Here is a 144179-nt window from a genome sequence, read left to right as displayed (position 1 = left end):
GGTTTGGGAGGGAGATGGGAGAGAAGCCGGTAAATTAGTAGTTTTTTTACGTTTTTCGTCAATATTTCTAAAACTATGCTTTAGCGTAAACAATGTTATATACAAAAATGTTCTACATGAAATTTAAAACAAAAAATGTTCTACACATAATTGTTACAAAATCAACGGTTCCAGAGTTACGGAGGGTGAAAATTCGAGGTTTTCGATACTTTATATATTTTTTGGGCAATATTTATGATATAACTATACCAAAAACCCAGACATCCAAAGTGAAAGTTATCCTCCAACACCAAATTGGTCTATATGGTCCACATAATGTTCAGAAAAAAGTCACACCATTTTGAGCGTCGGGTTTGGGGGGGGGGGAGAGGGGGGAGAAATCGGTAAATATAAAAAGTATCGAAAACCTCCACATTTCACCCTCCGTAACTCTGGAACCGTTGATTCTATAACAATTATGTATACAACCTTTTTTGTTTTAAATTTATGTAGAACATTTTTTCATAGAACATTCCTTACGCTAAAGCATAGTTTTAGAAATATTGACCAAAAACGTAAAAAAACTACTAATTTACCGACTTCTCCCACATCTCCCCCCCCCCCCCAAACCGGACGCTCAAAATGGTGTAACTTTTTACTGAACAATACGTGGTCCATATAGAACAATTTGGTGTTGAAGGAAAACTTTTACTTTGGATGTCTGCGTTAGGCCTTTTTTTGGACCAATTATACTATACTACCTCCGTAACTTTGGAACCGTTCATTTTAGAAGGGTAATGCATAGGGCCTTTTTTATTTCAAATTTAATGTAGAACAATTTTGTGTAGAGGGTTGTTCATGCTAAACCGCTTAGTTTTAAAAATATTGACGAAAAACCTAAAAAACTACGAATTTGAAGATTTCTCCCCCCTCTCCCCCCAGAAACCCGACGCTCAAAATGGTGTGACTTTTTTCTGAACATTATGTGAACCATATAGAACAATTTGGTGTTGGAGGATAACTTTCACTTTGGATGTGTGGGTTTGGGTCTAACTATACCATACTAGTACAAATCTTGTAGGACCGTGCGTGTATCTGGCGAGAAGTCTATAATGATATTGTATATTTGTTATGAGCCTGTAGCCAGCAGAGACTGGATATTGAATGGTGCATGCATATCAAATTTAATTAAATTTTTATAGAGAGAGTTATAATACAAGTTATAAATCAAGTTATGATATAATACACTAATCACAAAAAGTATCGCATAATGCTTGATACAGAAAAAAAAAGTTTAAAAATAGTTTTTAATTTTTAGCAAAATGTTATAATACTCGTCTATCTTCTTCTTTAGGTGTCAAACAACCCATAACATTTCAGTTAAACATTAAACAAAATGTTGTTAAAACAGAATATTTATTTTGGACATTTGTGTTCGAGAATTGGATATGTGATCTGTGCACTATGTCTGCTTTCTGCTTGAGTCTTCAATGAGGAGGTGCGTTCTTACAAAACATAAGTAACATAACGTCAGAACAAGCAGCCCAAATTGTGGTCTTAATTGGAGATTGACGATCGCAGCAATATCTTGCTGATGTTATGTGAATCCACCAATCCAGCGTTTAAGTGCTTTAAGAAGGTATATAGAGAAAGTGGAGGATACCCAAGAAGACCAGTTCCAGGACTTTACAGGTGCACAGAATCCCGCAGATGAACGTTATTTACATCTACAGACTTTGCCTCTACACATCATGTTATTACAGCTAGACAACTGCGAAATGATCTTTCCACAGCCCGTGGCCCCTAATATTCGGTTCGTAAAGTGCCAATTCGGTTAGAAACATATTAAGGGAACTTGAAATCAGAGTCAGAATGACTACTACTGTTCTACTGTTAACGAGTGCACACCGTATGTCACGTTTAAGTTTTGCAAATTGTTCTTCTTATATGATCCTTCTTCTATTTGCATGTTTGAAGCCGTGTGAAGTTGGCACCTCTAAATACGGTTTTTTCAAAAAAATTTTTATTTTTTAATTGTCCATCAAATGTCCACTCTTGTCCAGCAAAAATTTTTGTTTGTCCACCTTTTGTTTAAGAGATACTAAAAAAACGTGACATAAGGCCCAACACCCCGAAGTCAAAAAAACGTCGTAAAAACTTATACGTTTGATTGTCCAACTGTTGTCCACACTTGTCCAGGCATTTTTTTAATTGTCCACTTTTTATTTATTTAAATTAGCAATAATTATCGTTTATTAGTAAAAATGCCAAAAAATGAGAATTTTTGAAAATTTTTTCACGTTTGATTGTCCGTCGAATGTCCACCATTGTCAAGCAAAAATTTTTTTGTCCACCTTTTGTTTACGAGATATGTACTAAAAAAACGTGAAATAAGGCCCAACACCCCGAAGTCAAAAAAACGTCGTAAAAACTGATACGTTTGATTGTCCAACTGTTGTCCACACTTGTCCAGGCATTTTTTTTAATTGTCCACCTTTTATTTATTTAAATTAGCAATAATTATCGTTTGTTAGTAAAAATGACAAAAATGAGAATTTTTGGAAATTTTTTTTTCACGTTTGATTGTCCATCGAATGTCCACCCTTGTCCAGCAATAATTTTTTTTTGTCCACCTTTTGTTTACGAGATACTAAAAAAACGTGAAATAAGGCCCAACACCCCGAAGTAAAAAAAACGTCGTAAAAACTGATACGTTTGATTGTCCAACTGTTGTCCACACTTGTCCAGGCATTTTTTTTAATTGTCCACCTTTTGTTTATTTAAATTAGCAATAATTATTGTTTGTTAGTAAAATGCCAAAAATGAGAAATTTTGGAAATTTTTTTTCACGTTTGATTGTCCGTCGAATGTCCACCCTTGTCCAACAAAAAGTTTTTTTTGTCCACCTTTTTTGAAAAAAATAGTTGAAAAAAACTTTTTGGACAGGGAAGAAGTACAAGTTTCCGAATTCGAGAAAAAGTTATCAGGACTAACAGGTTTAGATTGTCCAATAGTTGTCCATTCGTGTTCAGACATTTTCATTACTTGTGAAACATTGGTTTTTCCTCAGCAATATTTTTTAGTTTGGTAGATCCAACAATGGATCATGAATGCGAATTCCAAAAAATGATATTTTTATTCAACGCCGTGTAGGAAAGGTTACTTTTCCACACGCTCGAGCGATGCAATATTCGCATTTTCACACATTGTTGAATAAAGTATCGTTCTTAAAACAGTTTTTTAAACTCATCTGATTACAATGCTCGCCTTCGGCTCGAATGGCAACCCTCAGTCAGATTCGTTTAAAAAAACTTTTCCACACTAGTGAAGAAATATATTATTGTTTGTATGATGTTTTTAACTTTTACTATTGCTTAGCAAGACAATTTTCGTTGTCCATTTTTAGCCTAAGAGATAATTAGAAAATGATACATATATTTGACCCATAATAAGGCCAAGCACCTGGACTTTGAAAAAAGGTCGTAAAAACTAATAGATTTGACTGTCCAACTGATGTCTAGACATATTTTGGCATTTTTTTTATTTGTACACTTTCTATTTTTCTTTTTTTTTTTTGTTGATCGCAGTTGCGATCATAGCGTAAAAGCTATGAACAGGCAACTTGCTCATCAGTTATAATTATTTGAAAAAGTGTTCAATTCATTTTCTAAAATATACAGGGTGAGTCATGAGAAACTGTACATACTCCTACCTCGTATAGAGGCCCCTATAGGTAATAACAAATGACCATTAAAAATGTCTGCTCCCATTGTTTAATAATATACAGGGCGAGTTTCGCATTTTGACAGAAATTTGTATTCGTCATAATTTTTGAACGGTCAGATCGATGTGTCTCTTATTTTGGTCAATCGTTACACTATTACCAGCTAATCAACTGATTTATTCAAACTAGAAAAAAATCAGGTCCGGCTTTAAAAAATTAGTTCGTTTGGGTCTTAGAAAAAATTTCACCCTGTATACACTTTTTGAAAACACTAATAATATGAATTTTACAAATTAGACAAATAGGCAATTAAAATGGCATATTAATTTTTTCCCCACACGATTACTTAATTAAAAAAAAAATAAAATTTGACTATGAATTAAGAGTTTGGTAAAGTGAACCATAGATTTAAAAAAATTAACTTTTATTACAAAAATTATTTTTTTTTAAACAAATATTTAATCTATGTTACCACTCAATCAACTGATTTATTCAAACTAGAAAAAAATCAGGAAATCTAGAAAAAAAAAATTGCTGTACAAGGGTGGACATTCGACGGACAATCAAACGTGAAAAAAAATTTCCAAAAATTCTCATTTTTTTGGCATTTTTACTAACAAACAATAATTATTGCTAATTTAAATAAACAAAAGGTGGACAATTAAGAAAATGCCTGGACAAGTGTGGACAACAGTTGGACAATCAAACGTATCAGTTTTTACGACGTTTTTTTGACTTCGGCGTGTTGGGCCTTATTTCACGTTTTTTTAGTATCTCGTAAACAAAAGGTGGACAAAAAAAAATTTTTGCTGGACAAGGGTGGACATTCGATGGACAATCAAACGTGAAAAAAAAATTCCAAAAATTCTCATTTTTTGGCATTTTTACTAACAAACGATAATTATTGCTAATTTAAATAAATTTAAGGTGGACAATTAAAAAAAATGCCTGGACAAGTGTGGACAACAGTTGCACAATCAAGCGTATCAGTTTTTACGACGTTTTTTTGACTTCGGGGTGTTGGGCCTTATTTCACGTTTTTTTAGTATCTCATAAACAAAAGGTGGACAAAAAAAATTTTTGCTGGACAAGAGTGGACATTTTTGATGGACAATTAAAAAATAAAATTTTTTTTGAAAAAATCGTATTTAGAGGTGCCAACTTCACATGGCTCATGTTTGATCAACCTTTTGCAGATGATTTTTTCCAATATTTTTCCTAGTGATTCCAGTAGAGATAATGGCCTATCCTATAGCTTTCTGATCTTTTTACATCTTACATCCTTGCTTGGTTTTAGCAGAGGGACAATTTTTGCTTTTTACTTGCAGAGATGATGTATCTACTAAACTAAAAAGAGAAAAAAATATTTATATATACAGGTTACTAAAACTTAAAATATGGGCAAGTTCTACATATCTGTATACGGTTTATTACTTTATATTTACAGTAATATTTAAATTTTATCAGATGTCAAGCCGATGTTAATCCTCGTTGAGACCGACAAGCCTTCTCTATAGCGTCGCGTCGGTTCATAGAATTTGCGGCAAAAGTCCATCTGAACGTCTACATAATGTTCAATGTTTACAAATTCCGAAAAAGTTAATCCTTTGTAATGCTATTAATATTCAAGAAACCACCTTGTAAAACCGACATTACAAGTTTAATCCTTTAGATGTTTAGCGACACCCCAGAGAGCTGTAAATGCCAGTTAATTTAAAACCAGAAAGCTAAATTGACTATGAGCAGGTAATAATGGTTTTATTGATGCCGCAAATATATCTATTGAAAGGGTTAAAACGGTATGCTGCGGCAAAATAAACAGTACTGAAATTCGTTTGCTTCAAATTTGTATGCGCCTGGAGCCAAAACGTACTGAGTGAACGTCGTTTCCGAACGTCTTTATAACGTATGTGAACGTCGGTATAACGTATGATAATGTTAGGTGCTTCAGAATGGTTCTCAGTTTTGCAGAAAATTTTTTTATGGTGGAGTACTAGTTTTGTTCTTACATACCTAAAAGGTCATGAAAATGGTTCAAGCTTAAAATCAACAATGGTTTCAGCAGGACGGGACAACCTGTCACACTGCCAGGGAGTCTATTCAAGATCCGCCAGATCCGCCACTGGCCAGAGGGCATCTCTAACATCTCTTTTATCTGGAACGTGCGTTGTCTTGAATAATGTTTGCAAGGCTATATCATGTATACTATGTAGATATACAGTGTATTCGTAAAGTGTGGAAACGGTCTATTATCTCATGACTTAATATTATTCAGAGTTAACCCTTTCAGCACCAGTGGACGTACGACGTACGTCCACTTACTATACTTCAGGACGTACGACGTACGTCAAATTTATTTTATTACGTTTGAACTGTTTTTATTTGGATTTTTTGCTTACACTGAAAAAAACGTTTCAAAATAAATAAATAAATACTGTGGAACCTCGATAAGTCGGATTAATCGGGACCGCGGCCGATCCGGGTTATTGAAAATCCGGGTTAGCCGGAGAATATGGTAAAAATTAATAAAATACGGTACTCTTACAGATAAACTTAATTATAATTGCCAAAAAAATGAAATACTTATGTCCAGTACATCTAAATTACGTACAGTTGTATACATTATTGTTTATTTCTTGGTAAAAAAACTCAGTCAAAGAGAAAACATTTTTATTTTATCTGATGAAAATCGATCCAGGTTAGCCGGACTTCCGGGTTATCGGAGGCCGACTTATCGGGGTTCCACTGTAAATAAATATTGAAAATTAGTATCTGTCTTCAATTATTTAGTTCAGTCACAGTTTAGTATATCGTGGGTCGACCCCTTTTCAAACAAACAATTTTGTCCAAAGATTAGACAGGTAGAAAAGACCGTTATATTTAGTAATAGTTAACCAGAATTAGTAATACATATAAGTACATTTTGGGAAAACCTATTTTATGATTGATAAATACTGTGTCATTAGATTTCAGGTATATTTACCCAAAATTTGAATAAAAGTAAATAAACTTTCCAACAGGTAAACACTGAATTAGTTCCAGATAAGAATGTATATTTGCAGGTACACAGTTTCTTGATTAATAATCCGGAGGAAAGTTTATGTGTCTCTGCTGATAGGCTACTTATGGTTAAAATAAATAAATGAAATCGCAAAGATATTAGTTTTCGATTTGGTTTCAAACGGTAGTTCGAAGTGCAGTCTTCTTTGAAATTATTTTATATTTTCTCGAAATCTATTTCTCATCGTGAGTGACAGTGATTCAGACCCCGATTTTTTGTTCGACAATATTACGTCCGGCACTGAAAGTGAATATTTTGATAGTAGTGATGATGAGTTTTTATCAGACAATAGTGATGCTTCATCTGTTGGTAACAATCCACCTGCGTGGAATATGATAGGTGATCCATTTGGAGATATTCGACCTGATAATGTGCCAGAATTCCTTGGGATTCCAGGTCCAAATCCAGATGTGTTTCCTGACGAAGATGTATCTTTTACAAGGTGTGTAGATGCCTTTTTACCAGTTGACTTGTTTCATTTTATTGTGCAATGCACAAATTCTAAAGCACAATTATATTTTGCAAATCATCCGGAAGTCAATTTTAAAATTCATGGACTACAATGGCGCGATGTAACAGTAGAAGAAATGAATTTTTTTTTGGATATATCCTAAATATGGGTTTGAATAAAAAAGCGCAGATATCAATGTATTGGAGTACGCGCGCTAATCTAAATACTCCGTGGTTTCGAGAGAAAGGTCTCAGTCGAAACCGATTTTTATCAATTTAAAAATTTTTACGATTTGCTGATCCAAATAACCTACAAGCAAATGATAGATTATGCCGTATTAGACCATTTCTAGAACGTTTAGAAAGACTATTTCAACATAACTACCAACCAAAGAAGAATGTTGTAGTCGACGAATCATTGATGTTGTACAAAGGCCGTTTACATTTTCGGCAATATATTAAATCAAAGCGGTCCAGATTCGGAGTAAAAGTTTTTAGCCTTTGTTCCTCAGATTTATACATGTACAGCTTTGAAATTTATACTGGTCAAGGTCAGCAGCAGTTTGCTCTTCCTGCCGATATTGCTAATGCTAGATTATCCCTTTCAGAAAGAATTGTAGTTCATCTTGGTAGAAATTTGCTGAACTTGGGTTATTCTTTCTATACAGATAATTGGTACAGTAGCACTCGACTTGCTGAATATTTATTAGAAAGAGAAACTCTACTTACTGGTACAATACGTTCAGATAGAGGGGTTCCACATATTCTAAAAAATTCTCTACTCAATAGACACCAATCAGCATTTTCAAGAAAAAATAATATACTTATTTTAAAATATTTTGACACAAGGGATGTTTATGTTTTATCGACAGAGTTCACTGCAGAACTTACGGAAAGAGAGAGATATGTTGCAGGTGGGCAACGAGAATTTTTCATGAAACCCGCAGCAATTCAACAATACACTCACTGCATGTGAGGCGTCGATAAAATAGATCAATTACTTCATTCTTATAATTGCTGCCGAAAATCTTACACCTGGCTTAAGAAATTAGGATTACATTTCCTTCAACGTGCAGTATTAAATTCACATTATGTTTACAAAGACTTAAGCGGCAGACATATGTCATTATTGACCTATTTAAATTTTGTGATCGTGTATTTCGTGGAAGGGCGTTCAGAAGAGATTGAAAGATTGGACGCAAATGAGCCACTCTGTAGACGACGTCGAAGACAACATATTGTAGTTCCAGACGGACCTGTCGTTCATACTCCTTCGACATTTCTACCTACTGCTCGTCGTCAGCGTCCACAACGAAGATGCGTTATGTGTTTTTCAAATAGAATACGACGCGATACTAGATACTTTTGCAATTTGTGCCCTACTAAACCTGCCTTGTGCATGCCAAACTGTTTTAATATAAATTATGTATCACAAAAGTATAAATTATGTATCATATCAATAAAAAAAACTGTATTTCCCTTTCTGTGTTATTTTTACACCCCTGATATTGTTCAGTAAAAAGTTACATCATTTTGAGCGACCGGTTTGGGGTGAGATGGGGAGAAGTCGGTAAATTAGTAGTTTTTTACGTTTTTCGTCAATATTTCTAAAATTATGCCCTAGCGTATACAATGTTCTATATAAAAATGTTCTACATAAAATATAAAACAAAAAAGGTCCTATTCATAATTTTTATAAAATCAGGGTTTCCAGAGTTACGGAGGGTGAAAAGTGAAGGTTTTCGATACTTTTTATATTTTTTGGGCAATTTATAATATTATTACTGATGAAAGGAATTTTCTTTAACACGATTTTGTTTTGTAAATAAAATTTGCTATTTCAGTGGCCGATGTTGATAAGCCCTTGAAGAAACGTCAACCTCACCACCTAAAATCATCATCAATTGCCAAAAACATATAAAAAGTATCGAAAACCTCCACTTTTCACCCTCCGTAACTCTGGAACCGTTGATTTTATAACAATTATGCATAGGATCTTTTTTGTTTTAAAATTTATGTAGAACATTTTTGTATAGAACATTGTTTACGCTAAAGCGTAGTTTTAGAAATATGACGAAAACGTAAAAAAACTACTAATTTACCGACTTCTCCCCCATCTTCCCCCCCTAAACCGGACGCTCAAAATGGTGTAACTTTTTACTGAACAATATGTGGACCATATAGAACAATTTGGAGTTGGAGGAAACATTTTACTTTGGATGTCTGGGTTTGGCCTCTTTTTGGACCAATAATTATACCATACCATACTACCTCCGTAACTTTGGAACTGTTCATTTTAGAAGGATTATGCATAGAGCCTTTTTTATTTCAAATTTAATGTGGAACATTTTTGTATAGAAGGTTGTCCATGCTAAACCGCATAGTTATAGAAATATTGACGAAAAACGTAAAAAACTACGAATTTACCGATTTCTCCCTCCTCTCTCCCCCCCCCCCCCCAAACCCGACGCTCAAAATGGTGTGACTTTTGCCTGAAAATTATATGGACCATATAGAACAATTTGGTGTTGGAGGATAACTTTCACTTTGGATGTCTGGGTTATGCCATCTTTTGTATCAATTGTATCATACTATTATAAAACAATACGCCGCTGAATCTCTAATCCAAATAAGTAAAAAGTGTGGGAAATCCTGGAGAATCCTGTACAGGTGCCCTCTATCCGTGAGAAAAATTTGGCACAAATTAGTACATTTGGTTGCGTCTCTTTATACTTTTCACTCAACGGTATCATGCATTTTAATAGAAAATATCTTTTTTTGTACAAGTTAATACATTTTTCAGTGTAGGTTCGTTCCTATGACGTACAACGTACGGCCGTTGGTATATAAGAATGGAAACTTATGCCGTTTGTCCAAACTTAAAATCGCTGGGATTATTGACCTCAAAAAAATTAGTAGCTGGGGGTGAAAGGGTTTTAAAGCTCTGACAGGTCGATTTTTATTTTTAAATTATTATTTTTTGACGTAAATCCCATAATAGTGACGTCATCGATTTGGGCGTGATGACGTCATCGATGATTTTTTTAAATGGGAATAGAGGTCATGTGGTAGCTCATTGGAACGGCATTAACATCATTATTTAAACAGGGTGGCCAAAAAAATAATTTTTGAATTAAAATAATTGACACAAAAAGAAGAATTTATGTAGTTTATTTAACTCAAAATACATTTTACTGATGCCACATAATGTAAGAAAAAATGTTTTTCTATGGATGCTAAACAATGTGCAACTTCTCTCACTACTTACATACTTTCAGAACGAACAATTTCTCATGCAGTGAGAAATATTTTTTCTCACGGGTTCTACATACATATGATATCCGTTTCCATGGTAACATGCACAATACAAACACAATTAATGTTGTCAAACCAAATGTGTTGATAGAAGCAAAACTTACCAATAATTACCCTACAAAACTATTCAAAAATAACTGTTAAATATTAGAATTTTAAATAAACACCGTATTTTAATTTTAAGAATATTAATACCTACATCTAAGTATTTTATTTCAATTTAGGCATATAATATACCTAAAAGCACCTATATATTATTTAATTTTGAAGTTTGAACTCTTTACAAAACCACGTCCATAGAAAAAGTACAATGTACAACAAATGAGAAAATGACATATTTCTCCCTCGCTTGATTTGCCGCACTCGCCTCGTGCCTCGGCTCGTGCCAACAAACTTCTGCGCTCGTGAGAAATATGTCTTTTTTCTCACTTGTTGTACAACATACTATTATTTCATAAATAAACATTGCCTTTCGCTTAAATTAAATGTCAAACAGCCACACACCTGCCACTTGGCAGTTTGAACATTTAATTTAAGCGAAAAGCAATATTTATTTGTCAAATAAATATTTTTTTTCTCTTTTCTGACAGCAGTAAAATGTATTTTGAGTTAAATAAATTACATATTTTATATTCTTCTTTTTGCGGCAATTAATTTAATTAAAAAATTATTTTGTTGGCCACCCGGTATAAATAATAACGTTAATGTTTATCTTACTGCATAGAGAATTGAATTACCTTTAAAATGAGCTACCACACGACCTCTATTCCCATTTAAAAAAATTATCGATGACGTCATCACGCCCAAATCGATGACGCCACTATTATTGGATATACGTCAAAAACTCATAATTTAAAAATAAAAATCGACCTGTCAAAACTTTAACTCTGAAAATAATTAAGTCATGAGATAATAGACCGTTTCCACACTTTATGAATGCACTGTATAAATAATCTTAAACATTTCAATATTCATTTCAGTACTGTTTATTTTGCCGCATACTGTATTTACTTGGATAAAAGAAATAACAAATTCTATATAATATTTTGTATTATTCGTAAACTAATCATGAAGGAGATTATATTCAACGAATAAAAATCTAATTAAAAAAATAAGTTTTCAATCTAATAGCACATAAAACAACATCCAAAAATGTTACTCTACATCCCACCAGATTGAAAACAATGGGAACCTTCTCTGGTAACACCTCCGAGGCTTCTACAATTTTCAAGCCATAACGGATGCTGAGACTAAGGAAGATGAGGGAATTTTACAATTTATAATTCACGTCCCATCTGCTCAGCGCGGTAAAGTTCCAACGAGAATGGTTCCCTTCGTACTACAATGGGAGTAAACATGTAATAAACTGGTTGGATATACAAGGGATGCATGGAAGTATAGATACAATCTAGTGTTGGAATATAACTATTAGACTCATGACATTCTATTCTCCTTCTTTATGTATTGTGCCTCTTCACCAGTTCTTAACCGATTTTGAGCTTGTATTCACGACATTCTAATTAATAGGTAAAATTTATTATATACTTCTCAATTAATGAGTGACCTTTTATGCTTTATTAAATCTTAATTAATATTTAATTTGTGTTTATATGTTTATTTTAGTACATAATACTTTTAGTCCATTCTTTCACGGTTTTTGCTCTAAATTTTAAAGAACCGCTTGGATTGACATGAAATTTTGCATACATATAGCTTACATGTCAAAGAAAAAAAGTGATATTGTGCCGATGTGTGCTTTTGCCCTGGGGGTGACTTTCACCCCCTCTTGGGGGTGAAAAAATATATGTCCAAAATAAGTCCGGAAATGGGTAAACTGACTAATTTTAAGTAACTTTTGTTCTATAGAGCTTTTTCGCCAAGTCAACACTTTTCGAGTTATTTGCGAGTGAATATGTTCATTTTTCAACAAAATAACAACATTTTTAGACGGTTTTTCGCAAATAACTCAAAAAGTAAGTATTTTGTCGAAAAAAAGTTCTTAGCAAAAATATAGCCTATAAAAAAGTTAAAAAAATGGTGTACACGTTAGGTCTCTGGATCTCGTAGAACCAGAGTTATAGCCAATGAAAAATAGATTTATATTCACCAAATTTCAAATAGAATATTTCGACGTGAAATATCCAAAAAATTAAGCACTTTTTGGAAAAAGCCCATTATAACTTTTTTAAAAGTGTTTAAAAAAAGCTTTATTTCTGTTTTTACAAAAAGTTTCTAGCATTAAATTTAAGCAAGTTACGCTCAAAATAAAATTGATCCCTTTTGTTTTTGCAAAAAAAAAAAAATCGGGAAGACCACCCCCTAATTAGCAACTTAAATGAAATTATTCGTTACTGCTCCACAAATTATTTTACTTATGTTATGTTTATATGATCTTATAAGTTTCATCGGTTTAAAGTGCTTATTTTTGAAAAAATTTGGTTTCAAAGTAAAATTTTTAAAAATTTAAATTTTGAAAAATATGTTTTTTTTTTAAATAACTTAAAAATTGTTAGAGATACCAAAAATCACGAAAAACAAAAAAAAAATCAGATTTGCTTTTCTGAATATCATGTATTTTTTTGTTTTTCTCTTAGACAAAAATTGATTAAGATTTGGTGTTTCTAAATTTGCATACATTCGTGATCAGTGACTCGTTCAACCCCTTTTAACTACAGCCCTTTCAATGATAAGGACTTTGAACCGATAAAACTTACAGATCATATAAACAATATATACACGAGGCAAGAAACTTGTGAAGTCGTAACGATTAAGTTCATTTAAGATACTAATTAGGGGGTGATTTTCTCGATTTTTTACCAAAACCAAAAGGGGCTAACTTTATTTTGAGCGTAACTTGTTTAATTTTGATGCTAGAATTTTTTTATAAAACAAAAATAAAGCTTTTTTTAAACACTTTAAACAAGTTGTAATAAGTTTTCCCCGAAATGTGCTTCATTTTTAGTTATTTCACGTTAAAGTATTCCATTTGGAATTTGACGAATATGAACCTATTTTTCATTAGCTATAACTCTGCTTCTACTAGGTGTAGAGACGTGATATATACACCATTTTTTTGAATTTTTTACAGGCTATATTTTTGCTAACAATATTTGTTCGACAAAATACTTACTATTTGAGTTAATTGCGAAAAACCGTTTAAAAGAGTGGTTATTTTGTTGAATAAATGAACATATTCACTGCCAAATAACTCGAAAAGTATTTACTTAGTGAAAAAACTCGATAAAACAAAAGTTACTTAAAATTAGCCAGTTTATCCATTTCCTGACTTTCTTTGGACGAATATTTTTTCACCCCCAACAGGGGGTGAAAACCACCCCCAGGGCAAAAGCACATATCGGCACAATATCACTTTTTTCTTTGACTTGTTTTCTATGTGTATGCCAAATTTAATGTCAGTCCAAGCGGTTCTTTAAAATTTAGAGGTTTTGCAATATTTTACCGTTAAAGAAGGACTATTTATAAAATTGCATTATGTATTCTGGTGCCTGGTATAAGCTTATCCCAGCAAGGGAATTTCACTGGAAACTATATCATTTATTTTCATATTCATTAGTTACATTTTTTTTAATAATTGTTAATTTTATTGTTAGTTACAGATAAAAAAATGTTGATTTATATTTTGGCCAACCCCCCAGACGACTAATGGTCATGGGAGAAAATGTTTTATTAGGTGAGCTATTATGTTACTTTAAGCATTACTGTAGTTAAAAGCAATAAACATTTCTGAATCTGAATCTGAATCTGAGTAAACATGTAAATAAAAAATGAATAACTATTTTCAATTTCGTTGCAACACGAAACTACAGCCGCGTCATTATTCCAGTTCAATCAGAGAGTGCAGCAAGCACCTCTACCGGTTTCGAAACTTATTAGTCTCTCATCAGGAGGCACATATGCTGCTTTCTCTGACCCAACTAGGACAAACCCCGGCGTGCAGTCACGGATTGCAACGAACGAAATGGCAGGGATGCCCTAGCGGCAACTGCTATCAAAGAACTAAGTTTTCAATCTAATAGCCCATAAAACAACATCCAAGTTTTTGAAAAATCTAATTCTGTGTTAGGATTCCAAAATTAAAAATTTTACTACATTTGATTGTTTAACATCTTATCCGCTGGCGTGTTCATATCATGCTCTACTTCTGGGCTTGCTTAACAACTTAGGGTGAGTATTCATCGCATTCACTATAGCCCTCCATTTTCTACGATCTTGTGCTTCCATTTCCTATTGTTATACCCCAATTCTAGATAAACCGGTTTCAACATATCCTTCCATTTATTTCTGGGATGGTTAGAAAAAGATGGAATCTTCTATCGTCTGGTCTTTAACAAACACTTTATTTAACACTATGTCTTCATCTGATCTTACCAAATGACCTGCTCATCTTGTCTTGCGTTAGCTTTTATGTCTGACGATGATTTCAGAACCATACAGAATCACTAATTCAGCATTGCGGGGCCTTCTTCACTCTCCTGTCAATTCATCGCTTTAACCTTCCTTTCAAATAGCAGCAGATTATTTATTTCCCGCTGATGTAGAGTCCATATTTCACTTCCATATGCAACAACTGGGCTAATAATTTACATGTACAGTATTAATTATTATTGTTGTAGGTCTTCCTATTTTTCTATGACCAGAGAATCATTGGCAGAGAATATTAGTAGTTTTACATTTGATTATTAGTGAGGCACGCAGACACGTATTATTGATTAGATATTAAGCTTAGAGATTTTATTTGTATTTTTTTTAGGTATGCTGATTTTATACAAATAATTTAATATCCTATCATTTTGTAACGCTCCCACTGCTTCAAGTCCAATACACAATTTAGTAAACCAGTAAATGTTTATGGTTGTATTACGGCTGATTGAGGGCCATATATATTCTTTTTCAGTCAGTTGTCAAAAGGTTGTCAACGATACTTCCTACTGTGTGCGAGGTACCTACCTTTTCTCGAAAATTTCTCTGAAAAGGGAATTAGTTTATGATCTGGTTTATTATTTCATTTATTGCTCAATAAACGACCGTTTATGTACCTACTAGAAGAAGTCAATCTTCAACTAGGTGCGTTTAACGCAAATTAATAAGAATTTGCGAAGAAAAGATTAGATGATTATGTTAGAAATAAATTTTTCAGTTTAAGTGATTTATAACGTACGAAAAACTAACTGGGAAAGGGTAGGATTAGCGAAACATTCGTCTGTACCTTGAAAAATCTAAAGAAATCGACAATAGGGAACTTGCATAAAATTTTAAATTCGAAAAAAATGTTATAAGTCACAACAGAACATAATTTAAAACATGTATCAAAGATAAAAATGCTGTCGTTGTGTTCCGTTTGGCCCCTTAGAGCCGTTTTACATGACCGAGATTTACTTCGAAAATTATTTCAAGAATAATAACGAAAATTTATGTAGTAAAATTATACAATTTTTCCATCGTTCCTTGTTTTACACCTACAGTTAAATCTTAACATAATTGTTGTGAAACGCATGCGTAGTGTGTAATGCGACTGACATTAATAAATATAATTTTTTTATATACAGGGTGTCCAGAAACTCTACCGACAAACGAAGACAGGAGATTCCTGAGATAATTTTAAGACAGTTTAACCCAATTCACCTAATCCGAAAATGCTTCTTAATGGAGCTAGAGCTCTTAGATGGCGTCATGATATTAGTTTTTCTTAAATACCTCCAGAACGCTTCTATTTAGAAAAACGAAAATTGGTATGCATATTTACTTTTCAGAGATGAATCGATTGCATCTATTACAAATTCTAGTACCGGTCATAGGCGTCCGTTTTGGGTAGAGCAACGGGTATTTTATCGCATAACTTTTTTGTCCTTAACTTTTATGCATTTTTGACAACGGATTATTAAATTGTGAGGTATTCTAGTACTAAAAGGTACTCTTGCTTTAAGTCGGTAGGGCACACCATTTTCTAGAAAAATCGATTTGAAAGTTTTTCGTTTTTGGAATTTGAAAAAAAAATTGAAAGAACTTTTCAACAAAAAACGAAGTATTTTACCAACATAAAGTAAGAGTAACTTTTAGTACTCGAATACCTCATAATTTAATAATCTAGTGTCAAAAATGCTCAAAAATTCAAGACAAAAAAGTTATGCTATAAAATAACTGTTAACTTACCCAAAACGGACGCCTATGACCAGTACTAGAAATTCGCAATTAATGAAATCGATTTATCTCTGGAATATAAATAAATGTACCAGTTTTCGTCTTTCTAAACAGTTTTTTTTTAAATTTTTTTTTTTATTAAAAAAGCGAAAAATTTTCAAATTGATTTTTCTAGAAAACGGTGTGTCCTACCGATTTAAAACAAGAGTACCGTTTAGTACTATAATACTTCACAATTTAATAATCCAGTGTCAGAAATGCATAAAAGTTAAAGATAAAAAAGTTATGCGATAAAATAACCGTTGCCCTACCCAAAACGGACGCCTATGATCGGTACTAGAAATTTGCAATAGATGGATTAGATGTATATCTTGAAGATAAATACGCGTACCAATTTTTGTTTTTCTAAATAGAAGCGTTCTGGCGGTATTTAAGAAAAACTAATTACAATACGCCATCTTCAAAGAGCTCTAGCTCCCTTAAAAAGCATTTTCGGACTGGGTCCGAACAAGTGAATTGGGTTAAATTATCTTAAAATTATCTGAAGAATCTCCTGTCTTCGTTTGTCGGTAGAGTTTCTGGACACCCTGTAAAAGGCCAATGATGAAAGAAAACGAAGTTAGAGGTAACATAAAAAAAAGAAATGTGAAATGACATTTTAAGGTTATAAGTTACAACTTTCATTTATTTATTTTTTAGTAATATATTTGAAGAAAGAAGTAAATTTTTGTGCAAAAATAATAAATTTGAACAAAAATACTTCACTGAATAAACAAATAAGCACGTATTGTAATTATAAAGGTGTTATCGTAAACACCACCACGTTATTTAACGTTCTGCGCAGAAACTCGCGCAGTTTACTCTGAAAACTTTCTAGAATATAGAACAGGTTCTAAATTTTTATATTGAAAATTATCATGAGAAATTTCAGAGTAAATCTTGTGTTTTACATCTAATATTTTTATTACATAATTTTTCATGGTAGTTATCAGCGTCAGTTTCGAAGTAAATCTCGGTCATGTAAAACGGCTCTAAGACGATTCTAAATTCATATTAAAGTATCTAGCTGTTTTGGTGGATTCTAAACTATGCGTTTGCATCTTTGCTCTTTTTATTTGTAGGTTTATCGTTACTCTGGCTCTTACTGATCTGTGATTGCTTACTAATATTAGTTGTTATAAATAACTATAGTTGCAGTATTTTATTACCTACATGTAATTGATACTGTTAAAATCCATTGAGTAAGTCCTGTCTGACTGATCGTGAGAGTAGAAAAACTTAAATAAAATAATTTAATAGAAAACATTCACCCATTCACCGTTGCCTTATTACAGATCTTATTTTCTATCGCAAAAAGATAGAAATATCGTGATTTAATATAAATTTTAAAATCATTCTCAGACAGACTGTCTCTTATGCAACTGTTAGCACTTCTATGAATGAATTTGAAACGAAAAAACATTTTCTAACGATGAGAGGCGTGAATTTCATGACAAATCGAACAATAGATTTTTCTTGGTGGGTGAAAGTAGGTAACAAGTAAAAACTAATTTAAATATTCACGCTTCAGGAACTGCTACCGAATTGTGAAATTCTCCAACGATATTTCTGTAATATCCGTAATGTTATATAGCTATAACGAGCTGCTAACTGTCTGGGGTTATCGGTCAATAATTTACCGATCCTGCTTAACTGACTGCTTGTTTTAAAATTGATAGGTTCAAGTCACGATAAAGTTAACTTAGAAGATGAAACAGTAATTTCATCGTTTTACGAATATATCTATTTGGGGACAAATATGGAAAGAAATGGACGCATTGAAACAGAAATCAAAGAAATAAATTATCTTGTTCTTCTCAAGTTTTATCACTTCATCTGCAGTACTAGGGCAGTCCAATACGTACTTAGCCTTCAAAAAAATTTTTGGAAAAGTGGTGATTTATTTCTGAACGTAGTCTCCGTTTAGCTCGATACAGTACCCAACGATGCTCCACCTTCTTTAACCCGTCTGAAGCAGTGGCGGCTCGTGACCTCAGTATGCGGGTAGGCTACACATATACTTCGGGTAGGCGACAAAAAATATCCTACAGTTTGTAATACATTTTGAGCCGTCTTGCAATACTAAATGTAATCTATGAGCGCAACAATGTGTAAAAATTGCTTTTGGAGCATCTACTTTAATTTTTGATTATAATCCGTTTAAAGAGCCAGCCATTACACTTGCACCATCGTAAAATTGAGCAATTAATTTATTTTTGTAATCATATGGCTCAAGCACGTTTGAAATTAAACTATATAGAGCGTCTGCAGATCTATTATCGCTAACATCAAAAAACCATAAAAATCTTTCTGTTACCTGACCAACTTTGTTAACAAAACGGATTGTTAAAGTACACTGTGATTTTTCGGTTATATCAGTAGTATCGTCAGCTAGTATAGAAAAAAATTGACTTTCATTAATTTCTGTTGAAATTTCATTTTTTACGTAATCGGCAAGACAATCTATTAAATCATTTTGTATTGTTTTTGACAAACCCGTGAACACCCCTTCTATTTTTTAACATGATCCTGGATTTCCTGATCGCGTTTAACTACTAAATTAAAAATTTCTTTAAAATTACCCATGTTTGAAGAATTATGGCTCTCATCACGACCGCGAAATGTAAGTTCTTGTTTTGCTAAAAGAATTGTAACATCAATTTCTTCAACTTCTTCAATCTTTTTCAACTTCTTCATTATATATCTTATTAGATAGAGAAATATGTCCAGCGAAAGCACTGTCAGTAGTTTGTTTATTTTTTTCTAACCGTTTTAAATCTAAGCAATTGTTTAAATGTTCTTTCGAAGATTCATGTTTTTTTACACTAGCTGATAAATTTTTCAAATCTGAATATCCTTGACTCACCCAAACATTTTGCTTCAAATTTGAGAGCAACAGACAAGGTCAACAGAAAAGTGAATTTTTAAAATAACTTCCGCTTAGCCATTTATGATTTTCATACCATATTGTTTTAAACGATCTCGAAAATGGTTGATTGTCTTCTGTCTTATCTGTGGATAAAATTGTTAAATTTTGTAAAGGCCGGCCCATTGAAATAATTACTAATCTTTCTTGATTTTGGCGCCTTGAAAAAGGCGTCTCGATCAAACTGCATATTACATCGTTTAAAATATTCATATTCGATGACTAAAGTTTTTCCACCAATAAAACTAATACACCTACGTTTCAACAACGTCAAATATTACTTATTTTATTTATGCATCAAATAATAATTTACTATTATACACATACATTATAAAGTATTATAAAGTATTATAAAGTATTATACATTACTTTATATAGAATAAATTGATAAGTTAACAATTAACCTCGCTTTAAATTTTTAATTATCTATATAATCTAATAACACATTATTCAGTTTTCATAAACAAATTTAAATTGTCCTACCTAGTTTTATTCAATACTTAACCTACTAATAACAGCCAAAATCAAAAAACAATTATTTTAAAACAGTTTCACAAGACACAAGAGAAGCAACTGATAAAATTTTGTAGGTCCGGCTATAAGACTCTGTGCCTATTGGCCCGTTCAAAATCGTAGAATACGGTCGCTACGAGCAAACCTGCAGCAGGCCTGCTCGCGTAAACAGAGAGAAATCGCACGTCAATTCGGTGTTGGCGTCGTTCTATTTCAGGCTACGTTCCCGAGTGCCTGACCAAGGAGAATATAGAATCTATACAGTACTACTGATACTACAAGGACCGTACAATTATTATAACTACGGAGAAAATTTTTTGGATATTTTTAAAAATAATTTGGATAATTTTTGCTATTTTATTGTAGATATTGTGTCAAAATTTATAAATTACAATTTTGAAATAAGTAATTTATATTAATAATTTATATTATTGTACTACATTTGAAGAGGGTAGGCGGCGCCTAGCTTGCCTACCCCGACGGGCCGTCCCTGGTCTGAAGAATACTTTTTCTCGAGGTCTGCAAAGTAGGGTTTCGTGGTGGTGATGAACTCCTCATTTTCTGCTCGGCGAGTGACTTTTCCAAGTTTGGAAACAAAAAGAAGTCGTAGCGTAGAGGGACAAATCTGGAGAATATGGTGGATGGGACAGCAGTTGGATGGAAGTTCATTTTATCTAATAATAAAACACTGAAAAACTTCTGTTTTTACTACTTCTACAAAATTTATTACAAATTTTGAAGATCAAACAATAAGCAAAGTTTTAAACCAAACACTGCACAAGAAATTAATCTTCCGAAATTAATCTGCCCACCACCAGAGAAAAAACTCGGCACCTTCTGCTTGATTACATATACAGGCAAGATATCAACGAAAATAGCCAAACACATAAAAAGAAAGGAATAACATTTCAAAACAAACAACAACTTAAGCAAATACATAAACCTAAGCATTAGGAACAATAAGAGCTAAAAGAATAAGCAATTACAGCATGGTGTGACATCGGTAAAACTGACAGAACCTTTAACAAATGTATAGTAGAACAAGAAAGGTCTTTCCATAATAGAAAAGCAGATTCTACTTACGCACTTCCCCTTCTAGATTATAATTTTCTTTTTAATGAACAAGTTTTTCAGTATTTTATTGTTAGATAATACTCAAAACAGTAAAAAACTTCTACTCCACGTTCTATTCTCTTTAAAATATAGTTATCGTTGTTGTAAACTTCTTCTACCACTTGTTCTAAACTTCTTGAATATCAAAACACTCACCATTCCTTAAATGTTACCAACAATACACTTGAGATAAAAATTGAAAATGTATCGGAATTCCAATCAAGCACTGACTCATTCAGAATCCAATTCCGATGGTTTCGTTTTTTATTTTTTGTTTCATTTACTCTCGTAGATAAACTTGTTGGAAACACAATGGCCTGCTTCGATCGGCTCATTACCGACACTATCGCCTATCTCAAAATTGTTTTTGCTCAAGTTGATGTTTCCTAACCGACGTGACTTGCAAAAGCTGCTTTTTTAAATGAGGTTTCAAACAATAGAAACACCCCATGGTGTAAGGGCTTCTGGGTTAATACGTTTTTTCTAATTTCAACGGACAAAAGTTTTTTAGCTGGGAAGACAAAATAAGAATTTTGGTAAATTTAATTAAAAAGAAGTTTGTGTAAAACTGAGATACACAAATCGATGAGTTGTTATGACCTGTATTTATATTACATATCGGTATTCATACTAGATTTTTACCTAATGCGTCTGTAAAAAAAATGTACTAATTGCAATCTACTTTACCAAAAAATAGTTAATTTTAAACGAGACTGTGTACCCCTATATGGGTAGATAGTAAAAACCTTTATTTTATTGTAGCACGTGTTTGACTATTAGTCCGTTTAGTTAAATATTAGTGGTTAATTTAGATATTTATCCTTAATTAAAATACAATGAAGATAGAAAAATAGGGGTAAGTAGCGAAGAAGAGCCATTTCAAGAATCAGTTAATGAATTTGCAGCCAGTGATGCTGACCAATATTATATATCAGAAAGTGACAAAAGTTTGAAGAGATAAATGACAATAACCGAAGTGATCATGATTTATTTTAAAGTGAGGATGTTGTTGTTATTGGTAATGGCAGCACTGAATAGTGGAAAACTTGCATATTAGAATCAACAGAAATTTTCTTTTAATAATCGAGGAAAAAATTATTTTTTTGCTTGAGGGAACTACTGCAAAACACATTTTTATTATTTTCAGATGTTTATATCTGAGAATGTTATTAAACTGAACAGTTGTTGTTGAGGCCATGCAGTGGTCTTTTAGTGATCTATTATAGGACCGTTACAGGTTACAGGGACCATTCAAGTATTACGTAACGCAGGTTGGGGGGGGGGGATCAAAAATTTTCAAAAATTACCTTACGTAATAGTTAAACGCCCATTACAGTGCGTTACGTAGGGGGGGAGGGGAGTCAAAAATCTTAAAAAATCGCGTTACGTAATACTTGAACGCTCCATTCGTTAGGACTGCGCCCCTCACAGTAGTCCAGGGTAATAAGGTTTTTTTCATGACACTCGAGCAGCCAGGGTACTGAAGCGTTTTTTCGACAGGTAATATCTATAAGAGCAAATTGTAACTATTTCCTGCGTAGGATTCGGCGGCCATTTTGATTTATAAACAATTAAGTGTCAAAAAATGGCATTTTTCCCTTTTTTTTTCAAATCAATGGAAAACAGTGAAACTTATGGTTTTTTTAGTACACATATCTTTGAGATTATGGAAAAAGCTTTAAAATAACGTATTACAAAGTTTGATATGCTCATTTATTGTTAATATAATTGCGAAAAAAGGTCGGAATTGCAAAAAAAATTAATTCCACAATATCTATTGTAAAAATTAGTATACAGCTTTGAAATTTTTGTCATATAAGGGTTCTTTATTGCTTAATATGTGAAAAAAATTTCAAAGCGATTTATTCAATTGTTTAAATTTTATTCAAATTGTTTATCCCAGAGAGCATTTTTTTTGCAATAACATAAGTCAGAAAAAAATGACGTTAGAACAATTCCACAGATGTCAAATGAAAGAGCATGAGCTATATTTTCAACTTGGTTTAAAAAAAGCGAATAAAAAATGCATTTATTAGTAATAAATAATTATGCAAAAGTATCGTAAATCTTTCCTTATAAACTTTTTATTTTGTTATATAAGAAATTATATATATTTATTACAATTTTTTATCAATTATGATATAAATAACATTACTTGGTAGTTGTGCACTTAAAACAGGGTAAAAAAGTTAATTTTTTTGGAAAAAGTTATTCAAAAAGTTTATAAGGAAAGATTTACGATACTTTTGCATAATTATTTATTACTAATAAAAGCATTTTTTATTCACTTTCTTTAAACCAAGTTGAAAATATAGTTCATGCTCTTCCATTTGACACCTGTGGAATGGTTCTAACGTCATTTTTTTCTGACTTATGTTATTGCAAAAAAAATGCTCTCTGGGATAAACAATTTGAATAAAATTTAAACAATTAAATGAATCGCTTTGAAATTTTTATCACATATTAAGCACCAAAGACCCCTCATTTGACAAAAATTTCAAACCTGTACACTAATTTTTACAGCAGTTATTGCGAAAATAATTTTTTTTCAATTCCGACCTTTTTTCGCAATTATATTAACAATAAATGATTATATCAATCTTTGTAATATGTCATTTTAAAGCTTTTTCCATAATCTCAAAGATATTTGTACTAAAAAAGTCATAAGTTTCACTGTTTTCTATTGATTTGAAAAAAAAAAGGGAAAAATGCCATTTTTGACAGTTAATTGTTTATAAATAAAAATGGCCGCCAGATCCTACGCAAGAAATAGCTACAATTTGCTCTTGTAGGTATTACCTGTCGAAAAAACGCTTCAGTACCCTGGCTGCTCGAGAGTCACGAACAGGGTATATTTTTGTCTTATTACACTGGCCTACAGGGCTGTAGCTCCGTTAGAATGAATGAATAAGAATTGAATAAGATTCTCATAATATTGTTAATTTAGTAAATTAGCAAATTAGTAGGTAAGCTAATCTTCACAAACGAGACAAACATTTCCATTTCTTCGAGCACCTCCGCCAAATTTTCAAAAAAAATATCGAACCTAGCGAGAAATACTAAATTAATGAAAGTACTATATCATTCATTCAGATACAATTTCCGATATAAAATCTTGCAAATATAATCTAGCAGTTATTTATTAGCTCTTGAGCATAGTGTTAGCATTTTTAATAAAATTAAATATGTAGTTACTTATATTTTTAAAAGGAGCTCCAAAAGAAAATTTATTTACAATATTCCATTATACAGTGAGCACGTAAAGGTTAGAATAAATTCATTTTCTCGAGAATGGACGATTTTGGAAAAAATCCTGAAACAGTTCAATTTTTATTTTTTAAATTACAACTTTTTGACGTATATATTATACTAGTGACGTCATCCATCTGGGCGTGATGACGTCATCGATGATTTTTTAAATGAAAATAGGGATCGTGTGATAGCTCATTTGAAAGGTAATTCAATTCTCTATTCAGTAATATAAACATTAACAAAATTATTTATACAGGGTGTCCAAAAAAATTTTTTTTAATAAAATTTATTGACAAAGAGAAGAATCTGTATAATTTATTTAATTCAAAATTCATTTTACTGCTATCAGAAAACAGGAAAGAATGTTTATTTGGCAGATTATTATTGTTTTTTGCTTAAATTCAGTATTAAAGCAGCCACCCAGCAGCCTCGTGACAGTTTAAACATTTAATTTAGCCGAAAAGCCATGATTATTTTTCAAATCAACATTTTTTTCTGTTTTTTTGAGAGCAGTAAAATGTATTTTGAATTAAATAAATTACATACATTCTTATTTTTATGTCAATAAATTTAATCAAAAAAAATTTTTTTGGACACCCTGTATAAATAAATATGTTAATGTTTATATTAATGAATAGAGAATTAAATTACCTTTCAAATGAGCTATCACACGACCCCTATTCCTATTTAAAAAAATCATTGATGACGTCATCACGCCCAGATGGGTGACGTCACTAGTATGATATATATGTCAAAAAGTCGTAATTTAAAAATAAAAATTGACCTGTTTTGGCATTTTTTTCCAAAATCGTCCATTCTCGAGAAAATGAATTTATTCCAACCTTTACGTGCTCACTGTGTATTTCCATTATTGTTTAATGGTAGTCATAATTGTCACGACATCTGAGAAAATAATTGTTTATTTAAATTTAAACAAATACCTCTATTGTTACCGATTCGCGGTACCGTAATAACAGAAAAATTGTAATAATAAAATTCCCACAACCAATCTTCTCACAACTTTCTTTTAATTCTTCCAATCATTATAGATGCTAATATCCGTTACTCTTATTGTAATTTCTTTTTCTTAAATTATATTAAATTTTTATATAATATTATTTAAATCTACATTAACAACGCTATTATTAAAACAAAAATTCAAAGGTTAAAGAGTTTTCAGTTCATCGAACTATATTGTCTAATGATTTAAAGCGTTTCCCAAACTTATTTTTCCGTGGCCCGGTTATTTTTGTGCTTATCCTTCGTGACCCACTATTTTTTTTGCATACCTCTTTTACTTTTGAGAAGTATGCAGTTATTTCTGGTTAACTAAAAATTTTACGTTTGGAGGAAAAGATGTTAATTTTATCCTCAGGTCCGGTTCCACTTCCAAACGGTTCCTATATTTATTTTTGAAGAAAACTAGTGTTGAAAACCCTGCCTCACCCTTATAGGTCGTAACAAAAGGAATTAGAAACTTTATCGCTTTTAAATATATATATTTTATAAAGACATCCAAAAACCTATCAGTGGTATTTTGACAAATATGTCTTTGAGTGCCCTAATCACATGATAGTTCAGTTACTGACTCAATAGCTAGGAAGTCCCGTCTCGGATTCTACGTCCATTATAAATGTATTTCTTATCCATGCTTTGTTGCTGTGGATGGGGGGAAAATAGTGTTCCTTGAAAGCCGCTGGAATATCACTCGAAAATGAATTCACGTTATACTCTTTTTGTAGCTTTGTAATTTTCTGCTACCGCGCGGCGTGTCCACAAATTAAGTTTTTTTGTAACAGCGTCCTCCTTTTTTTGTACTTTAAATACTGTTACATTGCTACCTAGTAAGGTCATATTTAAATTGTTCAAGAGGTCAAAAATATCACAAAGATAGGCTGCCTTGATTAACTAATTGACATCATGAAAACTGTTTTTAAATTGAAATATTGCATCCCTAGCCGTTGGTGGATGTTGTTCTAAGAACATTGAAATTTCTTCATTCAATTCAATAAGTCTTTTAAAAACATATCCTTTTTATGGTCAACGCACTTCGCAGTGTAAAAGAAGATGTTCATGTTCACTTCCCATTTCTTTGCGCAAAGCAGAGAATACTCAGTCAGTGGGCAAGGTTTTATGTAGATAAGTTTTACACACTCTTGCATAGGTTTGGTTAAAAACAGTGGCATTTTTATTGACAGCTAATGCCTCTGTGGGTGCTACAATGCACCCAAACACATTCTGGTGCTACAGCTTTGATCCTCGGAAAAGCTTGCGTCAGTCAGAGCGCGGTATTAAAAAGCAAGATGTGAAACGGCGAGGCGACCCGGCATTTTGCGTCCGTGGCCCGGTACCGGGTTGCGACCCACCATTTGGGAAACGCTGAGTTAAACTAAATGTTTAAGTAAATTACATGAAGAGAAGTATCCAGTAAATTACATGAAGAGAAGTATCCATTCTCAAATGTGGTCTCGAGGTAAGAAAGTAGAAAACTCAAAGAGGTACCACAAAAATGTATATTATAAAAATGTCATACAAGGACGCGTTTCGGCTCTTACCGAGCCATCATCAGCTTGAAATACAGGAGCAAAGTCTAAAACTGTCCTACAATATAAAAAGGAAATTTTTAAGCATGTGGTGATCACGCCCACCTCGGCAAAGGAACTTACCAGACCAGGAAGGAGGAAGAATCTAATGGCTTACATTGTATTGGGTTCTTTAGGTTTCATTCTAAGTTATAAGTAGTGTATTAGACATTAAGGGTATAAATTCATTTTAAGATTTAAATGACTTCCTCTTTGAGAGAAACCATCTTGCGAACAGATCAGGTGCAAGGAACTTTTCGGTGAACTGTCAAATTGCTGTCAGTGATGACAGATGACATGTAGTACTCAAGAATGAATTTGTCGTTAGGTGGTAAATGTTGTAACTAGAAGACCCCACAGACTAGGGAAAGAAAAAAGAAGAAGATTAAACGTCAAATTCAAAATTCGTAAGGTGAAAGAATCATAGAGGTATATATTAACATAGAGGGAACCTACCTTCCGCGCTTCCTGACGACAAGATCTCATGGACTGGTTTGCTGCATCTCTTTCTAACACATTGTATCGAAAATCTATGATGACATTCAGTGTGAATATAGGCACGGAAGAGGAGGACAACTGTAGCAGCTTTACTATGCGTAAGAGTGAAACAGCACTAATCCAAATAAAAAAGATGGTGTCGTCACTTCGCTCTGAATGACACTCTCTCTATGCTAATATATAACTCTATGGAAAGAATAGAGGAAAATAAATAGGACAATATTGAATGTATACGGTATTAAAACGAAGAGGAAAGCTGAAAAACAATGAAGAATAGCAATAACCAATAAAATTTGATAAGTAATTACCGAGGTGGACAAGACCACCCCAAGTTCAAAAAGAAGTAGGACAGTTTAAGAAAAAAGGACAAAGATTCAATCAGGACAAAACATATTAAGATAGCTCCATATAAAATACATTAAAAAGTCAAGTATCACAGTACAGTTGTGTCAATACAACTTATTAATTAGATATCACAGTTTTTTCCCGTGTCACTGAAAGATTAAACCCAACCATACCAACACCTAGTTCACTCATAAGTATTTGAAATAGAAGAGTCTGTAGACTCGGTGTATAAAGTTATTAGGTGATATTATAGGTGTTGTCACGGTTCTGCTGCAAGATGTTACAATCGTAATGAAGCCCTACAATGATAACAGTGACAAAATTATTATTGAAAATTAAAGGTGTATTTGAATGTGTTACCTGGCAGTGGTATCATTAGTAGTATTTGAAATAATAAAGAATGAATGTTGAAATGTTGTTGTTTGATTGAAAAGTATAAAGTAATTTATAACTATATTATGACAAAATATTATATTTATTGTAATATGGGAAATGAAGACAAGTAGAAAAGGTGGCTATGTTATTGAAAAAATTAATTAAAAAATTATTATTATTATTTGTCAAAGAGAACGTTAAAAACAGGTCATAACGACAACAGCAGCTCAACCCCAAGTAGACACCACCAATCACTTCATTGTTCAAAAGAGCCAAGAAAAAACTAAATAACTCCACCCGAGTTATCAATAGTATACTTATATTTATAGAAGGAAAATGGAAGAGGAAAATTAGGAAAACCAAAAAAGTGTTATCTAGTAGAAAGGAAGAGGTAACGATTAGGTTCAATATGAGTAAAAGTTAACCAAGAACTTAAGGAAGATCAAAAATTATTGGTTGACTGAAAACTATTGTTTGTTTTTATTTTAAAACATTAAATTAAGACAAATATAAGGTTCAGTTGGTAGGAGTTGTTCATTAAGGACATTTACAGATGTGTTGTTAGTAGCTTCATGTATTTCGAAAGCTTCAAGTATGTTTAATCTATTTCCTTTATTACAAGCATGAACTATTTGAAAATCAGAGGTAGAAAAATTGTTTTTCTAGAAAGTAAATTTTTGATAGAAAAAAAGTAAATTGTTTTTTTGTTTTTTTTTACAAATAAAAAGGCACATATCGAGCACAGTTCTTTATTAAATCTGGCGCAAGTATACTTTCGTTCTCAGAGCATCATCAGGGGCATTTCGTCAATAAAATAGCACATCTAGGAATGCCGTAAACATTCACATGCAAACAAATAACAGATAGTAAACATTTGTCATGAAACAAGTGACAAAGAGGTCGATAGAATATAACAAACCTGCATATATTTGCTTTGCAGACCTAACGAAAGCATTTGACAGAGTCAGACTTAGTGATATAATAAAGAAAATTAAGCAAACATGGATACCGGTAAACATTGTTATAAAACAAATGAACAATAAGAACACGACAAAAATTAAAACAAACGACACCACTACGGCCAACATACCAACACCAGGAGGAATCAGGCAGGGAGGCAGCCTCAGTCCATTTCTATTCAATATGCTAATGGATGAAATAATAGAAGATGTGGAATCGTTACAACTAGGATACAGACTTGGCCACAGTAGAATCAGTATAGTGTGCTATGCGGATGATACAGCCCTGATTGCAGTGGACGAGGATGACCTACAAAGACAACTTTATCGATTCTATCAAGCATGTCGACGACTCAACATGAAAATATCCACGCAGAAAACAAAATGCATTACCATTGCGAAAGACCCAATTAGATGCAAGCTCGTGGTAGAGGGGAAACCCATAGAACAGCTAAACCAGTTCAAATATCTAGGTGTAGAGTTATTAAGTTATCATGATCCAGCCAGAGACCTAAGAGGACAAATTAACAAGGCTGCTGTCTTGTCTGGATGTTTTAGAGATGTGGTCTGGAATAACCCATATATGAGAATGGACAGCAAAGTTAGAATTTATAAAACTTGCATCAGACTTGTTATGACTTATGGCATTGAATCAAGAGAAGGCACCAATAAAACCAAAAGCATGCTACGAACCACTGGCGAAGCGTCCATGTAACCACTGTTACCATTGGTAACAGTTAAAAATCTTGCAAATAAATATGTATTTTATGACGATGAATAATTCCATTTATTATTTTATTTTATATTTACCAATAGAAAATATATTATTATATTATGTGTTAATAGTACCTAATTCAGTAAATAGCCAGACACACGAAAATATTGGCGAGTTTATGTGACTCAGTTGCACTTTATTATATTCTGTTACCAGTCTCATTTGTGGTGACAATGAATGGTTATCTCGCTGTCGCTCGGGCGGCTCAGGACCGGCTAGTGAAAATTTTGAAGGAGCGATGGGCGTAAGCGCGCTTTGTATATCAGTAGGGCTGTTACCAGATTTAAATTTGCTAACAGTACCTATAATAAAAAGTGTGCGTGCAGTTCACCATGGATGAGTGTCGCTGCGTAATCGATCAACTACTTGAAAAGTAATTCTGATTGAAAAATAAAATGAGATTATTGAAAATGAAAGACCTATTTTAAACAATTTAAAAAAGGAATCAAAAAAAGTTGTTCGATATTTTAAATTTAATTGGTACAGTGAAAATCCTTGGTTATGTGGTTGCAAGAAAAATAGACTGTATTGTTGGCCATGTCTTCTGGTTTTTACAGAAAAATGGGTGGACCAGGTTCACGATTTAAATAGTTTTAGAGTATTAAAAAAGAGATATGAAATTTCTCCGTTACCTACATGTAAGATGTATACCATGTTAACCAAGCTTTTAAAGCAAATATTGCTAAACATAATGAGTTTGTTAAAAAAATAGATAGGTACTCGTATATCCTTAGCTCACTTATAATAGATATGTACCGTATGTTTTTTGGCCGAACAAGAATTAGCGTTTCGTGGTCATTTTGAGGGCGACGGCTCTGATATTCGAGGCAATTACAGGGAATTGTTAACATTAATTGCCAAAAAAGATCAAAAATTTTGCTAACATCTAGAAACATCAACTGTTTTTTCGAGAGTTTCAACTGATATACAAAATAATATTATTGAAGCTATATGTATATACATTTAGCCATATCTTCATTTTTTTAAATAAGATTTTTTGCATCTGGTTTTGGTAACACTTTAGAAAAAGTCACGCGTCGCCACTGCTACGAACAGCCGAAATGAAGACACTAAGAGCAATAGAATACGAAACAACATCATCAGGGAACAATGTGGCGTGCAAGATGTAGTCAGATGGGGCAGTAAAAGACGAAGAGAATGGTTCAGTCATGTAAAAAGAATGGAGGAGCACAGACTACCAAGAATTGCGCTAGAAGGAAAACCAGCTGGTAAGCGTCCACCGGGGAGACCACCAAAAGATGGAGAGATAGTTGGCGGTCGTAACATCTCAAGAAATACTTCAACGTCGGAATTAACAGATCGACAGATCTACAACAAGTATAAGAAGAAGAAGAAGATAGTAAACAAATAGATAAACAGTTTACAATAATTATTCTTGAGTGTAGAGCTACATTATGGACAATGACAAGATACAGAATGACTTCAATCTTTCTCCTGCCATTGTTAATAATGTAGCCTCCAAAATAATTATACAGTTAAAGAATGCCCTGAAATCAAAGAAGGCAGACTACAAGTGAATTTATGTCATAATCGGCGAGAAAAGTGCGTCTTGACGAACGTCTGTCAGAGGAAATTAAAATCAGACGTGGGGTGAGACAGGGATGCGTAATGCGTATTGTTGCCAATTCTTTTTAATCCCTACTCGGAATAGATCCTAAAAATCACCTTCTTGAGGGTGAAATAGCTGGAATAAAGGTAAACGGAGTTAAATGGAGTTATTAATAACATCAGACATGCAGATGACACTGTCATCTTAGCCGAAAATATTGAGGATATTCAGATACTGATGCCAGAATAACGGAGTATGGACAAGAATACAGACTAACAATGAACGTCAAGAAAACAAAATTTATGAAAAATATCCGCAAACTCAAAAAAATAACGAGAACCTTCACATAAACGAAACCAATATCGAACGAGTAGACCAATATGCATATCTTGGAACAATGATCAACTCCACAAATGATTACTTACAGAAAATCAAAATCAGAATAGAAAAGGCTAGAGGAAATTTTAACAAAACGAGAAGAGTGTTCTGCGCAAGAGATTTAAAGTTGGATTTAAGAGTTAGGTTGATTAGGTGCTGCGTTTTCTCAATTTTGTTTTATGGAATTGAAGCTTGAACCTTGAATACAACATCAATGAAAAAACTAAAATTATTGTTGTGTATGTATAGAAGAATTCTGAAAATATCGTGGACAGAACACGCCACAAGCAAAGAGGTTCTAAGAAAGATGAAGAAAGAAATGGAATTCTTAAATACAATCAAAACAAGAAAATTGGTATATATCGGACATATTACACTTGGAGAGAGATACAACTTGCTCCAACTGCCTCCAACTGATTATGCAGGAAGAAATCCAAGGAAAAAGAAGCGTAAGGAGACGTAGAATATCATGTCCGCGCAACCTGAGAGAATGGTACGGATGTATGTAAAAACTAACATAGTTTTGTTTGTTAATTTTAAAAACCATTGAACTTTTTATATTAACAATTCCATGGTTCCAAGTTCAGATTTTTATGGTACTGTCATCAATTCTCAGTTACATATCGTTGTAAATGTGTTCTCTATGTTTTTAAACTTATTGTTGTATTTTTATATTGGACTGATAATGTGTATGGATTGATACACGAAACGTTTTCATTTAAGGATGAAGTAGCAAGGTCTTCTCAGCTTTTGTGGCCGATAACCCTTACACAAGTATCCTTGTGAACCAAAAATATTTTATATAGTTCAATATTTCAAAAATATTTTATATATGAGCAATATTTTTATTTCTCGACAACTTTTGTGGTGGGGGGAGGTCCGCGGATTTTTACCAAACTTTAGTATATTTTTGTACCTAAAAAAAGTAGCCTATAGCTCTTTTTTAGCCCTCTAGGTTACTCTGCGTCTGAGATAAAGCCCTTTATCTGAGATAAAGAATCAAAAATTGATCTCTTAAACTTAAAATAGATTTCAAAACCTAAATTTTAAGTGTTTAATCAAGGCTTTAGGTGTACGAGAATCAAAGTTATGTCAGTTTAAATTTTAACTTTCTTTTCTTTAATCTGATGTATCAAATACTTCTTTTTGTTCTTCTTACCTATAAAATAAAACCTATCTTTTACGGATTTGTAAATTATTTCATCAAAAAGTTGACATTATAACAGGAAAAATTAGATCTTGTGCTCTAAAATCGGTCCACTGGGCTCAGAGATGTAGTACATATAAATAGGGTAAAAAGGGCTATTTACCCTTTCGAAGAGCATATCTCAGGCCCAGGATCACCTAGAGGGCTGAAACATAGCTATAGGCTACTCTTTTAAGGTACAATAATGTACTAACTTTGTCAAAAATCAGCGGCCCCCACTCCCAGGCGCGGATACAGAGGGGGGTCAACGGGTCCATGGACCCCCCTATTGTATTTAGTCTATAAGCATTTTTTATTATTTATTATTTTTTTCTGTCAAATCTTATTTTCAAACGATCAGTAAGTAAGTCTGGACCCCCCTATTATGAATTTCTAGATCCGTGCCTGCCCACTCCCTACAAAAGTTGTCGAAAAGTAAGAATATTTTTCATATACAAATACACAAATTCAAACTATTTTTTTAAAGTAGATACTGTTCAACAGTTCTCCCTGTTACACATTGTAAAATACAGCAAAGGAATCTAATAATAATAAATGATGTAGAGTGTAGAGTAGAGAATGCCGGTCTTCTTCAGATCGACCTGTTTGTTGTTTTTTCATCTCCGGCTCTTGCTGTTGCATTGACTCAATGAAAAATGAGGTAGCACTCAATTTTGTTCGATAATCGCCTTTATTAGAAGATAATCTAACACACGAAATGGTCTACACTGCGACGGGTCGTCCATAAAAAATCCAATTTATTTTTTTAATGAAGTAGTGTCGATATTTTTATGGAGCGGCATCGTGTTGCTGGTAATATTATATTGTTTCTTCTTCTTCTTACAATGGTTAGTGTTGGTGTGGGATAAATATAGGCTTGGATTCGGTTTTGTAAATAATATGATACAGGTAATTACTTTATTGAAGAAGCCGAGTATTTTATGCTATTATTAGATGATCAAATGAAAGATCAAATTAATAATGTCTTGTTTTAGCCCAGGGCAGATCTGTTTTGAAGTGAATGTGAGATTTGTCATTCGGATTTTTGCAGATAAAGTTAGGTGACAACTTCAATAATTATAATTAACTTATGATCCTTCTCAACTATGCCCGGAACATTATTAAAAAATGTAAATATTTAAAAATTTCGAAAAATATCGATTTTTTTCTACTTTCATTGCTTATAATTTTAAAACGATTCATTTTGGAACAAAGTCGTAGGAAAATAAAATAAAGATAATTGACTTTTGTAAGTAGGTATAATATACGACTGGTATAAAATATCTTAAATTATTACCCTTTCTGCAAAATTGCAATAAATAGAAAATAAGATGGCAAAAAGACTGTTTTATTCAATGTTTTTCAACCACTTTGGTTGCACTCAGAATTGCATGAAAATTTGGATTTAGGTTCTACTTACCCTCCACTTCAAAGTTGAAATTGTGCCGTTGGTTGCTTTTACTTGGGGGGTGACAGTCACCCCTTCTCGGGGGTGAAAAAACATACTTTCAAGATAAGACCGGAAATGGATAAATTTACTTATTTTAAGCAACTTTTGTTCTATAGAGTTACTTACGTAAGTCAATACTTTTCGAGTTATTTGCCATTGAAAATATTGATTTTTCGACAAAAAAACTACGTTTTCAGACGGTTTTTCGCAAATAATTCAAAAAGTAAATATTTTATCGAAAAAAATATCCTTAGCAAAAGTGTAGCTTATAAAAAACTGAAAAAAAAGGTGTATCAGTAAAGTCTATCAATTAAATAAAAACAAAGTTGTAGCTCATGAAAAATACGTTCTTATTCGTCTAATTCCAAATCGAATATTTCAAGGTGAAATCACCGAAAAATTAAGCACTTTTCGGGAAAAACCCATTTAAACTTTTTCAAAGTGTTTATAAAAAGCTTTGTTTTAATTGTTAACAAAAGTTTTAACATTAAAAATAAGCGAGTTACGCTCAAAATAAAGTTGGCCCTCTTTTTTTTGTAAAAAATCATGAATATCTCGCCGTGTTTAGCTCCCCAAATGAAATTAATCGCTACCGCTTTACAAACAATTTACTTACCTATCTATTTTTTATATGATCTGTTAGTCTCACCGGTTTAAAGTGTTTATTTTTGAAAGGGTTATAATTGAGAAAGCTTGAATGGGTCACTAATCACGAGTGTATGCAAATTTTGAACAGCCATATCTAAACCAATTTTTGTCTTACGGAGAAACAAAATGAAACTAGAATATTTATAATTGCAAAACCTACTTTTTTTTAGTCTTTAAAATTTTTCTTATCACTAATACTTTTTAAGTTATTTAAAAAAAATGAAATTTTTCAAAAATTTTTAGAAATTTTTTTTTTTACTATAAAACCAAATGTTTTCAAAAATAAGCACTTCAAACCAATAAAACTTACAGATCATATAAACAATACACATACAGTTAAAAAAGATGGTAAAGCCAAACGATTAATTTCATTTAGGGCGCTAAATAGAGGGAGGTTTTCACGATTTTTTTTACCAAAAATGGGGCCAACTTTTTTTTCAGTGTAACTCGTTTATTTTTGATGCTGTAAACTTTTGTAAAAAACAAATAATAAGCTTTTTTTCGATACTTTAATGGTTCGATGTTAATAAGGTTTTCCCGAAAAACTCTTCTTTCTTCGGTGATTTCGCGTTGAATTATTCGATTTGGAATTAGACGAATAAGAACGTATTTTTCATGAGCTACAAATTTGCTTCTACTCAATTTGTAGACTTTACTGGTACACCATTTTTTTCGTTTTTTTTTTATAGGCTACACTTTTGCTAAAAATATTTTTTTCGATAAAATATTTACTTTTTGAATTTTTTGGGAAAAACTGTGTGAAAACGTAGTTTTTTTTGTCGAAAAATCAACATTTTAAATCGCGAATAACTCGAAAAGTATTGACTTACGTAAAAAACTTTATAGAACAAAAGATGCTTAAAATAAGTCGATTTATCCATTTCCGGCCTTATTTTAAACACGCGTTTTTCACACCCCGAGAAGGGGTAAATGACACCCCCAAGTAAAAGCAACCAACGGCACAAATTCAACTTTGAAGTGGAGGGTAAGTAGAACTTAAATCCAAATTTTCATGCAATTCGGAGTTGCCCCTGGAAATTACACTCCAAAACGGTCATTTATTGGGCTATTAATAAAATTCTTACAACATATGTACTTAAACCGTCCACGTTTCATTAAAACCGACCCAACAGATTTAGCATAATAATTTCGTAATCTAATTTTTTTTTAAAGTTCAAATTTTTTAAAAACTTTCTGAACAAAAAATAGACCATTTAGAAGTTTGCTAATCTTTTCACATATAAAGAGGTTCTCTACCTATTTAATACACTTAACAGAATTAAAATTGAATTATTTAAGGGGCCTCAGCAATGTTTTAAAGTTATAAACAATGTTTTGGTTTATTAACAAATACAGTGAGGACGTTTGAGTTGGAATAAATTCATTTTCTTGAGAATGGGCGACTCTGGAGATAAATCCCAAAACAGATCGATTTTTATTTTTAAGTTATCATACTAGTAGCGTCATCCATCTGGGTGTGATGACGTAATCTAAATATTGGAATTAATTTAATTCAAAATTTTTTTTAATTCAAACAATGTATAAAAAAAGTATGTTAATGTTTATATTATTGAATACAAAATTGAATAACCTTTCGATTGAGCTATCACATGGCACCTATTCTCATTTAAAAAAATCATCGATTACGTCATCACACCCAGATGGATGACGTCACTAGTATGATATATATATACCAAAAAATTATTATTTAAAAATAAAAATCGACCTGTTTCGGGATTTATCTCCGGAGACGCCTATTCTCGAGAAAATGAGACGCCAACAACGTTTTCACTGTATTTGTTTATAGGCCAAAAAATTGTTTATAACTGTAAAACAGTGCTGAGGCCGCTTAAATAATTCGATTTTAATTCTGTAAAGTGTATTAGATAGGTAGAGAACTTCTTTATATGTAAAAAAATTAACAAACTTCTAAATGGTCTACTTTTTCTTCAGAAAGTTTTTAAAAAATTTGAATCTTTAAAAAAATTTAAATTGCAAAATTATTCTGCAAAATTTATCAGGTCGATTTTAATGAAATTTGGTGAACGATTTAAGTATGTTGTAAGAATTTTCCATGCGAATTACGAAAGTTCTAAGTGCAACCAAAGTGGTTGAAAAACATTGAATAAAAACAGGCTTATTGTGCCCCCTTATTTTGTATTTATTGCTATTTTCCAGAAAGGGTAATAATAATTGACATTTTTAACCAGTCGTTTATCATCCAAATTCAATTATATTTATTTTAAATCTTAAAAAACTGCCTTTATCTCTATCTTTATTTTATTTCCCTACGACTCTTTTTCCAAAATGAATCGTTTTTAAAGTTATAAGCAAAGAAAGTAGAAAAAAATCGATGTTTTTCGAAATTTTTAAATATTTTAATTTTTTTATTAATGTTCCGGGCATAGTTGAGAAGGAGCATAAATCAATTATTATTATTGAAGGTGTCACCTAACTTTATCTGCAAAAATCCGAATGCCACCTCGCACATCCAAAAATAGACGTTTTTTCACAGATCCGCCCTGGGGTGAAACAGTAGCGATCAACAGGTAGCGAAAACGCGTTCCAAGATTGCGGCTGTAATTTTGAATATTTTTTCGAGATATTTGGCACACATATTCGTAATATAATAAAGAATGGCGGTACAGAGCCCAATTTAAAAAATATATTAATATGTGGAAATTACTCTGTAATTAAATACAATATGAAAAAAACGAGCCTGTACCGCCATTAAGAAGAACAAAAAAATACACTTTCTTCAAATAAACTTTTTTATCCGATGCCTAGATTTTGTGTCATTTTGGAACTACAAATGAAATAAAAAAATTTTAGTAGGACAGTAGTAGAGTGTAAGCAGGACAAACATATATTACGATTTCATAATGCGCGCACCCGCTTTTAGTAAACAGACTGTTTTGACCGTTGCGTTGTGCGACAGTCGACAATGGAGCTATTTCTTATTGAATGTGAGAGAGGGTTACGTATTTATTGGAATAATTGTTATTTTCTTTATAAAACTTTATAAAACCATTCAATAAACTAATTATCAATAAAAAAGCTGCATTGAATTCGTGATTTAGACAAAGTAAGTTCTTCTTCTTTCTCGAAACTCCTTATGCCCCTCAGGGGCGTCGCGTCGGAGGACAAAGTAAGTTAAATTCCTTAAATTGCGGTTGTTTCACCAAATTTTCTAAACACTATCACCAATATACCTTACCGTGTCACCAACTTACCTAATATAAGTTTGTATGTCAATTTGACATTTACTATCATTTACTATCATTATTATTCATTTTTTGTTGTTAAATTAACTTTTCTAAACATTTACTTCAAATAATAACTAACATAATAAAGCAAAACTTATTTCTTGCTTAGTTGCCTATATTATTAGTATTTTTCATTTTTATCACCAATATACCTTTCCTTACCCTATATATAATCTTTAGACCTTCTACCCTCTCGGTTGTAGATAAGACTTGTGCTCTGTTAACAGTGCAAAAATCTCTTCCATTGCTTCCTGTCCTGTGCCATATATAGCCTTAGCTTCGTTTCATGATATTACTTTTTTGTCAAGAATCCTTGACATCACTTCGTTCCATGTCTCTCTCGGTCTTCCTCTACTTCTTTTCCCCTGCACCTTCGTTTCCGATATCTTCTTAACTGTTACTTCTTTCTATAGTCGTTGTAAATGCCCCCACCAACTTAATTGTCTTTTTTCAACATACTCCATCATTGTCTCGATTTTCAGTTCTTCTCTTATGTAGTTATTCCTGACCCTATCCCTTCTAGTGAATCGTTGAACTCTGCGAAGATACCTCATTTCTGCAGCCTGTATCTTACTTTTGTGTTGTATATTTAGTACCCAGGATTCGATACTTCCTTCTTGTTAACAATTGTTTTTCCTATTGCGTGGTACAGTCTATTCACTTTATCATTTCTTTTATTGAATTTATAGGGATAAAAGGCAGATTTCGAGCATATAGTTTAATCAAATCTTGCCCAAGTATACTTTCGCTAACATAGCATCATCAGGGGCATTTCGTCAAAACAGGAAGATATCCCAGCAAAATGTAGATAACATTTGTATGGCAAGAACGTAATTTAAAGAATTTTGCAACTAATAAATAACATTAAACTAGTGTTGCCCAAATGCAAGACCAAGACGAGACTTAGACAGTCTTGGTCTTAGTCTTGCGCCAGTACACCTGGTCTTGGTCTTGGTCTTGGTATTGCGCTCCCGGTCTTGGTCTTGGTCTTGGTCTTGCAGCAAGAGTCTTGCAAGTCTCGCAGTTGCCCATTAATAATTGCATATCTTAGAACAACGTAACAAAGAGGTACATTTTAAGCTTGAATATCATAGCCATAGTAAAGACTAGCCAAATTAATATATATCGAAACAATTGACACCGGGTGGGGTTTGAACTCACGATCTAAGTGATCCCTGCCTATGTTCTAACTAACTAAAGTTAAAACTACCTCTTAAAATCCACAAAATTTCATTTGCATATCTCAACCGGTTTTAGAGCAATAAATAAATCGTCAGTTTGTAAGACAAATTTTAACCCCCCTATTTGGTAAACAAAGCATTTATAAAGTAAACGTTTATGAAGCAAACTGCCATTACTTTTCGTGCAGAATTACCCATTAAATTTTGCCATACTTATTTAAAAACATTCTGTATTGATGAAGAACATAGCTAGTTAAAAAAGAAAAAAAGTACCTAACTTTTGTATTATCCAATATAAGTGAAGGAATAAAAAACATACTGTTAAGAAAATATGAGGCTATAGTTGGGCTTTAATTTCAGTATGCTATTGCATGCTAGAATAGTAAGTTAGCATGATGCTACAATATTCCACAGAGTGAGAAAAACACAGTTTAATTGGTACACCCGGTATACACTGACAATAATTAATTGACCTGTCTAGCAACAATATCTATTATGTATTACTGCAATATTTTAAAGAATAAGACAAAATATTAAAAAAAATCAATTAAATTGGACAACAGGTTTAGAAAATTTGAGCCATTAAAAATGACCTGTTTTTTAAGGTGGTGCGTTATCTATACTTTTGTCTGGTTATGATACTTACAAATAATAGCCGCGCTGTTTCAGCAAAAATTTTGTTTAGCCGAGTGACCTCATAACACGGGACACATCAGTATACATTATTATAGAAGACCATTCATTATGTATTGTTTCTGCTGACTGTGCAGCAGAAACAATACATAATAGTCTTACTATGATAATGTATACTGATAAAATTTCTGGTTAGATTCCTAGAAAACTAATAATGAAAAAAATTATTTATGTAAATTTATATAAGTGCTAAGGTGACATATTTTTAAAAAGTTTGGATACGATATTCGATATTACTAGTTCTGGATCCCGCGTATGAAAAAAAAGTTGATTAATAGCAAGTTGAAAATTTGTTAATAGCTTAAGGGTGTCTAGTAGGACAAACTTTGATATATGGGAACACTGGAACAGGGGAAGTTTTAATTGTGGAACAGGTTAAAAATTTGGAACGGTCAGACCACGAAAACGTCACATGTATTTTGTCCGACAGAACTTCCAATTGATTTGTTACCCTTTCATTAAACTCTCATGCAAAAATGAGACTGCTATTTATCACCTGTCATAATTCCTGTCATTTGACATATTCTACTTGTTCCACTCATTATAATTCCCATTTGGTGATAAATAGCAGCCTGATTTTTGCATGAGAGTTTAATGAAAGGGTAAAAAATCAATTGGAAGTTCTGTCGGACAAAATGCATGTGACGTTTTCGTGGTCTGACCGTTCCAAATTTTTAACCTGTTCCACAATTAAAACTTCCCCTGTTCCAGTGTTCCTATATATCAAAGTTTGTCCAACTAGACACCCTTAAGCTATTAACAAATTTTCAGCTTGCTATTTATCAACTTTTTTTTCATACGCGGGATCCAGACCTAGTAGGCGTCGCAACGCAGGAATGTTGTGTTATATGAATATGATTAGAACACGACTATTCTCAAAACCAGAACATTATTTTCAGAGCAAAGAAGTCGGCTGCTGAGAAAGTGTACTACATTTTTTTATTTTTTAATGACTTCTGAGTACATGTCAAATGTGTCGAGTGTTCTTTTAATAGATATTTTGATTCGCTATGTATGTTTATGGTATTGTTCGTAAAGTCCAATTTTCAAAATTGTTGTTACAATTTTTTTTGTTTCTCATAGAGTATCTAAGAATATAGCCGAACTTATATACTCCCTAAAACGACCCTCAGTTCTAAGTGCAAGACGCAAGAGTCTCGCAGACTTAGTCTTGTTCTTGCTCAAGTCTTGCACGGTAAGTCTTGGTCTTGGTCTTGCTAAAATTAGGCGGTCTTGATCTTGGTCTTGCGAAAACGCAAGAACAAGACCAAGACTGCAAGACCAAGACCGATTTTGGGCAACACTACATTAAACACACACTGGACGAAGGACAAACAGATCAAAAATTAATTAAAATTTGCCGGATACTACATCTTGGCAAGAGAAATGTAAGAATAATCAAGAAAGTATACTTGGGCAAGATTTGATTAAACTATATGCTCGAAATCTGCCTTTTATCCCTATAAATTCCATATATTCGAGCATTCAATTCCATATATTCTCTGCTCCGCCTACCTGTTTCTTCATTGGTTACTCCCAAGTATACTCAAATGATTGTACCTGTCTAATCTCTGTATCACCTATCTGAACACGTACATCCTCTCTTTCTTTGGCTATTACCATAGTCATACCATACTTTTTTTAAAACTGTGTTCCATGTTTTTACGCTTCTTTGTAACTCGCCTTCAGTCGCTGTTAGGCATTCTGCACACGAAGCGTATCGTCATAGACGCGTATAAGTTTCGTCATGCAGAGACGATTCCTTTACGCCCTAAAATCCGCAAACGATTCGATTTGCAAGCGGCACGTGATCGTCTTGTTTTAAGGTTTACCATGCTTTTACAGTAGTTGCAAAGATGTTAAGTGATGAAGAGGACTCACTTTTGTTAAATTATCTTCGCCACCGCAAAAAAAAAAGAAACAGAGGAAATTTTGGGTGCATCCTTATATCTACAAAAACTACAACAGAAGGTTATTTATTGCCGCCAAAGAGTTGTCGGAAGATGACTCTAAATTCCACACATTTTTCTGGAGTACTCTTGTTTGGGTATTATTATACAGGGTGTCCCGAAAAGATTGGTCATAAATTATACCATAGATTCTGGGGTCAAAAATATGTTGATTGAACCTAACTTACCTTGGTATGTACAAATGTGCACATAGAAAAAGTTATAGCCCTTTAAAGTTACAAAATGAAAATCAATTTTTTCCAATATTTCGAAAACTATTACAGATTTTTTATTGAAAATAGGCATGTGGCATTCTTGTGCCAGGAACATCTTAACAAAAAATTATAGTGAAATTTGTGCATCCCATAAAAATTTTATGGGGTTTTGTTCCCTTAAACCCCTCCCAAACATTTGTGTACGTTCCAATTAAATTATTATTGTGGTACCAATAGTTAGACACATTATTTTTAAAACTGTTTTGCCTCTTAGTCTTTTTTCGATAAACCAGTTTTTATCGAGATGCGGCTTCTTTTTTAATATGTTTACATAATAATTTTATGTAATTTACATAAAAATGTTATGTAATTTACATAAAAATTAATTTACATAACAATTTAATATGTTTACATAAAAATTGTATGGGGGTTTCGTTCCTTTAAACCCCCCAAATGTTTGTGTACGTTCCAATTAAACTTTTATTGCGGTACCATTAGTTAAACACAGTGTTTTTAAAACTTTTTTGCCTCTTTGTATATTTTCATATTATAAAAATGTAAATTATAGATTTTTCATATTATCACCAGGTCTCTATAATCGTACATAACCATATACAAATAGGAGGTGGATTTGACAAATATTCAAAATATCTCGATAAAAACTGGCTTTTCGAGAAAGTACTGAAAGGCAAAAAAGATTTAAAAACACTGTGTTTATCTAGTAATACTTTAACAATAATTTAATACGAACATACACCAAAGTTAAGGGGGGTTTAGGGAACAAAACCCCCATAAAATTTTTATGGGTGCACAAATTTCACTATAATTTTTTGTTAAGATGTTCCTGCAATAAGAATACCGCACGTCTATTTTCAATAAAAAATCTCTACTAGTTTTCGAAATATTGAAAAAAATTGATTTTCATTTTGTAACTTCAAAGGGCTATGACTTTTTTTATGTTTGTACTAAGGTAAGTTAGGTTCAATCAACATATTTTTGACCCCAGAATCTGTGGTATAATTTATGACCAATCTTTTTGGTTGGACAAATTTTAATATTTGATCCGCCATTCTCATAAAATTCCGTCAAAAAAGATGTTCAAGCGTACTACAAGCGACTGACATCGTTGTACGTACGCCTGGCGGCTTGAAGCTTGTCTGCGTTGACGGTTCCGCGCCGCTTAAGCTTCGTGTACAGTATTCCATAAAGACACAAGTGAGCAGCACGAAAGCGTATGCTTTTCGTACGTCGCATCTAATACGCGTCTATGACGATACGCTTCGTGTGCATTATGCCTTAAGATTACTACATCGTCGGCAAATGTACAATCTGCTATCTCAGTGCTTTTCAGATTTCTATACCTTATGTGTAGTGGTCTGACTTTTGTTTTTGTTTCTTTTATTATTTCGTCCATAAACTTAATAAACAATAACGGGCTCAAGCTTCCCCCTTGTCTTACACCTTCAGTTGTTCTGAACTGGTCAGATATCATATTTTTACTTATCACACTATTCTTCGTGTCTCTGTATATTGATTTAGTTACACGTGTAAGTTTCTCTGGCATGTTTCTGTTCTTCAGACTTTTCCATACTTTTGTTTTCACCCAATTTTGAAAAAATGTGAAAACTTTGAATTATCCACGTCCGTCCGTCTGTCTGTCTGTCTGTAATCACAACTCCTCCTTCAATATACCAGCTAGAATGACAAATGATGTGTCAAATGAAAGCTTATAATTCAAGGATGGTACTAAAGGTGATATATTTGACCTAGGCTGTCTGTCCATCGGTCTTTCCGACCGCGAATATAACTCATCCGTCATTATACCAGGTAGAATGACAAATGAGGTGTCAAATAAAAGCTTATAATGCAAGGATGGTACTAAATGTGAGAAATTTGACATAGGCTGTCTGTCCGTCTGTCCCTCCGACTGCAAATATAACTCCTCCGTCACTATACCAGGTAGAATAACAATTGAGGTGTCGAATGAAAGCTTATAATCCAAGGATGGTACTAAATGTGCGAAATTTGACCTAGGACTTCCGGTTTTAGAAATGCGACCAGAAGTACTGTTTTAAAGTCAGCGGAATAGTACACGTGATATATTATTCGACGCTACTTCGCAAGAAGAGAACAAATATATACTTCCGGTTTCATGACTCTCTGTTCATCTGTCTTTCCGTCCGCGAATACAATTCCTCCATTATTAATACAGCTAGAATGACAAATGAGGTGTCAAGTGAAAGCTTATTTATAACCCAAGGATGGTATTAAAGATGAAAAATTTGACATTGGACTTCCGGTTTTAGAGTTGCAACCGTACGAACTGTTCTAAAGGCACCGAAATAGTATAAGCGATATATCATTCGACGTGTCTTAGCAAGATGAGAAAAAATTTTGGTTTTGATTTTTATATCATTTCCGCTTAAAAAGTTCTAACCAGAAGTGCCGTTATAGTCGCAGAAATAGTACATGTATCAATCGAAGCGTATTAAAAAGTTGAGTTTTAATCTTTAGTTTCTGTTTTGTAGTCATTTCTGTTTAAACAATGATGACCCAAAGTTTAGTCAAAATGACTCAAAATTAGTAAAATCATATATCGATCGACACAAAGTTTCACGAAGCGTTCAAATATCGACTTTCAGTTCTACTTTCGAATACTTTGGGTGAAAACCTAGGACCTAGGACTTACGAAGTCCAATTACTTTTTGATCTAGGTTCTTTATCGAATGCTTTTTGAAGTTATAATTCTTTACGCTCGATATGAGGGTGAATTTTTATATGTTAAAACCTACGATCCCGGCGCATGCGCATTATAACTTTGTTCTGATTGGATGTTCAAATGACATGTCAAAAATTATTCAATATGTCGGCTGTGGCAAAGCTGTGGTTTGATTATTTATGGTTGTTGCGTTTTGAAATTTGTGTGAAAAGAAACAACAAACAAAAGTTAGTTAATAGTTATACTGCCTTTTTAAATAGTTTTCATATATATTTTTGGAGTTTTGGACTATTTTGGACAAGGACTCATTCTAATTTGGTAAGTAGTTTTTATTATAATCATATTGTAATTATACATTTGGATTAGGTTAAGGGGCGGCTCGTGATAGTACAAGATGGTGAGGCACACTACACTTGAGGATTATTATTATTATGGTTAGATTTTCTTTAATAGCCGGAAGGTCGATTTTGTGACGTCATAACGTCACAGAACGGCACCGTATTTATTTTAAGGCTTGCAAACGATATTAAATAACAATTTTATTCGCAAAAGAATAGCTACGAAAGTTCTAAGTCTCTAACAGGTTCATACTCATAGTAGCTGTTTTTTTAGCTAAAAATAATAATTAATATGATACCACATATCAAAACAGCATGAATCAGATGTTTCGTCGTTGGCTCATCAGCGTTGAACACTTGAACAGCCATATTAAGTAAAATTTACATTATATACTACATGAAAACAACGGACAACTGATTCCAGTGGCGTAACTGGGGGGGTTGGGGGTTATAAGCCTTAAACGCCTTAAATCCTTAAAGCCTTAAATCCATACCCCCAGAGACCCACCAGTTGTAGCCCCCCTTAGGATCATTCTGGTTTGGCCGTTGACTGATTCTGTTATTATTAATCACTTGCCATTTGCCAAAATGAAATTATGGTACGTAAACAATATACCTGCAAACACGTGATAATTTCATTTTAGTACGAATTTTATTATATTGTAAATGTATTGCATATATGCAAATAGAAACAAGCAAGTAAGCAAATTACGGTTATATTATAAGATTGTTTTTTTATGTTAAATAAACTAAGGGTTAAATTTTATTTTTTTGGTTTTTTATTTATTTTATAAACAGCGTACTTAGAAGTAAATGAATTATTATGAAAGAAATCATAATTTTTAATTTTTTTATTAATTTATTTATTTAATTGACATTGGCAAATGACTTTCAGCCAGTCAGAGTATAATAACATATTCTAAACATCTATTGTATCTCTTATACTAATAGTAAGTACAAGTAACTAGAACAAACTGCTCTAACAAAGTACCTAAAACTGCAAAACCACGCCAGAGGCATATTTTTGCCTGCCTCTGAAAGGATACTTAATCCCGCTTCCAAAAATTATTCTCAATCATGCTGCCGGCCGATCTCCGTCGGCTTCGTAATATGCTGGACGAGGTACCATCAGAGGCAGTGCCTCTAAAGGCTGATTCACATAATAGCTCAGGTCACGCTCCGCTCACGGTCAGCTCAAGCCACGATCAAAATATTCTCTCGGAGAAACCACGCAGTCAAAAAAAAAAGGGCCGGAACTTGACCGTCGTGTTTAGTGCGGATAGCATGATTAAGATGCGTGTAAGAATAGTTGACCGAACCTTGAGCTGAGCGTGAGCGAACCGTGACCTGAGCTATAATGTGAATCAGCCTTAATGGTACTTGTAGAGTAGGTATATCGGTGTGTTATGAAGAACGGGTCAGGGCCGTACTAATTTTTTTTTATCATAAAAATAAAGTTAATAAAAAAAGTTTTATAATAAAAATTAAATTATTTAGCAATTTTCAAAAAGTTAAATTGTATTTAAAGAATTATTGATGATGATATAACGAAAATAAAGTTATTTAGCAAATTTCAAACAGTTAAATTGTATTTAAAGAATTGATGATGAAATAACGAAATAACGTAAATAGTCGATTTGTATACTGGTGAGGCACTGCCTCACCTGCCTCATAGGACCAGCCGCCACTGATTAGGTTGGAATAAATTTATTTTCTCAAGAATGGGGATTTTAGAGAAAAACCCGAAATTAGGTCCGATTTTTATTTTTAAATTATGATTTTTTGGCGTAGATTTATTTATCTAGTAGGTATGTAATGCTTTGATTTACATGCTTAATTTGATTACCAACAAAAGTTCTACCAATCTTCATCTAATATAGTGTTTTCTTACTGTTTTGTTATATTTTAATATTTTCTTCCACAAAAATCAAACTACATAATTTGATTTAAATTCAGAATAACTGTCAAACAGTAAAACGTTCAGTTGACCTATTTTTCCGCATGACAAATAATTAGTAATTGGATGAGTGAGTCTAGGCTTCGATTACGAATGAAAGCCTCCCCAAATTCGCGGGTTCGAATCCCGATGCAAGTTTTTATTTTTTTATTTTTTTATGAATGTTATGATTTTAAGTATAATTTTTTTTTTCAGAAAATGCGTATTTAAAATTTTTGCCAACAATTATTATCGTTCAGAAATCATTTTTTCTTTGTGGCATTTTTCAATGTGTTTGTGTGCGTTTTATTCTTTTATTTTTTAAAATTTTTGGTATTGTCTTAATAAAATTTTTTTCAAAGTAGTAAGTATTAAAATTAGTTTAATATTTAAATAAAATATAAATAAACTGTTTAAAGTACATTATATCAATTTCGTTAAAATCACATATTATGTAATAGAAGTATAACTTCTTACGTGCGTACAAAGTACACACACATTCTTTTTCCATATCAAGGAAACTGAGGTACGTTTTTTTCTTCCTAGATAATATTTTATTTATTATATCGTTTAACGTAAAAATGTGATTTTGTGTACATATACCAGGTCTAAAACCACTTTGCGATTCTTCTGTTTGTTCTATTATTTTTCTCAGTCTCCTCTTTCTCAGTCTACTATTAGCTCATGTTTAAGAAATAAGATTGCAAATTAAATAAAATGTTTTAAAAAAAATATTGACCACTTCCCATATTTTTTCTCAAGCAGTTCAATATCTTTCTAATGATATGGTATTTATGGAATAACCATTGTGCGCGTCTAGCGGGTCCACACTATATTTGTTCTTTTATTCTTTTATGAAGTACCTGCTTCAGACAAGAAAAAATAAATTGATATTTAATAGTTTTATATAGTATTGAAAATCGTGTTTCACGCCAAAGTTTGTAAACTACTGTGGGAGAGTATCCGCATCGGGATCAAAGCATTTGTTTAATTTTTTTCGAAGATATGACGAATGCGATTTTCGACTGTTTATTATAATGGTGAACCAATCGGAACAGCGTTTATTTATCAATGGAATGTGTGTACTCTACTTATCAAAAACGTGTCGAAAATTAAAATGTTTGTGGTAAATTGGTCATTCATCGTTGAAAAAGTCCGAATAACTGTTTTTTATTAACCGTTCTTTTTCATTTCTCAGGATATAGATACTCGTACCGAATTATGAAAAAAAGTTTAATTTTTCGATAGTAGATGGAATTGATCAGGACTGTATAAACAATTAAAAAATTGCAAAGAATGTTTAGTGGAGTCACTGAAGGTTTTCTCCTCCGATTTCGTTGAACCTCCATCGATTTTCATGAAAATTGGTGAGTAGTCAGAGGATACCTCAAGCAACAAAGGTGACATGATGCAAACTTGCGCTTTTACCTTGGGGGTGGAAGCCAGCCCTTCTCGGGGGTGAAAATTATTTTACCAAAATTAATACCATAAATCGATGTAAGCATAAAGTTATTAATATAAATCAATGCTTTTTAAGTTATTGAGGATCAAATATTTTATTTTTTCGTAAAAAAATGCATGCTCTAAAGCTGTATTTCACGTATAACTCAAAAACTATAAGCTTTTACAAAAAAGTTATTATTACCAAAATTGAAGATAATAAAAAATTGAATACACTCCTTATTTAAAGAACTAAACTAATTTTAAGTCAAAGTGAGTTATGGGTAATTAAATCTAATTTTTTTTCGACGAGTACTCAAATCTAAGTATTCAAGCTTAAATAACGGGAAAACGATGTATTTTATAAAATATACCTGTTAAACATTTGACAAAGCACTTCGGATTACCTATCAATTGAGCTTCAGAAAAAGTTAATAGCATTAAAATTAAGCAAGTTATGATGAAACTAAGAGAACCCTTTCGAATTTTTTAGGAAAAAATGAAAAATAAAACATACGCCATTTCCACAAAAATTTAAATTTATAGTAATCCTTACAATAATTTCTTTATATTAGCATAAGTGATAATTTCAACAATTTTGACCGATTTAGAATGAAAATTTTTGAAAAAAAGGTATAATTTAAAAAAATCAGAATTTTTAAAATGATCGTAATTTTTATTTTCTTTTGATAATAACTCCAAAAATACTCAATATACGTAAAAAATGATATTTAACCAAATATTAGTTTTTTCTGTATCCAATATTTTACCTTTTTTATTATTTCTATGGGGTGAAAAATAACCGAGATAGAAACTTTTAAAGCTTAAATTTTGCTGCGAGAACCATGTAACCGGGGCCATTTAACGATTTAACCTTTTATTTTTAAAGAAGTAAGGGGTTTAAAAGATTAAATTCAATCTAATTTCATTGCCCTTGGAATTAGCTTTCAAATGGTTTTTAGGTAAACCTGATATCCTAAAAATTAACGGAGGTATTAAAAAAACATTAACGTTTTTTGGAAAAAATTTTAAAAGATAAATTTTGAAAAATTTTTGGTGCATAAATTTTAATGCTATCAACTTGTTCGATGACTCATTTGATACATATTTCTAATTACTTTGACAAATGATTAATAAGTTTATGTTATAAAATGCATCATTTTCCCGTTATTTAAGCTTGAATACTTAGATTTGGGCCCTCGCCGAAAAAATATACATTCAATTACCTATAACTCACTTTCAGTTAACATTAAAAGGTTTTTTTAGTAAGGGGTTTATTTCACTTTTTATTATCTTCAATTTTGGTAACAATAACTTTTTTGTAAATACTTATAGTTTTTAAGTTATTTATGAAAAATCGGTTAAAAACATGCATTTTTCTCACGAAAAATTAAAATCTTTGATCTTTAATAATTCAAAAAGTTTTGATTGATTTTAATAACTTTATATAACAAATTTTGTTTAGAATTTATTCCTCTATCGAATTATGGGATAATTTTTAATAAAATAATTTTCACCCACGAGAAGGGGTGGCACCCACCCCCAGGGTAAAAGCGCAAGTTGGCACCATGTCACCTTTGTTCCTTGAGATATCCTCTAACCACTCACCAATTTTCATGCAAATCGATGGAGGTTCAACGAAATCGGAGGTAATAGTTCATATCCACCTTCAGTGACTGCACTAGTTGTGAAACTGAAAAATGGCAGAAGAAATACGACTATATTATGATAGGAAGAAGATACAAAAATTCCATCAAATTAGCAAAGACTTATTCAGATGCTGATGTAGATTCTGATCACAATCCTGATTACTGAATTCAGGTTTAATCTAAAACCATCTAAACAGAACCAAAATAGACACAACATAGATCTCTCTACACTAAGAAACATGGAAACAAAATTTAACGGTGAAAAAAAGGATAAATCAAGAATAACACAAAAGGTCAAGATGCAAACATCCAATGAAAGAACTTAAAAGACACTATTATATAAATAAGTAAAAATAAAAAACTCAATAAAAATTGTCAGAAAAAGAAAAAAGCCTGGATGACCGATGAAATACATAAGTCAACGAAGAATAGAAGGATCATGAAAACAGTGGACAACACAAGATATGCCAAGATACATAGAGAAATACAAAAGAACATAAAGGAAACAAAGGAAAATTGATTGAATGAGAAATGCTGTGAAATAGAAGATCTACAATAATTACACGACTCGTTTAACATACATAAGATTAGAGAAATCACCAGAAGCTACATACGCAGGCATAGAAACAAACCAATTGACGGCAACGGACAGATAGCAGATAGGCCTTTTTCAAGATAAAAAACTAGGTCCAACAATATCGGAAGAAGCAGACGGCGGACTAATGATAATAAATGAAAAGGTACTTGATCTATCTATCTATCTATCTATCTAATCAGCCCTAAATATCCATCCTTGGATATAGGCCTCCTCCTATATATTTGCATCCATTTTGACTCAGCGTGCTCCTTCAGGCCATCTGACCATCGCATTTTGGTGCAGGATAGACAGGGTTGGAAACAAGGGGAGGAGGCCTATGTTCAGCAGTGGAACTTTTGGTAAGATGATGATGATCACTGTATCGTCTTTTGTCTTTTTCTTCAATCTTACGTTAATTGTATATACAGGGTGTTTGGTAAAGAATGGGCCATAGATTAACCTTAGATTCCAGAGGTTAAAATAGGTCGATTTAAGCTAACTTACCTTTGTACGAAAGTTGATAATAACCGAAATACAGGGTATCAAAGTTAATCTTTTATTTTATTTATTTTTGAATATTTCCTGACAGGTATGGGACAACAACACGAAATTTGGTAAGCGGGGGTTTTTTGGGATGAGAAATCTAAATTTGCCACCAAAAAGGATGTATTACCCAGAGGGCGCTACATACGTCTTTCAGTGCTCATTTAATACGTTCAGTTTTTTTTATCCCCCACTCTACATACTTTTTGAATCAAAATTTTTATGCACTTAATATTTTTACTTAAAAAAGGTATACTACATTCATCTCGCTAAATTCAACTGTTTTCTAGATAAAAGCATTTTAAATCTGCGATACAACATATTTTTGTGCATAATATCATTGTAATTCGACCCGAAAAATAAACTTAACACCATAATAATTGTGGCAGTTCTTATATTTATGTCATTGCATCGCAAATTCCATTTGAAGAAATTTGCGATACATTTTTCTAAATTTTTATGGTTTTAAGTTATTTTTCGGGTATAACTACAATGATTATTTCATTCATAGGAGATTCTGACCAATAGAAAGCTACAGAAATCTGAATTAAATCGATAATTTTTGATAATCTCCCGTCGTTAAGTATATTACGTCAGATGCCCTTCGTTGCTACGAAAAAATACATTCAGTGACATTAATGACAATTAATGTTTTAAAAATTATAAAAGTGATGACTTTCAATCGTCAAATATTTATAAAAACTTTGTGTTTAATTGTACTAATTTATACTTTATAAATAAATTACAATAAAATTTTGGTTTTGAACAGTTTTATTCATGAAATAATCGCAACAAATTGCACTCAAATTCTAAAATTAATATAGAATTTTAGAGCTCTTGTGCAATTACTACTGATTATTTCGTTCATAGGAGATTCTGACCAATAGAAAGCTACATAAATCTAAATTAAATCGATAATTTTTGATAATTTCCCGTCGTCAAGTATATTACATCAGATGCCCTTCGTTGCTACGAAAAAATATATTCAGTGACATTAATGACAATTAATGTTTTAATAATTATAAAAGTGATGACTTTCAACCGTAAAATATTTATAACAACTGTGTGTTTAATTGTACTAATTTGTATTTACATAAATAAATTACAATAAAATTTTGGTTTTGAACAGTTTTATTCATGAAATAATCGCAACAAATTGCACTCAAATTCTAAAATTAATATAGAATTTTAGAGCTCTTGTGCAATGACTACTGATTATTTCGTTCATAGGAGATTCTGACCAATAGAAAGCTACATAAATCTAAATTAAATCGATAATTTTTGATAATTGCCCGTCGTTAAGTATATTACGTCAGATGCCCTTCGTTGCTACGAAAAAATACATTCAGTGACATTAATGACAATTAATGTTTTAAAAATTATAAAAGTGATGACTTTCAATCGTCAAATATTTATAAAAACTTTGTGTTTAATTGTACTAATTTATACTTTATAAATAAATTACAATAAAATTTTGTTTTTGAACAGTTTTATTCATGAAATAATCGCAACAAATTGCACTCAAATTCTAAAATTAATATAGAATTTTAGAGCTCTTGTGCAATTACTACTGATTATTTCGTTCATAGGAGATTCTGACCAATAGAAAGCTACATAAATCTAAATTAAATCGATAATTTTTGATAATTTCCCGTCGTCAAGTATATTACATCAGATGCCCTTCGTTGCTACGAAAAAATATATTCAGTGACATTAATGACAATTAATGTTTTAAAAATTATAAAAGTGATGACTTTCAATCGTCAAATATTTATAAAAACTTTGTGTTTAATTGTACTAATTTATACTTTATAAATAAATTACAATAAAATTTTGGTTTTGAACAGTTTTATTCATGAAATAATCGCAACAAATTGCACTCAAATTCTAAAATTAATATAGAATTTTAGAGCTCTTGTGCAATGACTACTGATTATTTCGTTCATAGGAGATTCTGACCAATAGAAAGCTACATAAATCTAAATTAAATCGATAATTTTTGATAATTTCCCGTCGTCAAGTATATTACGTCAGATGCCCTTCGTTGCTATGAAAAAATACATTCAGTGACATTAATGACAATTAATGTTTTAAAAATTATAAAAGTGATGACTTTCAACCGTAAAATATTTATAACAACTCTGTGTTTAGTTGTACTAATTTGTATTTACATAAATAAATTACAATAAAATTTTGGTTTTGAACAGTTTTATTCATGAAATAATCGCAACAAATTGCACTCGATCTCTAAAATTAATATAGAATTTTTGCCCTCGTGACACTTTAGACATAATTTCACTCGCCTTCGGCTCATGAAATTAAAACTGTCAAAGTGTCACTCGGGAAAAATTCAATAATTTTAGAGCTCTTGTGCAATTACTACTGATAATATGCAAAAAATTATGTTGAATCGCAGATTTAAAATGCGTTTATCTCAAAAACGGTTGAGTTTAGCGAGATGAACGTAGTATACCTTTTTTAAGTAAAAATATCAAGACAATAAAAATTTTGATTCAAAAAGTATGTAGAGTGTGGGGGATAAAAACAATGAACGTATTAAATGAGCACTGAAAGACGTATGTGGCGCCCTCTGCCTAATACATCATTTTTGGTGGCGAATTTAGATTTCTCGTCCCAAAAAACCCCCCTTACCAAATGTCGTGTTGTTATCCCATGCCTGTCAGGTAGTGTTGCCCAAATGCAAGACCAAGACGAGACTTGGACAGTCTTGGTCTTGGTCTTGCACCAATACACCTGGTCTTGGTCTTGGTCTTGGTATTGCACTCCCAGTCTTGGTCTTGGTCTTGGTCTTGCAGCAAGAGTCTTGCAAGTCTCGCAGTTACCCACTAGCATATTGCTATTTATTAAATATTACTTTAGATCTTAGAACAACGTAAACGTATAGGTACATTTTCAGCTTGACTTAACATAGACATAGTAAAAACCAACCAAATTAATAAATGTCTAAACAACTCACATTGGGTGGGTTTGAACCCACGATCTAAACTATGAACTATCCCTGCCTATAGTCTAACGTCTAACTAACTGAGCTATCTACCATGTCCCACGGGAGTCAGTCTGTTTCTTAATGAAAGTTTGCAATTTGTGTTTGGTGTCCTTCGATAGATTTTTCAAAAATATTGAATACGTGTAATTTTCAGTTTTTCGATCTCATATTCTTTTCACGAAATATCGTGAGGTTCACATTTACAATTTAAAATTTACCCCCCACCCCTCTCCGTGGGTGGTCGTGTTTAGTATCATTCGATAGATTTTTGAAAAATATTGAACGTACTTTTTAATTTTTCGAACTGACATTCATTTCGCGAAACATTCGCTTTTTTGTGAAACTGTGTGACTTACCCATTTTCTTACGCCCCGCTCAAATCGTCTGATTTTTTAAATATACACTGTTTTGCATGTACATACTAAACTTACCTTATCTTAATCTGACGATTTCGAGTTTTTCTAAGGATGTATATTTCTTTCGGGCCTCCCTTAACGAATTCCCCTGTATTAAAAGCCAATATATGGTAGAGGTACATTTAGAGGGTACAAGGTTTCTCCCCATGTGATAACCTGACGCACTCCAGTTACTGCAAAAATCCCCGCTTGGGTTCCCCTACCATTAAATGCATCATTTTATTTCAATTTTTTATAAGATATATTTTTGCTTAGAATATTTTTTTCGATAAAATACTTAATTTTTGAGTCATTTGCGCAAAAACCGTCGAAAAACGTGTGTTTTTTTTTTGTTGAAAATTGAACAGATTCAGTCGCAAATAGCTCGAAAAGTATTGACTTGGTTTATTTGTAGATGAATAAAATAGAAAAAAAGTTGCTGAGAATTAGTCAGTTTATTCAACTTTGAAAGGTATTCACTCAAAGGGGTGAAAGGTGAAACTCATCCCCAGGGCAAAATCACACATGCATCGGCCAATATCTCTTTTTTGGCGTGTTAGCTATGTGTACGCAAACATGTCAATTCAAAATCCAAGCGGTTCTTTAAAATTTCAAGGTTTTGTAATATTTTACCGTGAGTGAATGGACTATACAGGGTAGCCGGGCATTTTCTTATTTAGTGCTTTTTCAGCAAAAAATTTTGTTTAGCCTATTGATCTAATATCTAATTACATACTCTGCAAAAAGTTTATAAGTAGGACGTTTAGTCTTTACGATATGGTATCACTAACTGATAAGGAAAAACAATTGACTGGGTGTCCGTAACAGTGGATATGCTATTCGTATTATATTTTTATCAACAAAGGTGACATTATATCTTTACAAGTCTCAATGCGATATTATTATACTGTCGCATGTTGGCGGCGTCAAACAACACAAGCAGATTATTTTATGAAAGGTATTCTCAAAATCTAGTACAATTACTTTCGGAGCAAAGGCGTTGTCTGATATTAGGAAAGAATGAAAATAAATATTTTATTTTTACATTGTAATAATTGACCTCTGAGTGTTCTTATATGGATATTTTAATTCGCTATATATGTTTATCGTATTATTCATAATGCGCATAAATCCAATTTTCCAAATTTTTGTTATATATTTTTTTGCGTTTCATTGTCTCTAAGCATATTAGGTCTGGATCCCGCGTATGAAAAAAAAGTTGATTAATAGCAAGCTGAAAATTTGTTAATAGCTTAAGGGTGTCTAGTCGGACAAACTTTCATATATGGGAACACTGGAACAGGGGAAGTTTTATTGCGGAACAGATTAAAAATTTGGAACGCCAGAACACGAAAACGTCACATGTATGTTGTCCGACAGAACTTCCAATTGATTTGTTACCCTTTCAGTAAACTCTCATGCAAAAATCAGACTGCTATTTATCACTAAATGGGCATTTTAATGAGTGGAACTCGTAGAACATGTCAAATGACAGGAATTATGACAGATGATAAATAGCAGTCTGATTCTTGCATGAGCGTTTAATGAAAGGGTAACAAATCAATTGGAAGTTCTGTCGGACAAAATACATGTGACGTTTTCGTGGTCTGACGTTCCAAATTTTTAACATGTTCCACAATTAAAACTTCCCCTGTTCCAGTGTTCCCGTACATCAAAGTTTGTCCGACTAGACCCCCTTAAGCAATTAACAAATTTTCAGCTAGCTATTAATCAACTTTTTTTTCATACACGGGATCCAGACCTATATTCCCGAACTAATATATTTCATAAAACGACACTCAATCTTAACTGCAAGACGCAAGAGTCTCGCAGGCTTAGTCTTGTTCTTGCTCAAGTCTTGCACGGTCAGTCTTGGTCTTGGTCTTGCTAAACTAAAGCGGTCTTGGTCTTGGTCTTGGTCTTGCTAAAACGCAAGAACAAGACCAAGACTGCAAGACCAAGACCGATTTTGGGCAACACTACTGTCAGGAAATATTTAAGAATAAACAAAATAAAAGTTTAACTTTGACACCCTGTATTTCCGTTCTTATCAACTTTTGTACTAAGGTAAGTTAGCTTAAATCGACCTACTTTAACCTCAGGAATCTAAGGAGCTATGGCCCATTCTTTACCAAACACCCTGTATACTGCTACTTGTCGATTTTATGATCAATGTCATTATTTTTCTCTCGCGCGACTCGTAGACCACTCTATTAGGTATTTACTTACAATGGACGATAGTCGATTATAATTTTCACGAAGAAATGTCCACTTTTAACTTAATTTTTACTTTTTTGTTGATTTTTACAAAGTTGTTCTTCAGCATCGAAAAAAAATTCCAATACCTTGGTGACGTCACGAAAAAATATCAATATCTCAAAGTTACTCATGAAAATTCTCTTTTAATTTACGTGCCGCTCACCTAAAATAGTGCCTCTCTCCACAATAGACATGATACAGCTTTATTTTAATTTGATATTTTTTTCGAACGGCAGTCCATACCCAGTAGCACTTTCAAATTGAACCGTAAAGTTATTAGTCTTTATATCTATGTAGGTATATTGCATCTGGTAACTTGTTTTAAAACGACCTTGAGAACTCTTCATCATCTTTCATTCTTGAAGAGGGCGTTACTAACTTTACGCGTATTGTATACAGGTTGTTGGGTTGAAAATTTGTTTGGTTTCTTTTAAGTATTGTTTATTCAACATCTTACATTATCATATGCTGCAAAAACTGCATTCATTTCTGCTATACCTTTTTATCGACGGTTGTTTTTTTAATTCACGAAATCAATGTATGGATAAATTAAACGCAAGAGAATGCGGCGATTACCGCACCATTAGCTTGATGTCCCATGTGCTAAAGTTGCTATTGAAAGTCATCCATAACCGAATATATCATAAACTGGCCATAGGTATTAATGATACACAATTTGGGTTTCGCAAAGGCCTAGGAACTCGTGAAGCTCTTTTTTCACTTAGGGCCGGTTGTTCGAACGGTAATCAACAATGATCACTATCAAATATTTAATTACTGTCACCAAAGCTGTCAATGTCAACTTTTATTGGGTTGCTGAAAACATAATTGATTAAAATTATGAGATTAGTTAATCAATTAACATAACAATTATTAACATAATTGATTAAGTAATTTCATATTATGTTTTCAGCAACCCAAACAAAGTTGACATTGACAGTTGGTGACAGTAATTAAATTTTTGATAATGATCATTGTTGATTAGCGTTCGAACAACCGGCCCTTTAATATATTAATACAAAGGCCTGGACGTCAATCAAGATATATAGGTACGCGTGTTTTTTTGACTATAATGAAGCATTCGACAAAGAGCGACATGAACAATTAATGCATGCCCTAAAATCCAAGAAGATAGACTACAATGACCTCAGGATTATATCGAATTTATACTACAGTGGAACCTCGATAACTCGGATTAAACGGGATTAAAAATTAATAAAATCCGGTATACTTATAGATAAACTCCGTTATAATTGAAATAACATGAAATATACACAGTACCTACACATTTAAATTATTCTTCTTCTTCATGTGCCATCTCCTCTAAGAAGGTAACCATCACGGCAATTCGCACTTTGAATACCGCTGCTCTAAAGAGATCAGCAGAAGTGCAATTAAACCAAGCTCTCAAATTGTTTAACCAGGAGATGCGTCTTCTTCCGCGACTCCTTCTACCCTGTATTCTTCCTTGTATTATTAATTGTAACAAGTTATAACGCTCGCCCCTCATAACATGTCCCAGATATTGCAGTTTTCTGACTTGTATTTAAAACCTCTTTATCTTTTCCCATTCTTCTCAACACCTCGATATTCGTGACTCTATCCGCCCAACTTATTATTAATATTCTTCTGTAGGCCCATAACTCGAAGGCTTCTAATCCGTCCGAAACATCCTTCTTTAATGTCCAACCTCCAACCCATAGAATAATACGGAGAACACGTAGCATCTCAGAAGTCTTATCTTTAAAGAAATTGTAATGTACCTGCTACAGAGTACTTTTTTCAGTTTGTTGAAAGCATTTCTTGCCTGTCCTATTCTTGCTTTAATCTCTTCTGTGTACTCATTAGTTTCATTAATTATTGTACCCAAATATTTATATTTTTCAACCTTGTTAATTTGTTCTCCATATACTTATTGTTATGCTTTCTTGGCACTGTTGAGCTTTTGTGATTACCATAAATTGTGTCTTTCTTGTGTTTAGGGACAGTCCGTTTTCTTGGCTGACTTCTACCACTCTGTCAACCATTTGTTGTAAATCCTCAAGACATTCGGCTAATAAAATAGTGTCGTCGACAAACCGTATATTATTGATTGGTCGGCCATTTACTTTTATTCCCGTGGTTAGGTCTTCTAGTGCTTCCTGGATTATTTCCTCTGAATACAAATTGAACAAAGTAGGAGACAGGACACAGCCCTATCTGACGCCCCTCTCAATCCGTATTTCATTTGAAAAGGCGTTGTTCTCTTTTACCACAGCGATCTGATTATAATAGATAGCACTAATGATCCTGATGTCCCTCATATCTAAGTTTTTCTTTTCAAGTAATTCGAAAAGGCGGTTATGTCTGACCTTATCGAAGGCTTTGTTGTAATCCAAGAAACACATATATATTGGCTGATTAACATCCATGCACCTTTGCACAAGTACATTTACAGCGAACAGGACTTCCCTCGTGCCCATTGCATTTCTAAATCCAAATTGCGTGTCGCTTATGTCCTGCTCAAGTTTGTCATGTATTCTCCGGTGTATAATTTTTAAAAATATTTTGAGTGTATGACTCATTAAACTTATTATCCGGTGGTCTTGGCATTCTTTTGCATTTGGTTTTTTGGGCAGTGTTATGAACGTTGACAGCAGCCAATCTCTGGGAATGATTCCTGTACTGTATTAAATAAGTCGACCAATATTCCAATTTGCTGTTCTTCTATTAACCGTATTATGTCTACAGGTATTTGGTCAGGACTTGTTGCCTTATTGTTCTTTGTTCGCTTTATCGCCACTAATACCTCATCTTCTGTTATGTCTGGGCCGTTGTCGAACTTTTCCTGCTCTAGTACTATCTCAGTCCGTTCGTCTCTAAATGACTCTTGAATATATTCCTGCCATCTTTTAAGCCTTTCACCGACGTCTATAATTATTTTTCCGTTTTTATCCAGCAGTATGTTTGATTTTTTCTTAATATTAGTGCCTGTTATTTCTCTAATTTTCTTATGAAGGTTTAAGTTATCATGTTTCTCTACCAACTGTTCAATCTCTGCGCATCTGTCACTATACCATCTTTCCTTTGCCTCTCTGATCTTTCTCCTTATTTCTGCGTGTATAATATTATACATGTTTTTGTCTTTGGTTTTATAAGATCGCCTTGCTTCCATGAGATCTAGAATCTCCTCGGTCATCCATTCATTTTTATTCTTAATTAGTTTAGGTGTTAGTGTTGTCTCACATGTGAGGATAAGAGCATCTTTTAACATGTGCCATTTCCTGTTCGCATCTTCAGTTGGAATAATTTCTATTTTGGTGAGCTCTTCTTTAATTTTTAGTGTGACTTGCTCTTTTGTTGATGGATCTCTCAAACGAGATACTTGTATCGTCTCTACTTTAGTTTTAACCACAGGCTTCTTTAGATTAATTCTAAACCTACCTACAACTGGGTTGTGATCTGATCTCACATCAGCTCCAGGGTATGATTTTACTGATTTTATGGAATTTTGGTATCGTTTGCAGATGAGAAGGTAGTCAATTTGGTTTCTGATGACGTTATGTTGGTTGTCTGCGGGTGATTTCCATGTATAGAGTCTCCTGGTCGGCAGATATAAGTATTCGTGACAATAAATCTAAATTATTAAAAACACGCAAAAACACACCTAAGTAAACGGAAGCAAACAATACAAGACTGTACTACACACAATACAGTCACAATCGGAACGATGTTATGAACAGTGAAAACTAAGACCATTGTTTAAAAAATAATTTTTTAAATAGTCTTTTAGTCTTTTTTAAACAATGCTAAGACAGTTTGAAATAAATAAAGGAATAACAGGTGCCTGTTGTTTCCGATAAATCCGAGACAATGACCGTCGCTCTGCCGCCGCCGCCGCCGCCGTGTGCCATGAGTCATTTTTACTTTCGTATACATAGTTAAAATTACACAAATACACATTATCTCTCAAATATTATATTACATACTATCCCTTGCAAGATAATTCGGATGAAATTCCCCAGATTAAGAGACTGGGCCGATATCAAGCACAAAATAATCTGGGGAATTCAATCTGAATTATATTGCAATGGATAGTACATTTTCATTGTTAAAATGTTTGTCTGATGAAAATCGGTCCGGGTTAGCCGGACTTCCGGGTTATCGGGGGCCGACTTATCGGGGTTCCACTGTATAAGCAACGAGCAAAAGTACGTGTTAATGATCAGTTGTCAGAGGAAATTAAAATCGGACGTGGGGTGAGACAGGGATGCATGTTATCGCCCATTCATTTTAATGTCTACTCGGAAGCGATCTTGAAAAAAGCTCTTGAGGATGAAACAGCTAGAATAAAGGTAAATGGAGTTCCCATTAACAACATTAGATATCGACGGCGGAAAGGCAGGACCTCTTAACTGAAAAATTTGCATAAAATGAGTTATTTCGGTTTTCGCTTTAGAATAAGTAGAGGCATCTATTAACCAGTGGTTAAAGCTGGGAAAATTTCCGGAAGGCTTTAAATTACAGAAAACGGTACTACTAGGGAGCGGATTTTATGCTAAATGCATATTGCATGCATATTTCGCATATTTGAGACTTTACTAAATTTGGATATTTTTAAAGAAACATGCATATTTTGTGCCTATTTAAAAACATTTAAGTCCAAAAAAAATTTTAAATTGTTTAATTCGACACAAAATATTTCCCCGCACAGGCTGTCGTATCTATCAATTCGAAAACTACCTGAAGAGAGACGGCTCATTCACTGCCTTTCATTTTTTCTTAGAAAATACCCGATCTTTACACAAAGTGCTTTGCAAGTAGTATCAAGCAGTACAAAGGACGATGCAATACTAATCTCTCAAAGTGAAGATGATTTACAACGTATGCTGCACCAATTCAACATAATCGCCAGAAAATTTAACATGTTAATTTCCTCAAAAAAGACAAAATGCATGGTTATAACAGCAGATCCAATAAGATGTAAATTGGAGCTTGAAGGTCAGATAATAGAACAAGTGATGGAGTTTAAATATCTAGGCATCACACTATCTAGCTACGGAAGGCTCGAAACAGAAGTGGAAGATCAAGTGAATAGAGCAAACAGAGCCGCAGGTTGCCTGAATGACACAATATGGAGAAATAAAAATAACTGAAAAGAAATGAAAGGCAGAATTTACAAAACAGTCATCAGACCAATAATGACATACGCGGCAGAAACACGACCCGACACAGAGAGGACAAAAAGATTGCTCGAAACAGCGGAGATGAAAACCCTTCGAAAAATCGATGGTAAGACTCTATGGGACAGAGCTAGAAGTACAGATATACGACGGAGATGCAAGGTGGATAACATTAATAACTGGGTAAGAAACAGAAGAATAGAATGGAATTACCACATACGCCGAATGACAACAAATAGGGTAGTCAGGACAGCGAGAGACGGCTCCCCAATAGGAAGACGATCAGTGGGAAGACCACGAAAACGATGGAACGACAACTTACTAGAGGCACATTGAAATAACAGACAGAGTCATGTCTATACAAAAAGAAGAAGAAGAAGAAAATACCCGATCTTTACACAAAGTACTTATAGTGCTTATAGTACGCCGTTATAAAATGATTGTAGGATGTTAAAGTGATGAAGGATGGTTTACCCGGAAATCCGAATTTTACTAACTTTTATTATATTTAGTAGGTACCTATAATTCTGGTGATTCTTTTAAATCCTCTATTGTTAAGAGAATTTACAATTTAACCATAGTTTTACGATTTTCTAACGGAAATTAACAAGTTATTTTAAATACGCCCCAAATACTTCTATTGATGTTGAAAGGAGTTCTTCAAGTTATAAAAATATTTTATCTGATCAAAGAATATGTTTCCTCGTAAAGAATTGGGAAAAACACATTGTAGTGAATTATAATCGAAGATATATTTATAGTGATATTGTTGTTTTATTTTAAACAGATAACTATTGGTAGCAGTTTTTGTAAAATATGTGAATAAATTGCATAATATATAAAAAGTGATTTTATTTGAAAGATAATTAATAAGATTGCCGCTCCCCCTATAAAAGAACCCCCTAGAATAGAATAAAACAGAAAATTTGTGGTTTCTCGAAATGCACATTTTTTGAATTTTTGTGCATATCTTGTGCATATTTCGTAATTTTTTATCGCATATATATGCGCATATTTCATCAAAATTGATAGCATATAAATCCGCTCCCTAGGTACTACTAAACATAATAAGCTACGCCCTAAATGAAAAATGACTCGGTTTTTTGGTCTCCTGTAAAATCATCATATTGCCACTTACGAGTTCCTGCTTTTCCGCCGTCGATATGTGGATGACACTGTCGTCGCAGCCGAAAATATTGATGATCTTCAGAGGCTGGATCTTCAGAATAGCGGAGTTTGGACAAGAATACAGTCCTGTAAAACAATGAACGTCAAGAAGACTTATGAGAATATCGAAAACTCAAAAAAGAAATAACGAGAATCTCTTCATAAACGGATCCAATGTCGAACGAGTAGACCAATATGCATATCTTGGAACAATGATTAACTTCACAAGTGATTAGTTCCAGGAACTCAAAATCAGAATAGAAAAGGCTAGAGCAAATTTTAATAAAACGAGAAAAGTGCTCTGCACAAGAAATTTGAAGTTGGAACTAAGAGTGAGGTTGGCTAGGTGCTAAGCTTTCTCGGCTTTGTTTTATGGAATGGAAGCTTGGACCTTGAATGCGGCATAAATGAAAAAACTAGAATCATTCGAGCTGTGGGCGTGGGTGTACAGAAGAATTCTGAAAATATCGTGGACAGAATACATCTCAAAAAAAGAGGTTCTGAGAAAGATGAATAAAGAAATAGAAATCTTAAATACCATCAAAACAAGAAAATTAGAATACCTCGGACATATTACACGTGGAGAGAGACAATTTGCTTCAATTTATTATGCAGGGAAATATTCAAAGGAAACGAAGCATAGGGAGACACAGAATATGGTGGCTGCGCAACCTGAGAGAATAGTACGGATGTACATTGAAACGAAAAAAAAATGAACTACCTCAACTGATTGAAACAGGGCCGCGCCAAGGCTTTCAAGCGCCCCGGGGCAAGTAATTTTAGGCGCCCCTTTCCTCCTCCACTTGTAAGTAGTTTTTTGCAATTTAGTGAATAAGTTCATTTACTCACGGTTTTTGCTCCGGATTTTAAAGCACCGCTTGTATTGAAATGAAATTTGGCATCAGCGTAGCTAACATGTCAAAGAAAAAAGTGATATTGTGCTTTTGCTCTTAGGGTGAGTTTTACTCCTTCTCGGGGGGTGAAAAACTATACGTTTAAAATAAGTACGGAAATGGATAAACTGACTAATTCTAAGCCACTTTTGTTCTATAGAGTTTGTTCATTAAGTAAATACTTTTCGATTATTTGCGAGTGATTATGTCCATTTTTCAACAAAAAAAAACGTTTTTCGCAAATAGCCCAAAAAGTATTTTATCGAAAAAACATTCTTAGCAAAAATATAGCTTACAAAAAAGTGAAAAAAAAATGGTGTATGCATGAAGTCAGTAGATCCAGATGAAGCAGAATTGTACCTAATGAAAACTAGGTTCTTATTCGTCAAATTTCAAATCAAATACCTGTTTCAACGAGAAATAAACAAAAAATGAAGCACTTTTCGGGGTAAACTCATTACAACTAAGTTTCATCGGTTCAAAGTGCTTTTTTTAAATTGGTTTTAAAGTATTTTTTTTTAATTTTGAAAAAATTACATTTAAAATTACTACAAAAATTTATTAGTGATACCAAAAATCTCAAAGAGTAAAAAAATGTACGTTTTGCTTTTCTGAATATTTTGGATTTTTTGTTTTTCTGTAAGACAAAAATTGGTTAATCAGCGGTAAAAAAATGTAAAACCGTGGAATTTTGAGAATCAACACCGATTTTAATGAAAATTTGGATTTAAGCTCGGTTGATCCTCTTCTTCAAAATCCCCCTATGCCGAACCGGGCTTTTGCCCTGGGGGTGAAAACAACCCCATCTAGGGAATGAAAATTTTTCAATTAAAATAACTATGGAAGTCGTTAGATTGACCAATTCTGAGTAGACTTTTTTCTATAAATAATTTTTGCAAAGTTGATATTTTCCAAGTTATTAGCGATTGAAACTATGCATTTTTCATTGAAAAAATTCACGTTGACCGTTTTTCATGAATAACTTATATTTTTTTAATGACCTATAAAAGATGTCTCTTGTTTTCCCAAAAAAATTCCACCACATTCGAGTTATTTGAGATTAAAGGTTCTCATAATTCGGTTCTAATAACTTTCAAAGTATCAACTTTCCAAAAAAAATTTATAGAATAAAATTTACTCAGAGTTAGTCAATATATCGATTTCCATAGTTATTTTTATTACAAATATTTTCATCCCCTAGACGGGGTTGTTTTCACCCCCAGGGCAAAAGCCCGCTTCGGCGTAGGGTAGATTTTGACAAAGGTTAAAATCTACCCTACCCTGAAATCGACCTTGATTCTCAAAATTCCACGAGAAAATGTTGATTGGACAGATTGGACTATCAGATATATGGCTGTTCAAAATTTGCATACTCTCGTGATTAGGGACTCGTTCAAGCCGTTTCAACTACAGCCCTTTCAAAAATAAGCACTTTGAGCCGACGAAATTTACAGATAATAGAAATAATAGATACATAAGTAAAGTAACTTGTGAAGCGGTAACGGTTAATTTCATTTAGGATGCTAATTAGGGGGTAATTTTCACGATTTTTTTACCAAAAAACGGGACCAACTTTATTTTGAGTGTAACTTGCTTAATTTTAATGGTAGAAACTTTTTTAAAAAAGAAAAATAAACAAGTTATGATGAGTTTTCCCCGAAAAGTGTTTTTCCTGGGTTTCTAAACGTGTTTTTGTTTGTTGAAAAATGAGCATATGTACTCGCAAATAACTCGAAAAGTATTGACTTAGTGAAAAAACTCTATACAATAAAAGTTGCTTAGAATTTGTCAGTTTATTAATTTCCGGACTTGTTTTAAACGTATACTTTTTCACACCCGAGAAGGGGTGAAACTCACCCCTAGGGCAAAAGCACATACCAGCACAATATCACTTTTTTATTTGGCAGGTTAGTAATGTGTATGCCAAACTTCATGTCAAGCCAAGCGGTTCTTTAAAATTCGGAAGTTTTGTAATATTTTATTGTGAATGAATGGACTAGAATCGGTATTCGGTATTCGCTCCGTGCGTGACCATGGTGGGGGTACCTAGAAACGATGTCAGCGTGAGTAGTGGCGAAAATGACATTATTGGAGCTATCTTTGTAATGTCATTGGCATTGTTGGTATAACAAACTTACCAATCGTAGGTAGGTATAAAAATAGCAGTAAGTATTACTCTGATCCCATAGTTGTACGAACCCTTATTTCTCTTATTAAACTGAACCATATTTGTTCTCTGATGGTGTAATCGTTGTTTTTTGTAAATATTTATAGTATTCATAATAATTTATCGGTAGGTATATTACTTTCCTAAACACATAACAAATAGTTTGTAGGTATTCGCTCCGTGCATGACTGACGCAACACCTAGCTTCACCAGGACCTCGATTTTTGACCCTTCGCTTAGCTATCGATCATTCGCTATCTGTACACTAAACAGATACGAAGCGCATACGTTCGATAACGAAGCGAAGGGTCAAAAATCGAGGTCCTGACCTTTTCAGATCTCACAAATTGGCGACTACTGGCGCCTACTGGCGCCTTTTGAATACCGCGCCGGGGGGCTCCGCCCCCCTTCTCCCTTATGGACGGCGCGGGCCTGGATTGAAACAATATTCGAAAATATTACCTCAATCATCAAAGATAGCCATCGCTACACCCTTAGCTTAGCTCAGTCTCTCAAGGTGTGTGTTCGTCTTGTCCTAATCTTAGAAATGAACTATGAAAATTTAGAATGAAGCAAACAAAACAGTATTTTTAACCAATCATGTTTATTGTTCATAAAAATATAATAAAAATGTGACTTATTAAGTGCATTAACAAATATATTCAAATTCTTGCCAAAAACTAACAATTCTGGATTATACTTATGGCTTTGGTATCTGGTTCGATGGCAACTTCTTTCTATCGAATGGTACAGCTGTAGACTTGTAGACCTGGGCAGAGGTTGTGGCCCTAGGTCGCTGCAACTAGAGATGTCGGGTGCTGCTGTCTGTTTGATGCATCTTGTTGTCTTGCCTGATGAGTAGTGAAACTAGAAATTAATAGTGACGGAATAGTTAAATAATTTGATTACTAAACGCATCATATCAATAGATGAAATGAAATATTTAAAATTAAGATACTAATACACGTGGAGAGTAACGTCGAGGTTAGGTAAAAAAATTATTATAAAAAATTAAAAGTAGACTATAAAAAACTTAGAATACAAAACTCACCCCAAGAGAATAATAAGTCTGGAAATAGATAGCTATTATCAGCTCTGTAATTGCCTTTTATAAGATTACCACCACCATTTTGAGAATTGAAATGACAGCGTGAACTGTAGAAAGGTAGGCATGTTCCTTATTAAGACAGATATTTACAGAGTAAAAATATACGGAGTACGTTCAGTATGTTCAATTGATGATTTAAATGAAAAGAGATATAGTAAATAAAAGATAATAAAAGAGGGCGCCAACGAGTTTTTAACGAAGAAAACAGATAAAACAAATAGAAGAAAATTATTAATGAAATATTAAAGAAAATAAAGTAAAATAATTATTTAAAAATAAAATAGCAAAGATGTCACGTTTGTACGTTAGAGTTAGAACTGGACATAAACATTAATGATACACAATTTGGGTTTCACAAAGGCCTAGGAACTCGTGAAGCTCTTTTTTCACTTAATATATTAATACAAAGGTGCCTGGACGTCAATCGAGATATATAGGTATGCGTGTTTTTTTTGACTATAATGAAGCATTCGACAAAGAGCGACATGAACAATTAATGCATGCCTTGAAATCAAAGAAGATAGACTACAATGACCTCAGGATTATATTGAATTTATACTATAAGCAACGAGCAAAAGTACGTGTTAATGATCAGCTGTCAGAGGAAATTAAAATCAGAGGTGGGGTGAAACAGGGATGCATGTTATCGCCCATTCTTTTTCATGCCTACTCAGAAGCGATCTTGAAAAAAGCTCTTGAGGAAAAAAGTGGTTAACCCGCGAGTAGTCGCGCCGTTAGATAGAATCTCACATTTTATCCTTTTTCGCGACAACTTAATGACAAATTTTGCAATTTTGAAAAAATTTCGTAAGTGCCTCGAGGAAGGGTATAGAAGGGTTCTTCTTCTTTTTGTGGAATTTATGGCTTTGGGGAGAGCCAATTAGCTTTAATAATTGTTAGAAATAACATTTCTAACATAACAAGTAAATAAAATTACTATAAAATAAAAATTTGTTGTAATTCGTATTTAAATTCGTATTTTGAGATAGAATCTAACACGCGACCATTCACGTTACAGAAGTGAGCGCGACTACTCCCGGGTTAAAAAACATTGAAAAACAACAGGCTTATTTTGCCCCCTTATTTTGTATTTATTGCTATTTTGCAGAAAGGGTAATACTTTAAGACATTTTTAACCAGTCGTGTATCATACAAAATTCAATTATCTTTATCTTATTTTTCTACGACTTTGTTCCAAAACGAATCGTTTTAAAGTTATAAGCAAAGAAAGTAGAAAAAAATCGATGTTTTTCGAAATTTTTAAATATTTTAATTTTTAATGTTGTTCTGAAGCTATTTTCTTGTGGCATTTTTACAATTTTAACTATTAATAATGGGAAATAAGCCACAATATTATTAAAAAAATGATTTTTATTAACGTTTCGACGCCCAAATCGGGTGCCGTTGTCAAAATACAAAATACTACTAACAGAAACAAAAATGTTGTTGCTTAGTAAAAAAATTCTTCTAATAATTTATTTAATTTGACTCATTTATATCGGCAATTCAGATACATATTGATACATTTTAAAGTAGAAGACTTTAAAATGATATTGCCAATATTTATGAGTTGCGTTCCTGGGACGACTTTACTGAAAGATAGTTCATTCGATTACATGAAATCAACCCCAACTCAAGAATATCCGTCACAAAAAAATCATAGCATGTGATCTGTCTTTAAAAAGACAACCACATGCAACGGTGACATTAAAATTCTCGCGTTAGAGATCTCATAGTAAATCACGAGGGAAAACCAGGAAAAACCTCGTGATACTATCCCGACATCGTAAGTATTTGGTCTTATATTTAATTTACTCTCAAAATTAATACCAAATTATGACTTTACTATAATTTTTTTTAAATTATAAATAATGTCAATAATACATGGATATATAAGTAATACTAAAATATAAAATATGTACTAACTCGACTATTGACTTACTAATTGTGGTATTTTCTTTCTATTGACTTCCTCTTTCAGTATGGGTATCCACATCCTACTGCATTCCACCGAGGAATTTGCGACACAAAAAGGGAATCATTAAATCCTTATATGATAGAGCCAAAATTACTTGTTCTAAAGAAAATTCATTTTTAGAAGAAAAACAAGTCTTAACATCTGTTTTATTAAAAAATGATTATCCTTTATCGTTTATAAATAAGGAATTGTCAAGACTGGGTCGAATGGAACAGAACAACATAGAACGGGATCCTACAACATTCACAAGAAATAATACGAGGAAAATATCAATACCATACATAAAAGGACTATCCGAGAAACTTAAAACAATAGGAAATAAATTCAACATTTCAACAACGTTCAAAACAACCAACACATTGAGATCTATTCTATCTAAAACTAAACCTAACAATGAACAAGAAAGGACAAAGAATTGTATTTATAAAATACCTTGTGAATGCGAACAGTTTTATATAGGTGAAACATCAAGACCAATAAACGTTAGAATAAGTGAACATCAATCTTATATTAAAAATAGAGAATTTTATAGATCTCAAATATGTCAACACGCATGGGATAATGAACATAGAGTTCAGTGGAGAGATTCAAGTATAGTCCTGAAAGAAACAGATAGTAAAAAGAGAACAATCAAAGAAGCGGCTCTAATTATGCTAAACGAAACCAATTGTGTCGCAAATTCCTCGGTGGAATGCAGTAGGATGTGGATACCCATACTGAAAGAGGAAGTCAATAGAAAGAAAATACCACAATTAGTAAGTCAATAGTCGAGTTAGTACATATTTTATATTTTAGTATTACTTATATATCCATGTATTATTGACATTATTTATAATTTAAACAAAATTATAGTAAAGTCAGAATTTGGTATTAATTTTGAGAGTAAATTAAATATAAGACCAAATACTTACGATGTCGGGATAGTATCACGAGGTTTTTCCTGGTTTTCCCTCGTGATTTACTATGAGATCTCTAACGCGAGAATTTTAATGTCACCGTTGCATGTGGTTGTCTTTTTAAAGACAGATCACATGCTATGATTTTTTTGTGACGGATATTCTTGAGTTGGGGTTGATTTCATGTAATCGAATGAACTATCTTTCAGTAAAGTCGTCCCAGGAACGCAACTCATAAATATTGGCAATATCATTTTAAAGTCTTCTACTTTAAAATGTATCAATATGTATCTGAATTGCCGATATAAATGAGTCAAATTAAATAAATTATTAGAAGAATTTTTTTACTAAGCAACAACATTTTTGTTTCTGTTAGTAGTATTTTGTATTTTGACAACGGCACCCGATTTGGGCGTCGAAACGTTAATAAAAATCATTTTTTAATAATATTGTGGCTTATTTCCCATTATTAATAGTTAAAATTTTAATTTTTTATTAGTGTTCCGGGCATATTTGAGAAGAAGCATAAGTCAATTGTTATTATTGAAGTTGTCACCTAACTTTATCTGCAAAAATCCGAATGCCACCTCTCACATCAAAAAATAGACGTTTTTTCACAGATCAGCCCTGATCTAAAGCGCAATATAAACAATCATCCAGTAAAATGTGAAACAGTCAGAAAATGAAGCGATAAAATAATTTGAATATAATAGATTGTTATGATTTATAAAATGAACGAAGAAAGTGTTTGTAGATAACTACAAATAGATATGAAATGACACTGCGGTATCAAAATGCATGCCCTTGAATATTTTTATATGCACTGTGTATTAATAATAAGATTCTCTATCATAGACCAGGGTAGTTAGCACAAAATAAATCGATTTTTAAATACAGCACCTAGAGACTTGCTACTTTTTGCATTGTTTTCAGAATGATGCCAAAGGAAAAGTCTACTATAGAAAAATGGGTCGAAATAAACAGTGGCAATTTAAAGTGCATAAAATGCACCCACAAGTGCATAAGCATGTCAAAATAAGCGTATTAAGGGCGAGATGTTATTACTCGGGGGCTTCTGGGGTCGCTGAAGACGAATATGCCATCAAAACTGATCAGATTCACTGCTAAGGCACGTCATCTGAAGTTTCAAGGGGTTTCGGCACTAAATTGGTGCAATCTGCAAACAGATTACTCGGGAGGTTTTTTAGGCCACTGAACAAGAATATGCCATCAAAACCGATTTCGGGTGCACCAGGTGCACAAAAACCCTCCAATCTCCAGAAGATAACATGCCTTAGGTACCAGGTACCAGGTAACTTTGGGTACCAGGTAGTCTGGGGGGTCAGTTCTGATGGCGAATTTGTCTTCAGTAACCCCAAAAACCACTCGTGTAATCTGTTTGCATCAATTTAGTGCTGAAATCCTCGAACCTCCAGATGACGTGACCCTAGACACCAGGTGCTTCGGGTGTGGGATCTGATGGCGTATTCGTTTTCAGCAACCCCAGAAAACCGCCCGAATAATCTATTTACATCAATTTAATTCCAAAAATCCTCGAAACTCCAAAAGATCAGGTGCCTTAGCACTGACATAAGTGCTCCAGAGGCCGGTTCTGATGAGCGGAGGTAAATGCCTCACCAACCAGTAGAAACATTATAATCCGACAGGTATTTTCCTCACCAAATTTAAGGGTTCCTATTAATCCGGTAGGTATTTTCCTCACCAACTCACTCAGATAATAAAATAAAAATATAGATGTAATTTAAGAATGATTATTATGAAAGCATCCAAAATCCGAATAAAAGACATTAAATTCCTTACATTATTAGAATAGTTTATAATATAGATAATATGCAAAATGTATAAATTATTATTTAATATTTACTATTATACTAAGAGACACACTTTACAAAATCCATTTCATTTGATTAGACTGATATTAACAAATTTTCTACATTTATTTTTCAATTTCAGCTTAACTTCTTTATCTTTGATAGGTTTTGCAATATGCAAACTTTAAATTTTAACATACGTATACATATATCTGAAATTCTTTAATTTATTCGAATAAGATATACATATATGGATGGATGCGTATTATAAAGCGATGAATTAAAATGCGAATGAAAAGATTCGCAAGCATTCGTAGCACGAATAACAGAAGAACTTGCCTCTGCCCACAAATATGAGGAAAATATGGTATTTTCGTCTATATAAGTTTCAACTAAATAATCAACATATCTATCTAAAATTTCATTTTCTGGTTTGCATGACATTAAATCACACAAAACACAAAACAATCTGATACCTCTTGTGGTTTTATACAGTGCGTCCATAAAGTAACGCATAAATTCATTATTTCGCAAACCGGCAACTTTGAAGAAAAATCCCAAAACAGGTCGATTTTTATTTTTTAATTTCTCATTTTTTGGCATACACAGGGTGTCCCGAAAAGAATGTTCATAAATTATACCACACATTCTGGGGTCAAAAATAGTTCGATTGAACCTAACTTACCTTAGTACAAATGTGCTCACAAAAAAAGTTACAGCCTTTTGAAGTTACAAAATGAAAATCGATTTTTTTCAATATATCGAAAACTATTAGAGATTTTTTATTGAAAATGGACATGTATAATTCTTATGTCAGGAACATCTTAAAACAAAATTATAGTGAAATTTGTCCACCCCATAAAAAATTTATGGGGATTTTGTTCCCTTAAACCCCCCCAAACTTTTGTGTACGTTCCAATTAATTCATTATTGTGGTACCATTAGTTAAACACAACGTTTTTAAAACTTTTTTGCCTCTTAGTATTTTTTCGATAAGCCAGTTTTTATTGAGATGCGGCTTCTTTTTCAATATATTTACGTAAAAATTTTATGGGGGTTTTGTTCCTTTAAACCCCCCTAATGTTTGTGTACGTTCCAATTAAACTATTATTGTGGTACCATTAGTTAAACACAGTGTTTTTAAAACTTTTGTCTCTTAGTCTTTTGTTCATAAGTCACCTTTTATCGAGATGTAGCTTCTTTTTCAAAATATACCTAAAAATGTAAATTATAAATAAATTTTCAGATTATTAACAGGTCTCTATAACCGTACTTAACCATATACAAATATGTGGTGGATTCGACAAATATTCAAAATATCTCGATACACACTGGCTTATCGAAAAAGTACTAAGAGGCAAAAAAGTTTTAAAAATAATGTGTTTAACTAATAGTGCCACAATAATAATTTAATTGGAACGTACACAAAAGTTTGGGGGGGTTTAAGGGAACAAAACCCCCATAAAATTTGTATGGGGTGCACAAATTTTACTTAATTTTTTTTTAAGATATTGCTGTCGTAAAAATGCCACATGTCAATTTTCAATAAAAAATCTCTGAGAGTTTTCGATATATGAAAAAAAATCGATTTTCATTTTGTAACTTCAAAGGGCTGTAACTTTTTTTGTGTGCACTATTGTATATAGGTAAGTGAGGTTCAATCAACCTATTTTTGACCCCAGAATCTGTGGTATAATTTATGACCAATCTTTTCGGGACACCCTGTATATCATAGTAGTGACGTCATCCATCTGGGCGTGATGACGTAATCGATGATTTTTTTAAATGAGAAGAGGGGTCATGTGATAGCTCATTTGAAAGGGTATTAAATTCTCTATTCATTAATGTAAACATTAACATAATTATTTATACAGGGTGTTCAAAAAAATATTTTTTTAATTAAAATAATCGAGACAAAAAGAAGAATGTATGTAATTTATTTAATTCAAAATGCGTTTTCCTACTGTCAGTAAATAGAAACAAATGCAAGAGGCAGGTGGGTGGCAGCTTTAACATTGAATTTAAATGAAAAACAATATTTATTTGTCAAATAATTTTTTTTCCTATTTTCTGACAACATTAAAACGTATTTTGAATTAGATAAATTACATAAATTCTTCTTTTTGTTTCAATTACTTTAATTAAAAAAATGTTTTTTTGAACACTTTGTATAAATAATTATGTTAATGTGTATATTAGGGAATAGAGAATTGAATACCCTTTTAAATGAGCTATCACATGACCCCTCTTCTCTTTTAAAAAAATCATCGATTACGTCATCACGCCCAGATGGATGACGTCACTAGTATGATGTATATGTCAAAAAATCGGAAATTAAAAATAAAAATCGACCTGTTTCGGGATTTTCCTTTAAAGTCGCCGGTTTACGAAATAATGAATTTATGCGTTACTTTATGGACGCACTGTATAGGGTGAGGCAGATAACTGGCCTATTAGAAATATATCGAGAACTAAAGGCAACAGAATTATGAAAATTTGAGGAAAGGGATTTTGAAGAGTGATTTATTGAATGAAAATATTTTCACCTATTTGCTACTTCCGGTCATACCGGAAGTTGCTTATAACTTCGTTTTTTTAAATGGGACACCCCGTATATTTTTATATTTTTGTATTCTCCTCGATGTCTTCTTTCTTAAAATATGAAGTTTTGTAATATTATACAGGGTAGTTTAAAAGATAATTACGTTTTTTTCTAACTTTCGTAGCGACATTCACACCCTGTAGAATTGTAGCAGTTTCACAACAAAAACTCTGTTTATGTTTAAATGGTTTTTAATATAGTCTACTATTGTTCCGAATTGTTATTGTTTATTGTTAAAAAAACGAAGTTATAAGCAACTTCCGGTATAACCGGAAGTAGCAAATAGATGAAAATATTTTCATTGAATAGATCACTCTTCAAAACCCCTTTATTCCGATTTTCATAATCCTGTTGCCTTTAGTTCTCGAGATATTTCTAATAGGACGTTTATCTGCCTCACCCTGTATATATGTAAGGTCAAAAGTCTGTTTGAGCCACTTACCTTCTTCAAAATTATCTGTATATTGTGATGTTAAATCAAGAGCAAGAGACTGAATTTTTCTATACCAAGCTTGTTGTAGGTGAAATCTACAACCATGTATTTCAGTGTTCGGACCCAATTGAATGATTGCATTATGTATTGAATTGTGTCCTTGCCTTTTCAAAATCTACAAAAATTTTACTAAGATAAACTCAATTTTGAGAGCTTTAAACATTTCTGATTTTAATAAATAAAAAAATAGTTGTAAGCTTCTGTTTTTTTGTTTGGCAGTAAACAGTATAATAAAGAAATATAATGCCTATTAATTAGCCCAAGACTAGTGAATAATTGCAAATAATATGTGGTACAGTAAGCAATGTGCCATACATACAGTTGAGTCCGCAAATCTTTACCCGTGCGTCATCATTTAAATCATACGAAATAAGTCGATGATAAGTCGGAAATTGAAATTTACTAAACGCAACAGCAAGTGACAGTAAGTGACTTGCTGTTGCGTTAAGTAAATTTCAATTTCCGACTTATCATCGACTTATTTCGTATGCTTTAAGTGATGATGCACTGGTAAAGATTCCCGGACTCAACTGTACGAGAGGGGCAAAATTATGGAACAAATTCATTTTCTCTAAACTGGACGATTTTGAAGAAAAATGCCGAAATAGGTCGATTTTTATTTTTAAATTACAATTTTTTGGCCTATATTTCATACTAGTGACGTCATCCATCTGAACGTGATCACGTAGTCAATGATTTTTTTAAATGGGAATAGGGGTCGTGTGGTAGCTCATTTAAAAGGGTGTTTAATTCGCTATTCCGTAATATAAACATTAACATAATTATTTGTACATGGTGGCCAAAAAAATAATTCTTAGATTAAATTAAATAACGCAAAAAGAAGAATGTATTTAATTTATTTGACTCAAAATACATTATATTACTAAAAGAGAATGGAAAAAAAAGTTTATTTGGCAAATAAACATTGCTTTTCGCTTAAATTAAATGTTCAAACTGCCAAGAGGCAGGTGAGAGGTTGTTTGAGCTTTAATTTAAGTGAAAATTTCTACTTTCTACTTTGACAGCAGTACAATACATTTTGAGTGAAATAAATTACATAACTACATTTTTCTTTCTGCGTCAATTAATTTAATTCAAAAATTATTTTTTTGGTTAGGTACCCTGTATAAATAATGATTTAATGTTTATATTATTAAATAGAGAATTATTTTACCTTTCAAATGAGCTACCAAACGTGACTAGTTTGAAATATATGCCACAAAATTTTAATTTAAAAATAAAAATCGACCTGTTTCGGAATTTTTTCCAAAATCGTCCATTTTAGAGAAAATGAATTTATTCCATAATTTTTACCCTCTCTGTATAAAATTCAATGTAGCTAAAAGTCTTATATTTTTTCACAACTAGATACAATTATCTTACTTTTGACACAGTTTATAAAGAGAAAATTTTCCCCCTTGGTTGTTTTTTGATCACAGCTCTTCACAAATTCTTGAACACCATCAATATTGGAAGGAAGTTGACCAGGCATCATTTTTCGTCGACAAATATACAGTGCTAGTCAAAAGTCCGTACCCCCCTCGTATCTTTTAAACGGTTATACCTATAATAGTGAAATTTGTAGGGAGGAAATAAACGGACGTACGCTTCGTAACTGGTCATGACTGGTGACGTAATAGTGACAGATGACGTTACAGAGCCACTGTGACCGATAATTTTAAATGAGACCTTACGGCAAGTGATACCTCGTTTGAAAGGTATCCAAAATACCTATTTAGTCATACTAATTTTTTTGGGTTTTAGTTGATTTTGATTTTGGTGAATAAATTAAATAAATATAATATTGTAGTTTCGCATTTAATTGATAAAAATTCAAATGTCCGCCTATAGTTTTATTGTCAAAAAAGTTGACGTTTTTCAATTATCTAGTAGTTTTTACGTCAACGTCAACCTTTTTGAGAAGTAATCATATGCGGAATTTTGAATTTTTATTAATTAAATGCGAAACTACAATCTTATATTTATTTCATTTATTCATCAAAATTAGCTTAAACTCAAACAAAATTAATATGACTGAATAGGTATTTTGAATACCTTTCAAACTAGGTATCACTTGCTATAAGGTCCCATTTAAAATTATCTGTCACAGTGGCGCTGTAAAGTCATCTGTCATAATTACGTCACCTGTCATGACTAGTTAAGAAGCTTACGTCCGTTTATTTCCTCCCTCCAAATTTAACTATTATAGGTATAGTCGTTCAAAAGATACGAATGGGGTACGGACTTTTGACTAGCACTGTATATATTTTCTTATGTAACTGACATCAATCGTAGTAATTGTTTCATGCGAATTAGCTGCAAGCTCTTGGCGTATAATTTTTGCTGTTTTTTTTCAATTTGCACCAATAGTAAACAATTTCGCACTACAAGTTGTTTTATTACACCTCCAGAACACTTCTTCACTTTTTAAAACTTTCATTTTATAAAAAATAAAATTTTCAAATATATACCAGTAAAGGTTTACCGCGATTACTTTCCATTAAACATGCAATTTTTGTCAAAGTTCCAATTGTGACTAAAATAAAATACTATAATTAATTAATTATTATTATAGGTCATATAGGTAGATACTGTAATTCTCTAGTAGATACATGATTTCCTTGAATGCCTTTTAGTAAAATCTACCCGAAAGTACCATTTCGGTTTTGGTGGTTTTTCGGGCAAACAATTATTTTGGTGAGGAAAATACACCCGCCGGTGCTGATGGTGTATTCGTGTTCAGCGACTTCAAAAACCTCAAGTAATAAAATTTGACCCCGAATATGCTTATTTTGACATGTTTATGCACCTTTGGATGAATTTTATGCACTTTAAATTGCAATTACGCATTTCCACCCATTTTTCTATAGTAAACTTTTTCCCTGACATCCTCAACACATTGCAAAAAGTTGCACGTCTCTTCTTCTTCTTCTTCAGTGCCTTATCCGGTCCGGATGTTGGCGATCATCAAGGATATCATTGTTTTGTTGACTGCTCTGCGAAACAGCTCCGCGGAGGTTATCCCAAACCATTGTCGGAGGTTTTTCAACCACGAGATACGACGACGTCCCGGTCCTCTCCTGCCAAATACTTTGCTCTGCATGACGAGTTGAAGAACTCGATATTTTTCTTCGTTCCGCATCACGTGGCCAAGGTACTCAAGCTTACGTTGTTTTACTAAATTAAGCACTTCTTTTTTTTCTTTTGTCATGCGCTGTAAGACCTCAATGTTGGTGACATGGTCCACATAAGATATTTTTAGTATCCTCAGTGGCTTTATTTATTCCTATTATTTAACTATTTATTCCGGTATTTTAGTGCTAAATTCCCTGGTCTATCAATTTAATCGCATACTACAAATACTTAATAGAATCATCAACAAATTAATCAAAACAACTATTAGACTGCAGTACCTGCGTGTTTTCATTGACTTTAGTCACTTTAATATTCATAGTCAGTCGAAAGTTTTAACAATTCAGTCAATTTACACAAATTTAGTTGACACCATACGACACTCAACTTCATTGTTTTATCGACTCATAAAAATAGTATTCCACAATGAATACCGAAAAGTTGTATTTACCTATTAAACGTGAATTGTTGGAGTTTTATGTTTTTTGGGTGGCAATCCTAGTGTTCAAGTACTTATTGATGATTGCCCAGGTGGGCTTATCCAGAGTATACTTCAGGGTGAGTAGTTATTATTCTAATACATATTTCTGTTTATAATTTTTACATTATTTTTACATTCTGAATACTGGATTTAGTTTTGTTCTGGAGCTATTTTCTTGTGGTATCTTTATACAATTTACTATTTTTATTGGACTAAGCCACAACTTAGCTACACAAACGAAAAAAATACATTATCAGGAACTATGACATTTTTCAAAAAACCCAACAATCAATTTTTTTAAAGGTGGACACATTTTTCTGATAGTTTCGATTATTTTATTTTCACCCCTAAGCCAGGGTAAGAATCATTCAACCATTTTTTAATGACAATGAGGTCAAATAAGATATCGTTTTAAATCCCATGCAATTCCCTGTAAAATCAGTTAATCAGTCCCTGTAAAAATCAGTCTTAAAATTTTTAAATTCAGTTCAATACTTCATTTGGTTAAGATTCTAAATCTGTTTTCTTGTGACATGACTTGCCTAAGTTAAATACAGTAAAACCTCGATAGAACGGACCTCCTTTTAACGTACTTAACGGATATAACGGACGAAAAATCCCTTCAAATGTAAAAAAAATTGAATGCAAAAAGATATAAAAAATCGAATTCTGGAAGAAAAATTAGCAAGCACAGAATCAAAAATTAGGTTTTTTAAGAATGTGTACCTGCAGTGAGAAAATTTCAAGAGAAGAAACTGGAAATACCGCCGGAAGAGGTGAAATGTTAATGTTTATTGATTTTAGACAATTCTACTGCTCTTCACTCTGAAAATATTCTACGTTCAAAAGATGGTAACTTTAGGTTTATTTTTTTGGCCGAAAAATACAACATCGCTTATTCAACTCATGGACTGGAGCATATATAATGCTGAAAGTTTTTAGATGAAGTAATGGTTGTATTGCATGATGATACCGCAGGGGATACAAGAGAGCAGCATAATTTTAGAGAGTTGATTATTAAAAAAACAGCAAACTTCAAAAGCGCAAACAAAACTTGATTCCTTTTTCAAAGCAGGATTACCGACAGTAAGCCCGTTGATATCAAACAGCAACGTTACTTCACGAGTAAGACAAATACAATTTTGTTTGTGCTTTGTCTTTATTTATATCTAAATAGAGTGCACATATTTAAAAAAAAATTGATTTATTTAAACCTATTTTTATATAACGGACTTTCGCTTTTAACGGACACCCCATCCCCCATAATTAGTCCGTTATATCGAGGTTTTACTGTATTATGTTTCTATGGGATTAGAATCAATTGTTAGTAATGAAAATTACATTTTTACCTAAAGAGATTTGACGTTTCAATTTCCACTCCGGAAATCGTTTTCAAAAAGATTAATAAGCAAAATTGTATTAAAAAAGTATATAACCGCCAAGGTGTTGATAAGGTTATGTTTATAATAAAAAAATTGAGATGAATATACCTGGCCATCGTGTAGCCAAAAAAATTGAGATGAATGTACCCCTTGTAAGGCAACTGCCATGCTTTGGCTGAAAAGATTTGAGGGTGGATGTTTTCACCTTCAAAAAACGTGAATAACTTTTTGGCCATTTCTCGGAGAAAAATTACTTTTTCATATTCGAAAAGCTCAATTCGCTCATTCTGCAAAATAAAATTTCATCATTCAAACCTATATGCCTATGAAACTATTTTAAAAACTATTGCTTAAAACAGAGTTTTTCAATCTTTTTGATTTCACGACCCCTTTACAGATTGAAATATCCTGGCGACCCCCCTGTCGGCCCCTGTGTCATAAAAAGCCAAAGAAATAATTTAATTAAAAGACTACATACGTTAGGTAATGCTTTTTTCCTATTTTGGTACATTAATCTGTTATTCATTCGGGCCAAAAATTAAAGAACAACCAACATTTTGCTTTGCAGCTTGACAAATCTACAGATCTTTCCGACTGTGTAGTAGTATTTGTGCGCATTGAAGCAGATGACAGTATCACGGAAGAAATCTTATTTTATAAAGCACTTCCTGTAGACACTTCCTGCAGACACTACTGGCCAGTGTTTGTACGATATGTTTTTAAAAAGCACTTTAAATAATAAAGTACAATATTGATTGGAAAAAATGTATCGCTATTTGTAGCGATGGCGCTAAAACTATGACTGATAAAATAGCGGACTCACTGGAAAATAAAATCGATAATGCCAAACATATCCTGTTTTTACATTCTATTTTCTTCATCGACAGGCTCTAGCTGCTAAGGTAGTACCTTCTGATTTAAATGACGTGCTTATGGAGGTAATAAAAATTGTGAATTCTATCAAAGGTAAAGCTTTGCAAACTCTGCTATTCAGAATCGTTTGTGAAGATATGGACTCGCTTCATCAAAATCTCTTTTATCACACAGAGGTCAGATGGCTATCCAGAGGAAAGGTATTGACAAAGTTCTGGAACATATGGTTTTTCTGACCCCATTGACTCTTGAAATTAGAATTTTTGGCAGATTTTTTAGTCACCTTAACAATTTGAACAAGAACCCTTAAGGACGAGAAGAGGATATTTCAGCAGCTAAAGATGATAAAGTAAAAGCATTTGTGGTCAACCTCCTGCAAAACAAAATGTTTCGAGTCTTTTCTATATGTTTAGAAGATTGATGAAGATAATGCAACACACAAAAGTTTTGCAATATCGGCTCACATTCCTCGACTTGCACTCTGGAGCTGACAATGGGCGTAGATGGATTTTATACCCTTTTTTAGACAAATCAATAGATCCGGATGATGTCACCACAAAAATGAAAGAATGTCTTCTAGATTTAGGTGCTGATGGCATGATTAAAATGAAATTTTATTCGCAATATTTCGATGTATTTTGGATGAAAAGAAACACCAATATCCAAAACTAGCAAAAGGGAAGCTCTTAAATTATTAGTGCAATTCGCCACTTCATACTTGTGTGAACTGACATTTTATTCAATGGTAGTAGTCGAGGCATTGAAGCACAAAAAAGAGGCCTTACTGTCGATTTTAGGCGCAGTAAGAAGGATTTTAATGCAGTTTGGTGCGTTTGATTCGTGAGAATGTCAGGAAATTTTGTGAACTAATGTAATGAATAAGAAATCTAAAATTGCATTTGTGCATAAGAGAAATGCATTTCAAAAATGCATTTCGGTAAATAGTGGAAAAAATTGACTCAATTTTCTAACTCGGGGGTTTTTTGGGTCGCTGACAACGAATATGAGGTCGGCGAGAGTGTGCAAACTACCTGGTGTCTGCAGCGGGTGTAATAAACGTCTTCCTTTGGAGTATTATGGTAATTTGTTAGATAATTGGCCCAAACTTGTAACTCGGGGGTTTTTGGGTCGCTGAAAATGAATATGAGGTCGGCGAGAATGTGCAAACTACCTGGTGCCTGCAGTGGGTGTAATAAACGTCTTTCTCTGGAGTATTGTAGTAATTTATCATATAATTGGCTTAAACTCATTACTCGGGGGTTTTTGGGTTCGCTGAAAATGAATATGAGGTCGGCGAGAGTGTGAAAACTACCTGGTGCCTGCAGCGGGTGTAATAAACGTCTTTATCTGAAGTATTGTGGTAATTTATCATATAATTGGCTTAAACTCATTACTCGGGGGTTTTTTGGGGTCGCTGAAAATGAATATGAGGTCGGCGAGAATGTGCAAACTACCTGGTGCCTTTATCTGAAGTGTTGTGGTAATTTATCATATAATTGGCTTAAACTCATTACTCGGGGGTTTTTTGGGGTCGCTGAAAATGAATATGAGGTCGGCGAGAATGTGCAAACTACCTGGTGCCTTCAGCGGGTGTAATAAACGTTTTCCTCTGGAGTATTGTGGTAATTTATCATATAATTGGCTTAAACTCATTACTCGAAGGTTTTTGGGGTTGCTGAAAATGAATATGAGGTGGGCGAGAGTGTGCAAACTACCTGGTGCCTGCAGCAGGTGTAATAAACGTCTTCCTCTGGACTATTATGGTTATTTGTTAAATAATTGGACCAAACTTGTTACTCAGGGGTCTTTGGGGTCACTGAAAATAAATATCGCAACGACTAAATTCTAATTTCATATCATTTAAAGCAGTTTGAATTAAAGCGCAAGTGGATGATGTGGTTTTGCCTTGAGAGAAAATTACTAGATACAGAATGTACTTAATGGCTATTGCCAAAAATCAAAAGATTGTTATTGGAAAAATTCTTTCATTTGTTGATGCATTCACCCAGCATTTAAAAAGGGTATATTTACAAACACAAAGTTGGCTGAAAGGAGAGGATAGTAACATGAACCCAACCGATTGGGGATGGGAATTACAAAATAATGTATTAATTCTAGTTATAATGACTCGGCCACCTGGTCCTGCAAACATTTTAAATTTAATATTCTGTAGCTGTAAGTCAGACTGCGGCAACTCATGCAACTTTTTCTTTCAATTGGCGACCTCCCGGGTAACGAGTCACGACCCGCGCACATATTGACAATCACTGGCTTAAAAGATTAAAACCAAAAATAGACGAAAGAAACCTTATACCACTTCATCAGTTTGATTTCAGTGAAAGCCATTCGACTTTGGCTCAAATACATAGGTATATGAACCTAGCTTACACAAAGAGCACTGGAAGGAAAGAAAGCTTGTTCAGCCGCCTTTCTGGGTGCTACTCAAGCTTTCGATACAGCATGGCATAAGGGCCTAAACTAAAAAGAGTACCACCAAAGCAATACTCCCAATTATTGGAATCTTAGCTTTTAAACAGATTGCTCAGGGTCAAGCAGGAAACGGCCTATTCTGGGCTGAAAGAAATCAAAACAAGGATACCGCAAGGCGAAAAGTAGTGTACGGGGAGGACCGCTATTCTACCTATCAGTTGGAGAAAACCATGAAGAAGCTGCAAGAGAATTGCAGCAGGTCTGAGTGAATAAAATCAATCATTGGACAAAAAACATCTAATGGTAAAAAACGAGTTCATGCCAATTTTGCCTATAAAAGAGAGCGATATCAGCATATTAGAATAGATCACATTCAGGTCACTGTTGCAGATGTTACAATTATATGTTAATAATTTATGTAACAGATACATGTGAATAAAAGAGTTCGTTGGAAAGTTCACATTAAAAACAAGAGAAGACAACTCAACGTAAAATTTCGAAAGATGAACAGTATGGACATAAGGCACACAGCTCTGGGGATGCGCCAGTAAAAAAACAATGAAGTAATACAGAGGTTTCAGAATAGGGTATGTACTAAGGAGCAGCATTTATGCTTCATGGCACGAAAAAAAAAACAGTTGCATCCACGTAAATCTGAAGATGGAGACATTAGAACAAATAATAATTGTCAAATCTAAACATATTCAATATGTGAATATTGAGCCTTGTGGACCCATGGAATCATTACTGCATGAAATTACAGTTCTTAAAATGACAACTGCAACAATTTACGTTAGAATAGGACTGCTCATTGATCGTCTTGAACAGATTATAGTACCTACAAAACACCGTCAACTTGTTGGTATGATAATAAAAAAAATATTCCTGTTCTCATCACGAGCGCTTAAGGCGCGTTTTTATAACGCGCGGTTACAACTACATACATTTTACTTGAGACCGTTCACATTCTAATACGCATTTTAATTACCTTAAACGCACGTTGGCATGTGCACGGTCTCAAGTAAAATGTACATAATATGTAGTTGTAATCACGCGTTATCCAAACGCGCGCTAAGCGCCTGTCATGTGAACGGGCTCAAAAGCTGGCATGCTTTTCCAAATTTATAAAAGATGTCCTACGATATCCTCGTCCTGCAAAGTAAGATATTTTTTTTTATTCATAGCTGGTTTGTTGACATAGATCTTCAATTTTATAAATAGACCAGGGTACATCTGTAAAAGTATTAGTACATTTAGATGTTGAGAGGTGACTCATATTTTTTTGCAAACATTGCTTGAAAATAACTCATATAATAATATTTGAGTTATCCTCCCACTTAAAAAGGTCCGGAACATTGTTTAAATAATCAAAATGTCAAAAAATTAAGGAAAAATTCGATTTGTTTCTTGGTTTTTTGATTATAACTTTAAAAGTATTCATTTTCGAGAAAAGTTGTACCCATATAAAAGTTGCGTAATTAAATTTCCTGCAATATAGGAATAACTAAAAAAATACGTAAAAAACAAGTATTCGCATTTTACGTTTTTCAACCATTTATGCTACACTTAGGACCACTATATTTCACTCAGAAAACTTTATGATATGATAAAACAATACTGTAAATTTCATTAAGATCGGTTTAATAGATTGTGCAAAATAAATTTTGCAATCCGCTTTCGCAAAATAAAAATCATTTTTCCAAAATGTTGTTGCACTAAAAATAAAGCAGATAGCAAGTTAAATTTTTTTTACATATAAAAGAATACTGTACTTTTCATTTTCAATTTGTAAAACTAAAATCGGTTAACTAACACGGCGTCAGAAATATTTTTAAATAAACATTAATTTTTGGTGCTACGCGCAGGACAGCGGATACGTTCGCTCTGATTGGGCATTCCAATGACATTTGATAATGATTGATAAATTATAATTTATTGTACATTTCGAAATAAATAAATAAAATTGTTTATTGCAAAATAAAAACACATTTACTCTGTCCTTTAAAATAACACTTTTTTTAGCAAAAACTTTCTTTGTTCATATATTTTAACTTAAAAAAAGTGAAGAAAAAAAAAAGTGTTAGAAAATAAAAGTGTATTATTTTTAAACGTATGCAATTGTTTAAACAATTTTTCACAAGCAATAACCAAATTGGTTTGATTTTTGCGGAATTAAAATATGAACATACTTACAACAAAATATAGAGTAAGAAAATAATATATTAGATAAAGATTGGAAGAAATTTTGGTGGAAATCAACTTGTGTGAATCGAACACCGCTGTCCTGCGCGTAGCACCAAAAATTAATGTTTATTTAAAAAAATTCCTGACGCCGTGGTAGATAACCGATTTTAATTTTGCAAATTGCAAATGAAATGTACAGTATTCTTCTATTGCTATCTGCTTTAGTGAATACTTTTAAAGTTATAATCAAAAAACGAAGAAAAAAATCGAATTTTTCCTTCATTTTTTGACATTTTGATTATTTAAACAATGTTCTGGACCTTTTTGAGTGGGAGGATAACTTAATTATTATTATGTGGATTAATTCCAAGCAATTTCTGCAAAAAAATTAGAGTTACCTCTCAACGTCCATCTCAAAACAGATCCGCCCTGAACTAAAAGTGTAGGTAGTATAAATTACCAAGAGGGTACTTTTTTCTTTTTTACTTTATTTCTCAGTACCACGATTTAGGTAATTTTAAATCGCGTAAGTAATATATTCATTGTTGGTACTACAGGTGTAAGGATAAATTATACTTCATTAGAATACACTGATATGAAAACAGCTATAATAGCTTCTCAAAATTTTACGTAAATGTATCACGAGTCACGAACTAGTGAGATTAATAATTAATCAGTTAAGTAACTTGCATTTCGACTAGGACTAGGTTATGCATTGAAGATAAGCTAGAGGTAATCATTTTGAAGTATTTGTTTTTCTATAATTTGGTACTTATCCTTAAGTTGATAGCTTTGAATACAAAAGTCAAGGTTTATTTTGATGTTTCTAGTCACGTATTCTCATAATTATGTGTGAAAACGCATAAAATAGTGGTCAATATTTAATTATTAATTAGATATAATTACTAATTAAATTATTGCGAATTTTTCCTATGTAATACAAATAGTCCAGAAAGCCACTGCACATCCGCTAGGAAAAATATTCAGATTCGGATTTTTTGCACAATCTTACTCAAAAAGGACTCCTTTTAACAAATTTGCGTGGGAAATACAAAGTGTTGCCAGGACCAAAAGGTAGTCAAAAATTTTTTAAACGTTTTTTTTTGTTTTTTTCCTAAAATAATTTTTTTTGCATGGAAAAAAGTTTTTTTAGGTTTTTTGGATCATTCCAAACAGAAAAGGTCTGTAGTGACTTTTCTCGCCCAAGAGGGGGTGAAAAGCACCCCCGGGGCAAAAGCACATATCGGCACGATATCACTTTTTTGCTTTGACTTGTTAGCTATGTTTATGCCAAATTTCATGTCAATCTAAGCGGTTCTTTAAAATTTAGAGGTTTTGCCATATTTTACCGTTAAAGAACGTACTATGTAAGTTCAGCTGAGAATTGCACAGTATAGAAGTTTCATAAATGTTCCTCTTGCAATTTCTATAAGAGTTTTAATTTTTTTTATCAGGATGTAGTGTCTCATTTATGAAATACCCTAGATATTTAAAACGGTTAATTTTTGTAGCCGGCTCAGTATTGACAATTACGGCCCAATTGAGCCAACATCTTGTTACTAACCACCATGGCTTTGTATTAGTACATTCTTTCACGGTTTTTGCTGCAAATTTTAAACGCTTGGATTGACATGAAATTTGGCATACGCATAGCTAACATTTCAAATAAAAAAGTGATATGGTGCCGATGTGTGCTTTTGCCCTGGGGGTGAGGGGGGGTGTCAATCCAAGCGGTTCTTTAAAATTTAGAGGTTTTGCAATATTTTACCTTTAAAGAACATACTATATAGCGTATCGTTTTGACATGACGTATTGTTAAGTCCAAATAATTGAATTAATAGCCAAAGACGCTTGGCTCCTGTATGCTTACTTAAGTAAGAGCCCTGTTTAAGAATGGAGGGATCAAGAGATATTTTGGAGTGGGTTTCATTTTGTCTGAGAAAGTAAACAGATCAGTTGTAGATTTTTAACCAATATTAGTTTGAATATGAAGACCAAGACCGGGAGCGCAATACCAAGACCAAGACCAAAACCAGGTGTACTGGTGCAAGACCAAGACTATGGTGGTTCCTGTTTATCTGAACCATCTCAGATAGTTAAGGGGTGGTTACCCCCTACTATAGGGGTTGATGAAATAACACTACTCACAGTATATTCATTTATTTATAAGTTGAAGTAACTACGGTAAAGAGTTGGTGGCTAAATATTTATCCGCTGTGATGCCTACTATAGGGGTTGATGAAATAACACTACTCACAGTATATTCATTTATTTATAAGTTGAAGTAACTACGGTAAAGAGTTGGTGGCTAAATATTTATCCGCTGTGATGTTTACCCGCTGGGATCTCAAATACCAATGATTAATCTTTACGCAATGAATTTAGAACTCAGAATGTGGAATCCCCTGTTTAATGTTTTGGTATATATAAAAAGTGAAAGTGTTTGTATTATAGTTGCTGAATCGGCTTGATTATAAATAAAGAATAATATTTGCTATTACAGCTGACCTTGCATTATCGATAACTGATACACTTGTATAGTAATATGGGTCAATCATGTTTATGATAAACAACGCGTATTCGTTTACCAAGGACATTTAAATATTAAAAGAATTAGTCTTGCACTTAATAAGATGGTTACTAAGAGATGCTGTGAATCCCAATACAAGACCAAGACTGTCTATGTCTCGTCTTGGTCTTGCATTTGGGCAACACTACTTAGGTGGTTATTCCATTATTTTTCCTATTTAGTATCCATTCGTTTAAACACTGTACGTTGCATTTTATTCTAATGTCTTCACTCTTCTTTAGATCTCTCAGCGTCTTTCCTAGGATTCTTCTCAGTACTCTCATATCTGCTGTTTCCACTAGTCTTTGTGTTGTGGCTGTATTGGGTCTTGCTTCTGATGCATATTATGTCATTATTGGTCTTATACTGGCTTTATAAATTCCTGACTTCATATCAGTGGCGACGCGTGACTTTTTCTAAAGTGTTACCAAAACCAGATGTAAAAAATCTTATTTAAAAAAATATTTTGAACCTCCCAAATATAAGTTTTTGTTTTCAATCCTGTGGGATAAAATTAAACAAATCACTATTCCCAAATTATATGTATGTAATTATGTATATGTAACAGGTGTAACAATAAATAATAAACAAACTAAACATATTATTGTACCATAAAATTAACAAAAAAAAAATGAACAAGTAGGAAAAAGAACAGATTTTGAAAACTATTGTTTATATTTTAATTCTTCCATTTTCAATAATATCATTTTGTTCTTTAAAATAATATATAAAAAAAATATACAAGTAGAATGACTTTTCAAGTAATTGATCAATTACGCAATACGTAACACTCTTCCATGTTTAAATGCACGCACACTGTAATCTGTAATAGGTACTAACTAAACCAACGTTACCAATCTTCAAAATGGTTACAATACTAATATGCACAGCGTGCCCGCGCGCCGTCTCTAGACCCGTCGCTCTTTCAAAATTTTCGGAGCTAGTCCCGAGCGATAGCGAGGTTTCTCCTGCGTTACCGTTACCAGTGCCAGTATTGGTAACAGCATATAATAACGTGCCATGTATTCACATATCTCGCCAATATTTTCTTGCGTCTAGTTGGCTATTTACTGAATTAGGTACAGTAGAGCGTCGATTATCAGAACTAATTGGGGGACATGGGTGTTCGGAAAACCGATTTGTTCGGATAATCGAACTATATTGAGAGTGTCATACATATTTATCCACAAGTGAATAAAAACCATATTTATATAACTGTATATTTGTTTATACCTTGATAATGACAAATAGCAATTAAACAAAAAAGTGCAGTCTTTGCAACAACATATTTTTGGATACACAATTGAAGAAAATTGAAATTATTTTAAGCGTTAATTACTAATGCTTGCTCGAGTGCGGGGCGCGGGGGTCGGGAGTTCGGATAACCGGTCGTTCGGTTGATCGACGTTCGGATAATCGACGCTCTGCTGTACTATTAACAAGTATTTCTGTTTGTACAAAATATAAATGGAATTATTTCGTAGTAGTCATAAAATATTTATTTGCAAGATTTGTAACTGTTACCAATGGTAACAATGGCTACATGGACGCTTCGTCACTGCTTCATATCAGTGTTAAATGTCAGTTTCGCTATACGAGTATACTGTTATTAAGGCATCTTTCCAGTCTATTTACTATTTGCTTTTTGTACTTGATTTCTGACTTCTTTTTCCAGGTCTCCATAGCTGGACAGTGTAATTCCAAGGTATTTTATTTCCATTATTTGTTCAATAGTAATACCATCAATTTCTATTTTACATCTGATTGGTTTTGTACTGATTAATATATTTTTTAAATGTATAAACATTTTCAACTTCTTTGCAACACGAAAATGCAGCAGCTGCATAATACTCTGGTTAAATCGGAGAGTGCAGGAAGAGTCTATACCGGTTTCGGAGGTTTTTACCTCCTCATCAGTAGTCCCATATCCTCTTCTCTCCGATTTCTCCAGGTACCACACTTTGGGCCTTTCCGAATTGCAAAGAACGAAATGTCACGGATGCACTAGAGCCATCTACCGAAGAACAAAATAAGTTATCAATCGAAGTAGCACAGAAAACGACAATAAATATCGTTCCCCTACCATCAGATTGACAACAGGTGGAATACTTTCTTTGGTTACAACCTCCCGAGATTTTCAAAAATTATAAATCATACAGGATGCCGAGGAAATTAAGATGAGAGAATTTTAAATAATTCACAACCCATCTGCTCAGCGTGGTAAAAGTTTCAACAAGAACGATTCCTTAGTACTCAACAAAAGAGTAATTTAATTAAAATGTATAAACATTTTCAATTTTTTGCAACACGAAAATGCAGCAGGTGCATAATACTCTGGTTAAATCGGAGAGTGCAGGAAGAGTCTATACCGGTTTCTGAGGTTTTTTCCTCCTCATCAGTAGTCCCATATCCGCTTCTCTATTTAATATTTTTTTAGTTTTCTGAGATGAAATTGTCATATTGAATTTTGTTGCTCTTATGTTTAATCTGTGGACTAATCTTTGAAGACTATCTTCAGCTTGGGCTATCAATATTGCGTCGTCTGCATAAATGACTATTTTTACTTCTTTGTTTTCCATTCTGTATCCTCTTCCTTTGTTGACTCTTTTGGTGATTTCATCCATGATTAAATTGAAGATCATGGGGCGTAATGAGTCCAGAATTCAATTCTGTTGTCAATGCTACCCTAATAGCACAAGGACGTCCAATGGACGTCCATTGGACGTCCTTCACGGACTTTAGGGACGTCCTTTGGACGTCCGTTTTCGTCCGAGGAACGTCCTTTATACGTCCTATTTTGGTCCAAATGTCGCGCTACCGAACGTCCATTGGACGTCCATCTAAGGTCCGAGGGGACGTATATTGGAACTTAATCGGACGCAAATTGGACCTTAATCGGACGTCCTAGGGGACGTAAATTGGACCTTAATCGGACGTAAATTGGACCTTAATCGGACATAAATTGGACCTTAATCGGACGTCCTAGGGGACGTAAATTGGACCTTAATCGGACGTAAATTGGACCTTAATCGGACGTAAATTGGACCTTAATCGGACATAAATTGGACCTTAATAGGACGTAAATTTGACCTTAATCGGACGTAAATTGGACCTTAATCGGACGTAAATTGGACCTTAATCGGACGTAAATTGGACTTTAATCGGACGTAAATGGGACCTTAAGCGGACGTAAATTGTACCTTAATCGGACGTAAATTGGATCTTAATCGGACGTCCTAGGGGACGTGAATTGGACCTTAATCGGACGTCCTAGGGGACGTGAATTGGACCTTAACAGGACGTCCAATTTTGGTCCAAAGGCCAAGTTGTTAAACGTCCAATGGAGGTCCACCTAACGTCGGAGGGGACGTTCGGTGGACGTCATTTGGGCATTCATAGGATGTCCCAGTTTGGTCCAATGTCTTGCTGCTGAACATCCATCTAACGTCCTGGAAGGTCATTCGGTGGACGTCTAGCGACGATATTTAGACCTGTGGAGAATGTATTGTGGGAAATAAAAAATATATTTTTTAAGGAACTTATATTTCATCTTATATCAAATTACAATTATTGGATATTACAGTATTTACATTAAATTACAATACACTTCTCCAAGAAATTAACGCACCACCTTAAATATGGGGTATATTTGATGTCTCGTATTTCCTAAACCTGTTGTCCCATCTAAGTGATGTTTTTATAATATTATAGCCTAGGCTATAGGTTACCTCCTTAAGCTTGTCATGCTGTAATATATGTATATTATATCATATCGCTCTCTATAGTAATGTGATATAATATATATTACAGTATAGCTCCCTGTGCATGACAAGCATAAGGAGGTAACATATTCTAGGGCCTAGGCTAGAATATTATAAAAAAAATCACTTAGATGCAACAACAGGTTTAGGAAATTCGAGACATCAAAAATGCCCAATTTTTAAGGTGGTGCGTAATCGGCTGTATATACAGGGTGTAACAAAAATACACGTCATAAATTAAATCACATATTCTGGGACCAAAAATAGTTTGAATGAACCTAACTTACCTTAGTACAAATATGCACATAAAAAAAGTTACAGCCCTTTGAAATTACAAAATGAAAATCGATTTTTTCGATTATATCGAAAACTATTAGCGATTTTTTATTGAAAATGGACATGTGGCAGTATTTATGGCAGGAATATCTTAAAGAAAAATTATGGTGAAATTTGTGCACCCCATAAAAATTTTATGGGGGTTTTGATCCCTTAGATCCTCCCAAACTTTTGTGTATGTTCCAATTCAATTTTATTATTGTGGTACCATTAGTTAAATTCAATATTTTTGTTTCTTAGTATTTTTCAGATAAGGCAGTTTTTATCGAGTTGCGACTTCTTTTTTAATATGTCCACGTAAAAATTTTATGGGGGTTTTGTTCCTTTAAACCCCCCAAATGTTGTATGTTCCAATTAAACTATTACTGAGGTACCATTAGTTAAACAGAGTGTTTTCAAAACTTTTTTGCCTCTTTGTATTTTTTCGATAAGGCACGTTTTATCGAGTCTGGCTTCTTTTTTAATATGGTTCAAAATATACCTAAAAATGTAAAGCATAAATAAGTTTGCATATTATTACCAAGTCTCCATAATCGTACTTAACCATATACAAATATGTGGTGGATTTGACAAATATTCACAATATTTCGATAAAAATTGACTTTTCGAAAAAGCAATAAGAGGCAAAAAAGTTTTTAAAACGTTGTTTAAATGGTAGGTACTACAATAATAATTAAATTGAAACGTGCACAAAAGCACATTGTTTTCGATACATTGGAAAAAATCACTTTTCATTTTGTAACTTCAAATGAGTGATAAAGGCACAGAGACTTAGATCACGAGGTCACATTGAAAGGATGCCAAAAACGAGGACTCCGAAAAGGGTACTAAACTACACTATAGCTTCAAGAAAGAGAAGAGGAAGACCGGAAAATAGATGGAAGCAAGAGGTCGAAAAAGATTTGGAAAGAATGGTGTTACAGGGTCAGAAAAGAAAAATGAATAAGAGGAAGGAATGGAGAAAAATCACATATCAAGCCAGAGAAGATCTCAGTACATAAAGAAACGTGAAAATGAAGAAAAAACAAACTTTTCAAGCCATGGGCCTCTAAGGCCCTTGGTGCTATTAATATATAACTTCAAAGGGCTGTAACTTTTCTTTTGTGCACATTTGTACTAAGGTAAGTTAGGTCCAATCAAACTATTTTTGGTCCCAGGATATGTGATTAAATTTATGACCTGTATTTTTGTTACACCCTGTATATAGTCACTGATGTGACATACCTCCGATTTGTTTTTTCATGAGTTTTGTAAGAGAGACTAAAAACTTTTTTATGGTTACCTCCTGTTTTCATATATTTTTTGACATGTTTTGTAGTAAATTCAACTATCTATTTACTACAAGACATGTCAAAATTTACATGTGAAAGCAGGAGATGATCCTAAAAATGGTTTTTCGTCTCCTACAAAATTCATGAAAAATCAGATAGGAGAATTTGTACATTACAATTCTCTGATGTTTGGGAAAAAGGGCTTAAGTCAGAAATGCACATCGATAATGTTTTGATGATTTCTGGACCAGAAAAATCGGCTCTTTTTATTGGTACATACAGTTTACGTCTACAACAGTTTTTTGCTGGTCCAGAAATCATCAAAACATTAGCAATGTGCAATTCTGACTTACGCCCTTTTTGCCAAACATAAAAAAAGCAATCTGGTCATAACTGACCAATGAGCAATTTTAATTTAACCTAAATTACTAATGTTTCTTAAAATGAAGAGCTTACCCGATAGCGTCTCTTATCTAATCTAACAAGATCGTGCACTATTCTAACATACACAGCCACATCACGCACTATGCTCTGCTTTTCACTATCACCTATCACTCAAACTAGTTCAAAAGGCTTTGTCCTCTTCAATCTTCTAGTTTGCCCAGTAGTATCGAGGAGGATTTCCTCAATATTCTTGTACTTATTTAAGTTGTTTGTCGGGATTCCTGCTATCTTCTTGATGATTATATCCAGGTTCCATTCCTAGGTATTAATATTTGTTTATAAAGTAATAACTTATTATGCATGGACAATGTTGTTTCTTCCAATTAGCCAATACACTTTTTATATCTTTATTTTGGTTATATCTGGTTTTTTGTAGACCACTTTCAGCTGATTCTAAAAAAAATTAAAATGAACGGTAATTTTTCTATTCTTTACAATTAAAAATCAAAATATTTACAGGTAATACATGCATAAATGATTCGTTTCATAAAGAAAATTGAAAACGGATTTTATAATACTTACATAATTGTTTAACAGATCCAGCCATAGCCAAAACTAGCATACTAAACAGTACAGTTGAGTACAGCAAAAAAAGCCACTAATTTCCATTTTTCACCCCCTTATCGATGCATTTTTTTCCAATCAAAATTTTTACTAAATTTTTAGGTTATCTTATGATGAAAATGAAATAATTGATGACTTGATGACCAATGACCACGCGACGCTACATAGATACTCGCGCGGCAAATTTGAAAATGAACGCAAATTGAATAGTAAATGGCCTCTCTTTAGAGTATGGAAAATTTTACCCCTCCAGGAGGACATTGTACTCTTTTCATAGAATATCTTGTGGTAACTTTCCAGCCATAATTTAATCAGATGTTCACGGAATAGAACTTTGATAGTAGAATTCCTGGAATGTTTTGTTGTTAGGGGAAACTTTTATTTTATTTATTCTTGAATATTTCCTGTTGTTAAACATTGTAACCAATAATTTACAAATAAGATTTTCATTACATTACATGAAATCAAAACATGTTTTGGATATTAAACTATATAGTTTTATAATTGTAATAATTTAATATACAATTTTGAATTAAGATTTAATCTTTCGATCTAATCGATTTAAACTACAGTAAAACTTGTGTTACCGGCCCCCTGCCAACACCGGCCACCTGTACTAACGGCCAGTTTAAAAATTCCCCACACTAATTACAGTAAAACCTGTCAGTAACGGCCGCTAAAAATGAAAAAGCTATTGGCCGATATAGAAAGGTGACCGGTATTGCCAGTTTTTGTAGTCTAGATATAATTGGTTTGGGGAATTTTTAAACTGGCCGTTAGTACAGGTGGCCAGTAACACAGGTTGTACTGTATATCTAGGCTACAAAAACTGGCAATAACGACCACTTTTCTATATCGGCCAATAGTTCTTTCATTTTAGTGGCCGTTAGTGACAGGTTTGACTGTATTTCATTAACGTAAAGTTAACGCAAGTTAATATTTTATTGAATTATTTTGCTATTTGATCTCGTAATTGGTATAATGTGTCCAATATAAGCGTTCATAAAACGTCCGTATTTCGTCCAGTATGGACGTCCAAAGTCGGACGTCCAAAGGACGTCCATATTTATTCCGTCCGAAGGACGTCCATATTTATTCCTTCCGAAGGACGTCCAACATGGGACGTCCGTTTATAGTCCATGGACGTTAGGACCAAAAATGGACCTATTTTGGACGTCCAAATGACGTCGTGTGCTATTAGGGAATTGTCCGTATTTCGTCCAGTATATATACGTCCATATTTGTCCCATCCGAAGGACGTCCAACGTCGGACGTCCATTTTTATTCCGTCCGAAGAATGTCCAACGTCGGACGTCCAAAGGACGTCCATATTTATTCCTTCCGAAGGACGTCCAACGTCGGACGTCCATATTTATTCCTTCCGAAGGACGTCCAACGTCGGACGTCCAAAGGACGTCCATTTTTATTCCGTCCGAAGGACGTCCAACGTCGGACGTCCAAAGGACGTCCATATTTATTCCTTCCGAAGGACGTCCAACGTCGGACGTCCAAAGGACGTCCATTTTTATTCCGTCCGAAGGACGTCCAACGTCGGACGTCCAAAGGACGTCCATATTTATTCCTTCCGAAGGACGTCCAACATGGGACGTCCAAAGGACGTCCATTTATAGTCCATGGACGTTAGGACCAAAAATGGACCTATTTTGGACGTCCATTGGACGTCGTGTGCTATTAGGGTACTCTTAACCTTTGCTCGTTCTCTAACTACTTCGTTTTTTATGTGGTCTAATCGAGAGATTCTGCACGATCTTCGTAGAAAGTTCATTTCTACTGCTTTCAGTTTGTCTCTGTTTCTTTGTGTTATCTGCCAACATTCTGCGCCATATGTTGTAATTGGTTCTACTATACTGTGATAGAGATTTATTTTTGTTGTCATTCTGATGTTTTTTGACCATAATATAGAATTTAATTTTTGGATAGCTGTTCGTCCTTGAATTATTCTTTTATGGATATCCTTTTCTGTGATACCATCTTCGGCAATGACAGTTCCTAAATATTTATATTCTTTACAGCTTTTTATACTACCGTCTTCAACTGGAATATTTTCTGGTTTTCCTCCAACTACAAGATGTTCCGTTTTATTTATGTTTATTTTTAACCCCCATTTACTATTTAGTGTATTCTTCGATTAGCTTTCTAGTCATGAATGTTATGTCTTCTGCATCATTTGCTACTACTACTTGGTCATCTGCAGATAGCAAAGTATTTTGCTATTATTTTTACAAATTATTTTGTTTTATAATTTTGTTAACTATAGTCCATTCTTTCACGGTTTTTGCTCTAAATTTTAAAGAACCGCTTGGATTAACATGAAATTTGGCATACGCATACCTTAAATGTCAAAGAAAAAAAGTGATATTGTGCTGATGTGTGCTTTTGCCCTGGGGGTGACTTTCACCCAATCTTGGGGGTGAAAAAATATATGTCCAAAATAAGTCCAGAAATAGGTAAACTGACTAATTTTAAGTAACTTTTGCTCTACAGAGCTTTTTCGCCAAGCCAACACTTTTTGAGTTATTTGCTTGCGAGTGAATATGTTCATTTTTCAACAAAATAACCACATTTTTAGACGGTTTTTCGCCAATAACTCAAAAAGTAAGTATTTTGTCGAAAAAAAGTTCTCAGCAAAAATATAGCCTATAAAAAAGTAAAAAAAATAGTGTACGCGTTAGGTCTCTGGATCTCGCAGAACCAGAGTTATAGCCAATGAAAAATAGATTCATATTCACCAAATTTCAAATAGAATATTTCGACGTGAAATATCCAAAAAATTAAGCACTTTTTGGGGAAAATCCATTATAACTTTTTTAAAGTGTTTAAAAAAAGCTTTAGTTTCGTTTTTACAAAAAGTTTCTAGCATTAAATTTAAACAAGTTACGCTCAAGATAAAGTTGGTCCCTTTTGTTATTGCAAAAAAAAAATCGGGAAGACCACCCCCTAATTAGCAACTTAAATGAAATTAATCGTTACCGCTCCATAAATTATTTTACTTATGTTGTGTTTATATGATCTGTAAGTTTCATCGATTCAAAGTGTTTATTTTTGAAAAAATTTGGTTTCAAAGTAAAATTTTTAAAAATTTAAATTTTGAAAAATATGCTTTTTTTCAAAATAACTTAAAAATTGTTAGAGATACCAAAAATCTCGAAAAACAAAAAAAGTCAGATTTGCTTTTCTGAATATCATGTATTTTTTTGTTTTTCTGTTAGCCAAAAATTGATTAAGATTTGGTGTTTCTAAATTTGCATACAGTCGTGATCAGTGACTCGTTCAACCACTTTTAACTACAGCCCTTTCAATAATAAGGACTTTGAACCGATGAAACTTACAGATCATATAAACAATATATACACAAGTCAAGAAACTTGTGAAGTCGTAACGATTAAGTTCATTTAAGACACTAATTAGGGGGTGATTTTCTCGATTTTTTTACCAAAACCAAAAGGGACTAACTTTATTTTGAGCGTAACTGTTTAATTTTGATGCTAGAAATTTTTTTTATAAAAAAAATGAAGCTTTTTTAAACGCTTTAAATAAGTTGTAATTAGTTTTCCCCGAAATGTGCTTTATTTTTGGTTATTTCACGTTAAAGTATTCCATTTGGAATTTGACGAATATGAACCTATTTTTCATTAGCTATAATTCTGCTTCTACTAGGTGTAGAGACGTGATATATATTTTTAAAATTTTTTTGCAGGCTATATTTTTGCTATGAATATTTTTTCGACAATGTACTGACTATTTGAGTTATTTGCGAAAAACCGTCTAAAAGCGTGGTTATTTTGTTGAAAAAATGAACATATTCCCTGCCAAATAACTCGAAAAGTATTGACTTAGTGAAAAAACTCTACAGAATAAAAGTTACTAAGAATTAGCCAGTTTATCCATTTCCTGACTTTTTTTGGACGAACATTTTTTCATCCCCAAGAGGGGGTGAAAACCACCCCCAGGGCAAAAGCACACATCGGCACAATATCACTTTTTTTATTTGACTTGTTAGCTATGTGTATGCCAAATTTTATGTCAATCCAAGCGGTTCTTTAAAATTTAGAGGTTTTGCAATATTTTACCGTTAAAGAACGGACTATTAATATTGTTCATTTTTTGTCATTGCTGCTCCACAGTATTCAGTAATCCGTTTGGTATTTCGTTGTTGTATTATTTCATTATGTTGTATTTTTCCTCCTTTCTTTTCTTTCTTTCTTTTACTCAAATGGCAGTAATATTTTTATTGTTTTAGGTACCACTAAATGAAGAAGATGGTAAAGTTCTAAAAGCTGCAGTACGTGCGCATGAAGCTGTAGACCGAAATAGAAGGTAAGCCTCTTTTAAGTCCACTGCTGAACATCAGCCTTCCTATATTTACATCTAAAATTTGTGATCAGTACTTGCCCATCATTCATCTTTCTTGTCACATTCTAACTAAATTTCTGAATAATAATCTTAGTATATGATAATATGTGATTGTGTGATATTATAAGTGATAAAATCTAAAACCAAAAAAGTAGGTATTTGATAATATTATTAACTTTTATTTTCAGAGCACACCTCAACGATTTGGAAAATATACCGTTCTTCATCATCATTAGTTTCTTGTATCTATTAACAGATCCTTCAGTGGGTTCAACTAAACTGATTATAAGAATATACGTATTGTCAAGAATTCTATATACGTTTACATATACGATTTTGAAGTCTGCTATAAGAATTCCCATGTTTCAATTAGGCATACTTATAAATGGATATTTAACGATAAAAGTTATATATCATTTTAGTTAATATCTACTTTTAGTAAAAAATACTCAGCTACTTTTTCTATTATTTAATCCTCCAGTACTGAGCTTTAAGTGTTTTTTAATTATTCTATTTAGACCAGGGCGGATCTGTTTTGAGGTGGATGTGATAGGTGGCATTCGGATTTTTGCAGATAAAGTTAGGTGACAACTTCAATAATTATAATTGACTTACGCTCCTTCTCAAATATGCCCGGAACATTAATAAAAAAATTTAAATATTTAAAAATTTCGAAAAATATCGATTTTTTTCTACTTTCATTGCTTATAACTTTAAAACGATTCATTTTGGAACAAAGTCGTACGGAAAGAAAATAAAGATAATTGAATTTTGTATAATATACGACTGGTTGACTGGTTTAAAATGTCTTAAATTATTACCCTTTCAGCAAAATAGCAATAAATAGAAAATAAGGGGCAAAAAGACTGTTTTTACTCAATGTTTTTCAACCACTTTGGTTTCACCTAGAACCTTCATAATTCGCTTAGAAAATTCTTACAACATACTTAAACCTTCCACCAAATTTCATTAAAATCGACCTAATAGATTTTGCATAATAATTTTGCAATCTAAATTTTCTTTTTAAAAAGTTCAAATTTTTTAAAAACTTTCTGAATAAAAAGTATACCATTTAGAAGTTTGCTAATTTTTTACATACAAAGAGGTTCTTTACCTATCTAATATACTTTACAGAATAAAAATCGGATTATTTAAGCGGCCTCAGCACTCTTTTAAAGTTATAAACAATGTTTTGGCTTATAAACAAATACAGTGAGGACGTTTGAGTTGGAATAAATTTATTTTCTTGAGAATGGGCGACTCTGGGGATAAATCCCGAAACAGATCGATTTTTATTTTTAAATTATAATTTTTTGGCATAAATATCATACTAGTGACGTCATCCATCTGGGTGTGATGACGTAATCTAATATTGGATTTAATTTAATTCAAAAAATGTTTTTTAATTCAAACCCTGTATAAATAATTATGTTAATGTTTATATTAATGAATATAAAATTGAATAGCCTTCTGATTGAGCTATCACACGGTACCTATTCTCATTTAAAAAAAAATCATCGATTACGTCATCGCGCCCAGATGGATGACGTCACTAGTATGATATATATACCAAAAAATTAGAATTTAAAAATAAAAATCGACCTGTTTCGGAATTTATCTCCAGAGACGCCTATTCTCGAGAAAATGAATTTATGCCAACTCAAACGTCCTCACTGTATTTGTTTATAGGCCAAAAAATTGTTTATAACTTTAAAACAGTGCTGAGGCCGCTTTAATAATTCGATTTTAATTTTGTAAAGTGTATTAGATAGGTAGAGAACCTCTTTATATGTAAAAAAATTAGCAAACTTCTAAATGGTCTACTTTTTTTTCAGAAAGTTTTTAAAAAAATTGAACTTTTTTAAAAAAATTTTGATTGCAAAATTATTCTGATAAAACTATCAGGTCTGTTTTAATGAAATTTGGTGAATGATTTAAATATGTTGTAAGAATTTTCTAAGCGAAATACGAAAGTTCTTAGTGCCACCAAAGTGGTTGAAAAACATTGAATAAAAACAGGCTTATTTTGCCCTCTTATTTTGTATTTATTGTTATTTTGCAGAAAGAGTAACAATTTAGGACATTTTTAACTAGTCATTTATCATATAAAATTCAATTATCTTTAGTTTATTTCCCTACGACTCCCTACGAATCCCTACGACTTCAATTATCTTTAGTTTATTTCCCTACGACTTTGTTCCAAAATGAATCGTTTTAAAGTTATAAGCAAAGAAAACAGAAAAAAATCGATGTTTTTCGAAATTTTTAAATATTTTAATTTTTTATTAATGTTCCGGGCATATTTGAGAAGGAGCATAAGTCAATTATTATTGTTGAAGTTGTCACCTAACTTTATTTGCAAAAATCCGAATGCCACCTCGCACATCCAAAAATAGACGTTTTTTCACAGATCCGCCCTTCTAATTCCACACCCTCCATCAACCTTTTGCGTAGTCTTGCTTTTCATGTTTTCCAAAATGCTATCCTATTTAGCATCACGTTTGTCATTTTATTGTTTTCTATTCGTTCCTGTTGTACCAATCATCTAATTCCCTGTGTTTTATGTATATTGTTATTTTAGATCGAGGAAACTTTAGAATTAGTAGAGAAAAGAAGAGTTATGCTACAACATACCTCAAAAACAGGAAACAACACTTAAGAACTCACCCAGCTAACCTATTGGCAGAACCAATAATTTTACTAGCAAAAGTAGAGAGGGCCAACTAAGAACCAAAAACCCCAGGATCAATGGCATACCAGCGGTGACTCAAGCGAAAGGCCACAAGGGCAATAATTTACGGCGCCGTAAGAGCGGCAGTAAGCGCCGTAAAAAGCATGGCCAGACAGGGATGTCAATTACGGCGTGTCGCGAGATAAAAATACAGGTTTTTGGTCGTTGTTGTGGCTAGATGAGCTACAAGTTTCGTTCGGTACACTGCATACTATTAGGTATCTTGGTGTTTATTTTTTATTTCGTGCACTACGCGACGGCTAATAAAATGAATTCGTCCCTTCGTTTGTGACACGACGCCAAAGATGGACCCGTTCGATGTTGCTGCGCGATGTTTTACAGCTCAGTCTGGCCATCTACTATTCTAATAAAAAAAGCAATGGGCGAGAATGGCGTGGATGTAATACTGAATATGTGTAACATATGCACCACGTGTGAATGGCCACCAATCCATAAAAAGGAATCACTAACAGTATACAGTATGCTTAAGAGAGAAATGAGACAAGCAGACGTAATATCGCCAAAGCTTTTCAACCTAGCTCTAGAACACGTTTGCGTCTTCAAAACTGCAAATTGGTCAACCTATGACCTATGGCATTCACGGCCAGGATTTGGAAATTTTAGTTGGACACTTAAGAACCGCAAATACCCCAATACTTGAGGAGCAAAGTGTTTAACCAGTGCATCCTTCCTATCATGACATATGGATGTCAAACCTGGGCCCTAAACAAGGCAAATATGAATAAACTAGCCACAACAGAAAGAGCAACATTTTACCACTAGGCCCGTGAGACCCCTGCCTCTTGCCCGCATTTTAATGGGGCCCGAAAAGATCACTAAAAGAATATTTCTATTGAAAAAACAAAATAAATATTCAAAATTATTTCATTTTACGAACAGGATTTGATAAATGATAACAAATAATGTTAGTTATATTCATAAACCATAAACCGTTCTTATCATAAAACTGTAATAAGAGTAGGTAGATTGCCTTGTCGGTATCAATAACAATAAGCAAAATTTAGACACCACTCAGAAGGATTAACAAGAGGTAGGATTAGCAAAAGGTATCGGCACGTATTCTCATAATATTTATTCGAAATGCACTTTTTAATTTAATATTGAATTTGATGGTTAAATGCCGTTTTCTGTAAGGTATTGCATTATACAGTCGTTTTATTAAATCTCTTTTCACAGTTATTTTTCTTAACAAGTAATCGTTTCGTTATTATCATGAGTTGCAAATATTTAAGTGGCAGTGAAAAACGACAAAAGCAAAAATTAAGAGAACAGGCACAAAAAACATGCAATATTATATCATATTTTACACCCCACAACAGTGCGCAACAAGGAAGTTCGTCCTCCCATCCTGTTCTTCTTCTTCTTCTTCTTCTATGGCACTACAGCCCAAATTGAGCCTTTATCCTCCTTTATTTTTTGCTTCACCCTGATCTGTCGCTGCTCTTCTCTTCTACATACACGGACTCCTAAAAATGCTTGTGCATCGCTGCTTACTGTATTTTACCAGCGTTTTCTTGGCTTTCCAACCGGTCTCTTTCCCTGCATTCTAACGTTCAGCGCTTTTTTTGTAGCCTATCCTCTCCCATTCTTATCACATGTCCGGCCCATTGCAATCTTTGTATTCTAATGAAGTCTGACAGGGGTGTTTCCTTATTAAGTTGATAAAGCTCGTTGTTGTATCGAATTCTGAAGATTCCGTTTTCCCTCACAGGTCCTAGTATTCTCCTTAGTACTTTCCTTTCGAATGTATCGAGTTTGTTTTTGGATGTTTCTTTCAGGACCCATGTTTCACTTCCATAGCATGCTATTGATCGAATTAAGGTTTTATAGATTCTCATCTTTGTATTTCGGTGGACACTTTTTGACAGAAATATATGGAAGAGGGCAATATAAGCTCTGTCTGCCTGCATTATTCCCTTCCGTATTTCCCCTTCTCTTCTTCTGATCCGTCGGTATATATTTCTACTCCCAGGTATGTACACTTTCCAACCGTTTCAATGTCATCTTCATGTATAATGTTTTGTGGGACTATATTTCTTCTCGTCTGTATCATTATTTTTGTTTTTTCTGTGTTAATTTCCAGACCTAGTCATTTCGTTTACGTTTTTAACTCTGCGTATGTTTCCTGTGCTCCTGTTGATGTTCTACTCAAAATATTAATATCATTGGCATAAGCGGCCAGTTGCGAACGGTTCTGTTGGTCAGTAGGTTTCCTCGTCCAGTTTGCATTTGCTTAACAACGGCATACTCCAGTGACAGGTTAAACAATGTTGGGGGACACCCTGTTTCAATCCCTGTGAGATTTTGAAAAAGTCTGTCCGGTGGTTTTGTACTCGTACACATGCCTGAGCAGTGGCGGATCTAGACTTTTGCCTTGGGAGGGGAAATTTACCTTAGGGGGGGCGGAACTTCCAATGAAACACCAACCAAAAGATATAAAAAAGATAAACGCAAACAACATAAAAGACATAAATAATAACTTATATGCATTCATTTTCCCTTCTAGCATGTTTTTTGGGTTGACCGTGTCTTTCTGTGGTTTAAGTTTGATGTCAGGTAATATATTTTTATGCTTCAACAATTTTTTCTTTAATTTTGGACCTTGTTAGGGGGGAAATTTCCTCTTTCTAAGGGATGGGACCCTTAGATCCGCCACTGTGCCTGAGTTTCATCCTTTGTGGCTTTAATGAGTCTAATTAGCTTATGTGGTATGCCAATTCAGCCAATATATAATATAGTCTGTTCCTTTTGACTGAGTCGTATGCCTGCTTTAAGTCTATAAACACGTTGTGAACATCAATGTCGTGGTAGCATGATTTGCTCAAGACCTGCTGGACTGTAAAAATTTAATCCATTGTCGGTCTTCCCCATCTGAAGCCCGTCTGATACTCTCGAATAATATGTTCTGCTGGTGGTTGGAGCCGCTGATTTATAATATACTTACGTGAGGACTTTATAGTATATATGCTGTACATAGTAGAGAAATTCCACGGTAGTTGTTGCACTTTAAACAGTTAAACAATGTTTAATTGTTTAAATATAAATTTTATTTATTTTTAATAAAAATTTGAATTTCTGGTGCAACTATATTTCTATTAAATAATTAATACATTTAAAAAAGTTATTATTATTACTATTAAATTTTTGTTAGGGGCCCGAAAATTAGGTAGTGCCTCGGGCCTGATTTGAAGTAAAATAGGCTCTGAAGAGCAATGGAAAGATGTCAGATAAAAAGAGGAACGCCTGATTAAGATCAAAAACAAAAGTCGACGAGCTAACAACAAAAGTTACCAAACTTAAATGGAGCTTCGCAGCCCACACTACTACAACGTTGGAACGCGACAATACAACATTGGAGACCTTACGAAAGTAAACGACCAAGAGGAAGACTACAAATAAGATGGGTTGATGATATTTAAAGAATAGCCGAAACAAACTGGAAAATTTTTGTTCAGGATAGAGACCGATGAAAGCATTTGGGAGAGGCATATGTCCAAACATGGACGATAGAAGGCTAAGAAGAAGAAATAGTATGCAGCAATTACAGACCCATTGCCCGTATTCCTCATGCCTTTATTGCCTGAGATAGTGCGAAGAACGTGCGGATTCGTACCAGGAAGAAGAACGCGTGAACACCAGACAGATAATAGAAACATACAAACATACACATATCAATACTGCTTTCTTTCCCTAGTAGGGCAGTCAATGAGGGTATTTGGCTCCGAATTCCATCCTACTACATCGATTTACTTGATATTTTCACAGTAAGTAGGGAATAGCTTAATAAACAAAGTCTACCCTATGCCGATGTGAGTTTCTATCTTGGAGGTGGTTCCCACCACTTCTCGGGAGCGGAAATTTTTTTGGTTAAAATAGCCACAGAAGTCGCTAGAGAACCGAATTCTAAACAAAAACTATTCTATAATTTTTTTTTGAAAACTCAATACTTTTTGAGTTATGCATGGTTGAAAATTGGCCATTTTCATTGAAAAATGACACCTTTGCGGAAAGTTTTTTGCGAATACCTTAAAAACTATGCATCTAACGAAAACAACAAACAACTATATAAAATATTTTTGTAGATTATAAAAAAATAAAGAGATTCGTTCCTTCAAGAATCTTCTAGTTATAATACAAACAGAGATATGGTAGGTGAGAAGAGTTTGTTTTCTTGGTGCATGCTCAAATCGGTGTATTGAAATTAAAATAACCGAGAAACGGTAGATTTTAGGTGTAAAATGATACTATTACCTTTTGTAGTGCTTGAAAAAACCTCTAAAATAAGCAATATTAAATGTCGATTACAGTCAAACTAATGCTGGCCACTCACTTACGGATATCGAAGAGGATATGGCATGCAAGCCAGGACTGAAGGCCGTTATCGAAAACCGACACACACTAGAATCAGTTCGTTATCTGACGACCTTTTTCTTCAGGTAAAGATCTGTAGGGAATCGCAACTCTTGCCACACACAGTGCCGTTATCGACGAGAAAGAGCATGTCTGTACGAAAAAAAGCATGTGCGTTAATAATTGTGCTAGAAAGCCAAAAGAAAAAGAAAAGAGCGTACTGGGTTAAAGACTGGCTTATAAAAAGAAACAGGTTATCTCACATGGCACTTATGGCAGAATTAGGTAAAGCTTTCCTATACGGAAGATTATAAAAATTATTTAAAAATGGATGAAACATGTTTTAAAAAGCTATTAAAACTAGTGACACCTTTAATAAAGAAAAAACACTAGAATGAGAAGTGCCATTAGTGCCGAAGAGAGAATAACTGCAACATTAAGGTTTTTAGCTACCGGTCACAGTTTTGAAGACATGAAATACACAACTCTTATTTCACCTCAAGCATTAGGGGTTATAATCCCGGAAACATTAATTGTTGATACGCTTTCTCTCTTAAATCCCAATTCGCGTAACATTTATCTTTAACCTTCCATAGGCAAGGATGTGATTGATAAATATATCAATAAATTGACGTAAAAACTTAGAATTATTTGCGTTATTGTTTTCCATTTTCTCTTTAAAAAATCCGATCTCCCGATCGATGTCAGTTAAGTTAACGAACTGCAGTCCAGATGTCACACACTTGCAGTTTTGTGAAGCGATCGCGCCAACGACTGAATGACAACTGCATGTGGGTGGTAATTTTGACCTTCGGTTAAGGGCCTGTCAGGCGCCAGGCCTCTTCGTTATCCGATAGTGAGTGGCCAGCTTAAGTGAGATATGCTGCAAAAAAATTGATGACTAATGTATTTTAAGAGAATAACGTGTGATCCAAAATTATTGTCACCATAGATGGCTCTGAACGACAGAGATAGCTATACCAGAGAACAATAACCACAGAGAAATGACACGACCGTACTCAAAACGTGTACCGTTTTTGAAGACGCATGCGCGAACCTGGTTGCTTTAAGTGTTCCCAACACATGCTAATTCCAGCTAATTCTGCCACTCTGGTTGTTTTACGATAGTCCGTAGGCGTGTATGGTAAATACTTGATTTAACAAGTTTGAGCATTTATATAATAATTATAATAGTTAAAATGTCTGGTTACTCGTGTGTGGTTCACGGATGTTCCTCTGCGACAGGAAGAGAAATAAGTTAATTTAGATTTCCTAAGAATAATAACAGGTAATTGTTATTGCTTTGTAATTTTTACATATTAGTTATTAGGTATCTAATAGTCTTAATTTGACTTGATTAAATATTATTGATAATAAATCATGAAGAAAGTGATGCATTTCCTTATATACATTACCCCTACGTAATGCATAAAAAAACTAAACTTCGCTCTGCCAACCAAAGGATACCTATTTCAAAATAAAAATAATAAATTTGGTGTCAGTGCATGTATTTTTCATAACAGACGCAAGTCTCCGAAGGGCCAACCAGGTCAAAACAGATGTTGTCCGGGTGTCATCGCATTCCAAGATATCCTATTTTTACGAAATAAAAAAATATAAAGAGTTCTATACACGACAATTTCTGATTTACACGACGCAAACAAAATCAAAATACTATTCAAACTAAAAATTGTTGGAGACATAATTGGGGCGATAATTGGGAAAATCTTGCCAATGATTCTTAAAACCTCGATCAATATAAAATATTTACTACGATCAAATGCCTTTTAGAAGTCAATAAAAATAAAAAAAAAACAGTAGATGGGGGTATAACAGTATGCCAACGAAAATATGTAATCCACTATTCTGTTGGCAGCTATTTTGGATTTTCTATAATGAACTCTTTTCTACTAATCAAGCCCCTTCATTTGATATCCATATTGAGGTAGTTGTGAAATTAAATATCTAACCCACCATTTTTTGACGGCCATTTTGGATTTTCTATAATGAACTCTTTATTAGTAGTCAAGCCCTTTCATTTGATACCCATATTGAAGTAGTTGTGAAATTAAATAATATGTAACCCACCATTTTTTGGCGGCCATTTTGGATTTTCTATAATGAACTCTTTATTAATAGTCAAACCCTTTCATTTGATACCCATGTTGAAGTAGTTGTGAAAAAATATGTAATCCGCCATTTTATACCGGTGGACATCCTGGATTTACAATGATACTGAATGTATAGTGTATGTAATGTTACAAATCGGTGTAATTGTAACGATTCATATAATACTTTTTTGATTATTTTTTGGATTGTTACATATTTATATTTATAGAAATATACTCTTACAGTACTTCTTGGGTATTTATTCGTTTGCTCCGATATTCGACTTTAAAGGAAAACTGTACTTTTGATAGGTTTCCAAGACAAGAACAATATTGACATTCGATTTCAACATAAAGTTTCTTGTTATCGATAACGAACATTTGTCACCCAAAGAGAATTGGAACCTTTAGAGTTTGTGACATTTTTGTAGCCGTTACAATGGCTGTGTTATCTTTCGATAACCTATATTAAAAAAAAATAATTTATTAGGAAATACCTCGACGAACAAATTATATCTTGTATCAGCCCAAGCCAAAAACAATCAGTGAAAGCCATACCTACCGTAATAAATAGGTATATTTTATTATTGGTCTTTCAATGCCAAAATCAGGATAAACAAAAAGGTATTTTTATTTATGGTTCCAATCAATATGATTTTCATCATTACTTTGCATTGTGCGATATATTTGCAACCTTTTGTAAATCAAAAATAATTCCATTATTATAAAGAATGCCAACAAAAGCCGGCCCTGTACGCAACTTTTTTCTCGGTGCAATATTCTATATTAATTTATTGAAAGTCAACATAAGTGCTTAATTTTATTTACGAATTTATATTGTGTGATATGCCCACTGACTATTACTTCGATGGTCGGTCTGGTTGCTTTAAGTGTCGTTGGCGGCTTAGCCACCAAAGATCAAAGGCGTGTCGTTTCTCTGTGGTTATTGTTCTCTGGCTATACAGTGCATGTCCATTATTAATTCAGATATACTTTCCAGTTTACGTCAACTTTGACAGATACTTGTCAGTGTACGTACGTAAACTTAAATAACACTATAATTGAACATAAAAAGTAGCAGAGGAAACAAAATTTTAACTTTATACGAATTAAAAGGTCTTGAGATTGGGTATCTTTTCAACGTGTTTTCAATCTTTATTCTTTGTTTGGAAAACTGATCATAACAACACTGAATATAGCCGCAGTTGGCCGTGACGTCACACTCCGGCGGTCTTTCAGATTAAAACAAGACATACGTAATTTTTTGCACGGACAGCTTTAATCCCAATAATTGTGGATCGCTCGTTATGAGAAGTATATTTAACCTCACATCCAACAGAATTTAAATGCACCGTTTTCTTTCTACAATACTTTTTATTATAGTGTTATTTCCATGTTCAAAAAGTTGGACGGGTTTAAAATGAATGACTTTTGCAAAAAATAAGATCAAATTATAGAGCGCATTTTTAAATTTTCTTAAAAACCTTTTTTTTCTCCATGTAACTCGAAAATGATGAGATACGAAAAATAGATACTTACTATACAAAAATGTAGGGTTTTTAGACAAAAATTTTGTTTTTATTTTACATTACTGTATCTTTTATTATTTTCAAGTTACCTGGAGAAAAAGGAAGATTTTTAAGAAAATTTAAAAGTGCGCTCTATAATTTGATCTTATTTTTTTTTTCAAAAACCATTCTTTTTAAACCCGTCCAACTTTTTGAACATAGAAATAACACTATAATAAAATGTATTGTAGAAGGAAAACGATGCATTTAAGTTCTGGTGGATAGAAGTTAAATATACTTTTCATTTTTTCTTAAAATACATTAGTCATCAACTTTTTTTGCAACCTATCTCGCTTAGTTTGAATGTAATCGACCTTTAATATTGCTCATTTTAAAGGTCTTTTCGAGTACTACAAAAGGTATTGGTAGCATTATACACCTAAAATCGACCGTTTCTCTGTTATTTCAAGTTAAATACACCAATTTGAGCATGCACCAAAAAAACAAACTCTTTTTAACTACCATATCTCTTTTTGTATTATAGCTAGAAGATTCATGATGGAACTAGCCTCTTTATTTTTTTATAAGCTACAAAAATGTTTTATACACCTTTTTCAGTTAGATGAATAGTTTTTAAGGTATTCGCAAAAAACCAGTTCGAAAAGGTGTTTTGTTTCAATGAAAATAGGCAATTTTCAACCACGAATAATTCAAAAAGTATTGAGTTTTCAAAAAAAATTACAGAACAGTTTTTGCTTAGAATTAGGTTCTCTAGCCACTTCCATGGTTATTTTAACCAAAAAATTTTCCACGCACCAGATGGGATGTGAACCACCCCCAAGATAAAAGCGCACATGGGCATAGCGTAGACTTTGAATAAGGAGATAAGTAGAGGCTATTCCCAAAATTTGCAGTAGGATAGAATTTGAAGGTAATATCCTATTCTTGCTCCCATTGACTGGCGTACTGTACTAGATTAAACAAAGGATTTCGATTCAGTAAAATGGGTTCTGAACAATAATCTTTTATGTTATTATATTAAGGCAGTTTTACATTATGCTATTTTCATGCTAGGTAAGAGCCATGCAAGACAGATCATGCAACTGCGCATGCCCACGCGCTATTTCCATGCAATTCCTGTGCTAGACAAAAAATTAAAATATGTTCTATTTTTCATGCTATTTTGATGCAAGTTGTCAAAGTTCATGTTGCCAATATAACAAAATTTACAGTTTAGAATAAAACATAACCTTATTGTGTAAAAATTTAAATGTTATTTATTGGAAGTAATAATAATTTGAGATTTATACTTGAATACATTTAATGTTGGAGTGAAATTTCCCAGTGAAATATCTAAAGTTATCTATAGACCAGGGCGCATCTGTAAAAATATTAGTGCATTTGGACGTTGAGAGGTGACTCAAATTTTTTTGCAGAAATTGCTTGAAAATAACTCAAGTAATAATATTTGAGTTATCCTCCCTCTCAAAAAGGTCCGGAACATTGTTTAAATAATCAAAATGTCAAAAAATGATGGAAAAATTCGATTTTTTTCTTCGTTTTTTGATTATAACTTTAAAAGTATTCATTTCCGAGAAAAGTTGTACTGACATAAAAGTTGCGTAATTAAATTTCCTACAACATAGAAATAGTTAAAAATTTAAAAAATAGTCACCCTTGTTGCAAAATAGTAATAATTGCGAAAAAACCATACAAAAACAAGTATTCGCATTTTACGTTTTTGAACCATTTATGCTACACTTAGGACCTTCATATTCCACCCAGAAAAACTTTATGATACAGTAAAACAATAATGTAAATTTCATTAAGATTGGTTCAATAGATTTTGCAAAATAAATTTTGAAATCCAGCTTTCGCAAAAAAAATTCATTTTTTCAAAATGTTACAGGACTGAAAGTAAAGCAGATAGAAACTTGAATTTTTTTTATAGAAGTGTACGGTACCTTTCATTTGCAACTTTCAAAATTAAAATCGATTAACTACCACGGCGTGAGGAATTTTTTTAAATAAACATTAATTATTGGTGCTACGCGCAGGACAGCGGATGTTTGCTCTGATTGGGCATTCCAATGACCTTTGATAATGATTGATACATTTTAATTTTTATTACATTTCGATATAAATAAATAAATTTGTTTATTGCAAAATAAAAACACATACTCTATCCTTTGAAATAACACTTTTTTAGCAAAAACTTTCTTTGTTCATATATTTTAACTTAGAAAATAAAAGTTTATTATTTTTAAACATATGCAATTGTTTAAACAATATTTTACAAACAATAATAAAATTAGTTTGATTTTTGTGGAATTAAAATATTAAAATACAACAAAATATAGAGTAAGAAAATAACATATTAGATAAAGATTGGAAGAAATTTTTGTGGAAATCAACTTGGGTGTGAATCGAACACCGCTGTCTTGCGCGTAGCACCAAAAATGAATGTTTATTTAAAAAATTTCCTGACACCGTGGTTATTAATCCATTTTAATTTTGCAAATTGCAAATAAAAGGTACAGTACACTTCTATAAGCAAAAAAAATTCAACTTGCTCTCTGCTTTATTTTCAGGCCTGCAACATTTTAAAAAAATGAATTTTCTTTGCGAAAGCTGGATTGCAAAATTTATTTTGCAAAATCTGTTAAACCAATTTTAATGAAATTTACAGTGTTGTTTTACTATATCATAAAGTTTTTCTGGGTATAATATAAAGGTCCTAAGTGTAGGATAAATGGTTGAAAAACGTAAAATGCGAGTACTTGTTTTTGTATGGTTTTTTTCGCAATTATTGCTATTTTGCAACAAGGGTGACTATTTTTTAAACTTTTAACCAATTCTATATTGTAGAAAATTTAATTACGCAACTTTTATATCAGTGCAACTTTTCTCAGAAATGAATAGTTTTAAAGTTATAATCAAAAGACCAATAAAAAAATCGAATTTTTCCTTCATATTTTGACATTTTGATTATTTAAACAATGTTCCGGGCAATTTTGAGTGGGAGGATAACTCAAATATTATTATTTGAGTCATTTTCTAGCAATTTCTGCAAAAAAATTTGAGTCACCTCTCAACGTCCATCTCAAAACAGATGCGCCCTAGACTACTAATGTTTTGGTATATTTCTTTTGTTGGCAACAATGAAAGTGGTATCAAAAATTGCACAGAAATAGCTCTGATGTAAAAAGGGCAGGCTAGGCAAGAAATATGCCATGCAAGACGGACTTGCATAGCATGAGACTTGCATAATAGCCTTGATGTAAAGCTGCTTTTACAAGTGATGAGAACTAAAATTAAAAACCTGTTTGATATGTAATATCTTTTGTTTTTAGAGCACATCTCAACGATTTGGAAAATATACCGTTCTTCATCATCATTAGTTTCTTGTATCTACTAACAGATCCTTCAGTGGGTTCCACCAAATTGATCATAAGAATATACGTATTGTCAAGAATTCTGTATACGTTTGCTTATACAGTTTTGAAATCTGTAATAAGGGTTCCGATATTTGAAGTAGGCATGTTTATAAATGGATATTTAACGATAAAAGTTATATCTCATTTTAGTTAATAAATATTTTTAGTAAAAAATCTCAACTACTTTTTCTTAAATAAGCGTCCAGTGCTGAGTTTTTAGCGATTTTTGAAGAGAAGCTTTTATAGTGATGTTGTATTAAGTTTTTTCTATATTAAAACGAAAAATCGTGACGACCGACAGCGACACGTAAAATATATGGAATAATCAATTTACTCAACAAGGGGAGTCTGTTACATAAATGTAAACATTTTATTTGTAATAATTATAAAAGCAATATATTTCTATGTCCAGAAACTCTACCGACAAACGAATACAGGAGATTGCTCAGATAATTTTAAGACAATTTAACCCAATTCACCTAGTCCGAAAACGCTTCCTAAGGGAGCTAGAGCTATTTGAAGATGGCGTCTGGTAATTAGTTTTTCTTAAATTCCTCCGGAACGCTTCTATTTAGAAAAACAAAAATTAATATGCGTATTTATCTTCCAGAGATAAATCGATTCCATCCATTGCAAATTTCTAGTACCGGTCATAGGCGTCTGTTTTGGGTAGGGCAACGGTTACTTTATCACATAACCTTTTTGTCTTTTTCTAAGCATTTTTGACTCTGAATTGTTAAATTGTGAGGTATTCTTGTACTTAAAGGTACTTTGTTTTAAGTCGTTAGGATACACCATTTTCTAGAAAAATCGATTTAAAATTTTTCGGTTTTTAAATTTCAAAAAAAGGTTTAAAAAAAACTATTTAGAAAAACGAAAACTTGTACGTTTAATTATATTCCAGAGATGAATTGATTTCATTAATTGCAAATTTCTAGTATCGGTCATATGCGTCGGTTTTGGGTAGGTCAACGGTTATTTTATCGTATATCTTTAATAAATAATATTAATAAATTTTTAGGTATTCTAGTAAACTAGTAGTAAAAGTTACTCTTGCTTTAAGTTGGTAAAATACACCGTTTTTTTATTTTTTTTTTATTTTTTTTTTCAAATTCAAGAGACGAAAAATTTTCAAATCGATTTTTCTAGAAAACGGTGTGTCCTACCGACTTAAATCAAGAGTACCTTTTAGTACTAGCATATCTCACAATTTAATAATCCAAAGTGAAAAATGCTTAAAATTTAAAGACAAAAAAGTTATGCGTTTAATTAACCTTTACCCTACCCAAAACGGACGCCTATGACCGGTACTATGAATTCGCAATGGATGGAATCGATTTATCCCCGGAATATAAATATGCGTACCACCTTTTGTTTTTCTAGAACAACTAGAAGGTTCTTAAGGTATTTAAGAAAAACTAATTACAAGACGTCATTTTCAAAGAGCTCTAGCTCCCTTAGGAAGCATTTTCGGACTAAGTGAATTTGATTAAGTTGTCTTAAAATTACCTGAGGAATTTTCTGTCTTCGTTTGTCGGTAGAGTTTCTGGACACCCTGTATAAGCCAATTACAATATACAAGGTGTATCATTAAGAATGTCCAATCTCTGTGTTTTAGATTTTAGACCTCAAAATATTAAAATTTAACCCAAATCACTTACATAAAATATGGCTCCTTAATGAGTTACAGCCGTTACAGGGTGTTTTATTTAAAAATTTAAAAAATATTTTTACCCAGTACTGTAAAACTATTTGACATATCCTTATCATACTTGGCACAAAGTGCGACTACTATTATACACCCTACTAAATTATGATACATATAAACGTTTCTAGCTACTACCAGAGGCGTACGGCAGGGGATAGTGAATGGTTGACCCGTCCCAAATTCTATGCCAGTGGGGAATTACTATTTTAGTGCCATTTTTCGAATTTCCAATACTTTCTACGTAAATAATATACCCTTCTTTGGTAACGATAAAGTCATTAGTTTTCGAGATATGTATTTGCAAATAAAAATGAAACGACACGGTTATTTTGATTAATGTATTGTGTCTTCATTTTTAATTTCAAATATCTCGAAAACTAATTATTTTATCGTTACGTTATGACGAGTATATTATTTACATAAAAAGTATTGAAAAATCTAAAAATTACACTAAAATAGCAATTCCCCCAGTGGCGTAGAATTTGAGGGGGATCAACCATTCACTATCCCCTGTCGTACGCCTCTGGTAGTAGCTAGAAACGTTTATTTATCTTAATTTAGTAGGGAGTACAGTACCTACACTTTGTGCCAAGTATGATAAAGATAGGCTAAATAGTTTTAAAGTACCTACTGGGTAAAAATAGTTTTTAAATTTTAATCATATGAATTATATCATAAATAATTAATCTAAATAACTGTACCATTTCATATTTAACTTCAAATATCTCGAAAACTATAATATACTCTGAAGAGTATATTATTTACGTAGAAAGTATTGGAGAATCTTAAAATGGCTCTAAAATAGTAATTCCCCCAGTTGCGTAGAATTTGAGAAGGGTCAACCATTCACTATCCCCTGTCGTACGCCTCTGGTAGTAGCTAGAAACGTTTATTTATCATAATTTAGTAGGTTGTATAGTAGTCGCACTTTCTGCCAAGTATGATAATGATACGTCAAATAGTTTTGAAGCACTTACTGGGTAAAAATAGTTTCTAAATGTTTAAATAAAACACCCTGTAACTCAGTAAGGAGCCACATTTTATTTAAGTGATTTGGGTTAAATCTTAATATTTTGAGGTCTAGAATCTACAACTCAGAGATTGGACAATCTTAATGACACACCCTGTATAATATAAATCCGTAGTATAGAAAACCGTATATATGCCAATTACAATATATGGGGCAGAAAACTGGGTACTGAATAACAGGCAAAGAAAAAGGTTACAAGCTACAGAAAAATGAAATACTTAAGAAAAGTGGTGGGAGCAAGAAGATTAAACAAAAGAAGAAACAAAGATATAAGATATGAACTACAGGTAAAATCACTCAACAAAAAAGTTGAAGAAGAGAAGGTGAAATGGGTTGGACACATGATAAGAATGAGTGGTGACAGACAAGTGAAAATGGCATGGGAGGCCAAAGCAGTGGGTAAAAGTATGAGGGGCAGACCAAGCAAAAGCTGGAACACTAGTGTAAACGAAATACTTAAGAAAAGAGGGACATCGTAGCAAGAAGCAAAAGTTTTAGCAGCAGGTCGTAGGAAGAAGTTGCGTAAATTTGCAGAGAGTGGCATATAAAAGAAGAAACCTCGACACCTATGGGTAAAAGAGACAATGGATTATGTATGTATGTATATTTTTACTCACCTTTTTAATGGTAGTTGTTAATAAATTCCTGTCGAATATTCAGAGTGTTGTAGGTCGCAGGCCCTCTGCTCGTAATAAGCAAAATTATCTTTTTGGAATTTTAAGAAGTCTAAAAGTGAATTTAGAAGCTGAATTGCAATTTGAAGTTCAATATCTTCTCTCTGCAATGATTTACTGAGCGTTGATGCGTTCTAAAATTGTTACCCAAAACTCATTCATTATGAATGTTTATTTGTTTGACATTTCTTTCAACAAATACTTAGCCTCATGAGCTGTTTTAGCTTGCTGATTAGTGTCTTCAGCAAGAGTATGAAGAGCAGATTTGAAAGCGTTTTAACCTTTAGGCAAAGGTCTTACGGCATGTGCTGCTTGTTCTTATAAGGACTAGATCGTGGCGAATGAGATCGCTTAGTTGAGTTTCATTTAAGCATTTGATCATAACCATAACCCAACGGTGGGTAGAGGATGAAAAAAAAGTTGGACACAGACTGAACAAACCCAAAACACGATATTCTATTTAAGGGAAAATACGTCAGCCAATCTCTTTTAATTTTTGTTCCACTGATTTGTTTTCGAAAAACCATAGATTGTATAAAAATCTTGTAATACCTTCAAAATTTCTTTTTGACGCTGAAACAATTCCATCAAGGTTTTTACATTCTGAAGACCTTTCCCAATCCAAAATGTCCTTACTTATTTAGTTACTGTATTCAGTAATCCTAGGCCGTTTTCCGAATTTAGGACCCAATTTATCTTTAACTTCAATTTTAACTTAGATTCGGTTTCTGGTTCTTTAACTTCTTGAACTGGAATAGAACTATCGTTACATGTTTTTTCATCTTCTTCAGTTAGGGAAGCTATGTTTCCCTCAGTTTTTTCTATTCCATCACGTGCATTTTCATTGGTTGCTGCTTCACTAGCTATGGATTTCCGTGTGAAACTGAGTTTAAATAAGTTTTGCTTCTGGTTTGGATTTTGATTAAGGATCTTTTCTTTCTCCTCATTTTTCTTGTGTTTTTTTTGCTTCCGTCTCGATTCTTGTTTCCACCTGTAGTACTGGTCCTTCTACCAAAAGGCATTCATTAGCGATGTATTCGCACAGCATACACTTTCTATGTGAACAAAAGTATGCATTGTAATGTAGCTTTATACGTCCACCATAACTTTTATGGTATTGTGCGATATTTGAATCTTTCAACATTTTTTCGTTTTGGTTCCCGCGAGGCCCCTAGGCAACTGATTACTTTGCCTAATGGTTAATCCGGCACTGTCCATCCAGTAGAACGTCCAACACCAATAATCTTGAGTTTTGGTACATACAATAGAATTATAAAACTTCACAGAATGTACGTGAAAAATGTCCTATTGTACTTTGTATATTGCTAAAAGATATTTACTAGGTACCTACCTAAAAAGTTGGAAAACAAAAATATTTTAGTAGGTAGGTATATTATTCAAACTAGATAGGACTGGTAGAAACCGGTGCCGCCCAAAATCCCGACAGCCAAAATCACGACAGCCAAAATCCCGACGGCCAAAACACCGACACGCCAGAATCCCGACAGGCCAGAATACCGACAGGCAACAATCCTCGCATAAGTAAAAATTCCGACCACTACATTTTGTTTAGTAACAAAAATTAAAAAACAGATGGCCATAAATAAAAAACAAGCAATAAATGTAATTATATGTTAAAAAGAAACTTATCAAACCTGTCGGGATTCTGGCCTGTCGGGATTTTGGGCTGTCGGTATTCTGGCGTGTCTGGATTTTGGCTGTCGGGATTTTGGGGTAGACCCGGTAGAAACATATTGTTTGGATTATATTATTGTCAGTTGGGTAGAGGTAAAAATTTGGTAACTTCTTTATATTTTAACAATTTTATAGTTTTCTTTTTGGGGCATGTGAGGCCCCCTTTGAGGCCGAGGCCCCTAGGCAACTGCCTACTTTGACTATTGGTTAATCCGGCACTGGTTTTGTTGAATAATCCACTTTGCAATAATTATGTGATCTAAGTATTTGATTATTCGGGATTTTGTATCCCGAATAAAGTACGTGCCTCCTAGTGGCGGGATACGGGCAACAATACATTGGCTTATATGGCAGTCCTTACAGTAGGGATCCTGGCCTATACAGAAAAATGCAGGCGGGTGTGGGGTAATACTGCACTTTGGTTGCATTGGTGGTGTATTGGCTAAACGTGCAGGGCAGGGTATGGTGCTGATAGAAAAGGCATTCAGGCATCAAATATCCAAATAAAATCTTTTCAGGCCATAAAAATGAAAAGACCTTCTCTAATGATATAAAAAAAAACACTTATACTGAAATGATGGCAACATATACTGAAGTAAAATATACCGGAAGTAAAATGAGCCTCCGTTCGGATCTCCGGGTGAGGACTATCTCAGGGGGAACACCATTGCAGGTTAGAAAAATCAGGATAAGGTCGTGGAGTCTTGCTAGTCTTACCGGTAAGAGTCTGGAATTAGTGGATGCGCTCAAACGAAGGAGAGTTCAAATTGCTTGCATTCAAGAAACTAGGTGGAAAGGTCAAAGGGCGAAAGAACTAGGTGAAGGTTACAAATTGTGGTATGCAGGGAGTAGTAACACTAGAAATGGAGTTGGTATAATTGCTGATAGTGAAATGAAAGATAGCGTAGTGGAAGTTGTAAGAACGAGTAATAGAATGATGTCAGTGAAATTTGTAATTGATAAAAAGCTATTGAATGTTGTGTGTGTGTATGCTCCTTAAACAGGTCTGGGTGATAATGAAAGAAGAACTTTCTATGACCAATTAGGAGACGTCCTGAGTGATATTCCGTCAGAGGAAAAAGTTATAATAGGAGGTGATTTCAATGCACATGTGCACCAAGCCAAGGCAGGATACGAAGTAATACATGGGGGATTAGGCTTTGGAACTAGAAATGAAGCTGGAGATGATATGCTTGAATTAACAACAGCATTAGCATTGGATATGGCGATTGTTAACACATTCTTTAATAAGAGAGAAACTCAACTTATTACCTACAAAAGTGGACAACATCAATCCCAAATAGACTACTTAATGGTAAGGAAAGAAGATATACGTGAATGCAAGGACTGCAAGGTATAAGTTAGTGAGACAGTAAGCCAACAACATAAGCTGCTTGATCTGGACATCGAAGAAAAAACGAAACTAAACAAAAATATCGGAGAGGACCACAAAAAATCAAGTGGTGGCTGCTAAAAGATGAGAAAGAAGGTTTATTCAGGAGAAGAATAGTAGAAAAAATATGTTGGAACATGAAAGGAAGCCCTGTTCGCGAAATAAACATCGGATCGAAAAACTGAAAAATACGTGTTCAATCATTTTCAAAAATCTATCCAATGACACCAAACACTAACCCCCACTACACCCCTGGCGGTGGGGTGGGGGGTAACTTTAAAATCTCAAATGAAAACCCCTAGTTTTTCTTGCAGATTTGTAGTGGTTACGTAAAAGTAAGTAACTTTTATTCAAGACATTTTTTCGAACTGTGGATAGATGGCGCTACAATTGGGAAAAACGATTTATTCTAATACCATAGGTAAATTATAGAAACGGTCTAATATCTCGAGAAATACACTTCCAAATGAGAAACCAAAAAAAAGGTTTTTAATACTTTTTGAAAACCTATCGAATAACACTAAACATGACCCTCCAACCCACCCCCTAGAGGTGGGGTGGGGGGTAACTTTAAAATCTTAAATAGCAACCTCCACTTTTTATTACAGATTCGGATTCGTCATGAAAAATTAAGCAACATTTATTCGAAACATTTTTTAGAATTGTTTATAGATGGCGCTTTAATTGGAAAAATACGATTTATTAGCGCCATCTATCAGCAATTTTAAAAAATGTTTCGACTAAATGTTATTTAATTTTTCATGACGAATTCGAATCTGCAATAAAAAGTGGGGGTTGCTATTTAAGATTTTAAATTTACCCCCCACCCCATCACCAGGGGGTGGGTTAGAAGGTCATGTTTGGTGTTTATCGATAGGTTATCGAAAAATATTAAAAGCCTGTTTTTTGGTTTCTCATTTGGAAGTGTATTTCTCGAGATATTAGACCGTTTCTATAATTTACCTATAATATCAGGATAAATCGTTTTTTCCAATTGTAGCGCCATCTATCCACAGATCGAAAAAATGTCTTGGATAAAAGTTGCCTACTTTTACGTAACGAATCCAAATCTGCAAGAAAAACTATGGGTTTCCATTTGAGATTTTAAAGTTACCCCCACCCCACCTCCAGGGGGTGTAGTGGGGGTTGGTGTTTGGTGTCATTGGATAGATTTTTGAAAATGATTGAACACGTATTTTTCAGTTTTTCGATCCGATGTTTAGTTCGCGGAATATTCGACCGTTCCACTACTTTTGGGACACCCTATATAAGAAATTATACAGGGTGCGCCAAACCTCTGGTCTTCTTTGATTACGGCTAAACTATGAGATATACAAAAAAATGTTTATAACAAAACTAATGTGTATCAAAGAGGTCTATAATTTAAAATTATTTTCAATTATACAGGGTGAGTCAGAATGACGGTATGAACCAAAGTTGTATTTTTTTAAATGAAACACCCTGTATATTAAATCATTTTTGAATATATTATTTAAAAATATGAAAAATTTGTATAAGGTCTTATAGGTCTAAAGTTAATAATTTTCGAAATATTTACATTTTTATTGAGAAAAATGGTAATATTTATAGGTTTGTGGATTATGTTTCCAAGGAAATAAAAATTTAGGTGATAGGTCAAAGTTTTTAAAATATAGTGTTCTTTTGAAATAATTTAATATTTTTTACTTTTAGCCATAAAATATACAGTGTGATCACTATTTGCAAATACAAAATTTTCTCATTTTTTTTAAATGGGACACCCTGTATATTAGTTTTGCTGTTGGTAATAAATATTACAACCTTTCTTTTGGTATAAGGTTGTATGTACCTAGCAAGTTTCGTTTTGTAAATATTTTTAAAAAACTATAGATTTTACGTTTTTGCGGATTTTTTATTTAAAAATTTTTTTGAAAAAAAAATAATTATAATCTGGTTTTAGAAACATACACTAAAATATAAAATATGAAAATAAAAACGTAATTAAAGATTAAAATAAATCGTATGCTAGTACAATTCAATTGAATTTAATAACTTTAAATTATTTTACAAAAAATATTTTACCATATTAATGAATACATAAATTAGTTACTAAATTAAATAAACAACCAAATTTTAAATCAATCGTAGTAATTCTTCTACCGCAGTAACTTTCCTATACCAAATTAATTGTTAGTTATATTGTATTTACGAGTAAGATCAGTTAATAACTTTTTAATTTACCTACATCTTGAGAACGTATAAAGTATGCTTTGAAACAAATGAACGTTATGGAAGTATATTAAGAAGTAAATAGTATCTATGTACCTAATCGTGTCACAAAATCTGGTAATAATTTCTAATGGTTTCGCTCAAAACAAATGTCATATCCAAAAATGTTTCGGTTAAAAAATTAAAATTTAAAATAAAAAAAATTGTTACAAAAATTTCAACTACAAAAGTATTCCCAGTTTTTGTGACACCAGCATATACTATTTATATTAATAAATAATTTGGATGATACATTTAACATTCATTTGTTTCAAAGCATACTTTATAATAATTTTTATATTCTCAAGATGTATGTAAGTAAATTTAAAAGGTAAATTAAAAGTTTAACTAAATACAATTTAACTAACAATTAATTTGGTACAGGAAAGTTGCTGTAGTAGAAAAATTACTACGGTTGATTTAAAATTTGGTTGTTTATTTAATTTAGTAACTAATTTATGCATTAATATGGTAAAATATTTTTTGTAAAATAATTTAAAGTTATTAAATTCAATTGAATTGTACTAGCATACGATTTATTTTAACCTTTAATTACGTTTTATCTTCATATTTTATATTTTAGTGTATGTTTCTAAAACCAGATTATAATTATTTATTTTTGCAAAAAAATTTTTAAATAAAAAATCCGCAAACACGTAAAATCTATAGTTTTTTTTAAATATCTACAAAACGAAACATGCTAGGTACATACAACCTTATACCAAAAGAAAGGTTGTAATATTTACTACAAAACGCAAAAGTAATATATAGGGTGTCCCATTTAAAAAAAATGAGAAAATTTTGTATTTGCAAATAGTGATCACTAGGGAGCGGATTTATATGCGATCAATTTTGATGAAATATGCGCATATATATGCAGTAAAAAATTACGACATATGCGCAAGATATGCACAAAAATTCAAAAAATGCGCATTTCGAGAAACCACAAATTTTCTGTTCTATTCTATTCTAAGGGGTTCTTTTATAGGGGGGGGCGGCAATCTTATTTATTATCTTTCAAATAAAATCATTTTTTATAATATATGCAATTTATTCACAGTTTTTAACACACTATTATTCACACTATTTAAAATAAAACAACAATATCACTATACATATATTATTATCTTCGATTATAATTCACTACAATGTGTTTTTCCAAATTCTTTTGATTAGATAAAATATTTTTATAACTTGAAAAACTCCTTTCAACATCAATAGAAGTAATTGGGGCGTATTTACAATAACTTGTTAATTTCCGTTAGAAAATCGTAAAAATATGGTTAAAGATGTAAATTCTCTTAACAATAGAGGATTTGAATCACCAGAATTATAGGTATTACCTACTAAATATAATAAAAGTAAATAAAATTCGGATTTCCGGGTAAACCATCCTTCATCACTTTAACATCCTACAATCATTTTATAACGGGTTACTATAAGCACTATAAGTATTTACTTTGTGTAAAGATCGGGTATTTTCTCAGAAAAAATGAAAGGCAGTGAGAGCCGTCCTCTTCAGGTAGTTCTCGAATTAATAGATACGACAGCCTGTGCCGGGAAATATTTTGTGTCAAATTAAAAAATTTAAAATTTTTTTTGGACTTAAATGTTTTTTAATAGGCACAAAATATGCATGGTTCTTTAAAAATATGCAAAATTTAGTAAAGTTCTCAAATATGCGAAATATGCATGCAATATGCATTTAGCATAAAATCCGCTCCCTAGTGATCACACTGTATATTTTATGACTAAAAGTAAAAAATATTAAATTATTTAAAAATAACACTATATTTTAAAAACTTTGACCTATCACCCAAATTTTTATTTCCTTGGAAACATAATCCACAACCCTATAAATATTACCATTTTTCTCAATAAAATGTAAATATTTCGAAAATTATTAACTTTAGACCTATAAGACCTTATACAATTTTTTCATATTTTTAAATAATATATTCAAAAATGATTTAATATACAGGGTGTTCCATTTAAAAAAATAAAACTTTGGTTCATACCGTCGTTCTGACTCACCCTGTATAATTGAAAATAATTTTAAATTATAGACCTCTTTGATACACATTAGTTTTGTTATAAACATTTTTTTGTATATCTCCTAGTTTAGCCGTAATCAAAGAAGACCAGAGGTTTGGCGCACCCTGTATATATTTATTACAATTTTTTATCAATTATGATATAAATAACAGTACTTGGTAGGTGTGCACTTAAAACAGGGTAAAAAAGTTAATTTTTTTGGAAAAAGTTTTTCAAAAAGTTTATAAGGAAAGATTTACGATACTTTTGCATAATTATTTATTACTAATGAATGCATTTTTTATTCGCTTTTTTTTAAACCAAGTTGAAAATATAGCTCATGCTCTTCTATTTGACAACCGTGGAATGGTTCTAACGTCATTTTTTTCTGACTTATGTTATTGCAAAAAAAATGCTCTCTGAGATAAATAATTCGAATAAAATTTAAACAATTGAATGAATCGCTTTGAAATTTTTATTACATATTAAGCACCAAAGAACCCTCATTTGACAAAAATTTCAAACCTGTACACTAATTTTTACAACAGTTATTGCGAAAATAATTTTTTTTGCAATTCCGGCCTTTCTTCGCAATTATATTAACAATAAATGAGTATATCAAACTTTGTAGTATGTCATTTTAAAGCTTTATCCATAATCTCAAAGATACGTATTTGTACTAAAAAATCATATGTTTCACTGTTTTCTACTGATTTGAAAAAAAAGGGAAAAATGCCATTTTTTGACAGTTAATTGTTTATAAATAAAAATGGCCGCCAGATCCTACGCAGGAAATAGTTATAATTTGTTCCTATAGGTAATACCTGTCGAAAAAACGCTTCAGTGCCCTGGCTGCTGAAGTGTCACTAACAGGGTATATTTTTGTCTTATTACCCTGGCCCATATCCATGATTGAGCCCATACGGGAAAAACCGTAACCGTCAAAATTTTACAAGCAAAGTTTTAAATAAAATCTTCCTTGCTATTATGGAATGAAAAATATTCAAAGTATTTTTATTACTTTTAAGAAATAACTACGAAAATATTTCATTTTTATTTGTTGATAAGAGAGAAGACTACTCAAAACAAATCGGCACTTGTAAAATTTTCATTTTGATGGTTAGGAAAGAGGTTTTTTGAAAGAGGATTATTACGCATTCAAAAATCGCGCTAAAATATAGTTAAGAAAATCTGGCAACGTCGGTATCGCTTGGGCGGCTTGGGATAATTAGCCTTTCATCTGAGTCTGACCTTAGTCTGACCTTAATAACAAGATTCTTCATCAATTCAATCGCATACTAGAAATACTTAAAATAGAATCATCAAAACAACTATTAGTGTGAGTTTGCAGTACCTGTTTTCATTGACTTTAATCAATTTAATAGGTAGGTATTTATAGTCGAAAGTCGAAGGTTTTAATAATTCAGTCAATTTACACACACATTTAGTTGATACCACACGACACTCAACTTCATTGTTTTATCGACTCATAAAAATAGTATTCCACAATGAATACCGAAAAGTTGTATTTACCTATTAAACGTGAATTGTTGGAGTTTTATGTTTTTTGGGTGGCAATCCTATTGTCCAAGTACTTAGTGATGATTGCCCAGGTGGGCATATCCAGAGCATACTTCAAGGTGAGTAGTTATTATTCTAATATATATTTCTGTTTAAAACTTTTACATTATTTTTTCATTCTGAATACTGGATTTAGTTTTGTTCTGGAGCTATTTTCTTGTGGCATCTTTATACAATTTACTATTTTTATTGGACTAAGCCACAACTTAGCTACACAAACGAAAAAAAGACATTATCAGGAACTATGACTCAAAAAATCCAGCAATCAAATCCAGACACATTTTTCTGGAAGTTTCGATTATTTTACTTTCACCCATTTCACCTAAGCCAGGATAAGAAATATCCAACTATTTTTTATTGACAATGAGGTCAAATGAGATATCGTTTTAAATCACTTTCAATTCCTTGTACATCCAGGGCTCCCGTAAGGGTACTGGCGCCTGTATGCAAAAAAGATTTTGGCGCCCCTTAAGGCATTTTGGATCATGCTTTTTTATGTATTTTTTTGACGGTAGGTAGGTAGGAGCTTGAAATAAAGCAAAAAACTGAACTTTAGAAGTCATATTTATAGTCCATTCATTCACGGTCAAATAGTGCAAAACCTCCGAATTTTAAAGAACCGCTTGGATTAACATGAAATTTGCCCTATCATAGCTAACATGTCCAAGAAAAAAGTGGTATTGTGCCGATGTCTGATTTGACCTGGATGTGAGTTTCACGCCTTCTCGGGGATGAAAAAACATACGTTCAAAAAAATCCAGAATTTGATAAAATATCTAATGTTAAGCAACTTTTTTTTATATCGAGTTTTTCATCAAGTCAATACTTTTCGACTTATTTGCGAGTAAATATGTCCATTTTTCAATAAAAAAAAAAAAGGTTTTTATACGGTTTTTCACAAATAACTCAAAAAGTGTGTATCTATTTTATGGAAAAAATATTCGTAGCAAAAATATAGCTTATAAAAAAGTGAAAAAAAAGGTGTAGGTATATATGAACTCTGTAGATCCAGTACAAGCAGAGATGTAGCTAATGAAAAGTAGGTTCTTATTCGTGAAATTCCAAATCGAATATTTCAACGAGAAATAACCGAAAAATTAAGCACTTTTGGGGAAAACTCATTACTACTGTTAAAGTGTTTAAATTGATCTTTATTTTTGTTTTTATTTTAGTTTCTAACACCAAAAGAATTAAGTTACGCTCAAAATAATGTTACACCCAATAATTAGCATCCCAAATGAAATTAATCGTTACCTCTTCACCACAAGCTACTTTACTTATGAATTGCTTATATTGATCTGAAGTTTCATCGGTTCAAAGTGCTTATTTTTGAAAAAGTTGTAGTTAAAAGGGCTTGAACGAGTCACTAATCACGAGTGTACCTATGCAAATTTTGAACAGCCATATCTTAACATATTTTTGTCTTGAGGAAAACAAAAATCCAAATTATTCAGAAAAGCAAAACCTACAGTTTTTTACTGCTTGGGATTTTGGGTATCACTAATAATTTTTCAGTTATTTTGAAAATAAGGAATTTTTTCAACCAAAATTTTTTTAAAACCAAATCTTTTCAAAAATGAGCACTTTGTACCGATGAAACTTACAGATTATATAAACAATAAATATATAAAGTAAATGGTACAGCGGTAGCAATTCATTTCATTTGGGATGCTAATTAAGGGGTGATTTTTACGAATTTTTTTACCAAAAAAAAATAAGGGAACAACTTTAGTTTGACCGTAACTTACTTACTTTTGATGCTAAAAACTTTTTTAAAAAACAAAAATAAATATTTTTTAAACACTTTAAAAAAGTTGTTATGAGTTTTACCCAAAAAGTGCTTCATTTTTTGGTAATGAAATATTCGATTTGTAATTTGACGAATAAGTACCTACTTTTCATTAGCTGCAAATCTGCTTCTACTGAGTTTACAGACTTCATAAATACACACCATTTTTTTCACTTTTTTGTAAGCTTTATTTTTGCTAAGATCATTTTTTTCGATAAAATACATAATTTTTGAGTTATTTGCGAAAAACGGGTTTTTTTGTTGAAAAATGAACATATTCACACGCAAGTAACTCAAAAGTATTGACTTTGAAAGTCTGTGACGTGAAAAAAATTTATTAAACCAAAGTTGCTTAGAATTAGTCAATTTATCTAATTCCGGACTTATTCTGAACGTATGTTTTTTCAACCTCGAGAAGGGGTAAAACTCACTCCCAAGGCAAAAGCTCTTGGCACAATATCACTTTATTTCTTTGGCATATTAGCTATGTGTACCTATGCCAAATTTCACGTCAATACAAGCGGTTATTTAAAATGTACAACAAAAACCATGAGTAAATGGACTATTATTATGTACACTAAACTATCACAATGAAACAAACAGAATAAAATCATAATAATAGTTATTTATGATATAAGTGTTAAAAGTACACGTTTAAGGCACGCATGTGAAAGTTTGAGCGATAGCGAGTTCTGCAATTCACATGAGTGCCTTAAAAATGTACTTTTTAACATGTATATCATACAATATTTTTTCTACAAACGTAATTACAGGACAACATCTACAAAAACTTTTACTTGAACTTGACTGACATTCCATTTTTATATTTTTTTGACATAACATCAAAATTTCCTATACGGTCAATACGAATTGCAGTGCCATAAAAATTTTAAAGCACTAGTGCCTTAAAGTAACATTTTTAACGCACGTATTATATATACAATAGCACTAAAGGCCTTAGAGGCCCATGGCTTGAAAAGTTTGTTTTTTTTTCTTCATTTTCACGTTTCTTTATGTGCTGAGCTCTTCTCTGGCTTGGTATGTGATTTTCCTCCATTCCTTCCTGTTACTCATTTTTCTTTTTTGGCCCTCTAGCCCATTCTTTCCAAATCTTTTTCGACGTCTTGCTTCCATCTATTTTTCGGCCTTCCTCTTCTCTTTCTTGAAGTTATAGTGTAGTTTAGTACCTTTTTTGGAGTCCTCGTGTTTGGCATCCTTTCAATGTGATCTCGCCATCTAAGTCTCTGAGCCTTTATCACTCCTATTATATTAGGTTGGTTGTATAATTGCTTTAACTCATTTGATCTTCTTATCTATAAACCGTCCCTTATTTTTCCTCCATATATCTTCCTTAGTATTTTCCTTTCCCAGATCTCCAGTAAATTTTGTTCATTTTTTGTCATTGTCCATGTCTCACTGCAGTATGTTACTATTGGCTGTATAGTTGTTTTGTATAGCTGTACTTTTGCCCTGCTTGATAGAAACTTGCTTTTCAACATTACATTAAGCGCATGGACACTTCTATTGCCTGCCATTATTCTAGCTTGTATTTCTTCTTTAATGATAGGTTTACGTGATATTATTGCCCCTAGGTATGTAAATCTTTCTACCATTTCGAATTCGTATGATGTTCCTTCTTCTACTTCTACTTTAAACTTTTGTCCATTCCTAAACTGACCATCTGTCCACTCCATACATTTTGTTTTAGTTGAATTTATATACAGTCCCATTTTATTCGCTGCTTTTACTATTCTCTGTACCATCTCCTGTAGCTCTTTTTTTTCCTCTTGCCAGTAACACCACATCATCCGCAAACGCCAAAACTTGGTGTCTTCTTTGATATATGAGTCCTTCTCTATTGATTTTCGCCTCTCGCATTATTTTTTCTAGGCATAAGTTGAAGAGTAAAGATGACAGAGGATCGCCCTGTATTAATCCTTCGTTTACTATTTCTGATGATTGATTGTTTATTTTGGCTCTGTTTTCTGTATTCTCCAGAGTAAGATGTATCATGTTACGTAACTTTCTGCTAACTCCCAATTCCTCAAGCGCCTCTTTTAATTTCTTCCTCTTTATTCTATCGTATGCTTGTTGGAAGTCGGTGAATAGTGCTATCGTTGGTAGGTTGTGTTCACAGCTTTCTGCTTGTAATTCTCTGATTACGAATACTTGGTCCGTTGTGCTTCTCCCTCTTCTAAATCCGCACTGATATTCGCCTATTATATTTTCAGCTTCTTTTTCAAGTTTGTCTTTTATGGATTTTCCTAGGATTTTGTATACGGTATTTAGTAATGCTATTCCTCTGTAATTACTGCATTCTGTTTTGTCGCCTTTTTTATGTAATGGGCAGATAATTGCTTCCTTCCAGTCCTCTGGTATTCGTTCTTTTAACCATATATCTTTTATGATTTTGTGTATCCAATCATTCAGCAATTTTCCACCATATTTCATCATCTCTGCTGTTATGTTATCGCTTCCAGGGCATTTGTTGTTTTTAAGATTTTTAATTATTTCCTCGATTTGTTCTTTGCTCGGTGGATTATCTTCTATGTCTTCTAACTGTTCATTTTCTGTCTCTGCTTCTATGGATTCATTTTGGATTGGCTTATTCTTGCCATTTAGTAATTCGTCAAAATACTCTTTCCATCTCTCTACTATTCCTGCTTCGCCGCTTATATTATCTCCAGCTTTGTTTTTAACGAATATGGGTTTTTGCTGGTATCCTCTTTTCTCGTTTCTGGCACCTTGATACAGGTTTTTTATTTCTTTATTTCTGTAGTTCTCTTCTATTTCTTTTAGCTTATTATCTAAGTATTTTCTCTTCTTTTCTCTCAACAACCTCTTTACTTTTTGTCTTTGTTCTATATATCTATTATGCGTCTCTGTTGTTTCTTTCTTGATCATTTCCATCCTTAATGATTGTCTTAGTTCTATTTCTTTTTGGCACTCTATGTCGAACCACGCCTTCCTCTTTTTAATCTCTTGTTTATTACATTCTTTTGCTGCTTTGTTCATTACTTGCTTTATGATTTCCCAGTTGTTCTCCGTTTGTTATTCTATTTGTATCTGTTTTAGTTCTCGTTCCATTGTTTCTCTGTATGTTTCTTGCTCTTTTTTTGTTGCAAACCGAATTGGTTTATTTATACATTTCTTTTCTTTTATTTTGTTTTTGTTTTCAGGTATCAGTTGCTTCATTTTGATACCCACCATGTAATGGTCGGAGTCGGTATCTGGTCCTCTGTATGTTCTAATCTTCTTTATACATTGCTGCTCTTCTTTTTCGATCAGCACGTGATCTATTTGGTTTTTGGTCTTTCTATCTGGCAATATCCATGTTTCCTTGTGTATTTCTTTTCTTTCGAAATATGTGCTCATTATGATCATATTTTTTCTCTTGCAAAATCTATGAGGAACTGTCCGTTTTCATTAGTTTCATTGTGTTTACTATGTTTTCCTATTGTCGGTCTAAACACTTCTTCCTTCCCTATTTTGGCATTTGCGTCGCGTAAAATAATTTTCATGTAGTATCTGGGTATACTTTCGATTGTTCTGTTTAGTTCACTGTAAAAAGATTCTTTGACATCATTATCTTTTTCTTCAGATGGTGCGTGAATATTTATGAGAGTGATTTTTTGGTATTTTCCCTTGATCCTGATACTACATATTCGATCTGATATTGGTTTGAATTCTACTATTGCTTCCTTTAGTTCTTTTCGTAGCATAAAACCTGTGCCCAATGTTCTATTCTTTCCGCCGCTATTAAAAAACACTGTATGTTCTATTTCTAATATATCATTTCCCAGCTGTTTCGTCTCCTGCAAGGCTACTATGTCAAATTGCAACTTTTCGATTTCTCTCGCTAGATGTCTCGAGAAGTTTACCTTCTCCATATGTGCCTCTTACATTCCATGTTCCTAAAACTAAGTGTTCTTTTCGACATGTTCTCTTGTGTTTTTGTCCGGTTTTCATTTTTTTCTCTTTTGCCCTTTTTTTGTATTATCGTTATCCTTTTTCTGTACTTGTCTCGTCATCGTTATTCCCATGGTACACTTGTTTGCTAGTTTTTTGATGTTGTTTTGAACATTTTTCCTTCTTTGTCGTTCCACTTCCATTCGTTGTTGTTTACCCATATTTTTTACTCCAATCTTGACTTCATTTCCTTTGTTTCTTTCTTCCTGAGCAATGTTTCTAATTGTTTTCTGTATTTCTCGTTCTCTTATGGTTGCATCTTCGTTAATATATACCTTCAGCCCTCTTATTTCTTTTAACTTATACTTTTTTCCATTATTTTTCTTTTTTCTTCTTGGTTTTCTAATTCAATGAGGCATATTTTTTCTCCTAGCTTGTGAGCATTCCTTATTTTAACCTCTACTCCTAAGTGTTGTTTGATGAAATTGTTAGTTGTTTCTTTTAACCCTGCTTGCTCATATGTGTCTATCCTTAGACCGTTCATGACTACGTTATTTATTCGTCGGTGTTTTTCCATAACTTCCATGTGGTTTGTTATTTCTCTGAGTTCCTCCTTGATTTCTATATTCTCTTGTTTTAGTTCCGCATTTTCTTTTCTCAGCGCTCTGTTTTCTATAATGAGCTTTTCTATTGCTTCCTTGCTTTCTTTTTGATTTCTTTTTATTTCCTTAATGTCATCGGTGAGGTGGCTCACCATTATTAATAATTGATCAATTTTTGTTTCTTCATTTCTTTTCTCTTGATTTTTTGTTGGTGTTCTCGAGAACTTTTTGCTCTTTCTAAAAATATCATTTTCCTCGTTATCCATATATCTGTCCTTCCTTTTTGACCCTCCTTCTGACTGTGTGTCATCACTGTCTAAAGTTTCCAGATACCTTTCCATTTTCCGGCGCCAAACACTGTCTTCCACCTCAACAGTGCAGAGAAGACAGCGTTTACCGTATTTATTTTGTATGTTTATTATCGGTTGTTGTTTTCTGTGGTTACCGGGAAAATCTACTCACAACGGCAACGTCGCAATTTCATCGGCCAGAGTTTCGTGATTACGTTTTGTTATTAAACAGGCTTAACAAATTTAGCGATCTTATCTTACTTTTTGTATGTCCTTGGTTCTATTTTGATGTTATTTCACCGATTTTAATGTTTTTAATTATCACTAACCTTAACTTAATGTCTTATATTGTTCACTGGATACTTTTAATAACTTATTTCCCGTTACAACTCTCAAAAATTGAGTTTATTGCAGACTGTAAATACAATATTTATTGTTTTCGTTTTGACGCACGTATGGAGTGCAAAAAATTGAATTTTTAACACGGTTGTAGAAAAAATAAATTAAAATGCCTGACTTCTAACATGTTCTCTCACATACGAATCAGCAGTAACTGGATGATATACTAATAAAATTTCGTGCGTATTTATACCTTCTCCTTCTTTAGATGCCGTATTCAGACGTTGGACATCATCATGTTTACAAGTCCCTGAAACCTTTCTCTATCGGCTGCTTCGAGAAATCATTTTTCTACTGTGTCTACACTATTGTCTAATATTAGTTTTATGAAAGTTTCTTTCGGCCAATCCATCTCTTTCCCTCAACTTTTCCTTGTATTAAAGGCGAAGTAGATGGTATTTAGGTCCTGTAATTATATGGCCGAAGTATTCTGTTGTTCTCATCTTTTTCTCCTATTTATACCTAATCCTATTTAATTTTTCAACTTTTATTTTAAAATTAACTTTTGTTTTATTTTTGTTTGCTTTTATTCCAAATTTTTTTACAATTTTGGACCTCGGGTTTTGGCTTTGGCGCCCTTAAAGGATGGCGCCCGTGTGCATTGCACACTTTGCACATATGGTAGCGGAGGCCCTGTGTACATCAGTCTTTAAATTTTTAAATTCGGTTCAATACTTCATTTTGCTAAGATTCTAAATCTGTTTTCTTGTGACATGCCAAGTTAAATATTATGTTTCTATGGAATTGGTCACAATTGTTTGTAATGGCAATTACTTTTTTAACTAAAGAGATTTGACGTTTCAATTTCAAATATCGCAATAGTCTGTTGCATTTAGAAACCGTTCCAGACAAATGAGATTGGTTCTTCCACCAAGAGTGATGCCACTCCATACCATTATACTGCCGCCTTGCTCTCTATGAACCTCCTGCACGGTGGCCAATCATTCAGCATCGTCTTCAAATAAGTCTTGTCCGTGTCGTATCTGGTGCAAATCCAAATCTCAACTTGTCTGTGAACAAAGGAGAGGCCCACTCACATCTAACCCAATTTGCGTGTTCTTGTACCCACTGAAGTCGATGAGCGCGATTTCCTCTGGATTCTGGATAATACAGGCAATCTCACAGGATAATACTTCCTGTAGTTTATTTCTAATAGTTTGTCAACTTACAAACACCTGACGGGTCTCTTGCAGCCTCATTTATAATTATTGTGATGCAGTTATAGTGAGATCTCGCAAAGTCTGCAACCTAAGAAAGTGGTCTTTAATCTGGTTGGTTATCCTTGTGCGGCTTGTATGACGTTCAGCAACGTCACCAGTTTCATTAAACCTTAACCACAAACAAGTAATGACATTTCTATTCGTGTGGAGGACCTCAGCAAAGTCTCTTTGATTTCTGCCAGGTCTAAGTATTAATATAGCACGCCGCACGCCACTGTATTTCGCCAGTGGCGTAACAAATTTCGTCGCCCCCCCCCGCAGAATTGGAAATGGGGCCCTCTTTAAAAAATTAATAAATTCAACATAATGTGTAACAAATACCTATATGTGTTACAGTCCAATAAATGAACGTACAATATGGCGATACCGTGTAATTTTCAGTATCACCACCGAAGTGGTCAACTCAAGACTTTTCGAGTTATTTATGAGTAAAAATGTTTACTGTTCAACAAAAAACCACGTTGTTATGCGATTTTTCGCAAATAGTTCAAAAAGTAAGTATTTGATCGAACAGAACATTGTTAGCAAAAATGTATCTAGCTTATAAAAAATGAAACAAAAATGAAGTCTATCGATCTAGTAAAAGAAAAGTTTTAGCTCATGAAAAGTTTTTCTTATTCGTCAAATTCCAAATCGAATATTTCAACGTGAAATAATCAAAAAAATGAAATACTTTTCAGGGAAACTCATTAGAACTTTTTTAAAGTGTTTAAAAGAAGCTTTATTTTTTACAAAAGTTTCTAGCATCAAAACTAAGCCAGTTACGCTTAAAATATAGTTAGTCCCGTTTCTTGGTAAAAAATTGTGAAAATCTCCCCCTATTTAGCACCCCAAACGAAACTAATCATTATCGCCTTACAAATTACTTAACTTTTTTATATGACCAGTAAGTTTCACCGGTTCAAAGTGCTTATTTTTAAAATGGTTCTAGTTGAAAGGGCTTGAACGAGTCACTAATCACGAATATATACAAATTTTAAACAGTCATATCTTAACCAATTTTTGTCGTGACAGAAAAACAAAATAAAGCCAAAATATTTATAAAAGCAAGACCTACATTTCTATACTCTTTGAGATTTTTCGTATCACTAATACTTACTTTTTAAGTTATTTTTAAAAAAAGGCATTTTTCCAAAATAAAAAAAATTCTTTTACTATGAAACCAAATTTTTTCAAAAATAAGAACTTCGAACTGGTCAAACTTACAGATCATATAAACAATAAATATTTAAAGTAAATGGTAAAGCGCTAACGATAAATTATTTTGAGGTGCGAAATAGTGGCAGATTTTCAACCTTTTTTTTACCAAAAAAGGGGTCAACTTTATTTGAGCGTAATTCGTATAGTTTTGGTGCTAGAAACTTTAGTTAAAAATAAAAATAAAAATAAGCTTTTTTTTAAACATTTAGAAAATGTTTTAATTTATTTTTTCCGAAAAATGCTTCATTGTTTGGTTATTCTAGGTTGAAATATTCGATTTAGAATTGGACGAATAAGAATCATTTTTCATGAGCTTCAACTGTGCTTTTACTGTGTCGACTGTAAAAAAGGTACTGTATTGTAAGGAGGGGTGTCACTCCCTCGTAGGGGTGTCACTCCAACTTTGAAGTGGAGTGTACTAAAACCTAAATTCAAATTGTCAAGCAAATACGTCCGTCGTGACGTTGATAATTTCACTCCAAAACTGTCAAATACTGAAACTTCATTTTCAATACTGCACTGCTTAAAAAACGTATGTACAGTAGAACGTCAATAATCCGGATTAATTGGGACCGGACCCCATCCGGATTATCAAATTATCCAGATTATTGAAATTACCCCAAAAAAAGGCCAGTATACACATTAAAGTACAACAAACGTTTTAAAATTTTATGTTTTCTCTTGTACAGTAAAGTGTCTAGAGGTGAAATTAATCAAAACATTTTTTTTATGTTTAAACACTGTATTGTAATTAATTTATAATAGGAGCATGTGTACAGTAAAACATCAGACACTATTTGGACTTTTAAAAAAATGTGTAAAATATTTTTCAACTGCGGTAGAGGCTCGTTTTTCGCAGCTAAGTTCTTAATTTATTTTAAAAGAATTAGATATTTTTTCTAGATACAAATCCGGATTATTGACGGTCCGAATTTTTGACGTCCGGATTATCGACGTTCTACTGTATTAAAATTATACAACACATTTTTACATATATTAGACGGCAAGATGGGACCCTAGACATATTGGTGCCCCCATAAGCTTGGTAAGCTTAGGGCGTGGGGGCATCTGTTACGTCTCTGGATAATTGTATCGAAATACTAAACGTAGGTAGATATTAAAGAGAAAACCCATTTCTAGATTTAGAGATATTGTTCTAAAATTCGGCAAATTGCAATTCTCAAATGTTTCAATAGTCACGTACAAAGCATTATAGTTTATTGTCGTCACCATAAAAGTTCGCGAGACCGGAAAGGAGTAAGTTTCTATATATGAGATTATTTACTTGCCGAATACGCCTATTTAGAAATTTGCGTTTTTAAATTCAAACACACAAAGTAAAACCACATACCTATATCAGATTTTTACGTAATATCAGACGACAAGATGGGGCCCCTGATCGATTGGGGCCCCCGCAAGCTTCACGCTGCGGGGGCCTCTGTTACGCCCCTGCATTTCGCGATTTAAATGATGTCTCTGCAATATTGGCAATAGAAAAACTAAATAAAAATCTGCATAAACATCGAACATCAAGTCCCAATAAAGAATTATTACTTTTCTCTTAGAGACAAAAACGCATATTTTTTATAGCCATTCTTGTCAGCATTACCGTCCAAGTTGGTACAATAATCGAAAAAACAACAACATTAAAATCATAAATTTGTTTTTGTATTTAATTTAAAGCTGTTAATATAGGTGTCCCCTAGATTGTTTTGATGTTTGATGTTTGTACTAAAGACGCAAAGTAAGGATAAAAATTATACTTTATTAGTATACACTGATTTATGAAAACAACTATAAAGGCCTAGCTTCTCAAGATTTTACGTAAATGTGTCACGAACTACTGAGATTAATAATTAATCAGTTAAATAACTTTGATTAGGATTTATAATTAGACCTTTTCCTGTGTACTTTCGATTGCAAATTAATACTTGTGAGTTGAGGGTCTGAACATACCGCCAGCCTTGAAAGATTATAATAAATCTTTAAACATATATCGATAAGAAATGGTTACAAATAATATTAAGATAAATACATACATCAAAGTTCAATTGCTAAACAAAAAGAGGAAAGTAAAATATCAAATTAACTGCCATTTTCAAAATAGATATAAGATCACTTTCTCTCTTGGAAACTCATAATGTCTGTAAGCAGCTCATCTTCTATGGGTAATCTGCAAAGTCTCGTAATAGCACGACGAGTTACACCACCTACAGTTTTTACTTCAGCCACTCTAGGAACACCATCAGATCCTGGAAATAATTTTTGAACTCGTCCAAGTAACCAATTCAAAGGTGAGGCATTGTCATCTCGAATAAGAACTAAGGAATCGATGTCAAATTTGGACTTTAGTTTTCCATTTGCTTCTTTGTTGCATTTCTGAGAGATATTCTCTTGACCAGTGCTTCTAAAAATGTTGTTGCATTTGTTGTACCAATTGAAAGCGGGATAATCGGTTAACTGGTAAATTTGTTACATCTGGGTCTGGCAAAAAGAGATCGGCCGATGAGAAAATGAGAAAAGGTGGGAGCAGTTAGATAATAAGGAGTTTATTTTATTTTACATTTACATTTTTTTTACATATGCATGAATATGTTGTATAACATAATTAAAGAAGTTTATCTTTAAATTAATTATAATATTACAATAATCAAAAATAAAAGTCTGTCTTATATTACAACCAAGAGTTATATAGCATTTACAAAGTAAAAAAGAATATGAAATTATTAATTATTTTAAATAAATATAACTTATGGAAAATTGTATTAGTAACATTGTCCTAATATTTATATATTTTTTACAATTCATACATGTCACATTAATGCTGTTTCAAAATAAACAAAAGATCCCATTTATGTCCCGTAGGATGCGCATGGGGTATTTTTTGTTCAACAGATTATATTGTAATGGTTTCTACAATATGTATGTATATTATTAATATTTTTTTTACCAAACTCTATTAATTAAAAAAAGAAAAACGAAGGAATTGCCTAAAAGATCATTAGGATCATTTGACATTGGGGAGATTGGTCTGGAATTCAGAATGTACTCAATCTCCACTAAAACTGTCGAGAACTCCTCAAACGTTAAATTAACATCAGCAGCAATTCGTTTGAAATGAAATTTTGCAGATTTTATCCCAGCTTCCCAATAATCACCCATATGCGGACTATATGCTGGAATGAATTTCCAATTAACACCTTTATTGCAAATTGTTTCCTGTAACATTGTTTCATTTGTCTTAAGAAACTGAGATAATTCGTTTAATTCTGAAACGGCCCCTACGAAATTGGTACCATTGTCAGAATACATTTCGAACGGCTTTCCGCGCCTAGATACAAATCGTCGAAAAGCCGCAATAAATGCTTCGGAAGTTAAATTATTAACTGCTTTAATATGCACATATGTAAATCATATGAAAAGGCATATATAAGCTTTAGTGATTTTTGCACTAGTACCTAATATTTTAATTGTTTTAGGTACCACTAAATGAAGAAGATGGTAAAGTTCTACGAGGTAAAGTACGTGCGCATGAAGCTGTAGACCGAAATAGAAGGTAAGCCTCTTTTAAGTCCACTGCTGGACATCAGCCTCCACTATTTATATCTAAAGTTCGTAATCAGTACTTGCTCATCTTTCATCTTTCTTGTAATATCTAACTAAATTTCTGAATAATAATCTTAATGTATGATAATATGTGCTTGTGTGATATATTATAAGTGATAAAAACTAAATAGTCCAGAAAGCCACTGTGCATCCGCTAGGAAAAATATTCCGATTCGGATTTTTTACACAATCTTACTCAGAAAGGACACTTTTTAACAAATTTGCATGTTGTCAGGACCAAAAGGGGGTCAAAAATTTTTTAAATGTTTTTTTTTTGTTTTTTGCCTTAAATTATTTTTTTGCATGGAACAAAGTTTTTTTAGGTTTTTTGGATCATTCCAAACAGAAAAGGTCTTTAGTGACTTTTCTCTAAAGTTGATAGTTTTTGACACATCACATAAGCGATAAAAAATTGAAAAATTGCGAAATTGGCCATTTTTAACCCTCAAAAACTATGTGAAAAAGTGAAAATTTGAATGTTGCCAAGGTAGGTAGATATTCTTTAAACATCGATTGATGAAATTCCGAAAAGTTTTTTGCAATACAATATTCAAAACTCCTTTGTATTTTAATTGCTAATCAAGCGTGCGCGACACTGTTTTCCACCGCTGCATGTGTATACAGTATGGTGCAAATGAAAGGAATAAATTCGTTATTTCGTAAACCGGCGACTTTAAGGAAAAATCCCGAAACAGGTCGATTTTTATTTTTAAGTTATGATATTGTGGCATATATGGTATACTAGTGACGTCATCCATCTGGGCGTGATGACGTTTATTTTTTTAAATGAGAATAGGGGTCGTGTGCTAGCTCATTTGAGAGGTTCTTCAATTCTCTATTCCGTAATATAAACATTTACATAATTATTTATACAGGGTGTCCAAAAAAATTTTATTAAATTAAGTTATTTGACAAAAAAGAAAAATGTATGTAATTTATTTATTTCAAAATACATTTTACTGCTTTCACAAATCAGAACACAAAGTTTATTTAACAAATAAACATTGCTTTTCGCTTAAATTAAATGTTCAAACTTCCAAGAGGCAGGTGGCTGGAGGGAGCTGGCTTGAACATTGAATTTAATCGAAATAAATGTTTCTTTGTGAAATAAACAGTTTTTAGTTTTCGGGTAACAGTAAAATGTATTTTGAATTAAATAAATTACATAAATTCTTCTTTTTTTTCAAATAATTTAATTAAAAACTTTTTTGGACACCCTGTATAAATAATTATGTAAATGTTTATATTACTGAATAGAGAATTGAAGCACACGACCCCTATTCTCATTTAAAAAAATAATCGATTACGTCATCACGCCCAGATAGATGACGTCACTAGTATACCATATATGCCACAATATCATAACTTAAAAATAAAAATCGACTTTCGGATTTTTTCCTTAAAGTCGCTGGTTTACGAAATAACGAATTTATTCCTTTCATTTGCACCATACTGTATACACATGCAACGGTGGAAAATAGTGTCGCGCACGCTTGATTAGCAATTAAAATACAAAGGAGTTTTGAATATTGTATTGCAAAAAACTCTTCGGGATTTCATCAATCGATGTTTAAAGAATATCTACCTACCTTGGCAACATTCAAATTTTCACTTTTTCACATAATTTTTGAGGGTTAAAAATGGCCGATTTCGCAATTTTTCAATTTTTAATCGCTTGTGTGATGTGTCAAAAACTATCAACTTTAGAGAAAAGTCACTAAAGACCTTTTCTATTTGGAATGATCCAAAAAACCTAAAAAAACTTTGTTCCATGCAAAAAAAAATAATTTTAGGAAAAAAACAAAAAAAAACTTTAAAAAAATTTTTACCCACTTTTGGTCCTGGCAACATGCAAATTTGTTAAAAGGGGTCCTTTTTGAGTAAGATTGTGCAAAAAATCCGAATCGGAATATTTTTCCTAGCGGATGCGCAGTGGCTTTCTGGACTAAAAACCAAAATAGTATTTGATAATATTATTATCTTTTATTTTCAGAGCACACCTCAACGATTTGGAAAATATACCGTTCTTCATCATCATTAGTTTCTTGTATCTACTAACAGATCCTTCAGTGGGTTCAACTAAACTGATTATAAGAATATACGTATTGTCAAGAATTCTATATACGTTTACATATACGATTTTGAAGTCTGCTATAAGAATTCCCATGTTTCAATTAGGCATACTTATAAATTCATATTTAACGCTAAAAGTTATATATCATTTTAGTTAATAAATACTTTTAGTAAAAAATACTCAACTACTTTTTCTATTATTTAATACTCCAGTACTGAGCTTTTAGTGTTTTTTAATTCTACAGGGTGTAACAAAAAAGCCGGTTATAAATTAAATCACATAGATAGATAGATAGATATATAGATAGATAGATAGATAGATAGATAGATAGATAGATAGATAGATAGATAGATAGATAGATAGATAGATAGATAGATAGATAGATAGATAGATAGATAGATAGATAGATAGATAGATAGATAGATAGATAGATAGATAGATAGATAGATAGATAGATAGATAGATAGATAGATAGATAGATAGATAGATAGATAGATAGATAGATAGATAGATAGATAGATAGATAGATAGATAGATAGATAGATAGATAGATAGATAGATAGATAGATAGATAGATAGATAGATAGATAGATAGATAGATAGATAGATAGATAGATAGATAGATAGATAGATAGATAGATAGATAGATAGATAGATAGATAGATAGATAGATAGATAGATAGATAGATAGATAGATAGATAGATAGATAGATAGATAGATAGATAGATAGATAGATAGATAGATAGATAGATAGATAGATAGATAGATAGATAGATAGATAGATAGATAGATAGATAGATAGATAGATAGATAGATAGATAGATAGATAGATAGATAGATAGATAGATAGATAGATAGATAGATAGATAGATAGATAGATAGATACGTTTATTGGCAATCTTTACATAGTAAACATCCGTATATACTATATTATTTATCTATGGTAAACACTACATATCATGTCACAATATAAATAAGTCACTTATGTATACATATAGGAAATAACTAAGAAATAATACAAGAACACATAATATAACATATACAGTGAAAAATAGAAATATAAAAATATAAAAAACAATTCAGTTAGGTGTAAAATAGTTTACTCACAATCGGTTAGTAATTTATGGATTTCTAACCTTTGAAGTAATCAGGAAGCGACTTATTACTTACTTTACTTTTCCTAGCCGGGAAAGTACTTTTGCTACAAGTACAGATGCTACTCAAGTAGCATGTGTCACTTTTCTACCTGCAAATGTCAATGTCATTTTTGATGAAAAGATGGTTTAGAAAGAATAGAATCCACTCAACATTTATTTAATTAAGAGACAACAACAACAATAACAAAAAGAAAATTATTTGGAATTATAAATATTAATAGTTACATTGGAATTATGATTACTATTAACGGTTAAAGTAAGACCGTGTTGCTCAAAATTATGAGTTTCAGAAATAGATGATGACGCAAGGTTATTAAATGATTTCAATAATAACAAGGTTACTTAAATTAATTCATTTATCACATAATGAAAATGGATACAGATATTTGAACCGAAATTATTATTGGTAGATTGTGAGTATTAGAAATCCATAAACTACTAACCGATTGTGAGTAAAATAGTATACAAACCTCGCGGGAACTCATTCTAGCCTCGCGTCTGCAGTTTACCTCGGTGCTTCGCACCTCGGTAAACTACCTTGCTGTTCGGCTGAAATAAAGTACTTTCCCGCTAGGTATGTAATATACTATTTCATAAAAACGACCACACTAGGAGCTCAAGCAAACAAATTCCTGTAGGTATACTATAGAAACAGTGTTCCATCAAGAAGTGCTTTGCTAATTTATAAAATTGTTTAGAATTCACTGCCTTAATATCAATATTTTTGTTCAGGTTTAATAAACAATTATACTGATTATAATCTATTGTATTAAGTTGTGTGACACACAATCTGGAACCAAAAATAGTTCGATTGTACCTAACTTACCTTAGTAGAAATGTGTACATAAAAAAGAATGTGTGTGTACTTTGTACGCACGTAAGAAGATATTCTTCTATTATATAGGTAATTTCAACGAAGTAAATATACTTAACAGGTTATTTGTATTTTATTTAAAAATTAAACTAACTTTCTTATCTACCACTTTCAAAAAATTTTTTATTAAAACAACCAAAAATAAAAAAAATGAATCGCCCAGGATTCGAACCCGCGTCATTCCAATCTCGGAGCTAACGCCCTAGCAACTACACCAGCGAGGTCCTTCTAATTGACATGTAAGTTTCGGATATAATTACACAACACGGCGACAAATAGTGTAAATATTTTATTATTTTACTACAGAGAAACACAAATCCAAAAACACAAGAATTATAATAAATAATACATTTACTAAAAACACTAATATATTCTTTTAATGACTTATTTGCACGGATACAGATACATAAACACCTATCTAGAAAGATTAGCAAGGAACTACATACTGTCTGTGTGCGCAGGCGCGCAGATATGTACAATTTTACCCTCAATCGAATCGCGCCTAAAGAAGAATATCTTCAAAAAAGTTACAGTCCTTTCAAGTTACAAAATGAAAATCGATTTTTTCCAATAAATATATCTTAAACTATTAGAGATTTTTTATTGAAAATGGACGTGTGGCATTCTTATGGCAGGAACATCTTAAAAAAAATTACAGTGAAATTTGTGAACCCCATAAAAACGTTATCGGATTTTTTTCCCTAAACCCCCCAAACTTTTGTGTACGTTCCAATTCAATTATTATTGTGGTACCATTAGTTAAAGAAATCAAAAAAGAAGTCACATCTCGATAAAAACTGTCTTATCGAAAAAATACTAAGAGTCAAAAAGTTTTAAAAACATTGTTATTACAATAAAAATTTAATTGGAATGTACACAAAAGTTTGGAGGGTTTAAGGGAACAAAACTCCCATAAAGTTTTTATGGGGTGCACCAATTTCACTATAATTTTGTTTTAAGATGTTCCTGCCATGTCAA

At 32.7% G+C, this 144179-nt stretch overlaps 2 protein-coding genes across 3 annotated transcripts; both read left to right on the top strand.

Annotated features, from left to right (window-relative positions):
• Nucleotides 1-79140: 79140 nt before the first annotated feature.
• On the top strand, nt 79141-114243 carry LOC126882429 (microsomal glutathione S-transferase 1-like). Of its 2 annotated transcripts, none has more exons than XM_050647379.1 (3): nt 79141-79452; nt 99451-99527; nt 113635-114243. In XM_050647379.1, exons 1-3 carry the CDS (start codon nt 79321-79323, stop codon nt 113870-113872), a joined length of 447 nt encoding a protein of 148 aa, XP_050503336.1. In that variant the 5' UTR covers nt 79141-79320; the 3' UTR covers nt 113873-114243. The 2 variants fall into 2 exon arrangements, with proteins under 2 accessions (XP_050503336.1, XP_050503337.1); XM_050647380.1 differs by lacking the exon at nt 113635-114243 and adding an exon at nt 99752-100019.
• Nucleotides 114244-125583: 11340 nt separating this feature from the next.
• LOC126882428 (microsomal glutathione S-transferase 1-like) lies at nt 125584-141348 on the top strand. The gene is made up of 3 exons (XM_050647378.1): nt 125584-126139; nt 138969-139045; nt 141089-141348. The coding sequence occupies exons 1-3, from the start codon at nt 126008-126010 to the stop codon at nt 141324-141326; spliced, it is 447 nt and encodes a 148-aa protein (XP_050503335.1). The 5' UTR covers nt 125584-126007; the 3' UTR covers nt 141327-141348.
• Nucleotides 141349-144179: the final 2831 nt, after the last annotated feature.

Source organism: Diabrotica virgifera, chromosome 3 (genome assembly GCF_917563875.1).
Source record: "Diabrotica virgifera virgifera chromosome 3, PGI_DIABVI_V3a".
NCBI lineage: Eukaryota > Metazoa > Arthropoda > Insecta > Coleoptera > Chrysomelidae > Diabrotica > Diabrotica virgifera.
The sequence above is the reverse complement of the archived record's forward strand: the minus strand, read 5'-3'. Positions and strand labels throughout refer to the sequence as shown.

What these genes read in the sequence shown, in the direction of transcription:
- LOC126882429 (XM_050647379.1), top strand. Translation starts at nt 79,321, where the DNA reads ATGAATACCGAAAAGTTGTATTTACCTATTAAACGTGAATTGTTGGAG. An exon ending in TATCCAGAGTATACTTCAGG is followed by an intron (nt 79,453 to 99,450) that starts GTGAGTAGTTAT and finishes TTATTGTTTTAG; the next exon opens with GTACCACTAAATGAAGAAGA. An exon ending in GCTGTAGACCGAAATAGAAG is followed by an intron (nt 99,528 to 113,634) that starts GTAAGCCTCTTT and finishes TTTTGTTTTTAG; the next exon opens with AGCACATCTCAACGATTTGG.
- LOC126882428 (XM_050647378.1), top strand. Translation starts at nt 126,008, where the DNA reads ATGAATACCGAAAAGTTGTATTTACCTATTAAACGTGAATTGTTGGAG. An exon ending in TATCCAGAGCATACTTCAAG is followed by an intron (nt 126,140 to 138,968) that starts GTGAGTAGTTAT and finishes TAATTGTTTTAG; the next exon opens with GTACCACTAAATGAAGAAGA. An exon ending in GCTGTAGACCGAAATAGAAG is followed by an intron (nt 139,046 to 141,088) that starts GTAAGCCTCTTT and finishes TTTTATTTTCAG; the next exon opens with AGCACACCTCAACGATTTGG.